The sequence below is a fragment of the Saccopteryx leptura genome, chromosome 2 (assembly GCF_036850995.1).
Source record: "Saccopteryx leptura isolate mSacLep1 chromosome 2, mSacLep1_pri_phased_curated, whole genome shotgun sequence".
NCBI lineage: Eukaryota > Metazoa > Chordata > Mammalia > Chiroptera > Emballonuridae > Saccopteryx > Saccopteryx leptura.
In genome coordinates this window covers 348,148,454-348,277,101 of record NC_089504.1, presented here as the reverse complement: position 1 = coordinate 348,277,101, position 128,648 = coordinate 348,148,454, and the positions used below count along the sequence as shown (strand labels likewise).

General features: G+C 40.1%; 1 protein-coding gene across 2 annotated transcripts; it reads right to left on the bottom strand.

Moving 5' to 3' along the window:
• Positions 1-20,801: 20,801 nt before the first annotated feature.
• On the bottom strand, positions 20,802-115,384 carry NPEPPS (aminopeptidase puromycin sensitive). 2 transcript variants are annotated; one of them, XM_066364392.1, is made up of 23 exons: positions 114,978-115,384; positions 101,543-101,627; positions 72,383-72,460; positions 64,143-64,264; positions 61,028-61,135; positions 59,312-59,512; positions 58,765-58,861; positions 58,619-58,652; positions 57,332-57,446; positions 54,257-54,421; positions 52,959-53,063; positions 52,494-52,554; positions 46,988-47,097; positions 45,214-45,277; positions 42,648-42,784; positions 39,378-39,512; positions 37,690-37,909; positions 34,596-34,738; positions 34,093-34,149; positions 28,307-28,414; positions 27,665-27,820; positions 27,340-27,387; positions 20,802-22,371 (listed from the first exon to the last, which is right to left on the bottom strand). In XM_066364392.1, the coding sequence occupies exons 1-23, from the start codon at positions 115,233-115,235 to the stop codon at positions 22,219-22,221; spliced, it is 2,760 nt and encodes a 919-aa protein (XP_066220489.1). In that variant the 5' UTR covers positions 115,236-115,384; the 3' UTR covers positions 20,802-22,218. The 2 variants fall into 2 exon arrangements, with proteins under 2 accessions (XP_066220489.1, XP_066220488.1); XM_066364391.1 differs by having other exon boundaries at positions 42,648-42,787; positions 114,978-115,383.
• Positions 115,385-128,648: the final 13,264 nt, after the last annotated feature.

Below are 128,648 nucleotides of genomic sequence, written 5' to 3'. Positions count from 1 at the left end.
CAGGGGCCTCTGTTTCGGCTCTCCTGGGTTTCTTTTGGTTAAACAGGAATTGAGTTAATTAAATTCAATTTTGGTAAATTAGTACATTAAGAAATTAATTGCTGAATTAAAATGTCAGTAAAAAAAATGGGTATAAGCAAAAGGCTGTGGACAAAAGTACACACATACTCACTTTTTTCTTTTTTATACTAAATGCCTGCAAAAAATTGTCTGAAGCTTTAAACTTGTGTTCTGCTAATTTGAGAACTTTGATTTACCCAAACTACTTATCATACTTTATACCTAACTTTCATCCCTTTATGGGGAAGTTGTGTAGATTTAAATCCAGCATTTGGGCCTGACCTGTGGTGGCGCAGTGGATCAAGCTTCAACCTGGAACGCTGAGGTCGCTGGTTCAAAACCCTGGGCTTGCCCGGTCAAGGCACATATGGGAGTTGATGCTTCCTGCTCCTCCAGCTTCTCTCTCTATCTCCTCTAAAATGAATAAATAAGTAAAAATTAAAAAAAAAATTAAATCCAGCATTTGTTGGATTGACGCTTAACACATTATACTGTGTGGTTTTTTTCCACTAGACTGTGATCAGTTAGTTCAAAGGCAGGTTTTTTCTTTCCTCTGTAAGGTTCTGGCACCTAACACTGACCTTGTTTTTTTTTATTTTTTAATCTAAGATTTATTCTGAGTCACCGCAGAAACCACAGCTTGAGAGGATGACCACATCTCATATTTGCAGAGCATTCAGTTACTCAACCAGCACTATCAGATCTGTCTGCCCTGCACTGAGATTGCTGTTTTTATTCTCTCTTCCACCCTCCCATTTTGTATAAAAGGACCTGAGTTCCTAAGAGTGCCTTGACAAAGGTCACACAGCTCAGTGTTGGAGCCTCTAGCAGCATCCAGGACTTTTTCCACCCAATAAGGTGTTGGGCATACAAGTGTGTTAGGTGTGCTCACTTGTACTTTGCCTGATTGGTGCATGAGCACAGGGCAGCACCATGTATGTATAGTCTGTAAGGCTGCAGGTGCTTGCCCTCAGGGGTGGCAGACTGTAGAGCAATGGTTCTCAAAGTGTGCGCCAGGGTGCACTGGGGTGCCCTAGAAGATTTCCAGGTGTGCCTTATGGTATTCCAGAGAAATATGTGCCCGTTGGGGACCAAAAAACCAACAGGGTTTTGGAGTTTAGATTTTGGGGGACAGAGGTGTGGGGAATTGGCTGTAAGCTGACAGTCTGCCCAACTCCCCACCTCACTTGCCTGAGTAGGTTGCAAAAGGCTGTTAAGGCTGGTTGGCTCAGCGGTAGAGCGTCGGCCTGGCGTGCAGGAGTCCGGGGATCGATTCCTGGCCAGGGCACACAGGAGAGGCGCCCATTTGCTTCTCCACCCCTCCCCCTCTCCTTCCTCTCTGTCTCTCTTTTCCCCTCTTGCAGCGAGGCTCCATTGGAGCAAAGATGGCCCGGGCGCTGGGGATGGCTCTGTGGCCTCTGCCTCAGGCGCTAGAATGGCTCTGGATGCAACAGAGCAACGCCCCAGAGGGGCAAAGCATCACCCCCTGGTGGGCATGCCGGGTGGATCCCGGTCGGGCGCATGCGGGAGTCTGTCTGACTGCCTCCCTGTTTCCAGCTTCGGAAAAATGAAAAAAAAAAAAAAAAAAAAAAAAGGCTGTTAAGCTGTGGTGCTGGATTGTTTACACTACCATCCATGTTCCCCAGAAAGACTGGAGGCAAGTTTCTTCTATCCTTTGTTTGGTGTAAAGTTAAGATGGTATGTATGGTGGGGTTTTCTGCACTCAACACAACTAATAGTAAAAAGATAGGAATTCTTCAAGGTATTGATGAGGAAATGAGAGTTTGCCTTTCAAATATATGCCCAAATATTGAAGAAATCACTAGGACACATCAGGCTTATGTTTCTCATAAACACAAGAATGAAAAAACTTAACACATTCACACTGGGACCTGCTGAATTTACTAAATCTTACTAAGAATGTATCTATATATATAAAAAGATAACTGTTTTGTCGTTTTTTTATTTTTAACCCCTTTTTTACGAATTCTAAAAAGCATAAAAAATGTAACAAATATTTTTTAATGTCAGAATAAATTTAATTTTGTCATATTTATTTTGTTTAATTACCATAAAAACACACTTGGACTTTGTAAAGCCAGTTGCCATTCACATGCAGGTTTGCATTGGATTCGGACAGTCGGCAAAGAAACAACGGGGCCAAAAACTGGTGGGCCATTGTCTTTAATCCTAGCCTGCACCCGGCGGGCAAGTAAAAACACACACTGGGCTCCAAAACCCACTCATTCAGCGCTCAAAAGCTACTGACTTATCCGAGTTTCCTAGAATATTAGCTCACCAGACTTATTCACCTCTGTTCCCCATCTCCTTCCTTCTCTCTGCACAAACTCTGCACAAACTGGCTTCTCACTCAGCACTCCACCATCTTGGCTGCTTCTCCTGGCCTCCTCCAGGTGGCCTTTCTCTGCTCTCCTCTCTAATGCTAATCTCAGGAACCAAGAGAGCAAACTTCTGATCTGCCCCCATTTTATAGTGTAGAAATCAAAACCTTTAATCCAATATACAAACAAGGAAGTCTCTGATACAAAGTCACTTATCTGAGGCATAATGAGATTCCTCATGAGAGCGCACCACCCTACATCAAAAAGGGTGGGAAAGGCTTAGTCCTAAAACCAAGCCCCAGGCTACAAGGATCCTGCCTGCCCACAGCCCACCCCCAACACACATTAATATCACCTGGGCGATGGGCTTCCTCATGGGCAGCGCCATCTTTAACAAAGTGAACATAATATATTTTATCTGCCCAACAGACTTTATATTTTTTCTTTAATATTTGACTTAATTATTATAACATATTTCTCAGAAATTTGTATATAGTGCGCCTACAATTATTTGTAGAATTTTAAATGCGCCCAGACTTCAAAAAGTTTGAGAACCACTTCTCTAGAGTGTGGATTGCCTGCTGCCATTGGGAGGGGTCATTTGTTGTTATTGTTTGCCAGAGAAGGGGTTCCCGCCCCCAGCCTGTTTTGTTTATGAGCCCTGAGAGAGAGAGGGAAGCAGTTTGCCCTGTCTGCTTGGTCGTCGCCATTGCATGACTCTAATAAACGGAATCGCTCACCGTCCTCTAGTTCCACAGTTCCTTTACCATCTGACCGAATTCAGTGCAAATCTGCATGGCCACAACCACCAACCTTACATCAGGCATTTTATATTTTTACTAGCTGTACCCAGCCACACGTTGCTGTGGCTCAGTCTGGTTAAATGGAGAAAGAAAGAAAGAAGAAAGAAAGAAAGAAAGAAAGAAAGAAAGAAAGAAAGAAAGAAAGAAAGAAAGAAAGAAAGAAAGAAAGAGGAAAGGAAAGGAAAGGAAAGGAAAGGAAGGAAGGAAGGAAGGAAGGAAGGAAGGAAGGAAGGAAGGAAGGAAGGAAGGAAGGAAGGAAAGAAAGAAAGAAAGAAAGAAAGAAAGAAAGAAAGAAAGAAAGAAAGAGAAAGAAAGAAAGAAAGAAAGAAAGAAAGAAAGAAAGAAAGAAAGAAAGAAAGAAAGAAAGAAAGAAAGAAAGAAAGAAAGAAAGAAAGAAAGAAAGAAAGAAAGAAAGTGTTGGGCAGATAAAATGTATTATGCTCACTTTGTTGAGGATGGCGGTGCCCACGTGAGGCCGTCGCCCAGGTGATATTAATGTGTGTTGAGAATCCTTGTAGCCTGTGGCTTGGTTTTGGGATTAAGCCTTTCCCACCCTTTTTGATGTGGGGTGGTACAATCCAATCATGCCTCGGAGAAGTGACTTTGTATTGGAGACTTCCCTATTTTGTATATTGGATTAGAGGTTGTGAAGCTACAATATAAAATGGGGGCGGAACGAGAGTTTGCTCTCTTAGTTCCTGGGATGATTGGCATGAGAGAGCAGAGGGAGCAGAGCAGAGAGCAGAAAGAGGCCATGTGGCCAGGAGAAGCAGCCAAGATGGCGGAGTGCTGAGTGAGATGCCAGTTTGTGCAGAGTTTGTATCTGGGATAAGGAAGGAGATGGGGAACTGAGGAGAATAAGGCTGATGAACTAGAAACCTTTGATTCTAGGAAACTCAGATAAGTCAGTGGCTTTGTGAGCACTGAATGTGAGTGGGTTTTGGAGCCCAGTGTATGTTTTTACTTGCCCGCCGGGTGCAAGCTGGAATTAAAGATGATAGCCCATCAGTTTTTGGCTCCATTGTTTCTTTACCGACTGTCCGAATCCAATGCGAACCTGCATGGGCCGGGCTGCTGTGGTGGCCCTGGCCCTGCCTTCTGGCTTTACAGAAAGAAAAGAGAAAGCACACGTTTCTAATATGTTTAATTTCACAATGCTGTGGGTATACAATATTTTTTGTTGTTCCATTGTCTGTGCAGATATAGAGATTGTCTGGTTTGCCGAGTCTAGAACATGCAACATATAATTGTCCATGTGAGAAGCAATCTGTGTGTAGATCTAAAGCGCACAATTCTAAAGATTGGCCCTAAGCTTTGTTGATGGTGATTGCAAACGCCAATCAAATTGGGAATAGCAATCTCTTAAATTGAAATGGCATATCTGTTGGAATCATAGGAATGCGAGGAATGAGGACATCTTCACCTTTGAAAGGTCCTATCAAGATTGTTGCTTCTACGACATTGCTCATTAATTTTTTACAGCGCACAGACCCAAACACTTCATGTTTTACCATGAAATCCATCAGCGATTTCAGCTTCTGTCTGAAAACACGTGCTGTAATGTTATGCCTATCCACCGGCGATTGTCCAGGAAGTAAGAGCTGTTGTGTATATCGTCCCAAGCCGGATTGCATGTGAATGTAATGAATAGGTCTGGACGCCCGAAGTGACGAACATACACAGTTGCATCTTGAGCATACTCATGCATATGACATGGACTGCCTTTATATGAAGATGGCAAAATTGTTAGTCTTCCAATGTTAGTTGTATTACCGTCATTTACAACTGCATATCGCAAATGAACGTATTCTTTAGAGCAAAGCTTGGTCTGATTCAAATGGATGAATATCAAACGTTCTCTTTCGATTTTTGCATACATATCTACAATGTATTGGTGAAACAATTGATGGCATTTCAAAATGTAATTGTCTTCATTCTCTCGAATCATTAATCAGTATGAATAATGTTGGAATCCATGGGAGTCCGAAAGACCAGAGTAACAGGCTTTATTGAAAGGAAGAAAGGAACCCTGCCGGGCACTCCTCCTGGGGGAGAAGAGCACCGGTTACAGACTAGGGGCGAGTTATGTAGTGTTTGGGAGAGCCTGAGGGGATACTGAGGCAAAAGTCCTGGTATGTCCGGAATGCTCCTCCTTGGGGGGCTTCGAGCATGTGGGTGTTGAATCAAAAGTCCTGGTGTGTCTGGAGCCCCTCCTTGGGGAAGCTTCTCAGCTTTTTGGAATTCCTCTGTCTCAGGGTCAATAGTTCAGTAAGGGTGAGGTCTGACAGATAAGCAGAACATCAAGAGGGCAATTTGGAATTCACGTATCTATCAAATAATAGTTCATTGCTCTGCATTTCATATTTGTTTCTTCACACTGACTGAATTTATCATCTTAACGTTGAAGTGATATCCATTGACACCATCCCAAAAAATGATTGGATATTACAGGGCATCGTAGCATCGGTGAGTTTCTGCAAGTTTTGTCAATTGATTGTTTCTCTGATGAAGAACAATATCTCTAGATTGGAATTGATCTCCGACTATAACAGTTGCCACTTTGCCTATAGTTGGAGCATTGAATCTTCGCACATGTTCTCCAGCAGCCATTTTGTCAGCATGAATAACAATCTTGTGTGTATCAGATGGCATCATGTCAATTGCTGTTTTGAACAAACGCACTAAATTGTTTTTTTCGTGCAGAAGCTCTTGCAGTTGGGAAACGATGGACCTTTTTATGCCGGTAGAAATTCCACAGCGTGCATTAAATTCATCATTGCCATCACCGATGAAATACATACGTAGGAATTTATGTTGACCATCTGGGAACGGAAGCAGGGAGCCGGCTTTATGATAAATTCGTCCTTTCACTTTGAAAGTTGGCATGAATTGAGCTTTTACAATTTCTGTGCTGAACGACATCATTTGGAAGCATGAGTTCTATTTCCTGATGTTAGATAGGAAATGCTTTGATTCAAAGGTATATCCGGCAAGCAAAGTTTTTAATGGCTCTGGCAGTTCTCCAAGTTGAGGCAGTTTATTTTTTTCGGCGGCGCGACACATTCCTTTCGTTTTTCCATTAAATTTCAGAGCCTTGCAATAAGGACACATTTCAGTCATAGTGCCGATGAGAACATGCCGGCTCAAACTATAATCATCAGCTGGGTTGTACCAGAATGCAAGGCGATTGTAATCACGTGATTGCTGATCACAGAGTCATGTTTGACGCTGATCTGCTGTTTCTCGTTGACATCTTTCAGCCACTCTCAGCCTGTTGCGTTCATTCTGTTGAGAATGAAGCATATCTGAAGCCGCAGAACACGATCACTATGCTTGCAACTGTGCATCCTCAAGTCTGGCTGCACGTAAATGGATCATAAATTGGAAACATTGAAATGGAATCGTAAAATATGTATTTAGTATAGTGTGTGTTGCTTTTACGTCCAACAGATGGCGCTGTTTTTTTATTTTTTATTTTTTATTTTTATTTATTTATTTATTTATTTATTTTTTAAGAATTTATTTTTATTTATTCATTCTAGAGAGGAGGGAGGGAGAGGAAGAGAGAGAGAGAGAGAGAGAGAAAGGGGGGAGGAGCAGGAAGCATCAACTCCCATATATGTCTTGACCAGACAAGTGCAGGGTTTTGAACCGGCAACCTCAATGTTCCCAGGTCGACGCTTTATCCACTGCGCCACCAGAGGTCAGGCTTTATTTTTTGTTTAATTTTATTTATTTATTTATTTTTTACAGAGACAGTGAGTGAGTCAGAGAGAGGGATAGACAGGGACAGACAGACAGGAATGGAGAGAGATGAGAAGCATCAATCATTAGTTTTTCATTGCGCGTTGCAACATCTTAGTTGTTCATTGATTGCTTTCTCATATGTGCCTTGACCGCGGGCTTTCAGCAGACTGAGTAACCCCTTGCTGGAGCCAGCAACCTTGGGTTGAAGCTGGTGGGCTTTTCCTCAAACCAGATGAGCCCTCACACAAGCTGGTGACCTCAGGGTCTTGAACCTGGGTCCTCTGCATCCCAGTCCGATGCTCTATCCACTGCGCCACTACCTGGTCAGGCGGCGCTGTTTTTTAAAAACATGTTTTTACCTGTCACAGGTAATACTATATAATACTATATAATAGGTAATACTATATAATAGTAGATATATAAAAAAGAGCATGTATTTGAATGCAACGTTTTGTAAAAATTTCAAAGCAATTGGTGAAGAACTTTTGGAGATTTAAGATTTTGAACAAACAAACATTTACATTTTTATTTATATAGATTGAGATTTTAAAAATTACCATTCTAACCATTTTTTTTTTGTATTTTTCTGAAGTTGGAAATGGGGAGGCAGTCAGACTCCCACATGCGTCCAACCGAGATCCACCCGGCACTCCCACCAGGGGGTGATGCTCTGCCCATCTGGGGCATCGCTCTATTGCAACCAGAGCCATTCTAGTGCCTGAGGCAGAGGCCACAGAGCCACCCCCAGTGCCCGGGCCAACTTTGCTCCAATGGAGCCTTGGCTGAGGGAGGGGAAGAGAGAGACAAAGAGGAAGGAGAGGGGGAGGAGTGGAGAAGCAGATGGGTGCTTCTCCTGTGTGCCCTGGCCGGGAATCGAACCCGGGACTCCTGCACGCCAGGCCGACACTCTACCACTGAGCCAACCGGCCAGGGCCATTTTAACTATTTTTAAGTGTATAGTTCTAGAGAACTATGTTAAGTATATTCACATTACTGTGCAAGAGATCTCCAGAACATTTTAATTTTCTATTTTTTAAATAATTTTTATTTTTTAATTCTAGTCGACATACAATATATTAAATTTCAGTTATACAACCCAGTGATTAGACACCCACATAACCTACAAAGTGATCACCCCAATAAATTCAGTACCCATCAGGCATCATACATAGTCATTACAATATTATTGACTATTCCAGAACTTTTTCATCTTGCAATCTGAAAACTCTTAAACAACAACTCCTTATTTCCCCTGATCCAGCCTCTGGCAACCACCATTCTACTTTCGGTCTATGAATTTGAGTAGTCTAGGTATTTTATATAAGCGAAATTGTACAGTATATCTCTTTGTGATTGGCTTATTTCACTTAGCATAATGCCTTCAAGGTTTGTTCATGTTGTAGCATGTGTCAAAATTGCCTTTTTTTTTTTCCAAGTGAGAGGAGGGGAGACAGTGAGACAGACTCCTGCATGCGCCCTGACCAGGACCCACCAGGCAATCCTTGTCTGGGGCCGATGCTTGAATCAACTGAGGTATTTTTAGTGCCAGAGGCTGACAGACCAACTGAGCTATCCTCAGCACCTGGGGCTGTGGGAGGGGAAGAGAGAAGAGGGAAAGGGAAAAGTGAAGCAGATGGTCACTTCTCTTATGTGCCCTGACTGGGGATTGAACCTGGGACGTCCACATGTGGGGCTGATGCTCTATCCACTGAGTCAATAGCCAGGGCCTTTCCTTAAAAAAAAAAAGTTTTGGGCCCTGGCTTGTGGCTCAGTGGATAGAGCATCAGCCCAGTGTATGGATGTACCGGGTTCAATCCCCGGTCAAGGCACACAGAAGCGAACATCTGCTTCTCCCCCCCCTCAACTTTCTCTCCCTCTTCCCCTCCCACAGCTAGTGACTCAATTGGTTCAAGCATGGCTCAGGATAGCTTGGTTGGTCCAAGTGCATCAGCCTCAGGCCCTAAAAATAGCTCAGTACTTGAGCATGGGCCCCAGCGGAGTTGTCAGGTGAATCATGGTCAGGGCGCATGTGGGAGTCTGCCTCATGATCTCCCCTCCTCTCACCTAAAAATAAAATGTATTGCATTTGTTGGGGTGACATTGGTTAATAAAAAACAGGTTTCAGCCTGACCGGGCGGTGGTGCAGTGGATAGAGCGTCGGACTGGGATGCAGAAGACCCAGGTTCAAGACCCTGAGGTTGCCAGCTTGAGCGAGGGCTCATCTGGTTTGAGCAAAAGCTCACCGGCTCGAGCAAGGGATTACTTGGTCTGCTGAAGGCCCGCAGTCAAGGCACGTATGAGAAGGCAATCAATGAACAATTCAGGTGTTGCAATGCACAACGAAAAACTAATGATTGATGCTTCTCATCTCTCCGTTCCTGTCTGTCTGTCCCTGTCTATCCCTCTCTTCGACTCTCTCTCTGTCTCTGTAGAAAAAATTAAATAAATAAATAAATAAATAAAACCCAGGTTTCAGGTGTATAATTCTACAAGACATCATCTGTAGTTTGCATTGTGTGTTCACCAAGTCAAGTCTCTCTCTCCTTCCTTTTTAAGGCTGAATGTATGTATGAAGCACATTTTGTTTATCTGTTCCTTTGTCAGTGGACACTGGGGTTGCTTCTACCTTTTGGCTATTGTGAATAATGCTACTGTGAGCAGGATCTTCAAAATACCTCTTTCAGCCTGACCAGGCGGTGGCGCAGTGAATAGAGCGTCGGACTGGGATGCGGAAGACCCAGGTTCAAGACCCCAAGCTTGAGCGAGGGCTCATCTGGTTTGAGCAAAAGCTCACCAGCTTGAGCCCAAGGTCGCTTGCTCGAGCAAGGGGTTACTCGGTCTGCTGAAGGCCCGTGGTCAAGGCACGTATGAGAAAGCAATCAATGAATAATTAAGGTGCTGCAACGCACAGCGATAAACTAATGATTGATGCTTCTCATCTGTCCCTGTCTATCCCTCTCTCTGACTCTCTCTGTCTGTAAAAAAAAAAAAAAAAATCCCACTTTCAGTTCTTTTGAAGTGGGATTTAAATTCTCCATCTAATTCTAAAAGTGATTTGAGGTCACTATCCCAGCAACCTCATAAATATTAAAAAAAAATGTTCTGGCTCTGGCCAGTAGGCTCAGTGGTAAAGCATTGGCCCAGCATGTAGAAGTCCCGGGTTTGATTCATGGTCAGGGCACACAGGAGAAGTGACCATCTGCTTCTTCACCCCTTCTCTCTCTCTTTTTCTCTTTCCCTTCCCTCAGCCATGGCTGGAATGGTTTGAACAAGTTGGCCCCAGGCACTGAGGATGGCTCTATGGCCTTGCCTCAGGTGCTAAAATAGCTTGGTTGCTGAGCAATTGGAGCAGTGGCTCCAGATGAGCAGAACATCAGTCCCCTACAGGGCTTGCTGGGTGGATCCTGGTCCGGGCACATGTAGAAGTCTGCTTCTCTGCCTTCCTGACTCTCACTTAATAAAAAAATAAAAATAATAATTAAAAAAAAAAGTTCTGACCCTGGCCAGTTGGCTCAGTGGTAGAGCGTCAGCCTGGCGTGCAGGAGTCCCGGGTTTGATTCCCGGCCAGGGCACACAGGAGAAGCGCCCATCTGCTTCTTCACCTTTCCCCCTCTCCCCCTCTCCCCCTCTCCCCCTCTCCTTCCTCTCTGTCTCTCTCTTCCCCTCCCACAGCGAGGCTCCACTGGAGCACAGTTGGCCTTGACGCTGAGTATGGCTCCATGGCCTCTGCCTCAGGCACTAGAATGGCTCTGGTGCAACAGAGCAACGCCCCAGATGTGCAGAGTATCGCCCCCTGGTGGGCATGCCTGGTAGATCCGATCGGGTGCATGAGGGAGTCTGTCTGACTGCCTCCCCGTTTCCAACTTCAGAAAAATACAAAAAAAAAAAAGTTCTGAATCATGAATGAATGAATGAATGAACAAAGGGGCCATAATGGAACAGAGGAGACAATGGAAAGGAGTGACCTAACAGAGAAGTCTTTGATGGAATAAATCTTTTCACCTTTACCCTTGGGAAGTAGCTGGCTGCAAATAAACTTAAGATCCATCAGAAATGGCTGGAGTGGCCAACTCTTGTTTTCTCATCTACACAAAGGTCTCTGAAATATTCCCAAAGTTACATTCAAACAGAGTTAAGTCCTATACATATGGAAAGATCACAAAGGAGGGACATAGTATTCATAGGACTTGGTCTACATGGAGGCAGGGGTATAAATTTAGATATTCTAGGCCTGTCACAAGAACTTCATAAAGGATCAATCTAGGGAGAGGGGGGCAAAAGGGGTGTAATGGGGGACACATGGGTGGGAATGAGGGTGTTATTCTTTTACAGAGACAGAATCAGAGAGAGGGATAGAAAAGGACAGACAGAAAGGGAGAGAGATGAGAAGCATCAATTCTTTGTTTAGGTTCCTTAGTTGTTCATTGATTGATTTCTCATATGTGCCTTGACAGGGGGGCTACAGCAGACCGAGTGACCCCTTGCTCGAGGCAGCAACCTTGGGCTCAAGCTGGTAAGCTTTGCTCAAACCAGATGGGCCCGCGCTCAAGCTGGCGACCTCAGGGTCTCGAACCTGAGTCATCCGCGTCCCAGTCCAACACTCTATCCACTGCACTACCTTCTGGTCAGGCGAAGGTGTTATATTGAGTGGGACACTTGAATCCATGTTAGCACAATAAATTAAAATAAAATTTTAAAAAAAGGATCAATCTAGGTCCTGGCTGGATACTTTGGTTGGTTAGAGATTCATCCCAATATGCAAAGGTTGCTGGTTCAAGCCCCAGTCAGGGCACATATATAAACAGATCAATGTTTCTGTCTGTCTTCCTCCCTCTCTAAAAATCAATAATTTTTTTAAAGGAGGCCCTGGCTGGTTGGCTCAGTGGGTAGAGCATCACCCTGCATGCGATATCCCGGGTTGGATCCCCAGTCAGAGCACACATGAGAAGCGACCATCTGCTTCTCTTCCACTCCCTCTCCTCCTCTCTCTTTTCCTCTCTCACAGCCAGTGGCTTGATTGGTTCCAATGTTGGCCCCAGATGCTGAGGATCGCTCGGTTGGTCTGAGCATTAGCCCCAGATGGGGGTTGCCAGGTGGATCTTGGTCAGGATGCATGTGGGAATCTGGCTATCTTCCCTCCTCTCACATAAAAAAAAAAAAAAAAAAAAAAAAAAAGGCTCAATCTAGGCAGAATGTTGACTGGCAAAATATGCTGGTCATATGCCAATATTCACCTCCATTTTTTAAGTTTTTATTTATTTATTTATTTTGAGAGAGGCAGGGAGAGAGAGACAGGAACATTAAGCTGCTCCTGTATGTGCCCTGACTGGGGAATTGAACCGGCATCCTTTGCGCTTTAAGACGATGCTCCAACCAACCAAGGTATATACAGCCAGGGCTCACCTCCAGACATTTTTATGCCAGATATGATTTTCCAAGAAAAGTTGGAAATCTGGATTTTTAATGTGAATATCTTGACTTTATTTATTTTTTAAAGATTTTATAATATTTCCGAGAGGAGAGGGGGATGGAGTGAGAAGTATCCACTCATAGTTGCTTCACTTTAGTTCTTCATTGTTTGCTTGTCACATGTGCTTGGCCAGGGTTTCAAACTGGCAACCTCATTCTAGGTCGACGCTCTTACCCATTGCGCCACCACAGGTCAGGCATATCTTGATTTTTATTTTATTTATTTATTTATTTATTTATTTATTTATTTATTTCCTGAAGCTGGAAACGGGGAGAGACAGTCAGACAGACTCCTGCATGCGCCCGACCGGGATCCACCCGGGACGCCCACCAGGGGCGACGCTCTGCCCACCAGGGGGCGATGCTCTGCCCCTCCGGGGCGTCGCTCTGCCGCGACCAGAGCCACTCTAGCGCCTGGGGCAGAGGCCAAAGAGCCATCCCCAGTGCCCGGGCCATCTTTGCTCCAATGGAGCCTCGGCTGCGGGAGGGGAAGAGAGAGACAGAGAGGAAGGAGGGGGGGGCGGAGAAGCAAATGGGAGCTTCTCCTATGTGCCCTGGCCAGGAATCGAACCTGGGTCCCCCGCACGCCAGACCGACGCTCTACCGCTGAGCCAATGGCCAGGGCCATATCTTGATTTTTAAAAGCTGGATTTAAATTTTCAAAAAGATTAAAAAAGCATCGTGTAGGTCAATTTTATTTTATTTTATTTTTTTATTCATTTTAGAGAGGAGAGAGAGAGAGAGGAGAGAGAGAAGGGGGGAGGAGCTGGAAGCATCAACTCCCATATGTGCCTTGACCAGGCAAGCCCAGGGTTTCGAACCGGCAACCTCAGCATTTCCAGGTCGACGTTTTATCCACTGTGCCACCACAGGTCAGGCTAGGTCAATTTTTTTAAATGTTTATTTTATTGATTTTGTAAAGAGGAAGGGAAAGAGCAAGAGAGAGACAGGAACATCGATCTGTTTCTGTATGTGCCCTGACCTCGGGATTGAACCGGTAACCTCAGTGCTTTGGGACGATGGTCTAACCAACCAAACTATCCAGTCAGGGCATAGGTCAAATTAAAAATGCACGTTTGCAACATCTGGTGTGCAGCAGTGTGGAGCATGTGTGGTAGTTAGTGACTTCCGGGAAGGAATTGTATCTGGTTTGTTTGACCAGAGCTGGGAGAGGGTAGTCGTGATGGGGTCGCAATCAAATGCCCACACCTGCCAAAGCTCAGCCTTGCTGTAATGTTTCATGTGTTGCAGGCAGAGAGGAAGTGGTCCAAAATGAACCATTAAGTTCCCCATGTGAGTGTATCAGTACTGGTCAGATTGAAGAAATAAACCCCAGGTTTCTCATCTATTCTGTGAGATTTGGCTGTGGCTACCTACTTCACAGAATCATTGTAAGATTAAACTGTCACAGACTGGTAAAGCTGTTGAATTTTTCCTAAAATGTTATGCATGTGCTAACCGGGATAAGTAAGTTGCAATGAGCAGTTCCGAGGAGTGTAATGTTTTTGGAACGATGGCAGCTTCTACAGAAGCTGATGTCAGAGAGATGCTGGGCTCAAGCTCTGGCTGGAAGAAATCAAGAGGAAAGAATGTCTTAGTTCTGCTCTGGGAGTTTTGAGGAGGTGGAATACTGATCTTTTCTGGAAGTGGTGTTGGGAGTTGGTGGATTGAGAAATACACATAACCATAAATGGTGTGATGCTGCTCCAAACAGCTGAGCTCACCCTTCGGCTTCATGAACCTTACACTGGAAGTTTCGACTGTAATAAACTTCTGACCTTTCCATCAGCTCTCTTAAGTAAGTCAGGATTTTGTTTTTAGTTCTGTTTTTTTTTAAGATTTGTTGATTTTACAGAGAGAGACAGGGATGAGAAGTAGTTGCTTCATTCACTCTAGCTGTTCATTGGTTGCTTGTCATATGTGCCTTAATGAGGCAAGCCCAGGGTTTCGAACCGACCACCTCAGCGTTCCACGTCAGCTAGTCAGGGTTTTATAGACTGTTCCATATTCCCACTTAGGAGGTTTGAACTATTACTTCTATTACTTAAGACAACATAGCTTACAGTTAGTGCTAATATTATAATAATAATATTAGTATTCCTATAATGCTTTATAACTTACAAAGACATTTATTTCACTTGTGTTCTCATTTTGTTTCCTGGTAATTCTATGAGATAGGTATTATTTTCACTTTACAGAGAAGGAAACTGATGGTTTCTCATGGTCCTTTAGCTAATATTTAGACTCTTTAACGTTGCCTAAGTCCCCTCCCCCCCAGTCTGGCCCTTGCCTACCTCTCCAGATTTCTTTTACCACTTTCCTAAGACCTATGTTCCAGCTAGTCTAGATTTTTGTTGTTGTTGTTCCTTAAGTTGGTCAGGTTCTTTCCAGGCACAGGCCCATTGCACATGCTATTTCTTCCGCCTAGACCACTCTTCCATCTTCTCTTTGATTAGCCAACTACTTATCTTTCAGGTCTCTAACATCATTTCTTCATGGGGGCCTTTCCTGAACATTCAGGCTACACTGGACTCCCTAGTAATATCCTGTAGTACCACTCTGCATGTCCCATTGCAAAAGACATCACACTGAAAATTGCTTATTCAATATTTCTTTTTTTTAATTTTTTTAAAAATTTATTCATTTTAGAGGAGAGAGAGAGAGAGAGAGAGAGAAGCAGGAAGCTTCAACTCCCATATGTACCTTGACCAGGCAAGCCCAGGGTTTTGAACTGGCAACCTCAGCATTCCAGGTCGACACTTTATCCACTGCACTACCACAGGTCAGGCTCTTTTTTTTTTTTAAAGGCAAGTTCAGTTATAGCATGCCAAGGGCACATTCTTTATTTATTTATTTATTTATTTATTTATTTTTTACAGAGACAGAGAGTGAATCAGAGAGAGGGATAGATAGGGACAGACAGACAGGAACGGAGAGAGATGAGAAGCATCAATCATTAGTTTTTCGTTGCGCGTTGCAACACCTTAGTTGTTCATTGATTGCTTTCTCATATGTGCCTTGACTGCGGGCCTTCAGCAGACCGAGTAGCCCCTTGTTGGAGTTAGCGACCTTGGGTTCAAGCTGGTGAGCTTTTGCTCAAACCAGATGAGCCCGTGCTCAAGCTGGTGACCTCGGGGTCTCGAACCTGGGTCCTCTGCATCCCAGTCCGACGGTCTTTCCACTGCGCCACTGCCTGGTCTGGCTATTCAATATTTCTTGTTCCTGCTAGATTGTAAACTTCACGAGGCAGAGACCAAATCTGCCCTATTTGATACGTGGCTTCAGTGCCTAGTACAATATCCCATTGCCCTGACAGCTTCTGTAACTACTGTCTGCTGTCTGGGTCCCACAGCCCTGTAACTAAGGTGTCAGAATCTTGCCCTTGAGCCCAGTGCTAAGGGGCTTTTCAGACAAGCTTATGATAATTCAATAACAAAGTCCTTTGGTTAGTGACCAAAACACACATCTCCCACATCAAACAGCAGATTGTGGGGTTGGAGCACAGTGCCACTGTATTTTACTTGATAATAACTAGAAAAGACTGGTGTTCTCACCGCATCTGTTGTCTCTGTGAGGCTCACATAGCAATCAAGGAGAACCTTTGCCCAGCATCCTAGTTGGGGTGCTCTGGGGTAGATCACAGAAGACAGGAACATTTAAAGCTATCCAGACTACTCCTATCTCAGGTCTTTCTTTGGTTTGGTGCACACTTGGGTCATTTACAGATGGCTGGCACATTGAGTATTTTTGGAAGCAGTGAGGTTCAGTCACCAAATCAATGGTGCGAGTTTAAGAGTGGAAGTAACAGTTGCTCAGGTTCGGGCTGCAGGCGTTCAGCTGCTAAGCAGAGCCCAGGGGAGGGGCTGATGGCCTCATTTCAACAAGCGCAGCAAGCTGAGGTCCCTGCAGGTTGCAATCTGTGGAAAGGGCACTCTTTTTTTTCAAGCCAGCTATACTTCTCCTCATCAAAGTCTTTGTGAAATCTATCACCAAATAACGTCCTAAATCCAGTTAATGGTGATAATAACCAATATTTGTAGCTAAACATCCAGACAGCACTGTATAGGACCGTAAATGTTCCCAATATAGCGCAGATCACATCTCCATGAGGAAAGAATATTGAGTGAATTCATTACATGAACCACTTCAACTGAGCCAGGAGCTTCAAGCCACATTTCTCAAAAGTGTGCACTCCACAAAATGGGTATTTAACATCAGGCATTAATGAGCAGTCAGGCTGGAAAACTCTCATGAACCAATGATTTTAAACAAGAAATGCTTCTCTTCTCAAGGTAGACATTTGCCAACTGTTACTTTGTTCTCCAATCATCTTTGGTGATTAGCTTCATGACAGAGCATGACATCAGGGTCGCAGGTCTGAGCGTGGCACCCGTAGTTCCATGAGGTAAAGACTGCAATGTGTAGTGCTGGTTACAAAGGGGAATTAGCAGAGGGCACAGCCTACCTTCATTACTAAGGATAACCAAATGCATAGAGTATAAAAACGTGACTGGAAGAATATACCCCAAACTTATCTGTTAATCAGGACTGTCTTTGGGAAGTGGCTTTATAAGAAGGGAGAGTCATTTTCTATGGTTGGTATTTTTTTTTTCCATTCAAAGTTTGGAAAATGAGAGTGTCTTACATTTGTGAACAGAAATAAAGTGTAAAGTGGATTGGGGTTAATGACATAGTGTTCTTAGATGAATAGCACATTACAATGAAGTTGGTAAAGAAAACATGTAAAAATTTTCTACTATACACAAGAAATATACTTGTATATACCAGACATAGAACAGGGTGGTCCAAGAGAACCAGTGGTGGATATATGTATCTCTGCTACCCAATATAGTAGCCACTAGCCATATGTGGCTACCAAGTATTTGAAATGTGGCTAGTGTAGCTAAGGCACTGAAGTTTTCAAATTTTATTTAAATTTCAATAGCTGCATTTGGCTATAATATACATACTGCTTTTGGACACACAGGTTTAAAACTTTTCATTTGCTGGAAATAAGAAATAAGGATCAGCAAGGGCAGGGAGAGACCAGATTTGGAAGCCAAGAGATTTATGTAAGTCATGTACTGTTTTGTTGTCTATCCAGTAGAGACAGACCATGTACCCTATTACTGGTTTAAGAATGACGCGAGAGGAGATACTTCTTTACACCTGTAAAGGTGATGGCATTAACTTCATCTTCAACAACCCCTTTACATCGAAAAATTTTTAAAGATTTATTGATTTTAGAGAAAGGAGAGAGAGAGAGAGAGAAAGGTGGGGGCAAGGAGCAGGAAGCATCAACTCATAGTTGCTTCTCCATATGTGCCCCAACCAGGCATGCCTGAGGTCTTGAACCAGCAGCCTCAGTGCTCCGGGTCAACGCCCTATCCACTGCATCAGGCTCATCTAAAAAATTTTAAATGTTTTGTGCTTCTTATAAACTGTTTCTGTCCCCTACATTATCTTGTATCCAGTATTCTTGAGACTTCTCCCATTAAATCACTGGCCATTCAGTATATAGTTTTCTTTCTCTTAACTTTTTTTAGAATATCTGTAAGATTAGTATATGTAAGTCCCCTAAAACACTAGACTGGGTTGAAATTGCAGTGCAATGTAATATACCTGCACAATTTGTCAAACTGATAATAAAGGTTAAGGTCGGTTGGGGGTGGGGAAGAAGGTAGATGTCTCATGAGGACCATACTGGTAGGGTCAGCGAAACCATAGCAAGATTTATTATTTTTTCTTCCCAGTTGTCATCTTAACTAGTGTATAGTATGTCTGCTATCAGCTGCTGGCAACTTTTCTGAGAAGGCAGATTATGATAGTAAACTGTATTCCTTCTATGTTGCTAATTTCACCCCAATGTTGGAACCAAAAGTTCAATAATTAAAGTTACAGCTGCCAGATACCAGCAATAGAATTGCAGGAGCAACCAGAGTTCTTTACACTGCCTTCCTCTAACACCGCCACCCATCACGGTTGCCACCAAATATACTGGCAGAACAACCAATCCTCTGATTTGGTTTCCCAGAGGAAGCAGTTGTTTGGCCCAGTCTTTTATTAATAACAGGTTTTCCTGTCTCTTATTCTTGCATTTGAACTCCAACACCTTGACCATTTTGCATGTGCCAGGGTTGGTACAAGAAGGTATAGTCCCCCTTGGTTGGGTATTTCTCACTATCACAAGATAGTTTTATAAACAAAACAAGAACAACTCTGAGATCCTAATACTAATATCTAAGTAAGAGGAGATTAAATTCTCATCAGTTATTTAGTCAAAAATGATGCTGCCTGGCCCTGGCCAGGTAGCTAGCTCAGTTGGTTAGAGTATCACCCCAACACGCCAAAGTTGAAGGTTGATCCCTGGTCAGGGCACATAGAAGAATCTTTCTCCCTTCCTCTCTCTCTGAAGTCAATAAATAAATTGTAAAAAAATTGTTTTTTTAAATGATGCTGTCTATAAGTACAGATTCAACACTATAAATATATTCCCAAAAGCTTGTTTTTCTGACTTGCTAAGAAAAAAAAAATCACTAACACTATAAATGTGACTCCAAGTCTTTCTGATAACATTGTAGGACCTTTTTGGGTAATAGAAAGTATTTATTTAGAGCTATAGAACTCCTCTTATAACCCCCAACATGTACATTACAGAAAGATACATTCCTTACAAATAATTTCAAGGGGTTATCTTTCTCCCTAAACCCATACTTAGAAATTGCAAGTTCAGAATCCACCCACCACTGACCACTGTTCCCAAAAGGCTTTACTGCTTCACATTAATAAAAAATAATATATAATAAAATTCTCTATAGGAAGTATCAATACATTCATCTTTCCAATATTTTGATTCCTACTAAAATTTTAAACCAAGAAATATCAGGGAAAAGGAAAATCATTAAATACCTTTAAAGCTATTGCCTGGGTAGAGTCTGACTATATGATCTTCTAATCATTAGCTGGAATACAGGTTTTGGACACTGTCAAGTTTGGGTTAACCACTGGTTCTGAATGTTGTTTGCAGTACAATTACTTTACCTAATTTTTTCCTGAGGCTGCTTTCTCATCTGTAAAATGAGTATATAACTTGTGATGGGGAGCTACTTGGAAGACAATAAATTTAAAACACCTGACACGAAAGAGATTAGATTAAGGCCTTTAAAGATAAGAACTCTGGTACCCAAAGCAGTCAAGATATTAGTAGAAAAGAGAGAACACACTGGGTAACTTGAAGAAGGTTTAATAAGGGACTATTTACAAAGACATGGGCAGAGTTCAGGGAAACCAACCAAGAATGATGGAGTAATCCAGAGCTAGTAAACGAGTCATCCTTTCTGTTCCTAGATTTTTTTTAAAAAAGATTTTATTTATTTTAGAGGATAGAGACGGAGCAAGGCAAGGGGAGGAGTAGGAAGCATCAACTCATAGTAGTTACTTCTTGTATGTGCCTTGACCAGGCAAGCCCAGGATTTCAAACAGATGACACCGTTCCAGGTGAGGCTTTATTCACTGTGCCACCACAGGTCAGGCTCTCCCTAGACTTGAAGGGGCAAAGAGAAGGAGCCAAAAGCTAGAGAGAGCTGCTTAATAGGAATCATGATCTTTGGTAGAGGGACATAGACAACCCATGTGACCTGGCAATGAGGAAGCCAGGAGAATAAATTCCCTGACCATCCTTTTCTCATGCCTTTTGATCTTCTGAGTGTTACTAATTGGATCAACACAACCTGAAGTGAGAGGGCAAAGGAGCTTGTTAATGTTGTCCACATGGGTCAATAACTCCTAAGGTGCAGAACAGGATGGAACAGTTCTGAAGGGAAATGGAAGACATTCAGCACAACTTCTCCCCCAACATAATTCAGACTACTAAACTGTTATACACAAAACTTGCATGTAAGCTGACACGAACATATTTTCTTTCCAGAATTTCTTTTATTAATCTTTATATTTTTTTCTAGGGGAGAGAGAAAGAGGAGAGAAAAAGAGATAGAGGGGAGAGAGAAGAAGAGGAGTGGGGAGAGAGAGAAACTTTCCAGAATTTCTGATTGTAAACTTCTGGGACTTCTTTAATGAAGGAGAATTCTTCTCGGTCTCTGCCCTGAGCATGGCACCTATATAGGAAGCCTTAATAAACGGGCACTGGTCTCAACTCCTGAATTGAAGAGCTGACTCTGAGGAGCTCTAAGATTTTTGAGAAACCTGAACTAATTTAGAAGGAAATCTTAGGATTTTTCTGTATAGGTACCATATTATTCATTAGGAATTCAGGAACTGGGTTTTCTTACTCAAAAAATCCTATGGTAGTAAAACTTACAATCCTATTGAATGATAGGAAAAGTTTTTAGTTTCTTATCAAAGAGATAAAGAAATCAGGACATAAATTTCACATTGACATTTTATTAACGCCAACTGTTTTTTAATTATTATTTTTTAAAACAATAGCACAAAAATGTTTCAAGGAAGCAGTCTCACAATCTGATGACCTTCTGAAATACAGTTAAGCCACACCAAATATGAATTCCTGTTAATAACACAAAAAATATCTTTAAAAGGAGAATAAAAGAAAAAAAAGAAAGAAAAACTGTAAGGACAGAAAGAAATGAGATTTAGAGTTAAAACTCACTGGATTAGATAGGTGAGGCTTGTTAGTAGGATATACTGGTGAAGTAAAGAGTGGCACACCACAGGCTCATAGTCTTTGTTGCTGTTTATCACCAGTTACCAATAATATGCAGCCCTGCGGCAGTTACCACTGACTTCTTACATGCCCAGAATGAACTAGGAGAAGCCAGTGTTGATACTGTCATAGAGGTTTGATAGTCAGCCTATCAGACAACTAAGACCATTTCCAGCAGAATAACTCCTTCACTTAAAAGGCCTGCCTGAAAACCTTTTCATTTCTATTGTCTCACCTATATGCCTTTCAGGGTTCTTAAAACTCATAGTAAAAAAGAAAGAAAAAAGAATGTATATCAGTTTCTCTTATTTAATGTGGCTATAAAAGATGTTTCCTTATTATTTCTTTATCTTTAAGAAGGACACCAGGGGTGGGTGCTGGGGGTGGAACTAAGGGGAGGAAAAAACCCAGACCAGGATAGGTTGTGGTTTTTTTAAACTTTTTTTTTTTTTTTTGGCCAAGGGGTCACACAGACGGGAAGGCAAGGAGGAAAACTACAATCCTCGGTGTGGATTGAGTTGTGCAGGAAAATATGTCTTCCTGATCAGTCCCTATGCCAAAAAAAAAAAAAAAAAAAAAAAAAAAAAAGAAAACAACCCAACTTGGAATTATGCACAGATTCTATGTTATACCAGCTATCAGTCTGTTGTGTTTAACCATTCCTGCAACGGACACTGCCCCTGGCTTGCAGTCTGCTTGCAGAACCACTTCACAAAAATCCTCTTCACCCAGAAGCCTCTAGTTACCTTTTGGTAAGTTATAAAAACAGAACATCTGTCATTAACAGGAGAGTGTTAAATACTTTTAACCACTGACAAGGCTTCAGGAAGTTTCACAGTTTCATTATGCTCTATTTTATTACTATCATATTTACATTTTTATTTATTATTCTTTTTTTTTCTTTTTTTCTTTTTTTTTGCTGAATTGCTGATTTTCCTTTTTCATTAGAATTTAACTCTGGAGTGTGAGCAGGAACCAGTTAACTACATTCATCGTCCAACCCCCACTGGTTTGAAAGAAGACTCCAAATTCTTCGTGTATGAATCAGCTGTTGGGCAGCTCCACCCTCTCCCTGCAGCGTAGCAGCAGGACCGCAGTGTCGGTGTGCACGCAGGGTTCACACTGTGGGTGGCGAGGCCTTTCGCTGAAGGAGATACTGGTGGATGCTCTCAGCATCTCGCTTTAGCCAAGCAGCATTCAGCAGGATATTTTCACAACACTGCTGGATGGTACGCTCAGCTGAAGGAGCTGGGTGACTCTCGAAGAAAGCCTGGTATAAAACAACCCAGAATGTAGGATCATTACTAGCAATAGTAAGAGGTTAGTACTATAGGTCATGAAAACATACCCATTGATCTGAAGGATTCATAAGCTTTAGTCATGACAATTTACCACTGCTCCCTGCAGGCTAAAAGAAAATAAGCAGCTCCCTGGACCGGCCTACAGGAATTCTCCCCTAAGTATTACATGCTTAAAACCTAGTCAAAAGTTAACAGCAGGCCCTGGTTGGCTTAGTGGTAGAGCGTCGGCCTGGCGTGCAGAAGTCCCGGGTTCGATTCCCTGACAGGGCACACAGGAGAAGCGCCCATCTGCTTCTCCACCCCTCCCCCTCTCCTTCCTCTCTGTCTTTCTCTTCCCCTCCCACAGCGAGGCTCCATTGGAGCAAAGATGGCCCGGGCGCTGGGGATGGCGCCTTGGCCTCTGCCCCAGGTGCTAGAGTGGCTCTGGTCGCAACAGAGCGACGCCCCGGAGGGGCAGAGCATCACCCCCTGGTGGGCAGAGCGTCGCCCCCTGGTGGGCGTGCCGGGTGGATCCCGGTCGGGCACATGCGGGAGTCTGTCTGTCTCTCCCTGTTTCCAGCTTCAGAAAAATACCAAAAAAAAAAAAAAAAAAAAAGTTAACAGTGAAGAGACAGAGTCTACAATCTTTCTTTTAGGCTCAATGTCCAGTGGTTAACCGAGGCTTTGGAATCAGGCTTGAGACTTGAATCCAGGCTTGATCCAGTGGTGGGATTCCGCCAGTTTGCACTGGTTCAGCAGAACCGAAACCTAATTTTTTGTTGAGTTGGTGACCTCGTTGTTAAAATGGCACTTGTAATCAGGGTCACACACAATGACTGTTAGTCTAATCGGCCTACCTACAGAAATGGGATCCTACTTCTACAGTGAAAAGATGATTGAGGATAAATCACTCAGCTGATGATGCTCGGATAAAAGTGAAGAAAATTGCAAGTGAGGACGCCAATCAAGAAGGATTATGGAAATAGTTTAGATAACAGTTTTATTTTTTGTCAAGTATTATTTAATATTTTTCATTAATATTTTAAAATTTATTCTTATAACAATCTAGTTTTGTGTACCTCTTTTATTGTTCTTAATTTAAGTATAAAATGCATGAAATAATAAACTACTTTTCGGTATATCTTTTTTTATACTTAAAACGGTCATGCCTGACCAGGTGGTGGCGCAGTAAATAGAGCGTCAGACTGGGATGTGGAGGACCTACGTTCGAGACCCCAAGGTTGCCAGCTTGAGCGCGGGCTCATCTGGTTTGAGCAAAGCTCACCAGCTTGGACCCAAGGTCGCTGGCTCGAGCAAGGGGTTACACGGCCTGCTGAAGGCCCATGGTCAAGGCACATATGAGAAAGCAATCAATGAACTAAGGTGTCACAACGAAAAACTGATGATTGATGCTTCTCATCTCTCTCCGTTCCTGTCTGTCTGTCCCTATCTATCCCTCTCTCTGACTTTCTCTCTGTCTCTGTAAAAATAAAAAACAAACAAACAAAAAAGAAACGGTCATTAGGTCAGAGAACTGGTTGGTTGTTAAATTATTTGAATCCCACCACTGGTTTGATCATGTACTAGCCTATGGACTCTAAGTAAATTAACTGCTCTAAGTCTGTTTTCTCATCTATAAGAAAATACTATTTACTCCAGAAGATTAAAGAGACAACCCATATAAACAGCATAATACCTGGCACAGAGTACTTCAGAACTCAACACATTTTGGCTGCTTCAAATACAGATTCATAACATGATAAAACCAAGAAGCTTATATTGCTGCTATATCCTAATACTTGAATATTCTATTGATTGACATTTTTCATAAAACTATTTGATTTTATTATAATTTATTACAATGCTTATTGATTCAAGTTAGAATTCATTTTCTTTTCTTTTTTTTTATTTTTTATTTATTCATTTTAGAGAGGAGAGAGAGAGAGAGAGAGAGAGAGAGAGGAGAGACAGAGAGAGAGAAGGGGGGGAGGAGCTGGAAGCATCAACTCCCATATGTGCCTTGACCAGGCAAGCTCAGGGTTTTGAACCAGCGACCTCAGCATTTCCAGGTCGACGTTTTATCCACTGCACCACCACAGGTCAGGCAGAATTCATTTTCTAATGAAGTCTACCTGGTTTCATAAAAACAAAGTGCAACTCTTAAATATCAACCAGCAAGAAGTTATCAACCAGCAACTAGTGCTTTCCTTTGAACTAGCAGTCACTAAATGAGAAAATGACTAATTCATCAGATTAAGTCTAGCCCTTTTAGAAATCAATAACCTTATTTACACAGATGACAATGGCTCCTGCTCAAGGCTCCTTATCATGGTTGGATTCTTAGAGCCTGAGTAAGATGCAAGACTTGCTTTTGTTAAGCACCATCATTTACACAAGAGATACCTGGGAATTATCCTTGACTTTCTCCCCCCTCCAGATATGTTCACAACACAGAGAAGCCAATCAGTAAATATTTGTTGAATTAAAGATTAACAAAATCAGGCCCCTGAATCTCTTTCATTACTCCACCTCCTCCAAGCTACTAACTATATCATTCTTGCTTGGAGAGTTAGCTTCCCAACATCATCTCTTCCCCCTTTCAAACTATTCTCCACACTGCAGCCAGACTGGAATTTTTATAGCACAAATCAGAGCAAGTCACTTCTTTGTGAGGTGGGGGAAAGGAGGGAGAAAGAGGAAGAGAGAAGCATGAACTTTTTGTTTTACTCAGTTGTTCCATCTAGTTGTGTACTCATTGCTTTTTTTTTTTTTTTTTTGTATTTTTCTGAAGCTGGAAACGGGGAGGCAGTCAGACAGACTCCCGCATGCGCCTGACCGGGATCCACCCGGCACGCCCACCAGGGGGCGATGCTCTGCCCATCCGGGGCGTCGCTCTGTCGTGACCAGAGCCACTCTAGTGCCTGGGGCAGAGACCAAGGAGCCATCCCCAGCGCCTGGGCCATCCTTTGCTCCAATGGAGCCTTGGCTGTGGGAGGGGAAGAGAGAGGCAGAGAGGAAGGAGAGGGGGAGGGGTGGAGAAGCAGATGGGCGCCTCTCCTGTGTGCCCTGGCAGGGAATCGAACCTGGGACTTCCGCACGCCAGGCCGACGCTCTACCACCGAGCCAACCGGCCAGGGCCTCATTGCTTCTTGTATGTGCCCTGACCAGGGGTTAAACCCACGATCTCTGGCATGCTGAGTCAACACTTTATCCTCTGAACCACCTGGCCAGGGCTGGGCTTTCCATTCTTAGGAAAATTTTAACATGGCCTATAAGGTCCTCCAAAGTCTGGTCTCTACCTATCTTACCAGTCTTAGTTTCGCCACTGTCCTCCCCTTCAAACACATTATATGTATTTTTCCTTTGGAAAACTTAGCTTTATAATAAATTATTTACATAAACATAATCTACAATACTAAATTAAGGCAGACATCAAATCTTTCACTGTTCTTAAGGTCTGAAATCTTAAAATCTTAGTCCTAACAATGGCTCAAAAAGTGAACCAAACAACATTGTAACTCACAGAACTTCCAAATCTACATCTGATAACCCTCTTGCCTACAAAAAGATGGGAGGTGAAAGTGACACTTTAAAAATACTTCACAATTGCCTGACCTGTGGTGGCGCAGTGGATAAACGTTGACCTAGAACACTGAGGTTGCTGGTTCAAAACCCTGAGCTTGCCAGGTCAAGGCACATACAGGAAGCAACTATGAGTTGAGGCTTCCTGCTTCTCCCCCTACCTCCCCGCCTGACCTCTCTCTAAAACTCAATTTTAAAAAGCCTCACAATTAGCCCTGGCCGGTTGGCTCAGCGGTAGAGCGTCGGCCTAGCGTGCGGAGGACCCGGGTTCGATTCCCAGCCAGGGCACATAGGAGAAGCGCCCATTTGCTTCTCCACCCCTCCGCCGCGCTTTCCTCTCTGTCTCTCTCTTCCCCTCCCGCAGCCAAGGCTCCATTGGAGCAAAGATGGCCCGGGCGCTGGGCATGGCTCTGTGGCCTCTGCCTCAGGCGCTAGAGTGGCTCTGGTCGCAATATGGCGACGCCCAGGATGGGCAGAGCATCGCCCCCTGGGGGGCAGAGCACCGCCCCTGGTGGGCGTGCCGGGTGGATCCCGGTTGGGCGCATGCGGGAGTCTGTCTGACTGTCTCTCCCTGTTTCCAGCTTCAGAAAAATGAAAAAAAAAAAAAAAAAAAGCCTCACAATTAAATGTAATGGAAGGCTTAAAGTTAAGATTTTCCTTATCAGTGTACATGTCTCCTCAAATGCTGATCTTTACCACTATACGGATTATCAACATTTTAAAGGCTAAGAGGAGAGTTCCTACATAGTCACCTACACAGGTTATTAAAAAGGGAAAAAGAATATCAAGGACCTACTATGTTCCAGCCTCACTTTGTCTCTTATTCTAAATAACAATCTTATCAACACACTATTTTACTGATGAGAGATAGACTCACAGGGGTTAAAACACTTGCTTTTTTTTTTTAGATTTTATTTATTGATTTTGTAGAGAGAGAAGAGAGAGAGAGAGAGAAAGTAGGGGGAGAAGCAGGAAGCATCAACTAAGGTTGCTTCCAGTATGTGCCTTGACCAGACAAGCCCAGGGTTTTGATCCAGCAACCTCAGCATTTCAGGTCGACATTCTATCCATTGTGCCACTGCAGGTCAGGCTTAAAATACTTGCTTGAAGTTGAACAGCTAACACAGAGAAGAGCATAGCTCTACATCCAGGTCAACTGACCCCAAATTCCACATTCTTTCAACCATATTTCAACTCCCTCAAAGATGATGCCAATTCTAAATTCTTGACACATTAAAGAGTCAACCTAAGCTGTCTTTCTTCAAACAAAAAAAGGAGACACTTAAGTACATTACCCCAAATGCTATATTCATAGTTTGGTTATTGTTTTTACTTACTAGATTGAAAACTGAAAAGTTAACAGTACTTTTACTTACCTTAACCTCTCCAGCCATTTTATCAACTGCAAATCCCTCAACTGATAGCTTAAAAAAAAAAAATGGTTTAAATATTGTTAGTAAGTGCAACTAAAAGAGGCTTGGTACAAACTTCATTCACCCTAAGAACAAATCATTCTAGTCTCTCCCAATTTCAACTTATTCTAAAGAGGGCAGGATGGGTGATGGAGAAGCCCTTTAATAGAACTACTAACTAAGGAAGCCCTTAAAGAGCAACTACCATAATCTATGAGTCTAGTGATATGGATATCTCTCAATAACATCCATGATAAGCAAGCTCCTTGAAATAAAAATCATCCCATACCTTTATTAATCTGGATATTAAAAATCCTCCCTGGTATCGATTATAAAGTTCTTCCCAGTTGTCCTTTATAAATTTCCAAGCAGCCTTCCTTCCATGCTTGCTGCCTCCAGCCACTCCACCAATTACTGATACAGTGTCCTGTGGACGTACCTCTTCCTAAAAATAGAAAGAGAATTAAGTCTACTGTATTCAAACATTTTCTGGTGCCAGAAAAGATAAATGTTGTTGAGGTACCCAAGTAATCACATTTAAGATACTCATTCCCTGTTTTAGAAATAACTGGCTTTCAACAAAGAGGACATTTAACCTAAAGAACAGCCAAATTGAGAATAAGCCATTGAGACAGGTACAAACAGGCCACTCAACAAATACTTGTTTGGGCTTCTACAGGGTAAAAAAGGGAAGAGACAGAAAGTAGGCACAGGGATAAGTCAGCTTTCCAGTTTATTTCCTTTCCCAACTATTTTGATTCTCACCAATAGCTATCTATTGTCAACAACAATAGCTCATTCCAGTTTTCCAAGACTAACAGGAAACCCTACTCTATGGTTAAGGCAGATCAAGAAGATACTGAATCAAAGATACTTGCAACAGATCAGTGGGTAACAATTCCCTCCAAAAGCAGTTTTCACTGTAACTTACTGAAAGTGCAAATGTGAGGACTTTTTGAATCAATTCAGGTGAAAGAGTAGCCCCAAGGACTCTTTCAATTCGGTTTTTCTCTTCCTGCATATCTGCTTGCTTGTGAAGCTATAGTGAATAAATAAAGACAGAGATAGTTAACTCTCCCCTGGAAGTTATGCATATGCTTTTATGAGCTTCTTCCCTAATATAATGAAAGTTTTGTTCTACATTCTCATTGCCTAAGATTGCAGAGCATGAAATTAATAATAGTTTTCAAGATATTTGGACATCAAATTTCTCATGTGACATTTTAGTAAGTAACTATATATAAGTGCTCACTATATAAATGGCTTGTCCTCAGTTCTGAGCAGTGTACATGAAGATCTAAGGGGTAAACCCTTCATGGTCAAATTCTTTATAGCACTGATGTGTAATGTTCTACGTTACATGAATAAACTTATCACTACTAATACCACTGATGATCATCAATTTAATTTAGAATAGTGAAAAAAATATATAAGATGTATTATTGAAAATAACATTTTAAGAATGATGACATAAGCATGTTCTTGATATATAAACTAAAAACAACTAAGACAAAGCAAAATTATTAGAAATTAAAAATAATGTGAAGGGGGAAAAATCCTGAAAATACATCAAAATGTTAACATTAATGAATAATGGTTTCTGATCTATGGAATTATGCATCATTAAATTAAAAAAAATTTTTAATTTTCAAAAGAGGAAGCAGAGAGAAACATTGATTTTTTTTGTTTGTTTTTTTAAGTGAGTGGAGGGGAGATAATGAGACAAACTCCCACAAGCATCCCAATCAGGATCCACCTGGCAATTCCCGTCTTGGGCCAATGCTCAAATCAACCAAGCTATTTTTAGCACCTGAGACTGACTTGCTCGGACCAACCAAGCTATCCTCAGTGCCCAGTCCAATGCTCGAACCATTCACGCCACTGGCTTCAGGAGGGGGAGAGGGAGAGAAAGGGAAGAAAAGGGGGAAGCAGATGGTCGCTTTTCTTGTGTGCCCTGACCAGGAATTGAACCCAGGATGATAATCTATCCACTGAGCCATCTGGCCAATGCCGAAATATTGATTTGTGGTTCTGCTTATTCATGCACTCACTGGTTGATTTTTTTATGTGCCTTGACTGGAGACTAAACCCACAAGCTTGGAGTACTGGGACAATACTCTAACCAACTGAGTTATTCAGCCAGAACCACATCATTACATTCTTAAACTGCAAGAAGCAGCACATGCTGAATGCAGAATAGTAAGAAAATAAAGAAGCATAAAGAAAAAAAAATTAAATTATTACTATATATATATTACCAAATCAGGAATAAAATCATATAGGTACTATTTTTGTGATATTTTAAAATTATGTGTAAGTTTTATTTTCTTTTTACACTTTATCCACTGCGCCACCACAGGTCAGGCTCTTTTTATTTTTCTAGTTTCTAAATCTTTCATAGGCCCTAGCCAGATGGCTCAGTTGGTTAGAGCATCATCCTGAAGCACAGAGGTTGCCAGTTTGATCCCTGCCCAGGGCACATACAGGAATAGATTGATGTTTCTCTTTCTTTCTCTCTCTCTTCTACCCCTTCCTTTTTCTCTAAAAAAATGCAAAACACAAATAAATAAATAAATTATTCATAGTTAACATACAAAATATTTTCTTCATAATCAGAAAAAAATATTATTACATATTTTAAAAAATTTAACTATGGGCCCTGGCTGATTGGCTCAGTGGTAGAGCGTCGGCCCAGCGTGTGGATATCCCAGGTTTGATTCGCAGTCAGGGCACACAGGAGAAGTGCCCATCTGTTTCTCCACCCTTCCCCCTCTCCTTTCTCTCTATTTCTCTCTTCCCCTCCCACAGCCAAGACTCCATTGCAGCAAAGTTGGTCCAGGCGCTGAGGATGGCCCCATAGCCTCCGCCTCAGACGCTAGAATGGCTCTGGTTGCAATGAAGCAATGCCCTAGATGGGCAGAGCATTGCCCCTGGTGGGTATGCCAGGTGGATCCCGGTTGGGCGCATGCAGCAGTCTGTCTCTCAGACTCCCTGCTTCTCACTTCAGAAAAATACAAACAAAAAAATATATAACTATGAGCCCTGGAGAGCGTCATCTGGGTACACCAAGGTTGTGGGTTTGATCCCTAGTCAAGGCACATATAAGAAGCAACCAATGAATGCACAACTGAGTGAAACAACAAATCAATCTCTCTCAAATCAATCAATAAATTTTAAAAAATAATTAAAAATTAAAAAATAAAATTTAGAACTACTGCCTGGCCTGTGGAGGCACAATGGAGAGTGCCGACCTGGAATGCTGAGGTTGCTGGTTTGAAACTCTGGGCTTGCCTGGTCAAGGCACATACGACAAGCAACCAATGAATATCTTAGAGTGAAGCAACAACTTCTTGTTTCTCCCACCTCTTCTCAGTAAAATCCATAAATCTTAAAAAAAAAATTAGAACTACAAATGTATGTGAGATACCTCTCCAAAACAACTCTCTTCACCTTTTTCCCCCTGAAGATTTAACACTGACCCATCACAGCTCCTAGTTTCTCTTCCTTTCCTTTGGCATCTTTTAAGCAGCAGTGTGGTAAAACAGAAAGGAAATCAGCAGACCTGGATCTAGTCCCAGTTTGACTCTTAACTAGCTGTGTGATCTTGACTAAGTCCTTAACCTCTCCAGGTCTCAGTTTCCTGACCTGTAAAATGAGCAGGGTATACAGATGATTCCTAATGTCCCTTACTGCTCAAGTACTACTCAAGGTCTAAACTCGGGCTTTCAGGAAGCATCCCCTGCCCCAGGAAGCCACTAGATGGCACCATAACACACCATTTCAAATATACTTGGAATCAAAGTTGGTTTTTCTTTTTGAGAGACAGAGAGACAGGAAGGGAGAAGGATAAGAATCATCAACTTGTAGTTGCAGTACTTTAATTGTTCATTGATTGCTTCTCTCATGCGCTTTCACTGGGGCTCCAGCCAAGCCAGTGACCCCTTGCTCAAGCTAGTGACCTTGGTTGGGATCAAGTCATTGACCATGGGATCATGTCAATGATCTCATGCTCAAGCCAGTGACGTGTATTCAGGCTGGTGAGCCTGCACTCAAGCCAGAGACCTCCTGATTTCAAACCTGGGACCTCAGCATACCAGGTCAACTATCTACTGCACCACCACCGGTCAGGCAGGAATTAAAGTTATTTTTTATCCTGCCTCATATCCTAAATTACCAACAATAAACAATCGCTCACCTGACCAGGCGATGGCGCAGTGAATAGAGCATCAGACTGGGATGTGTAAGACCCAGGTTGGAGACCCTGAGGTCACCAGCTTGAGCGTAGGCTCATCTGGTTTGAGCAAGGCTCACCAGCTTGAGCCTTAGGTCACTGGCTCAAGCAAGGACTTACTCAGTCTGCTGTAGCCCCCCGGTCAAGGCACATATAAGAAAACAATCAATGAACAACTAAGGTGCTGCAACGAAGAATTGAAGCTTCTCATCTCTCCCTTCCTGTCTGTCTGTCCCTATCTGTCCCTCTGTCTGAAAAAAATAAAATAAACAATGCTCCTCATCCCTCATCATTTTTTTTTAAAGAATCTGATTCTGTCTTCATAAGAGGTCTTTCCATAGCAAAGCTAAATTATTATGAGCTCCCTTGTGCTAAACACATGCAAATTCTTATTAAATATACATACCATGGGGGAAATAGGGGTGGAAAGAGACTTTGCATGGGGCATGCAGTGGCATGATGTGGTGTGCAGAGGGTTTTATATTGAGTGGGACACTTGAAACCATGTCAACACAATAAATTAAAATTAAAAATTAAGAAAAATGCAAGGTTGCTAAACAGGGCTTCACGTTTCAAGAGAGAGAGAGAAGAGAGAAAGTTCCTTTGTGGAAAAAACATATATTTATACATAATAGTATAAATTCTTAAAAGTATGCCATCACATGAAAATGTCAAGGTATTTATCATGAAACTTTCAAAACCCTTATTTTGTCTCATAGCCTTTACGAAATGGACAAAAACCACAAAATACCTCATTTTGTATGCAAAGAAATATATGATTGATAGTGCACAGATTCACAGAATATTAAGAATGAGAAGGGACCTTAATGTCATTTACTTGAAAGGTAAACCCAAAGTGTAATTTTATACTATTAAGAAGGAAATCCGCCTTACCAGGCGGTGGCGCAGTGGATAGAGCGTCAGACTGGGATGCGGAAGACCCGGGTTTGAGACCCCAAAGTCGCTGGCTTCAGCGAGGGCTCATCTGGTTTGACCAGGGCTCACCAGCTTGGACCCAAGGTCGCTGGCTTGAGCGGGGGTTTACTCAGTCTGCTGAAGGCCCACGGTCAAGGCACATATGAGAAAGCAATCAATGAACAACTAAGGTGTCGCAATAAAAAAACTGATGATTGATGCTTCTCATTTCTCCTTTCCTGTCTGTCTATCCCTCTCTCTGTCTGTGTTTAAAAAAAAAAAAAAGAAGAAAATCCTTCTCAAGATGGGTAGTTAAAGGTATATTTTGAGATGCAGTTTTTTTTTGTTTTGTTTTGTTTGTTTTTTTAAGCCAAGGACAGAGACAAAAAGACAGGAAGGGAGAGAGATGAGAAGCATCAACCCGTAGTTGCAGCACTTTAGTTGTTTGTCGATTGCTTTCTCATATGTGCCTTGACCAGAGGGCTCCAGCTGAGCCACTGACGCCTTGCTCAAGCCAGTGACCAGGGGGGTCATGTCTATGATCCCACGTTCAAGCCAGCAACCTTGGGGTTTCGAACCTGGGTTCTTAGCGTCCCAGGTCAATGCTCCATCCACTGAGCCACCGCCTGGTCAGGCAAAAGATGCAGTTTCTAAACAAATAAAGTTTATATTTTTCAGAACATTCTAATGATTTAAATAAGATTTGCTTAAGACTAAAATACTAGAACTTAGATTTGCAATTCTGATCCACTTGGGATCAGAAAGTATTCTTAATATATTATAGGTAGTCATATAAAGCACAGTATATCCCACTCCTATCCTGTTCATCCCTTAAGTACGGATCTTTCAAGAAATGGGCTTTACAGGTCTGATAGAATATTTGAGTGTTTAGGAACATTTTGAACATTTTATCTGATGGTAAGAAGTAGACTCAGCTCCCAATATAGTCAAGTTATTTCTTAGACTGATAAGAGCATGGATAGGAGCTATATCTATCACCTGTTCCACAGTATTAGGACTTTCAAACAGGTCACTGTAATTATTAGGACATGGAAAATTTTGCCTATACTTTTTCTAGGCCAAAGTTTATATGTCAGCCACCCTGGGAAAACTACAGAGGCTATGCAGATAGGTGAATTTCCTGTCCATTCATAAGAGGCACTGGCATAGTTCAAACCCTTGAGATACCTGATCATCTATCCCTTTTTTAAGCACAGAAACAAATTTTTTGTATAAAATGGTCAGAACCCCAAGTAAGTTTACATTGAAAGGAAAAATTTTAAGAACTTGTTAATCAAAATAAATGAACATTTCAGTGTTAAGATTGAAGAGACATAAACTTGTGAGTAAAAATAAGAGTGAAAAAATTGGATTACTTTTTATATTATATTGGTAGTATACATAAACCGACATTATATATTTCTCCCATAGTTTCTTACTATTTGGTGTCTGCAATACGCATTCTTGCATATATTTCTTTTTCCAGGACTTTTAACCACATCAAGCTCATACTATCTTTGTCAATCTGAGTTCAAAAGCAGGAAATGGGAGCCCTTTCCAAATTTACTTACCTTTATCATAATATCTAAGGTAGTGCCATCACCATGCTTCAAAACAGTCAGATAGACCTACAAGAGAATATAGAAACAATAAAGAAGGCATCTGTCTAAATGTATCTGGTTCTAAATATTCTAATGTTAAGACAATACAGAAAGCAAATAAAAAAATTGTAAACAGCTACATGTGAATGCTACATACAAATTGTGGCAAGGAGCTAAGAGCCACATGAAGCAAAAAGGTAGATGGCATGTAATAAGTAACAGAGAGCACACCAGCTTTCTCAGGGGAATGTGTGCTGATAATCACCTTTCAGCACCATAGTGTGGCTTGAACAACTTTAAATAAATGAGAAGCTGGCTATAAACCACCTACATGGAATACATTAAAATAGGGTCAGGCATGATTTGTGAGTCCGTACTTAGGTAAGTTTTAGTTTACTATCAAATACATTCCATACTACACAGAATGATGCAGTCACCTAGAAATCAAGGTAATTTAAGGTATGAAAACTTACAGGACTCCTCAGATCAGCAGAGAGAATCTGTTTCCCTTCCACATGGTCCTTAAACCGACGACGGGCTTCTTCTAATGTTGCCTTATGTCCTGCTTTTCCTAGTTTGCCCAGGACTAAGCCTCTCAGGAGTGCATCTAGATGACCTGATTGGGAGGTAAAAGAGACAAAGAACTACTTAAGTCTATTTTTACAAATATGCCACCTAGATATCTTATAATTGTGTTATATCATTTCTAGTTTTTTATTTTTTTAAATTTTTTAAAGGGTTTTGTTTTTGTTTTTGTTTTTATAGAGAGAGAGTTAGAGAGAGGGATAGACAGGGACAGACAGACAGGAACAGAGAGATGAGAAGCATCAATCATTAGTTTTTCGTTGCACGTTGTAACACCTTAATTGTTCATTGATTGCTTTCTCATATGTGCCTTGACTGCGGGCCTTCAGCAGACCAAGTAATCCCTTGCTCAAGCCAGCGACCTTGGGCTCAAGCTGGTGACCTTGGGGTCTCGAACCTGGGTCTTCTGCATCCCAGTCTGATGCTCTATCCACTGCGCCACTGCCTGGTCAGGCTCTACAATCTTTTTTAAAAAAGACTCATAGTCTTTTTTATTGCCTGATTGATTTTAGAGAGAGAAGAAGGGGGGGGAGAGAGAGAGAGAGAGAGAAATATTGATTTGTTGCTGTATGTGCCCTGACTGGGGACTGAACTGGCACCCTTTACACATTGGGACAATGCTCTAACCCAGTGTTTTTCAACCATCAGTCCACACACCAGCAGTTGAAAAACACTGCAACCAACTAATGAGCAATCCGGCCAGGGCCATGTCTACAATTTTGAACAGAATCAATTACTTTAGTACTTGAAAGAACACTTGATTTAAATTTATCAAATCATAAGAGTGAAATAAAGTCCTAAACAGACTAGACAAGCAAATAAGTTGCTGACTTTGTCTATACTCATAAATGCCAACTATCCTGAACTTACTAAATGTTCACTCTCATCTAGGTAATTACACAATAATTATGTGTTTTGAAAGAATAGGCTTAGGTCGTGTAATTTTAACCCAAGGTTCAGAGAGGGCCACATACAGAAGCAGTATACTATATACAAGAAATTGAAATCTTAAGATTTTTAAAATAAAAATCTGATGGATCTATTACTCCAAAGATATAAAAATGGCTAATAAGCACATAAAAAGTGTTCAACATCATTAGTCACTATGAAAATGCAAATCAAAACCACAATAAGGCACCACTGCACACCCAACAGGATGGCTAGAATAAAAAAGACAGTAACAAGTGTTGACAAGGATCTGGAGAAATTAGAACCCTCACACATTGCTGGTAGGAATGTAAAATGGTGTGGCCACCATAAAAAATAGTTCGGCAATCCTCAAAAAGTTAAACATATAGTTACCATATGACCCAGAGATTCCACTCGTAAGTATATACTCAAGAGCAATGAAAGTATATGTCCACACAAAAACTTGTATAAAAATGTTCAGAGCAGCACTCATAATAGTAAAAAAGTAGAAGTAATCCAAACATCAATGGAAGAATAAACAGACAAAATGTGGTACTGTATGTCCATACAATAGAATGTTATTACTGCTATAAAAAGAGATGAAGTGACACATGATGCATGGATGAACCTTGAAAACATGTTAAGTGAAAGAAGCCAAACATAAAAAGCCACAAAGAGTATGATCCATTTATGTGGAATGTCTAGAATAGGCAATTCCATGAGATAGAAAGCACATTAGTGGTTTCCTGGGACTGGAGTTGCCAGAGAATGGGGAGTGACTGCCAACTGGTATGAAGTTTCTTACGAGGGTAAAGAAATTGTTATGGAATGAGATGGTGAAGATGGTTGTGCAACTTTATGAACATACCAGAAACACCGAACTGTATACTTTTAAAGGGTGCATTTTATGGTATATTGGTTATAGCTCAAAAAAACATTTTTTTTAACAGTAAAACACAAATCTGATGGATTTGCAATAGTCAAGTGTCCAAATAAGTTGTGATATATTCACACAATGAAATACCACTCATTAACTAAACAAAACAAACAACTGGGTCATACTTAGTGACAAAAACCAGGTATAAGAACAGAATACATATAATGATTCCATTTATATAATATATAAGGTCCTAGAAGAGATAATACTAACCTTGGATACAAAAAGTCAGAATAGTGTTTGCCTCCCAGAACTAAACTGGTCAAGAGGAAATACTACCTTTAGTTATTGGCAGATGGTACAAAATAATTACATTTAGAGTCCTGAAGTCACCATTCTCAACATTCTCTCACAGAGAAAAGAATACATGTAGAGCCTGACCAGGCAGTGGCTCAGTGGATAGAGCATCGGACTGGGATGCAAAAGACCCAGGTTTGAGACCCTGAGGTCGCCAGCTTGAGTGCAGGCTCATCTGGTTTGAGCAAAAGCTCATCAGCTTGGACCCAAGGTTGCTGGCTTGAGCAAGGAATTACTCGGTCTGCTGAAGGCCCATGGTCAAGGCATATATGAGAAGCAATCAATGAACAACTAAGGTGTCACAATGAAAAACTAGTGATGGATGCTTCTCATCTCTCTCTCCGTTCCTGTCTGTCCCTATCCCTCTCTCTATCTCTCTCTGTCTCTGAAAAATAAATAAATAATTTTAAAAAAGAATACATGTAGAAGGCCAAATAACTTCCTTAATTCAGAAAACAGGCCTCTGTGTCTCTAAATACCTTTACAAGTTGAATATAAGGTTCCTGGTATTTATGGTAATAATAAATAAAATACTCCAAAATTTCCTATATCTTTTCTTGACTATAAATGGGACTTTGGAATTCATAAAAGACTTATTTCCACTATTTGTTTATGCACTAATCATATTTAGCAATGAATACACATAACCACCACTGTTTTTATGTTGGTGACCCATGTAACTTCACAGTAGGCTTAAAAGACCTAAGCCTTCATTTCTGGCCAGCTGAAAACACAGTACATCTAGCAGATGCAAAGATGATGCTATTCCATCATTAACCACACATGAGTCAAAAAAGACCAATTTCTCATCAATTCTTTTCCATTCAGTACATCCTTACCTTCTCCAGGTTTGGGATCCCAGCCCAGTCTCTCCCCTATAGGTGAAAAGACATCTTTCACAAACTCCTGGATTTCCTCATAGAAGTCTGTGTGGGACAAGAGAGTTGAGAGAATCCCCAGGTTACAGCTCAGGTCGCTCCATACAGTATAATTGGGCTCATTCACAAAAGCCTCCATGACTTTTAGAACCTCTACAGTGCTAATGATTCCAGCTCGAGCCTGGGATAGGAAAAAACATAAATTAATCTAGTCTTCAAACAAAAACAGAACAAAAAACACAAGCATGCATTTTTGGCTGATCTACTGCTAGTCAATCAACTCTTCAGTTTAAAGGAAATGAGACTAAATAAGCTCAGAACACTGGACTTTTATAGAATGAAAATTCTATATAACATTTCTCATTTACTTTCTTTTGCTATTTATAAAAGAGCCACTTAAAAATATGCTAAAATTCCATCAATTTGGAAAGAATTAAAAAAAAGAAAGAAAACAGTTAACTTCTTATTTCTATTAGTTTCGGGGGCTTTAACTTTGTTTTCTTTTGACAATTTTCATATTTTAGAAAAGTTGCAAAAATACTTGGGGCTTTGGTTATTGACAGAGGCTCTTTCAGAACTGGACCTGCAAACTGTGTCAACTTTAGCCTGTCCTTTACTCATTTCTAAGAGAACACACACTGGATGGCACTACAAATTCAGAGTCCTTTCAGAATTAGCTAAGAGAGTTAGGAAAAAGAACTTCTGTTACAGCAGCCAACTGCACAAACACACCACTCTCCTGGGACAGGTCTTTCTCAGCAATGAGATCAGCAGATGTGAGGTTTTGTGCATCAATGCTAATCTGTGTTTATACAGAGGAGGAATCCAAACCAGTTACTGCAGAGGGGAGGGAAAACTTTAAGTCCAATTTAAGGGAATACTAAAAGGAATCTGATAATTTTACCACAGTCAAAGACATCTCGAAATTATTTAACCTATGCTGGAGTCATAAAGATAATACTACTAATTTCTTTTTTTATTATTATTCATGTTAGAGTGAAGAGGAGAGAAAGAGATAGAGAAAGGGGGAGGGGAGGAGCAGGAAGCATCAACTCCCATATGTGCCTTGACCAGGCAAGCCCAGGGTTTTGAACCAACAACCTCAGCTTTCCAGGTTGACACTATCCACTGCGCCACCACAGGTCAGGCAACATGTTACTAATTTCTACTTTAAATCTTTTCTGGAACAAAGCCAAATATAAATATAATTCTATAGCTAATGGGCTTTTATATTATAATTGAGTACTAATGAAATGTTAAAAAATTCTAGACTTTCCCAGCAAAGTACAACCACTATTTTAGAAAAATACAAATCACTCTGAATCAATTAAGTATTTCTAAAAATCACATCAGTAGGGAAATTTCTTCAAGGCTCATTCTTATTTCTATTGAAAAGAATGTGTGTTACAAAGGATAGTTTAAGTACAATTGTAAAAAGCTGGCTTAGGAGTAGTGAAATGGGATTTGTTTCTGGAAAATTATATAGGTTCAATCTTGTCATGTTAATAATTAATCATTTGTTCTAATCCCAAAGGCATTCAACCTTCAGGAAGAACTATATTCTTTGAATTATGTTTCAGTTAGAAACTCCAGGAAAAACAAAATCCTTTCATCAACAAAATCTATCATACTACTTGAGAGAGGCTCACCAAGGAGAAGAGGTCATTCTGTAATCCAAGTCGATCCACAGGGGGCAGAGAAAGGTCACGAATGCCTGGTAATAAACTTTCCAGCATGGTTGAGCTATATTGGGTCCGATAAAACCCAACTGTTCCCAGGTTTAACTGAAAAGATATCCAGTAGGTATTATTAAACAGTGCATTTATTTTTTAAGTCAATCTTTTGTAGGTATGAGAAGACCTCTGGGTTTAGTATATCTGGATGAAAAACAACAAAGATTATATATGCCAAATAAAACAACACACAAAGATAGAAATTAGTCGTCAAAGATGAATACAGAGGCGAAAGAAAACAGGAACTTGACATGGTAGGGGCCAAAGTCAGGAGCAGTAGAAAGGCATGGCAGGACGGTAAGAAATAATATGGATAAGTTTCTATTTCTAATCTCAGTAGATTTTAAGTTTACAGAAAATATTTACAATATGTAAAAACACTTGGACAGTGGAATCTATGAGGAAGAACATGCCTTTACAAACACTGATCTGTTGAGCTCAGAGCCTCAACAGAATAACAACTGTCAGGTCCTAGGTTTTAAAGAATTACACGGACATAAAAGACAGTTCATAGGGCCTGACCTGTAGTGATGCAGTGGATAGTGCTGACCTGGAATGCTGAGGTCGCTGGTTTGAAATCCTGGGCTTGCCGGGTCAAGGCATATACGAGAAGCAATCAATCAGTAGCCCTGGCTGGTTGGCTCAGTGGTAGAGCACTGGCCCAGCGTGTGAATGTCCCCAGTTTGATTCCCAGTCAGGGCACACAAGAGAAGCCACACACCCCCCTCTTCTCTTTCTCTCTCTTCTCCTCCCATAGCTACGGCTCAATTTTTTTCGAGTGCATTGGCCCCGGGCGCTGAGGATGGCTCTGTGGAGCCTCAACCTCAGGTGCTAAAAATAGTTCAGTTGCCAGCATGTTCCCAGGAGGGCAGAACACCGGCCCCAGAGAGGGGCTGCTGGGTAGATTCCGGTTGGGGCGCATGCAGGAGTATGTCTATCTTCCCTACTCTCACTTGGGAAAAAAAAAAAAAAAAGAAGCAATCAGTGAATGACTAAAATGAAGCAACTACAATCTTGCTCCCTCCCTCTCACTCTCCCTAAAATCAATAAAATTAAAAAAAAAAAAAAAGAACAGTTCATATGGTTTCTGAAGTGAGGGTATCATTGACTATTATTCTCTATAGCTATATGCCAACAATCAAAAATATTTGTGATGCCCTGGCTGAAAGCTCCACTGGTTAGAGCATGTCCCGAAGTACAGAGGTTGCCAGTTCAATCCCCGGTCAGGGCACATACAGGAACGGGTCAGTGTTCCTGTCTCTCTCACTCTCTCCCTTGCTCTCTTTCTAAAATAAAAAAAAAAAACAAAATCAGTATGAATTTCTTTGTAAAAAAACATTTGTGATAGTATTTACACACAATATATTTTAACAGTAAAATAATAGTATAAAATATAAGTATATATTTTAGTATTTATATGTAAGTAGTAAAAAAATCACCTCTCAATTCTAATATACTATTACTTTATTGATTACCTTTATCTTTTACTATAGGAATAACATCTTTATGTACCTAGTTACAATCGTAGTGTACATAACTTTTTTATCATTTATAAGAAAATGTTCATATTGCTATTTAATTTTCCAGATTATAATATCAAATGGAAATATAGTGTTCCACTGAGTATATTTACAAAATTAAAACAGGGAGAAAAAGCTCTTTCATCAGAAAAGCACAAAAGCCCAGTCAATGTGTAATTCCTATTAGGAAGCTATAATTGGGAGGAAAGTTTGTAGTAGATACTTTCATTATGAAAGTATAGACTATGAAATAATGAAAAATAATATTTACCAACTGTTATTTTTGTAAAATGGTTTTAAAACACCAGCTAAAAGAATTTCACATTTCAGTGACACAAACTGATTATACATCTGATCTCACTTGATTATAGTTGTGAACATATGACGACGACATATCACTGAAGTTACCATGTCATTACAATAACAGGACAGTTTGAAATTGCAAGACTACAAATGTTTCTTGGTTAATGTGACTTTATTATTATTTTTCCTCTTTAATCCTATCCCTTTGTATTTGCTTATCTACCACTCTCTTACCTGACAAAAAGGCAAATATCTAGACAACCCTATTTGATATCACTTCTCGGCCTTTTGGCTAAGATCATGTGTAGACAATGCTTTTTTTTTTTTTTTTTTTTTTTTTTTTATTTTTCTGAAGTTGGAAACAGGGAGGCAGTCAGACAGACTCCCGCATGTGCTCAACCGGGATCCACCCAGCATGCCCACCAGGGGGCGATGCTCTGCCCATCTGGGGCGTTGCTCTGTTGCAACCAGGGCCATTCTAGCGCCTGAGGCAGAGGTCACAGAAGCCATCCTCAGTGCCCGGGCCAACCTTGCTCCAATGGAGCCTTGGCTGCAGGAGGGGAAGAGAGAGACAGAGAGGAAGGAGGGGGGGTAGAGAAGCAGATGGGCGCTTCTCCTGTGTGCCCTGGCCGGGAATCGAACCCGGGACTTCCACACGCCAGGCCGACACTCTACCACTGAGCCAACCGGCCAGGGCTGACAATGCTATTTTTTAAAAAAATTAATTTTCAGAGAAAGAGGAAGAGGGGAAGGGGGGAGGAGGAGAGGGGGATAGGGAGAGAGAGTGGGATAGAGATAGCAAGAAACATCAATCTATTTTCTTTTTTTTTGAGAGAGAGAGACAGAAAAAGGGAGAGAGAAAAAGCAACTAGTAATTGCAGCACTTTAGTTGTTCATAGATTGTTTCTCATACATGCCTTGACTGGAGGGCTCTAGCTGAGCCAGTGACCCCTTGCTCAAGTCAGTGACCATGGGATCATATCTATGATCTCACACTCAAGCTGGATGAGCCTGCACTCAAACCAGGCACCTCAGGGTTTCGAACCTCGGTTCTCAGCATCTCAGGTCGACACTCTTTCCACTGTGCCACCACTGGTCAGCCCATCGATTTATTTCTGTATGTGCCTCTGCGTATCAATACAATGCTCTAACCAACTGAGCTTTCTAGTCAGGGCTAGACAATACTATTTGAAAGCTGGCCCTAAATTTCACACAGGAAAATTTAAAAATGTTTTTTTCTTTGCAAGACCTAGTCTAAATTGAATCAGTAGAATTTAGAACCAGCCATAAAATGCATAAAAGAAGTGAGCAGAATAAGTTAATTTAGTTAAGATAAAAATGGCCATGCCATTTCTGGACTCACCTTTACCCATTGGTCTGGTTTGACATTCTTCAAAACCACATTCATCTCTGGCTTGTCCATTAGAATTTTCAGTTTGGCATGGTTGGGATCTTCGCTAGTAGAAATTGTTATAGGAACCATCCACTGGGGACAGTCTTCTCCTTAAGCAAGAGAAGAACAATTAGAAAACTTGAAAATTAATTTCTCACCGTAAAAAATAGAAGGTAAGGTAGAGAGAGAGGACTGGTATCCTATGCACAGGCTTTAATCTAATTACTAAGCTAATGGCTCATTTTTAATGGTACAAAAACTCTTTCAGGTGACCTTTCAAATATATATGAACAGTTGACTGACTTATAGGCTCACAAATATAGTGAACTTGTTTTCCCTTTACAGAGCAAAAGAGACAACGACTTTATGGGGTTTTTTGTTTGTTTGTTTGTTTTTTGTATTTTTCTGAAGTTGGAAACAGGAAGGCAGTCAGACAGACTCCCGCATGTGCCCGACCGGGATCCATCCGGCATGCCCACCAGGGGGCGATGCTCTGCCCATCAGGGGCTTCGCTCTGTTGCAACCAGGGCCATTCTAGCACCTGAGGCAGAGGCCACAGGGCCATCCTCAGCACCCGGGCCAATTTTGCTCCAATGGACCCTTGACTGTGGGAGGGGAAGAGACAGACAGAGGCAGGAGAGGGGGAGGAGTGAAGAAACAGATGAGCGCTTCTCCTGTGTGCCCTGGCTGGGAATCGAACCCGGGACTCCTACACGCCAGGCCGATGCTCTACCACTGAGCTAACCGGCCAAGGCCGATTTTATGGTTTTAAAGAAATTTCAGTGGGTGAAAGCCCTCACATAGCATTTAAAAACAAATTCTAAGGTACCTGCAGTCTTTCACATGTATACAAACTACTGAAACACTAGGAGTGATTTTTATTTTTCTGAGAGGCATGGTATACCTTGGGAGCTGCTGCAGTCCAGCATGGATGACTCAACTCTAAAAGCTAAAGCTTTTGTAAGGCAGATACACACACTCTTGTATTTTGCATTTTACTGTATCATACAGCAAAACTGACTTTGCATTAAGATGTCAAAACAAAAGAGAGTCACTGCCCAATAGTACATTAAAGGAAATATTTTAACAAGTTATACAGTTTTATGCTATCAGGCTAAACCACAAATTAAAATTTCCTCTTGATACTGGGATATTTCAGGTTTTAGCACTGCCTACTTGGTCACAGAGTATTAAGAGTATTAGAAAACTAGCAAAACCTGTCAGTCTTACAATGCAGACTTCAGGTATGAAGCAGAAAGTGACAACTGTGACCCTCAGGGATTTATTTGGATAACATACCTGTCATCTGATTTGTCAAGACTTAATTATTAAAAGAGTAATTCTAAATGCTAACGAAGGTTAAGGGTGGAAAGCTATACCTATTAACCTTAGTAGGGTGTATTATCATATTTTGGTGGGTGTACATGAAAAGGCATTGTTGATTCTGATATACACCTACCCCTGTTGAGACATGCTATTTTATTTTATTTTTTTAGCGAGAGAGAGGGAGGGAGATGATTAGAAGGGAAAGAGATGAGAAGCATAAACTCACAGTTGTGGCACTTTAGTTGTTCATTGATTGCTTCTCATACATGCCTTGTCAATGGGCTAAAGCTGAGCCAGTGACTCCTTGCTTAAGTCACCAACCTTGGGCTGAAGCCACTGATCTTAGGTTTCAAACCAGAGATCTTTGGGCTCCAGCCAGCAACCATGGGATCATGTCGATGATTCCACACTCAAGCTAGCGACCTCAGGGTTTTGAACCTGGGACTTCAGCATCCCAGGTCGACACTCTATCCACTGTGCCACCACTGGTCAGGTGAGACCAATGATGCTATTTTAAAGGAAGTTAAAAAGGTGTGAAAAGACACTTTATTTTTTTATTTTTCAATGTACCTTAATTTCCTAGGTAAAACAGTCTAATGACTTGTAGAAATACTGAAAAAAGTGGAGATGAGTGATAGATGGTTAAGGGTATAAACTTATGGAATCCAACTATTTTGTTTGAATTCCTAATCTTTAACTCAGAGAATTAACTCAAGGTGATCTTAAGCAATTTAACTAACCTACCAATGTCTCAGCTCCCTCTGTAAGATGGAAATAATTTACCTAGGGTTGCTGAAAGTATAAAATAAGGGTCAGTGACAGTGCTTAACATTATAATATATCTAAATAATCATTGGGATTTACTTATTATGCCCAAGAACATAAAATAATTAGCCACCCACATAAAACTATATCAAATCTTCTTTTAGGGATTAAAGTTAGAGACATCACTTCTTGGATATTCCTATCCTTTTTCATACACAGAGACGTGGAATTTCAAAAATCTAATAATATGACAATATTACAAATACTTTATAAGTCTCCTTCCTTGATTTTCTGGATTTCATTTTTATTCTATTACCAATTCCTTGTTTTTATTTAATTCTATTAAAAATATTTAAAAATGGATACTTATTTTCTATTAGTTGGAACACTATTAGTATCATATCCAAACTCAGTGATCAGCTGCTACTTATAGCCATTTGCTTACCAACATATGGTCCACTTGCACAGAACTTCCTTTGGGACAACTTCAGTAATTTGTCATCTTCTACCTAAATAAGCAAAACAGGCTATAGTAATATAAAATTTTTTTTTGGAGTGGGCAACATTTCTGTGACAAAGTAAGGGTAAAACAAGTATAATCAAATGTCTCATAGTAAATGAAATGCAATGGTGATGAAGACGATGATGCTACAGAATAGTGAAAAGTCACTTTATTATTTAGGTTTCAAAATCACAATAGTCTAAATAAAAGAGCAGGTTCTCAGAAAAAAAAGAAAGAGCAGGTTCTATGTAATATGGGCCCCCAGAAGAGAATATGTACCCAGACAACTTTAAAGGATTAAAGTTTTCAAAGGGACACATAACAAATAATATAGCAAATTATTTTAGATTAGCATGTGGACTCAGTATTCAGAATTTAAAATTTTAGAATGACTGATAAACATGAAAGAAGCACACACTGTGTTTTCAAAGGATGAGCTTTACAATCAAACAAAAAAGTGAGGGGAAAAACTGCAAAACTCTAAAAAGCCAGAAGCAACAAAGGTAAGTACATATTTTTAAAAATGCTTCAACAAAATGCAGTCATTTGTTCCATTTATCATTTGTTACTATACCTCAGAATATTTTAAGTAACACAAGGTATAACAAACTTAGACCACATATAAAAAATACAATTAGGCCAATAACCTTTATGGATAAACTGACTGCTAGAGAGAGAATTGAAAAACTAAAAAATTTGAATGCGGAAGCAATGGCCATTTGGATGTCAGAGAAACAACTAATGAACTGAAACACTACAACATGGATTAGTTATGTATCACAAATATTTCCTGGAAAAAGTTGAAAGGTGACTTTTAAATTGATTCAGAAGCAAAAATATTTAAATTTAGGAATTTTAAAGTTAGAAATAGATCACAATCAAGATATTTTGTGCTACAGAGCTCTCCTATTTTTAAAAGAATTAAGTCATAGATAGGCTTTTCCATGTGATGAAAATGGAGGATGAGTTTGTGCTTATGACAAAAACAAAAACAACCCAAAGTAAATAAAGCCTGGAAAGTAATCTGATGGAAAAGTTAACTGAATCTCAATAATATTGGTAGAAAGTGGGATATTGGTGTCCTCTGTGGGATATTGATGGGATCAAAGTGTGCTTCACTTGAAGAAAAATTATAACCTAAGAGCTTTTTGTGTAATCATTAAATATTTTAATAGTTTTGAAGTGTTAATAGTTTTTGAGGGAATAAAATTTCCAGAGGTGAAAGAAATAATCATCTTGTGTATGTTATTATTCTTAAAACAATCAGATAAAATGAAAACTACTTGTCATTCTACATAGTCAATGTCAAGTTTGATCAGACATCTCTTATAGAAGACTAGTCCAAAATGGAGAAAGAATACTAGAAAGAAACAAAATGGTCACAGTAGTAGGTTTACTAAACTTACATTCTTTTCCACCAAATATGATTGACTGCATTCCCTAAACTGCCTTTTCAAATGCTTGCAGCGAATCTAACTGAGAGATCCTCCAATGTACATACTTCATTATAAAACATAATCATGTTTAAGGTTAAGATGTGGCTTTGGAAAGTTAACTTACATTGTAACGTACCATGTAAATTTGGGTGCATTTTGAGAGTACAAGCTAGTTTAAATGTCACCTGGAATTCTTAAAAGTACAGAAAAGCAAATTTGAAACCACTGACTGAATTTCATTTAATACATCAGACAAACTAAGGGACTTTTTATAAGTTTACCTGTTCTGACTCCACATAAATGAGGGGGAATCCCATTTGTTTGGTCCAGGTATTCATCACCGCTGCTATAGGTTTACCACTAGCGCTTTCTAAACTTTCCCAGAGATCCTCTAGGAGATAAACACAAGAAATAAAAATGTAAAATGAAAATGTAAATGCTTACATTTTTATTTTCCTAAAAAACCCCAGAAATTTTATGTAACTTTTGACACTGCATTGCTGGCCAACTCTTTGGTTCTTTCACATTCAGGAAACAGTGAACCAAATGAATGTCCTCCTTGCCTCCCCATTAAGTTAATCCTATTATAAAAACTAATCTTATATATTCTAAGATGTTCTTTTTTTTTTAGTTTTTAAAATTTATTTTAGCAAAAGAGGCAAGGTGAGAAAGAGAGAGGGACAGGAACACCGATCTATTCCTGCATGTTTCCTGACCAGGGATTGAACCAGCAACCTCTGCACTTCAGGATGATGTTCTAACCAACCGAGCCACCTTGCCAGGGCCTAAGATGTTCTTAATTATTCCAATTTATTAAAATTATAAGTTATAATAAACAAAAGACAAATAGGTGAGTTTGAACAAGAATGAATAGAAACAAACAAATGGAAACATATTCATAATCACTACTAAATAATCATTCACAAACACAAAACCATTACACCATTCAATTAACAGAGTTAAAAAAAAGTCAACCTAATGAGGTGGTGGCAGAGTGAGCGAAACAGTAATGCCATGTGATACATACTGTAATGGGGGCACAAACAGAGGAAACACTTAAAGAAAAATCCAAAGAAAATAAAGGTTTCATAAGAGCTGAATTTCAGTCTGCATCCTGAAGAGGAGTTGTTCATTAGACAGGAATGAACCACTAGCTCACTCCACATAGGCAGAATAAGTGGTCTATGGACAAGTATGAAAGTATAAGAAAAGATAAATATAAAAAAAGAGCAATATGTTCAATAAGCTGAAGATATAGAGTGTACATGTGTGGGAGTAATGAGCAATGAGGTCATAAAAGTAGGCAGGGCCAAACTGCTGAAGACTCTACTCTGTATGGCAGGGGTCCCCAAACTTTTTACACAAGGGGCCAGTTCACTGTCCCTCAGACCGTTGGAGGGCCGGACTATAAAAAAAACTATGAACAAATCCCTATGCACATTGCACATATCTTATTTTAAAGTAAAAAAACAAAAACAAAATGGGAACAAATACAATATTTTAAATAAAGAACAAGTAAATTTAAATCAACCAACTGACCAGTATTTCAATGGGAACTATGCTCCTCTCACTGACCACCAATGAAAGAGGTGCCCCTTCCGGAAGTGCGGTAGGGGCTGGATAAATGGCCTCAGGGGGCCGCATGCAGCCTGCGGGCAGTAGTTTGGGGACCCCTGCTGTATGGCTTAAAAAGATGTACTGACTTGGCCTGACCTGTGGTGGCGCAGTGGACAGAATGTTGACCTGGAATGCTGAGGTCGCTGGTTGGAAACCCTGGGTTTGTCTGGTCAAGGCATATGTAGGAACTGATGCTTCTTGCTCCTCCCTTCCTTCTCTCTCTCTCTCTAAAATGAATAAATAAAGTCTTAAAAAAAAAGTACTGACTTTATCATGAAGGGAATGTTGTATCCCAAGTATTTTTATTTTTTAAAAAATATTTTATTAATTTGAGAGAGAGAGAAAATGGGTAGGGAAGCAGGAAGCATCAACTCCCATATGTGCCTTGACAAGGCAAGCCCAGGGTTCCGAACCAACAACCTCGCTATTCCAAGTCGATGCTTTATCAACTGCACCACACAGGTCAGGCAGTATCCCAAGTATTTTTAATCAGTTGGGTGATGCAATCAGATATTCATTTCAGAAAGACAACCCTAGCTAGCCTCACAGTGAGAGATGAAACTGAAGAGAGTAGGACAACATAAGTAGTGAATTAATAGGCAACTGCAAAAAGCTATGCAGAGATCACAAAGGCACAAATTAAGGGAAGTGCAGTGAGGATAGAATAAGGGCACTGGAACTGCTGCAAAAGGGTAAAAACCATGTGTGGTAACTGAAATGTATTTGAACTGACAACTGTCTTCATAAACCACAAAGCAAACTAAAAAAAGGTACAGGGTAGGTCTAGTTATTCAAATGTGGCCCATCAACTAGTAGCATTGGCTTCACCTGGAGGCCTGTTAGAAATGCAGACTCTCGGGCCTCACCACAGACCTACTGAATCAGAAACATTTAATAGACCCCATTACAGTTTTAAAAGCAGAAGGTTTTTTCTTCATATATTATATACAAACATACCCTGGAGATACTGCAGGTTCTGTTCTGGACTACCAAAATAGAACAGATATCTCAATAAAGTGACTCACATAAATTTTTTGATTTTCCAGTGCATAAAAAAGTTATGTTTATACTATATTATAACCTATTAAGTATGAAATAGCATTATGTCTAAAAATGTACATACCTTAGCCCTGGCCGGTTGGCTCAGTGGTAGAGCATCAGCCTGGCACGTGGAAGTCCCGGGTTTGATTCCCAGCCAGGGCATACAGGAGAAGCGTCCATCTGCTTCTCCACCCTTCCCCCTCTCCTTTCTCTCTATCTCTCTCTTCTCCTCCCACAGCCAAGGCTCCATTGGAGCAAAGTTGGCCCAGGGAACTGAGGATGGCTCCATGGCCTCTGCCTCAGGTGCTAGAATGGCTCTGGGTGCAACAGAGCAACAGTTCAGATGGGCAGAGCATCGCCCCCTAGTGGACATGCCAGGTGGATCGGTCAGGCACATGTGGGAGTCTATCTCTGCTCTCTGCTTCTCACTTCAGAAAAAAAAAAAAAAGAAAATGTACATACCTTAGTTAAAAAATACTTTTTTACTTTATTTTATTTATTTATTTTTGGTATTTTTTGAAGTGAGAAGCAGGAAGGCTGAGACTCCCTCATGCGCCTGACAGGGATCTACCTGGCATGCCCACTAGGGGGCGATGTTCTGCCCATCTGGGGCGTTGCTCTGTTGCAACCAGAGCCATTCTAGCGCCTGAGGCAGAGGCCATGGAGCCATCCTCAGTGCCCAGGCCAACTTTGCTCCAATGGAGCCTTGGCTGCAGGAGGGGACGAGAGAGATAGAGAGAAAGGAGAGGGGGAAGGGTGGAGTAGCAGGATGGGCACTTCTCCTGTGTGCCCTGGCCAGGAATCAAGTTAAAAAATATTTCATTGCTAAAAAATACTAACCATCATCTAAGCCTGTTTGAAAAATGGCACTGATCGACTTGTTCAATGCAGGGTTGCCATAAACCTTCAATTTGTAAGAAACACAGTATCTGCAAAGTGCAGAAAACAAGATATGCCTGTATATGCATGCCAAAGACTCATAAAACTTACAAGAGTACATTATTCTATAGCCTTTTCAAAGGAACAGAATGACTATTTTATAAATTAAGATGGACATTTATGGGGGTAGGAGGTGTCAAGGCCAAGGCTGCATCATATCCTGAACAGAGATACTGTATTTTTAAGTCACAAACCTCAGGAACAGCCTATGGCCAGACTCTCTGAACATTTATCATTGTACTGGATACTAATGACATTACATAAATCTTGTGTTGTTTTTTGTTTGTTTTAAAACACTATTTCTGTTCACTAAAGAATCCAAAACTGCCTGACCAGGCAGTGGCACAGTGGATAGAGCATCAGATTGGGATGCGGAGGACCCAGGTTCGAGACTCTGAGGTCGCCAGCTTGAGCTCGGGCTCACCTGGTTTGAGCAAAAGCTCACCAACTTGGACCCAAGGTCGCTGGCTTGAGCAAGGGGTCACTCGGTCTGCTGTAGCCCCACCGTCAGGGCACATACGAGAAAGCAATCAATGAACAACTAAGGTGTCGCAACAAAAAACTGATGATTGATGCTTTTCATCTCTCCATTCCTGTCTGTCCCTATCTATTGCTCTGACTCTCTCTGTCTCTGTAAAAAAAAAAAAAGAACCCAAAACTATGACTGACATTTTTTCATATCCAATCAACTCTTAAGCCTTTATACATCTTTTTGACTCTGACAGCTAATAAACCATAGATCAGTGTTTTTCAACTGTCAGTCCACATATGGGTACTGGTCTGCAAAAGACCCAATGATTATAGACTATAATCTTAACAACATCAACTCTTTCACAGACCAGCATGAAGTTTTTGATGGACTGTCACCGGTCTGCGGACCTGAAGTTGAAAAACACTGCTATAGACCATCCTATGCTAAAAATCTTAAGATTTTACTACACTGAAACTGTAGTTTCACAAGTTCATTTCTAAAAATGGTTAATTTGCAGCTTTGTTAATGGCCAATGATTAATTTAGGGCAATAAAACCAACAAGTCATCAAAAAGAACAAGGTCTGATAAGGTAAACAGAACTCTTCAGATCTTTTTTTTTTTTTAAAGATTTATTGCCTGACCAGGCGGTGGTGCAGTGGATAGTGTCGAACTGGGATGCGGAGGACCCAGGTTCGAGACCCTGAGGTCTCCAGCTTGAGCACGGGCTCATCTGGTTTGAGCATGGGCTTACCTGGTTTGAGCAAAAGCTCACCAGCTTGGACCCAAGGTCGCTGGCTTGAGCAAGGGGTTACTTGGTCTGCTGAAGGCCCACAGTCAAGGCACATATGAGAAAGCAATCAATGAACAACTAAGGTGTCGCAACAAAAAACTGATGATTTATGCTTCTCATCTCTCTCCATTCCTGTCTATCCCTATCTACCCCTCTCTTTGACTCTGTCTCTGTAAAAAAAAATTATAATAAAAAAAGATTTTATTTATTGACTTTAGAGAGAAGAAAGACAGCAGGAGAGAAAGGGGAAGAGGAGCAGGAAGCATCAACACATAGTAGTTGCTTCTCATATGTGCCTTGACAAGGCAAGCCCAGGGTTTTGACCCAGCAACCTCAGCATTCCAGATCAACGCTTTACCCACTGTGCCACCACAGGTCAGGCTTTAGACTCTTCTAAGTGACAAAACACTGAGGTATGGCCTGGCCAGTGGCTCAGTGGATAGAGTGTCTGCCTGGCATATGGACATCTCAGGTTTGATTCCCAGTGAGGGAACACAGGAGAAGCGAACATGTGCTTCTCTCCCCCTTTCCCTCCCACAGTCAGTGGCTCGATTGGTTCAAGTGTGGCCCTGGGAGCTGAGGATAGCTCGGTTGGTATAAGTGCATCAGTCTCAGGCGCTAAGAATAGCTCAGTATTCGAGCACTGGCCCTAGATCCTGGTCAGGGTGCATGCAGGAGTCTACCTTACTATCTCCCCTTCTCTCACCTAAAAACAAACAAACAAACATAAAACACTGAGCTATGGAAAGCTGACTACTGAAAGACAACCAAAGGATAAGTGTCCCTGACTTAACAAATGGCATCAAGTAAGTCAACTTTATTTCCTATCCATCACAAGGAAAGTTAAGCAGTTAAAAAAAATTAAACATCCCACTCTCAATAGATTGCCAACATATTCCACTTCTATCTCAAGCTATTAAAGATTACCTGTGGCAGCATTCTTTTGCTGGAACTTGGTTAAATACATGTTCATTCCTTTCTTAAAGTCCTGAGAAAACACAGTTTTTAATCCAAGAGAGTCAGACCTCAGAATTTACAGTATATTTACATGTTAATAGTCAAAACCTCCTTTGCTGAAATTCTTAAGTGTCACATTTACTCCAATACATATATATGTCGTCCACTACCTTTTATTTAAGAATGCATACTCTACTTTTACTTTTAAGTTTTATACCAGCCTTCTACCCACTCCCAAACATATCTGTACCTTATTCACCCAAGAGATCACAAAAGTCAATATAAAACATAAAGATAAACCAGAGCAGCGTAATGTCCTTCTAAATTCTAGAAAAAAATTATTTAGGAAATCTGAATAAAATCTGACATTTTTCCATGCAAAATTCTATGATTTCACCATAAAAGAATAGAAGACTTTTAAAATTGCTTTTTTACCTTATCCCCAATGTAGTCATGTAGCATTCGGATGACAGATGCACCTTTGCTATATGATATAGCGTCAAATATCTCATCAACTTCAGAAGGATGGCCCACACTGACCTGGCAGACAGTGTGTTCAAAGGTTATGACAGGAAGCAGGGAGCTTGTAATACTAAATTACATAAAAAGCTTTCTAGGAAAATTCTTCTAAAATACTTTTCTACCTTTAGCTCACTCATAACGTATAATTGATCCTTAAAAATAGTAACACTAATAAAGTAGAATATATAACATGATCTCCATCATCTCTTAGAGTCCAGTCTTGGCTCTGCTTCGCTGGGAGGCAAGTCACTATGAAGCTGCTTATTGGTGGTGCTGGTGGTGAGTTGGAGTGGGGATGGGAGAGATGAAAAACATTTGTTTCCTGCCCTGGCCGGTTAGCTCAGAGGTAGAGTGTCGGCCTGGCATGCAGAAGTCCCGGGATCGATTCCTGGCCAGGACACACAGGAGAAGCGCCCATCTGCTTCTCCACCCCTCCCCCTCTCCTTCCTCTCTGTCTCTCTCTTCTCCTCCCTCAGCCAAGGCTTCATTGGAGCAAAGTTGGCCCGGGCGCTGAGGATGGCTCTGTGGCCTCTGCCTCAGGCGCTAGAATGTCTCTGGTTGCATCAGAGCGACGCCCTAGATGGGCAGAGCATCGCCCCCTGGTGGGCATGCCGGGTGGATCCCGGTCGGGCACATGCAGGAGTCTGTCTGACTGCCTCCCCGTTTCCAGCTTCAGAAAAATATATATATAAAAAAAATACAAAAAGCCCCCCCAAAATTAAAAAACATTTGCTTCCTTGCACTAGCTGTAATGGCTTCCAGTTATATAGACTATAAGTCTAGTTCTTTGGAGGCAAAGTTTATACATGTAAATTAGCTGAATAACGATAAACTAATTCAAGAGAATTAAATAGAAATAAATTAAATAATGACAATAATAAAAGAATATGTTCTGAATTTTCTTTGAAACAAACAATGGAATGATAATGTTCCCCTATGCGTATTACCCAACAGATATGGTTTTCCCATACTGTTCAATAAAATGTATTTAGTGAATACTAGTACTTGCCTCTACAAAGGTCAGTTTTTTTATACTGCCTACCTTAAAAAGAAACATAATTTAAAAAAAACCAGTCTTGTTAGATTTTCAAGATTGGAAATATAAATTATAAAAACAAGTAAAATCACTCATGCAATTTTCAGAGTTTCAGTAACTCTGTAACAAATTACTTCATTATGAATGAGAGCAAATTGCTGAAATTATGGCTCACTTCAATAGGATGGCTGTTATCTAATGCATCAAGCTCCTGGGCACGAGTATAATCAGCAGAAACAAACTGAGTCCAGATATCATACTCTGGGAAGCAGTGATCTACACACAGATACTCAATCCAGGATGCAAAGCCTTCATTTAACCAAAGATGTGTCCACCATTCCTAAAAACAAAAGAGAAATATGTCAAGAAAACAAAATGCTTGTTGTTCCACTAATTTGAAAAACTCACATGCCCCTTTCACTACACTTTAAAACTTACAACTTAATGAACTAAAATTCAATTAAAATAATTAGTAAATAATTCACATTTCTGAACAAAAGAGGTGCTTAAAAGAGATTCCATGAAAGGCCAACTGGTGCCCTGGCCAGTGGTTCAATAGATATAGAGCACTGGTCCTGTGTCTGGTTGTCCCAGGTTCAACTCCCAGTCAGGGCACACAAGAGAAGTAACTATTTGCATCTCTCCCCCTCCTTCTCTCCCTCTTCCCCTTTCACAGTCAGTAGCTCAATTGGTTTGAGTGTGGCCCTGGGCACTGAGGATGGCTCAGTTGGTCCAAGTGTAGTTAGCCTCAGGTGCTAAAAATAGCTTGGTACTTGAGCATAGGCCCCAGATGGGGTTGCCAGGTGGATCCTGGTTGGGGAGCATATGGGAGTCTGTCTTATGGAAAGAAGGAAGGGAGGGAGGGAGGGAGGAAGGGAAGGAAAGGAAAGGAGGGAGGGAGGGAGAGAGGGAGGGAGGGAAGGAGGAAGGGAGAGAAGGAGAGAAGGAAGGAGAGAAGGGAGGGAGGGAGGGAGGCTAATTGGTGATATTAGCATGATAAACATTTCAAAACATAAGTAACATTTTATTACCAAAAGTAGAAAGGAAGGAGGAGAAGGGAATGGTGTGGAAGCCCTTATATGAAAAAGAGGAAGAGTGAATAAATGTATGCTTCCCGTCTATATTATCTCCTCTGTTGTCATATAAAATTTAGTTTAGCCTGACCAGGTGGTGTTACAATGGATGGAGCATTGATCTGGGACACTAAGGACCCAGGTTTGAAACTCCAAGGTTGCCAGCTTGAGCACAGGCTCATCTGGCTTGAGCGCAAGGTCACAGGCTTGAGCATGAGGATCACAGACATGACCCCATGGTCGCTGGCTTGAGTACAAAGGTCACTGGCTTGAAGCTCAATGTCACTGGCTTGAGCCCCAAGGTCTCTGGCTCAGCTGGAGCCCACCAGTTAAGGCACATATGAGGACAATCAATGAACAACTGAAGTGATACAACTATAAATTGATGCTTCTCATTCTCTCCCTTTCTGCCTATCACTAAAAATGATAAATGGCTATTTGTCTAAGTGCTCTGTGCCCTTATTTAACTAGTAGCCTCCATTAAGGTAGATGGTACAAAGCTAGTTTTTCTCCATATATCTCTATGCCCTTGAATTTCAGTTAATGAAACTGGCATCTAATAACTAGTTACTCAAATCCAGTATAAAGTTGCTTGAAAGCAATATAATAGTGTACACATTTCCCCTACTAAAAGTTATTACTGATAGTTTCAAAATAAAAATCATAAAAGTAAGGTCTGCTGAAAGCTGAGCAAAAAAAAATTTTTTTAATTTTAATTTTTAAATTTAAGTGAGAGGAAGGTAGATAGAGAGATGGACTCCTGCATTCACCCTGACTGGGATACACCTAGCGATCCCTGTTTGGGGCTGATGCTCTGTCCATCTGAGGCCAATGCTCACAACTGAGCTATTTGTAGTGCCTGAGGCAGAGGCTCCATGGAGCCATCCTCATCTGGGGCCAACATGCTCAAATCAAACAAATCATGGCTGGAAGAGGAGAAGAGAGAGAGAGAGAGAGCGAGCAGGAGGAGAGGAGGAGAAGCAGACAGTTGTTTCTCGTTTCTCCTGTGTGCCCTGACCAGGAGTCAAATCCAGGACTTCCACATGCCAGGTCAATGCTCTACCACTGAGCCAACCAACCAGGGCAAAAAAAAAATTCTTAAGTAGCAACAAACTTGCTGCATTAAGTAGAAAAGAATATTTCTGTACATATTTGAATACAGGTACTAATTCCACATAAAATTATATTTCAAAAAACTTTTTCACCTCTAAGTAAGGTTGTAAACATCTAAAGCAAAAGGAAAGGGTTTACTTTCAAGAGTTGACTTCCTTTAGAAACTTTCTCAGACATGTCATAGTTGCTACATGCCTTACTTTCTGGCTTATTTCTGTGACATATGGTCTCAACTAACATCCAAGTCAGGTTCTGATCTTTGGCAGCCTAAAATACCATCAGGGAATCAGGCTGACTCCAGAATCTCCAGTTCCTCCCCTCCCTCCCTCCCTCCCTCCCTCCCTCCCCTCCCTCCCTCCCTCCCTCCCTCCCTTCCTTCCTTCCTTCCTTCCTTCCTTCCTTCCTAGTTCACTTATTAAATCCTGTGCTCCCAAGCTGTAACATAATTAGCTACTGGAGACAGTATTTATTTAGAGTAAGAAGGAAAGGTCAAGACTAAAAGGACAATGATCATTCACTGCAAACATTACAGTAAGGATTTCAATGGGATAGTAGAAATTTTAATAAACTTTACAGTAATTCTTTGCTATCATTCCTATCAAATTTCAACATAACATTTTAGGCAATGAAAATAACTGACCCCTGAAAACATTTTCACTTAATTGAAGATAGTGTATTATCAGGCTACTTTTCAGCTAGTGAACTTCATAATACATATGATTCAGAAAACTACAGTTAACCTGAATCTCAATGCGTGGAATCTTTCCACCTAAGATGAATCTTGTTCTCTTACCTAAATTAGTATCATGATTTGCCCTATTAGCAGACAAATTATAGAACAATTTAGGAAGTATTTTCTGTTGAAAAAAGATCGTTCACATGCTCTTCATCAACATAGAGATTATGGTAAATACTCTTCAATGTGGACCTTTTGAAATAAAGTTTTTCTATCATTCAACTTTTTTTGGCATAATGTTCCAGGAAACACTGAAATACTATTTAGCCAAAATAATGTGCAGCAGGATGAAGATAAATATATTTGAGCACTTAAAAATATTAAATACCATAGTAACAAGATTTCCAAACCATTGATGGGCGAGTTCATGTCCCACAACCAGAGCAACCCACTGGCGTGATGAAGAACAGGAGTTTTTTGGATCAATAAGCAATGCAGTCTCCCTGTGTTAAAAAAAAATTAAACAATAAAAGTATTGCAATAAAAGCATGCACAAATGGGGGAGGGAGATTCAAACAATAAATAAGATGGTCAAGTTAGGCTTTAGAGACGTCAAGAAAACATTTCCTGCCTGACCAGGAGGTAGCGCAGTGGATAGAGCATCGGACTGGGATGCCAAGGACCCAGGTTCGAGACCCCTAGGTCGCCAGCTTGAGCGCAGTCTCATCTGGTTTGAGTAAAAGCTCACCAGCTTGGACCCAAGGTCGCTGCCTCGAGCAAGGGGTTACTCGGTCTGCTGAAGGCCCGTGGTCAAGGCACATATGAGAAAGCAATTAATGAACGACTAAGGTGTCGCAATGCGCAACGAAAAACTAATGATTGATGCTTCCCATCTCTCCGTTCCTGTCTGTCTGTCCCTGTCTGTCCCTCTCTCTGACTCACTCTCTGTCTCTGTAAAAAAAATTTTTTAAATGTTAGCTTAAAAAAAAAAAAAAAGAAAATATTTCCTTAGAGTATACAGGATAGAAAAAGTTCTAGGAAGATTAAAGACTATGTCAGTAGAATTTATACAAGAGATAAAGCTGTGACACAAGTTTAATTTTGTTTGTTGACAGGACAGCTGCCTAAAATTTTAGAAAAACTTTGTTTAAGGGATTTAGGGATTATTGTACTAGATAGAAAAGACAGTTCTTCCATCAAGAACGGGAGTGTCAAGTAGGGGAAAGAAGCATTCCACAGTCCCAAAAAGAACACCGTGCAGGCTGTCTAAAACTTAGCTCATTGAAGGCAATTGAAAGAAGAAGGCAAAAACTTGTTTACAGACTCTGCTTCAAAAATTATATAACCCACATGTTTATATTGTGGTGACAGACATGTAAAAATTTGTCTAGAAAATACTAAATCAGGGAAGGTTCTTCAGCTGGATAAATAACTATGAAACTACTGGAAGAGAAGGCACCAAAATGAGAAATTGAGCCAAAAACATATCTAAAAATGTTACTAACGCCAGATGCTCACTTTAAAATCTTATACTCTCAGATAGTAGCACCAGAGGGTGTTCATCTGCATTCCTGAAATGTGCAAGGAAGTGAGAAGATATTCAACTATGATTAGGAGTGAAACTCTTAAGAAATCAGTGATTGAAAAGATAAGGCAGGGTAATACATCAACATACCTATAGGTAACAAGGCCCCAGTTCTCCATGGCACCTTCATAAAATAAATATAAACATGTATTGATATACATACATACTTCTTTCTCAAAAATCACAAAATTCAAAAAAGTTATTACATTTCAGCAATAAAATGAAATTTACTTTACCAGCTGCAAAGTCTGCAATAGCAATGAGATCAATTTTAGGTAGAGGATAAGGAACATTGAAGTAGTCCTTATAAAAAGGCAGAGTTTTAGCAGCAACCTATAAAAGTATAAACAAAAGAACCATCTGATAAATATTTTATTGTGATTCATATAGCAATCCACAAAGGAATCCTGTTGTAAGCCAAAGTATCTCAAGTTACTAGACACCAATCCTGGGGAGCCCTACCTCCAAAGACTGCCTTAGCCCCAAGTTTTGTATATGTTAGCTATACTTTAATCTAGTTATAATTTGGCATTAAAAAATTACATATTTTCCCACCCACTCTCTGGATAAATTCCACGCTAATATTCTTCTAATCATTTTCTCATAAATTGTTAGTGCAACACTAAAGTTGGTAGTTTCAAAATTCTATTACAAATAAAACCAAAGTAGCACAACAAATTTCAGATTAAATTATAAATAACTGTACTAATAATTGATCAGAAATGTAAATTCCCCAACCTGGAGTTATGGACTGTTGGAACAATCCTCTTCAAGTACATTTACCTCTAACGCAAATTTTCCTTGCTCTGCTTTGCCAACAGGGGTGTAAACACGGACACACACACCATCTTTTGACCTTGTTTCTACAAAGTCATATTCACCCACAACAAATGCCACCAGATATGTAGACATGACAGGTGTGCGGGCAAACTTCACTTCCACTACATTTTCATCATCAGGGTATGGTTTCCGATCAATAACATTCTTTAAAAAAAAAAAGAAAAAATTTAAACAGATTTACATTCAATACAGAGCAAACACTAGCTCAAAACTATAGGCCAGGGGTCCCCAAACTTTTTACACAGGGGGCCACTTCACTGTCCCTCAGACCGTTGGAGGGCCGGACTATAAAAAAACTATGAACAAATCCCTATGCACACTGCACATATCTTATTTTAAAGTAAAAAAACAAAATGGGAACAAATACAATATTTAAAATAAAGAACAAGTAAATTTAAATCAACAAACTGACCAGTATTTCAATGGGAACTATTGGCCTGCTTTTGGCTAATGAGATGGTCAATGTCCGGTTCCATATTTGTCACTGTTAGCCATAACAAGAGATATGACATGCTTCCGGAGCCGTGATGCGTGCGTCCCACATCATCGGAAGCAGTACAGTATGTGAGCGACGCGCGCTTTGCAGCGCCACCACATACAGTACTCCAGGAGCACAGGATGCAAATGACCACCAATGAAAGAGGTGCCCCCTTCCGGAAGTGCGGCAGGGGCTGGATAAATGGCCTCAGGGGGCCGCGTGCATAGTTTGGGGACCCCTGCTATAGGCTTTGTTGCCTCTCCTTCCCCATTTCCAGAACTTGTCTATCCTAATTCATCAGTTGTTTATGCTGTCAAGATCTTTCCTATTAAAAAAGAAAGTAATCTGATCACACATTCACACTAAGAAGTTTGGGGCTAAAGTGTTAAAACCACTAAATATTTATGAGTAAAAATAAATAACTTTTCTTGAATATCTATTATATGCCAGACATTGGGATGTTTTAAGACAGACCTCAATACCTTTTAAGAATTATTCAAAAACAGATCTGATAAATTCAAACTAAACTGTAAATGAATGTTTTAATTTAATATATTAGCTTCCTCTCTAAGAATATTTGAAAAGAGAATGGCATTTTACCTATGGAATTCTTCCCTCCAATAAAAGAGACAAAGGCCAGTTATTTTCAGGCGCAGAAGGCTTTCCAAGTTCCCCAGATTCATTTTATAAGCTATAGGCTATTCTATGTCTTAAAGCACACCTAGACAATACACTTCAAGTGGCAAATGCTTACTCTATATATGAATGAGATCAATGACATCGGCAAAGAGAGCATATTCCAAAAATACAATCAAGTAGAAACCTAAATACAACTCATTACATGGTTATATCTTTTGGTATTTAATGTCAGATTTCTTTTTTCTTTCAGGTAATGTTTATTAAACTCAACACTTATTTAGATTTCTAAATTAAAAGAGGTAAGTAATCTTGTTAATATAATACAGTTTATAGGGAATTTCTCCCATGAGGTGGGAAACTCTCCAAATAAGGCAATTAAGAAAAAGAGAGCTTACTGGAAATAAAAAAAACTAATAACATCTGTGTTCCTATTATGCATCAAGCACTATGTTAGGTGGTTTCATGCTATCTTATCCAACCAGTAAATTAAATATGCTAAAACCTTATTCAAAATGTATATATACTTACAAACACATACATACCATGTTTGATAAAGCTACTCTGTCTTTAGGAACAACCAATGAGATATCAAAAGTGGCTTTGATGGCAGGCTCATCCCAGCAAGGAAAAGCCCTCCGAGCATCAGTAGCCTCAAAAAGAGAATATGAAATATAAATATCACTGAATCAACAGACTATTTCACAAACTGCCATTTCTCTCTCTCTCTCTGTCTTTATTTCTATCATTCATTCACTTGTTCAAATATTTACTTTCTACTTAGTGCCAAGCAACAAGCTACACTGACCTCTTTCCCCTTAGACCAGCGGTTCTCAACCTGTGGGTCGCCCACAGGTTGAGAACCGCTGCCTTAGACTGTCAAATAAAAAAATGACAACAGCCAACACAACAAACGCTGCCTGGTGTCGCCTGACCAGGTGGTGGCGCAGTGGATAAAGCATCGGACTGGGATGCAGAGGGCCCAGGTTCGAGACCCTGAGGTCACCAGCTTGAGTGCGGGCTCATCTGGCTTGAGCAAAAGCTCACCAGCTTGGACCCAAGGTCGCTGGCTCGAGCAAGGGGTTACTCGGTCTGCTGAAGGCCCGCGGTCAAAGCACATATGAGAAAGCAATCAATGAACAACTAAGTAAGGTGTTGCAATGCACAACGAAAAACTAATGATTGATGCTTCTCATCTCTCCGTTCCCGTCTGTCCCTGTCTATCCCTCTCTCTGACTCTCTGTCTCTGGGGGAAAAAAAAAAAAGCTTCCTGGTGTAAATGAATCAAAATTATACCTATTTCGTTTTGTCAGATGAGCAAAAAAAAAAAATTTTGGTGTGCCGTAGAATTTTAGTAGTTTATGTGTGCCATGAGATAAAAATGGTTGAATATTACTGAATAATTTATATCTTTTAATAAAACATTTCAAATATTTAATGCAAATGGTTTCATCAATAATGTTAACACAACAAGAGCACAGGAAGGTCAATAGGACACTGGTAAGGATTCAAAACTGGGTAAATATGATAGGTTGGCTCAGTAGTAGAGTGTGAGGCTGGCGTGTGGAAGTCCCAGGTTCAATTCCTGGTCAGGGCACACAGGAGAAGCAACCATCTGCCTCTTCCCCCTCCCCTTTATCTTTCTCTCTCTCTCTCCCTCCTCCAGCCATGGCTTATTTGAGCAAGTTAGTCCTGGGTGCTGAGGATGGCACCATGGCCTCGCCTGAGGTGCTAAAATAGTTCGGTTGTTGAGCAACAGAGCATCAGGTCCAGATGAGCAGATCAGTGCCCCCTAGTGGGCTTGTAGGATGGACCTCGGTATGGGTGTATGCGGGAGTCTTTCTGCCTCCTCACCTCTCACCAAAAAAAAAAAAAAAAAAAAGACAGATGCTCTATCAATTCTAAGCAGTCATTTGTTTAATAGCATTTCCAATACTACACATAAAACTGTCACCACTTGACCTACTTAAGGAGACTTGATTCTTTCTTTAAAAAATTAATAAATATAGGCCCTGGCCGGTTGGCTCAGTGGTAGAGCGTCGGCCTGGTGTGCAGAAGTCCCGGGTTCGATTCCCAGCCAGGGAACACAGGAGAAGCGCCCATCTGCTTCTCCACCCCTCCCCTTCCCCCTCTCCTTCCTCTCTGTCTCTCTCTTCCCCTCCCGCAGCCGAGGCTCCACTGGAGCAAAGATGGACCAGGCACTGGGGATGGCTCCTCGGCCTCTGCCCCAGGCGCTAGAGTGGCTCTGGTCGCAACAGAGCGACGCCCCAGAGGGGCAGAGCGTCGCCCCCTGGTGGGCGTCCCGGGTGGATCCCGGTCGGGCGCATGTGGGAGTCTGTCTGACTGTCTCTCCCCGTTTCCGGCTTCAGAAAAATACAGAAAAAAAAAAAAATTAATAAATATAAAAAAAAAACAAAGCACACTTGTTGAAGCAAAATAAAATCTAGTGGTTCAGTAGAGTATCAGTTACAAAAGGAAGGAATTAAATAAAACAGAAAAAAGAACAATTTATAATATTCTGTATCATGAAAAGAATAAAATATGCAGAGGTAGAGAAAGTACATAATTCTGACAAGAGTTTCTCAGAGGAAAAATGTTAGATGGCTGATTGCACACTCAAAAAAATAAGATTATTAAAATTATAAATTATATCAAAGAATAAATAAGACGTTTGAAAAGTGAATAGAATATAAAAAAAAGAAATGGTGGCACAGAAAAACTTAAATTAGGAGCAGAAGCAACACAGAAATGAATTGACACCATAGGAAATTTAAAAAATGACAAGATTTAAAGGCTCTAAAATTTCAAAGGACAAAGTGATGAAAGCAATCAAAGGCACATTTGAGGTCTAGACACTAGAGCTACACCTATTGTTAACTGATGTTCCTAAGAGCAACTCAGAATACACACATACACACAAACAAATACATGTAGGTAATAAATTTTCAATATCTGAGTTGCTTTTATACTATGTATCCTTCTTTTTTTTTTTTTTGTACTTTTCTGAAGCTGGAAACGGGGAGAGACAGTCAGACAGACTCCCGCATGCGCCCGACCGGGATCCACCCGGCACACCCACCAGGGGCGACGCTCTGCCCCTCCGGGGCGTCGCTCTGTGGCGACCAGAGCCACTCTAGCGCCTGGGGCAGAGGCCAAGGGGCCATCCCCAGCGCCCAGGCCATCTTTGCTCCAATGGAGCCTCGGCTGCGGGAGGGGAAGAGAGAGACAGAGAGGAAGGTGAGGGGGAGGGGTGGAGAAGCAGATGGGCGCTTCTGTGTGCCCTGGCTGGGAATCGAACCCGGGACTTCTGCACGCCAGGCCGACACTCTACCACTGAGCCAACCGGCCAGGGCCTATGTATCATTCTTAATTAAAATTACCCTCTTAGTATCTGACACCTGTGGCTTTTCCTACTAAATTAATAATACTACTTTATATATATATGTTATGTGTGTGTGTGTGTATATATAAAATCATTCCCTAACCCACAATCTTAATTCCTTCCCTCCATAATGAAGATAATTGGCTAAATATAAAATAAAAATCTAAAATTATGAATATAATTATGGCCAAAGGCATCTAGCCTCCAACAGTCACAAAGAGAATAGAACAGATGGCAGACTATTTAAAATCATAATACTTCAGAAAAGAAAACCATACCTCAAACTGGGTGACTGCAGCATATCGTACCTCTCCAGAAGGGGTAGTATATTTACTTCTATAGAAACCTTTCATTTTGTCATTCAGCTCTCCAACAAAGTCTATCTTTAAGGTTCCTGTACCTGTGATTGAAGATAAATGAAAACCACTTTTAGGGAAATGTTAAGTACAAGTTATCAAATATATGTCTTTAAGACACTAATTCATCTGGCTATTTACAATGTTTAAATCAAGTCTTCCTGTCTCAAATATTCTTCCTGGCAACAGAGAGAATACAATATGTACAAAGTACATGGCAGACTAATCCTAAAGTAAACTTTAAAGTTGTGTTTTGGGTGGGTAACTGCTTAGAAAGTTCTTTATTAACTTTATTATTTAGTCTCAGATTACCAATACATGAAGATAAAAACAGGAAAGGAAAGGAACATTTATTATTAAATGTTTAACATGCTATCATGCTTTAAAAGTATTTATAAACTTGGAAGAAGGTATTGTCTCCATTTTTTCAGATGAGGAAACTGAGGCTGAAACGTTAAATAACTTGTCCAAGGTCACACAATTAGTTAAGTAGCGAGAATGAGATAAAAACTTAGGCCTGTTTAATCCAAAATTCATGCTCTCTGCTAATTTTACCTTGTAAACTAGTCTTTTTATATGATTTCATACCAATACCTTTATCATTAAAGCAAGATACTATCTGTTCAATTCAAATGAGCACTGCTTTCATACTTTTATAAGTAACTATTGGGAACAGCAATGATTTGATCATCAAAAGGGCTTAAAAATCTCTTACAGTCACCTTAAACATATAGAATCTGATATTAAAGAGATACATTTAATTAATATTATTAAATATGAATAAAAATGAATATTTATTCAACCTGAATATTCTATTGTTCTACAAGAGCAAAATCAATTCAGACAAAATGGAATTTTTTGTGAGTATATATACTTTTTTTCATAATAGAAAAAAAATTATCTAGTAGTCACTGACTAAATTCAGATGCACAATAAAACAATAATCTTGTCCTACAGTTTACAAATCAAGCCAAACAAAATCCAGAAAAATGTTGACTTTGTAAAAATGATCCCTTTAAAGTGCCCATATATAACAGGATCTATAGGAATACAATGGAAGTATATAGTAGGACTGTAAAGTAATTAGCTAATCATACCCAAACTTTTATATCATAAAGTTTTACATTAAGATTTTATTTATTGATTTTAGGAAGGCGGTGAGGGAGGGAGGGTGGGAGGGGGGTAGGGAGGGAGAGAGAGGGAGGGAGAGAGGGAGAGAGAGAGAGAGAGAAAGAGAGAGAGAAAGGGGTAGGGGAGGAGTGAGAAGCTTCTCATACGTGCCTTGACCCAGCAAGCTGGGGGATTTCGAATCAGCGAACTAAGCGTTCCAGGTGGATGCTTTATCCACTGCACCACTACAGGTCAGGCCCTACTCTAAACTTTTAAAACTATCATTTTGAAATGCTGTTGAACAATGATACTGACAATGTTCAAAACATTCTCTCTCTCTCTCTCTCTCTCTCACTTTCTGACGTATGCTCTTGGATGCACACAAAGAAAATCTTCACCTTCCAAAACTCAATTTGCTTTTCAAAAAGGTCTAAAAGTCTTACAAGAATCCAAGTCTACGGACTAAGTTAATGACAAACTGCAAACCATTCCTAAACAAGACACTAAGTGCGCCTATGAAGTACTTAAATTGATTATTTCCTTAGGTGCCACAAACTGGTTCTGAATATAATTTCAAGTGAAAATTTCAGACCTTTGCACCAAAGTCATCACTAAAAAAAGTGCCACATTCTTAAAGTAATCATGCTGGGAAAACAAAACAACTCAACTGAACTGACATTTGTGATTTCTTTTTTTAAATCAGACATTCTGTTTGAAGGGGACAGGAATACTTTTTTCTTTTTTCTCTTAAAGAGAATGATAGATTACTGGGACAATAAATATGAATACAGTAAGAGAATCTGAAAGAATTCTAAATAACTGATATTAAAATTTTAAACTATAAAGAATATAAAATTTCTCTCTTTGCCTAAGAAATTAACTGATTTTTTTTATAAAAGAAGATATGTTCATATTAATAAAGTTTACAAGGGATATCTAATAGATTATAAAAACCCACCTCTTTTTATGTTACAATTCCATAAACAGAATTGGTAAGTTTGTTTTCACTATGTCAACTGTTAAGGTGTCTGTTACATAACTCATATGCCACGGTAAATCTACTTTCAACTTTTCCTATTTGGAACAAAACTCGTAACTAAATAAGAAAGGCTGCTTACACTTTTACTCGGTTTTAAATCTCCAAGGCCATCAAATCATAACAAGATATTGATAGTGACCACTTCCAAAAGTGGCATACTAAAGAAAATACAAAGTATTGGGAAGGGTTATTACCTGAAATTCAAACAAAACACAAGTTAAAAAATATTTTTAAATCATTAATAAATTTAATTAGTGTCACATTGTACAATACTAATTACAAAGTATTTACCATTAATATAGTAGAATTTTAGGGCAAGAACAGGAGAAAAACAGGATTTCTTAATTTCACTTATCAAATTTATACCATATTGAAGAACTGATTGCCAGGTTGTCTAATTTTATACCTATTTGCATATATAATTTAAATGCTTCCTCAAATTATATACAATATCTTGATATCTAATATTGATCTGCTTGGGTAGTAACCCTTTTAAAACATATAATGAGCTCATTTATAAATTAAACAATTGAAAAATTGGGACTTCCACCAAAAAATCTAATTGTTTAACATTCAGGAGAGTGTGTTATAAAAACTAAAGTAGATCTTAAAGTACTTTAATAAAAATTTAATGAGCCTAATAAATGCTATAAAATCAAAGACAGATTATATGAAAAGATTAAAGGTCTTTGCCTTTGTGTCACCATTTATGACCCTGTTTTTCATTCTTCAAAATGTTAGTTTCTTCAAGTAAATGCCACTCTACAGGATTCTTAACTACTGATTCTGAGGCTGTTAGGTGGTAACTTAATCACTATTCTAGAATAGTGCCAATTTCAGACAAGATGTTTTATTTAGTTATAGAAAAGCTGACATGACTATTAGGTTTGATGAGGCTAAACACAAACGTTACTAATATACATTCAATATTTACTCCATTACGAGAAGACAGACTACTTGTACAACTTATAAAATTCTGAAAAAATAAGGACTTCATTCCTAAGCAAAGAATAACTGGATAACTTTGAGAGAATCTTGGGAAAATGTGAACGCCAATGATTTTCAAAAAAATTTATAGATATTCAACAATTCAATATAGTCACATCTAAAAATAAGAGACTTTAAAAATCCTAATATATATCAGTTACTTACTGTATTATTAGCTGAAAATCTCCAAAAATCTGTCAAATTATAGCATACTAAGGGTCATAACCTTCCCTGACTTGTTCCTGCTTTTATTAGAAATGCACAATTTACAATGTCTGCTATAAAAAGTCTTACATAAGATGCAGAATATTATATGTAGCATGCTAATTTCTATGTTTCTAAGTAGTATTTACACAAATGCTTAAACAGCATGGTATAGTTTAGAAAGGATATATAGGAAACTGGTTGCTTCTGAGGAGTGGAGCTGAAAGATGAAGACGGATATAATGGCAAACAAATTTTCACTACATGTCATTTGAATTTCAAACCAGGTCCATGTATTATATACTGCCTGAGTTCAAATCCAGGCTCTCCCACTTACTAGCTGCTGACCTTGGGCAAGTTACTTAAATTATTTAAATCAGTGATTTTACACTACTGATTAAACCATCTTTGTGCCTTCATTTCTTCATCTATAAAGTGGAGATAATAGATTATATCTCAAAAAGGACTTAAATAGGCCCTGGCCGGTTGGCTCAGTGGTAGAGCGTCGGCCTGGCATGCAGAAGTCCCAGGTTCGATTCCCGGCCAGGGCACACAGGAGAAGCGCCCATCTGCTTCTCCACCCCTCCCCCTCTCCTTCCTCTCTGTCTCTCTCTCTTCCCCTCCTGCAGCCGAGGCTCTATTGGAGCAAAGATGGCCCGGGCGCTGGGGATGGCTCCTTGGCCTCTGCCCCAGGTGCTAGAGTGGCTCTGGTCGCGACAGAGCGATGCCCCGGAGGGGCAGAGCATCGCCCCCGGCGTGCCGGGTGGATCCCGGTCAGGCGCATGCGGGAGTCTGTCTGACTGTCTCTCCCGGTTTCCAGCTTCAGAGAAATACAAAAAAGAACTTAAATAAATCAGTATTTGTGATGCACATATGACAGTGGCACAAATTAAGCATGCAATAGATACATGTGTATATTATACACATACACACACAAACATCAAACTCACACATACACACACAAACATCAAACTCACGTGCATCATCTAGGAGGGGAGAGAAAGAGAAAGAGAAAGAGAAGAGAAAGGGAAGGAGGGAGGGAGGGAAGGAGGGAAGGAAGGAGGGGGAAGGGGGAGAGTGGGAGAGTGGGAGAGAAGGAGAAGGGTGGGGGAGGAACAACTTCGATATGTGCCCTGACCAGGCAAGCCCGGGGTTTTGAACTGGTGACCTCAGTGTTCCATATCAACGCTTTATCCACTGTGCCTCCACAGATCAGGCAACTTTGCTTACCTCATTTTTAGTCTTTCTTCTTAACTAAATATCCTGAGTAATGTCTTACCTCCATCCTACATATTCTGATACACAATAATTTTATTATTCAGCTTTAAAAATTTTCTAATTTCCGCCTGACCAGGCGGTGGCGCAGTGGATAGAGCGTCAGACTGGGATGCAGAAGGACCCAGGTTCGAGACCCCGGGGTTGCCAGCTTGAGCACGGGCTCATCTGGCTTGAGCAAAAAGCTCACTAGCATGGACCCAAGGTCACTGGCTCGAGTGGGGGGGGGGGGGTCCTCAGTCTGCTGAAGGCCCGCGGTCATGGCACATATGAGAAAGCAACCAGTGAACAACTACGGTGTCGCAACGAAAAACTGATGATTGATGCTTCTCATCTCTCTTCGTTCCTGTCTGTCTATCCCTATCTATCCCTCTATCTGACTCTCTCTCTCTCTCTCTCTCTGTCCCTGTAAAAAATAAAAATAAAAAAATAAAATAAAAATTTTCTAATTTCATAACAATTCTTTGACTCATTAATTTTCAGATTTAATTTTTCCAAATACATGAGAAATGATTTTCTCTTTTGCTTTTAGTCATTGTGAAAAGATTAATCTTTTCATAGTGAAAACAGAATGTAGTCTATAATGTTACATATTTTTAAATTTTTAAGAGATTTTACTTTATTTCTATCAAAGTAATGGTTCATAACTTAAAACTCATATAGTACCTATAGGCTTACATACATAACCTGCAGGCTCCTGCCCCCAGTAGCAACTCTGATTTCTAAATGCCTTGCTTATAGCTATTTCTTTTCTTTTTTTTCTTGAATTTTTAATTTCTATTATAATTTCCAAAAGTTTCCATGCTCTTATTCTTTGTTTGATAACACTGTGCACTGCCCTTGTTTAATGAATGCAGTACTAACAACATCTCTAAGGAAACTGATTCTTAGAGATATTGTTAGTACTGATTTTCATTTATTTTTACTTCTTCCAAGTTCCTATACTTCTATTATACTTACTGTTTTGCTTTTTTGCTCTATCTTTCATATTAGAAGTTTTATCAAATATCTGATCATTGTTGCCCCAGTGACTTTGGGCTTGGGCTATTATTTGATTTGGTAAATAAAATGTGAATGGACATCGTGTACACCATCCATGCAGAAGGGTTTTTTTTTACAGTGACAGAGAGAGTCAGAGAGAGGGATAGACAGGAGTGGAGAGAGATGATAAGCATCAATCATCAGTTTTTTGTTGTAACACTTTAGTTGTTCATTGATTGCTTTCTCATATGTGCCTTGACCGTGGGGTTGCAGCAGACCGAGTAACCCCTTGCTCAAACCAGCAACCTTGGGTCCAAGCTGGTGAACTCTGCTCAAACCAGATGAGCCTGCGCTCAAGCTGGCGACCTCGGGGTCTCGAACCTGGATCCTTCCGCATCCCAGTCCAACGCTCTATCCACTGCGCCACCGCCCGGTCCATGCAGAAGTTTTAAATGTCTTTGAAGTTTGGCTCTGTCCTCATCCCTGAACTTCTCTACCCTCTACTGTGTGAGAGAACAGCATGCAGTAGATCAGGGGTCTCAAACTCGCGGCCCGCCAAACAATTCTGTGCAGCCCGCAGACTAATCCACAAAGTTCAAAATATTTTGGATAAAATTAAGTAAGCCTAGGGGCCTACTTGTATTTTTCATTTCTCTAGCATCCTAGCTAGATATTAGCTTAGTTAACAGCAGTTGTGATGCGAACTACAGTTTCTGGTCGTTTTGTGACACTGAGTAAACTGCATGTACGATTGTGCTTGTTGTACTGATTTTTTTTTGTTTTCAACTGCAGTGAGAAAAGTGTTGCGTAACAGTTGCCTTTTGTAGACCTAGTGCGGCCCGCCAAAGGGCTGTGATCTTGCTCTGCGGCCCACATGCTGAGTTGAGTTTGAGACCCCTGCAGTAGATAGTAGCTGCTCGCTACAGATCCTAGAATGAGAAGACTTGTGAGCTGAGTGGAGCCCAGTAAAAATGGCAATATGGCTGCAGATGATCACCAGTCCTCACAGGGCCATGTATAAGCAAAAAATATTTGTTGTAAACCACTGAGATTTGTGATCTTATTTTTGGGTTAAAATGTACACATATACTTATATATACACAGAATATTTCTGAAAGGATTTACAAGATAATGGAAGAAGGGGTCAGAGGGAGGGAATCTCAATTTTCATGTTATATTCTTAGGTATCTATTAATATATGTTCATGGCAAAACATTTATTTTTATAATAATTTTATATAAAAAATCCTAGTTAGAAAAAGACAAAATGAAAGATTGTTAAGAGCCCTGAATAAAAGACAACTTGTTCAATTAAAAATTTTTCTAAAAATACTTTTATATTAAGGCAATATAGTCTGTTTAAAAATTATGAAAACCACAAAAAGGTATAAATAAGAATAAAAATCATCAATTACGTCAACAACCAGACATATAATTTTCTTTGTACCATTTCAGAGATATGATTCATCACCCTGTATATGTAATTTTGTAATTTACTTTTTAATTTTACATTATAATAAGCACTTTACAGTGTTAAGAATTCACAAACCTCACTTTTAATTGCTATGTATGTATTCCACCATACAAATATGTCATAGCTTAATTATTTTCTCTCTAATGTGTGGACAAACATATTGATTCCAATTTTTTTTAACTACCTTAAATAATGTCTCAATAGATATTCCTGGGTATAAAGCCTTTCTTGTGTTTATGATTTTTCTTTAGAATATATTCCTATTACCAGAATTGCAGGGTCAAAAGACATAAGCATGTTTAGTTTCTTGATACATACTGCCAGACTGCTTCTAAATAAATTACATGAATTTACACCCCTACCAATAATATCAAGGCAGTCACATCATAGAGAATCTTTTGTTTTTTTATTTCAGCTGACAGGACAGGCAAAAACTTTTGATATTTCTCATTACTAGGAAGCTAAGTATCTTATCTTTTCACATGTTTACTGACATTTGCATTTTCTTTCATATGAATTATCTCTTGCTTTACATTTGCTCATTAATCAAAATCTTAGTGCTTTACCAATAAATTTGTATATAATTTTTTTTCCACTATATTTAGCTTGGGAAGTCTTCTATTTTCTTGTGGTTCTATACCTAATAGTAGCATATCAAAAAATATTTCTTTCCATGCCCTCACTAACATAATATCTATCTAGTCTCTAGCTGTACCTCAAAATCATCTGTGGGATGTTCATCTCAGAGATTTGGATTCAATTAATAAAAGATAGAGCGAGATAAATGTATTTTTAAATTGAATTTATTGGGGTAACATTGGTTAATAAATTTGGTTAATATATTTTTAAAAAGCTGAGACTGAAAAGCTAAAAAACAATGCACTCTCTTCTCGGGTAGAATGAGCTTTAGTTTTGGGTCTTTCTCTCTCTCTCTCGCTTTCTTTTTCCCCTGGTGGTTCAAAAGTTGCAATGAACCTGACTTTAAGCTGCTTAAAATATGAGGGGGAAAAACGGCCTACAGTTAATTTCTTTGCAAAAAATAAGATGTCACTATTGATCACGGGACTTTACAAAAGCCACATACATCTCTTACCTGGTTGGAGAGTACTAGGAAAAGACAAGGTGACTTTTTCATCTTCGTTCTGATAGTTAAATCCTGTAGCATGTATTTCTGGAATGGAAAAAAAAACCATTACAATAAATCTAACTGAACTAATAAGGTCAAATGCAGACTGCAGCAATTAACATTTTCAAGAGCAAAATCTCCACTGAAACCAAATATTCTTAATAAATTGAGTTCCTACTAACAAGAGTGTCATTTCAAACAAACCTATATAAAGTTATATGACCTACATTAAATACGCTCCTTAAAACCAGTCCTTACACATCCTATATTAATTCACAAAACTTTATGATATAAAGGAAATAGGGTTACTATAAATGTGGAAAGGTTTTCTACCAGATTCTCAGACCTATTTCATTCTTATCTTTGTGAGGAAATAATGCTTTCTATGATTCAGTCTTATTCATGAACATGTGAAGACTGAGAAAATTGCTGAGCTTTCATGTTAGAGATTTATTAATGAAAAGTTCTACCCTCCAGCCAAAGATAAGTAACAATTCCAATTAAGACATAAATCTTACTAACTTTAGTAAATTTTTTGGGGGGGGACAGTCAGAGAAAGGGACAGACAGGAAGTGAGAGAGATGGGAAGCATCAATTCTTCGTTTTGGCACCTTAGTTGTTCACTGATTGCTTTCTCATATGTGCCTTGACAGGGGTGGGGGGGCTACAGCAGACCAAGTGACCTCTTGGTCAAGCCAGTGACCATTGGACTCAAGCTAGTGACTATGTGGTCATGTTTATGATCCCATGCTCAAGCCAGTGGCCCCGCATTCAAGCCAGCAATCTGGGGGTTTTGAAACCTGGGTCCTCTGCATCCCAGACAAATACTCTATCCACTGTGCCACTACCTGGTCAGGCTAAAATTCTTTGTTGTTACATTTTACAGAAATAAAGAAGGTGAAAACAGGTGTGTGGGTTAAATTAAGACTGATTTGGCCCTGGCCGGTTGGCTTAGTGGTAGAGCGTCAGCCTGGCGTGCAGAAGTCCCGGGTTCGATTCCCAGCCAGGGCACACAGGAGAAGCACCCATCTGCTTCTCCACCCCTCCCCCTCTCCTTCCTCTCTGATTCTCTCTTCCCCTCCCTCAGCCAAGGCTCTATTGGAGCAAAGTTGGCCCGGGCGCTGGGGATGGCTCTGTGGCCTCTGCCTCAGGCGCTAGAGTGGCTCTGGTCGCAACAGAGCGACGCCCCGGATGGGCAGAGCATTGCCCCCTGGTGGGCGTGCCGGGTGGATCCCGGTAGGGCGCATGCGGGAGTCTGTCTGACTGCCTCCCCAATTCCAGCTTCAGAAAAATACAAAAAAAAAAAAAAAAAAAGACTGATTTACTCTCTACCAGGAGTGAGAAGAAACTGCTTATCTGACTGCAACTTCAGAAAAGTTAATTGACAGTTTAAAGAAAGAGCTAAGCAAGTTAACTTCCAACCATATTACATTCCATTCTTAATGAAGTCAGCCAAAGAGGTAGCTTTAATAAGCACATGCAGAGATGCTCAACATCATTAACCACTAAGGAAATGCAAGTCAAAATGAGAGTGAGATACCACTTCACAACCAGTATGTTTATAATTAAAAATAGTAACAATAGCCTGACCAGGTGGTGGTGCAGTGAATAGAGCTTCGGACTGGGATGCCGAGGACCCAGGTTTGAGACCCCCAAGGTCACCAGTTTGAGCACGGGCTCATCTGGTTTGAGCAAAAGCTCACAAGCTTGGACCCAAGGTCGCTGGCTCGAGCAAGGGGTTGCTCGGTCTGCTGAAGGCCCGCGGTCATGGCACGTATGAGAAGGCAATCAAGGAACAATTAAGGTGTTGCAATGTGCAATGAAAAACTAATGACTGATGCTTCTCATCTCTCCTTTCCTGTCTGTCTGTCCTTGTCTATCCCTCTCTCTGACTCTCTGTCTCTGTAAAAAAAAAAAAAAGTAACAATAAGTATAATGGAGGATGTAGAGAAATTGGAATACTCATACACTGCTTGATGGCAGGAATGTAAAATGGGACAGCTGCTTTGGAACAGCCTGGCATTTCCTCAAAAGATTAAATATAGATCTATCAGTCTCACCCAGCAATCCCATACCTATGTCCACACAAAAAATTACACACAAATGTTCATAGTAGCATTATTAATAAAAGCCAAGTGGAGGCCTGACCTGTGGTGGCGCAGTGGTAAAGCATCAACCTGGAAACGCTGAGGTTGCCAGTTCAAAACCCTGGGCTTGCCTGGTCAAGGCACATATGGGAGTTGATGCTTCTTGCTCCTCCCCCTTCTCTCTCTCTCTCCCCTCTCTATAATGAATAAATAAAATCTTAAAAAAAAAAAAAAAAAGCCAATTGGAAAAACAATCCAAATGTCCATCAACTGATGAACAGACCCAATGTGGTATACAATAAAATATTTAACAACAGAAATGAAGTACTGATATATGCTACAATATGGATACCCCTTAAAAACGTTACGCTAAGTGAAAAAAAAGAAACAAAAGGCCACATATTTATAAGAAATGTCCAGAATAGGCAAATCTATAGAGACAAAAAGTAGATTAGTGGTTGCCATGGGCTGGTAGATTAGTGGAATCACCAAATATTGAATTTCCAATGTTTTTAATAACATTATGGTTCCAATGTTTTTATAAAGCCAAAATCTTTACAAAACCAATAAGAAACTAAAACTTCAAATTTTAAAAGAACTTGAATCAATTACTCCTCATTTTATAGATGAAGACAATGAGGTATATTTATAAAATAATGATTTGCCTAAGGTCACACAGCTGGACTAGAACTCAGTTCCCTTCCTACTTTTTTTTTAATTCTTTTTTTTTTTTTTTAGAGAGAGAGAGAGAGGGAGGGAGGGAGGGAGGGAGGAGGGAGGAGCAGGAAGCATCAACTCCCATATATACCTTGAACAGACAAGTGCAGGGTTTTGAACCGGGGACCTCAGTGTTCCCAGGTCGACGCTTTATCCACTGCGTCACCAGAGGTCAGGCTCCCTTCCTACTCTTATTGCCAAAATACTTTCTACTATCATAAGCCAGCTCCTAAATTTGAACAGAAACTCAAGACTTGGCATATAAACTAATACTGATGAACTCTCTAAAACAATGACCTTTGCTGGCAAAAACTAAATCTTTGCTCTGATTCCCTATAATTATACTTAGCCTATAGTAAAGCCAAGAATCACCTTAACACTTAAAATGTACTTTTCTTCAGTGTAATAATGCCTGGAGAAGCTGCGGGGAGAGTTATTTTTTTCTTGAGAAGGGCAGGGTACCCTAGAAAGGGTTTGCCCCAAGAGAGGGGCCGATTTTTTAAAAAATGAATGAAAGAACAAATGAATGAATGTAAATAAAAAGAATGTACCCTTCTGACTAATACATAAAACAGCATTGCCTGACCTGTGGTGGCGCAGTGGATAAATCGTCGACCTGGAAATGCTGAGGTCGCCAGTTCAAAACCCTGGGCTTGCCTGGGTTTCGACACATATGGGAGTTGATGCTTCCAGCTCCTCCCTCCTTCTCTCTCTCTGTCTCTCTCTCCTCTCTCTCCCTCTCTGTCTCTCTCTCTCTCTTCTCTAAAAATGAATTAAAATAAAAAAAATAGAAACAGGCCCTGGCCGGTTGGCTCAGTGGTAGAGCGTCGGCCTGGCATGCGGGGGACCCGGGTTCGATTCCCGGCCAGGGCACAGAGGAGAAGCGCCCATTTGCTTCTCCACACCCCCCCTCCTTCCTCTCTGTCTCTCTCTTCCCCTCCTGCAGCCAAGGCTCCATTGGAGCAAAGATGGCCTGGGCGCTGGGGATGGCTCCTTGGCCTCTGCCCCAGAGCGACGCCCCGGAGGGGCAGAGCATCGCCCCCTGGTGGGCAGAGCGTCGCCCCTGGTGGGCGTGCCGGGTGGATCCCGGTCGGGCACATGCGGGAGTCTGTCTGACTGTCTCTCCCCATTTCCAGCTTCAGAAAAAAAGAAAAAGAAAAAAAAAATAGAAACATAAAACAGCATTATCATAACCTTGAATTACTAGGATCAAAGATCATTTCCATAAAGCTAACTTGTTTTTATAAATGCAAAAAAAGCTCAAACTGGTAATAAATAAAAATAGAAAAACAAAAGAATAGCAGTTTCAAAATTGAAACAATTGCCCTGGTCTAACAGCTCTGTTGGTTAGAGCATTGTCCCGAAGCGCAGAGGTTGCTGGTTCGATCCCTGGTCAGGGAACATACAAGAACAGATCAACATTCCTATCTTTCTTTCTAAGATCAATTAATAATTTTTTGTTTTTTTGTTTTCTTTTTTTACAGAGACAAAGAGAGAGTCAGAGAGAGGGATAGACGGGCAGACAGACAGGAACAGAGAGATGAGAAGCATTAATCATTAGTTTTTCTTTGCGTATTGCAACACCTTAGTTGTTCACTGATTGCTCTCTCACATGTGCCTTGACCGCTGGCCTTCAGCACACTGAGTAACCCCTTGCTCGAGCCAGTGACCTTGGGTCCAAGCTGGTGAGCTTTGCTCAAACCAGATGAGCCTGTGCTCAAGCTGGCGATCTCAGGGTCTCAAACCTGGGTCCTCCTCATCCCAGTCCAACGCTCTAACCACTGCACGACCGCCTGGTCAGACAATTAATAAAAATTTTTTAATTGAAATAATCAAATTTTATATTGCTAGATCCTATTTTACATCATATGCTTCCAAATATACACATCAACTATATTATGTGTACAAAGAAGATCAAAATTTCCTCAAAAATTTTCTCTTAGCAAAGGAGTAGCTATATATGTGAATTCTTAAAAAGTTGCTTGTATTATGGGATACTCTTCCAATAACTTTATATTGGACAACACGCCACTTTGCAAACGACACTGGAGTTTCTAATAACCTTGGTCAATCACAGTTTTGGCTATTCTGTAAATGGTACCACCATTTATCCAGTGACAAACCAAAAATATGGAATCATCCGAAATGCCTCTCTCCATGTCTGTCTGTCTCTCTCAAACCACACATCCAACAAGCCGATTCAATAGCCTATATCTTTAATCCTAGACTTTCTCCAGATCTACACATTTTATGTGTTTTGGGTCTCTGCTCAAAGCAGTTCTTTAAAAAAAAATTTTTTAAAGATTTTTATTTATTCATTTTGGGGGAGAAAGAGAGAGAGAGAGAGAGAATGGGGGCAGAGCAGGAAGCATCAACTCCCATATGTGCCTTGACCAGGCAAGCCCAGGGTTTCGAGCGTTCCAGGTCGACGCTTTATCCACTGCGCCACCACAGGTCAGGAATCAGAGCACTTCTTTAGAGATCTGCCCCATCACCTTAAAGAATAATCCTTATTCCATATCCTGTTATTGTGATTTCTGAGCATTTACCACTACTTTACATTACATATTTGTTACTGTCTATCTTTCCAAAACAAATATATGTAAATGCTGATTCTTGGTTTTGTCAATCACTCTACCTCTCATGTTAGAACAGTTTCTGGTATGTTCAGTGAACATTAGCAGAACAAATGTCATGAAAATCATCAATACTACTCATACAAGATATGTTAATGAGAACCACCTTTACTAATGTTATTTGAATGGGGAGTTATGGCTAAAATTTCCAGCTACAACATAATACTATATTGATTCAGAAAGGGATTTATTTCAAATACCTTAGAAGATAATATTTGCCCTGAAACTATTAGATTGTTCAAAAATTGAAAAGCCATTAATACTAAAGAAACATGAGAAATCTAAATAAATGTGCTTCATTAACACTGAAATAGAGAAGGCAAAATTTCTAAATTAGTGTTTATATTACTTTAATAGTAATACAGTATATCAATATAATAGCTTATATTAACATATTTATAATTTAATTTATAATTTAAAATTAAAATTTTAATTTAAAATATATATATAAATGTGTGTGTGTATATATACACAAATACTGTTAGGTAGAATGTGTATAAGTGATAAACTTAACCAAACTTAACTTTGATCAAAAACTTTTTAAAAATCCTATAAATGGGAGAATAGGAATTTTATAATCTTATATGGTATTAAACTCTGAGCCTCTGTTTCATACCTATAAAATTAAAATCATTACCTACTTCTCAGTTAAAGATTTATAATATATTCTATATAAAGTACTTATCATGGTACCTGGTTCTAATCATTAAAAATTACTTTTTTCTAGATCATAACATATTTAATACAGTGCTTTATTAACTTTATTAACTCAACTAAACTGATATATTATACATGTACAAATAAGAACTATTGCTGAAATTCCTTATCAAGTGCTACATTTCAGAAAATAATTAAAAATAATTGGCATTTTCAAATCTATGGATATAAACATACATATTTGGGTATAAGCCTCCCTGTGTGAGTGATATGTTATTAGTCTACTAAATAGAAGCAAAATTTGAATATAACCATACATTTATAAAACCATGACAAGAAAAGTCTCATATTCAAAACAACTGCAATAGACTCACTTTGACTCTTAACAGTTTCCTCATGACAATATAGGCCTTCCATAACAAGACAAAACTACAAATTGGATTTTAAAAGCCTTGTTTTAAAAGTAATTAAGATAATTTGACTAAAAAAATCAGAACTATGTATATAGTACACATATGTAAGCACACACACACAGTATAGACATATATGTCTATTTCTGTATCTATAGACAAAGAAACTCACACACACGAATATACACTGCTCACAAAAATTAGAGGATCAGGGAATGTGCAGATTCTCCAGTACTTTCAGCCTTTTGCATAGTGCATGTTCATCAATGAAATAAAAGTTGGGTTTGCATCTCATTTGCATAATCAAACTTTCTTTGACTTGATTTTCTGATGTTGTTTAATAAAAAAAATCAAATGCTTTTTTAAATCGCTTCATATTCATTTTGAAATATCCCCTAATTTTTGTGAGCAATATATGTGTCTGTAAATTCACGTAACATCTGTGGGGGGATATGTACAAAACTCTCCATGAAAGACAGCTGGAAGGGTGAGGAGGGGCAAAGCAGGCTTACTTTGTACTATATATGCCATTTATACCTTTTAAACTTGGCATCATGTGTATACAGTGTGTCCATAATGTCATGGTGCATTTTTGACCAGTCACAGGAAAGCAACAAAAGACGACAGAAATGTGAAATCTGCACCAAATAAAAGGAAAACTCTCCCAGTTTCATACCTATTCAGTGCAGTTCAGTGCACGCACAGATTTTTTAGGGCTCCTTAGGTAGCTATCCCGTATAGCCTCTACAGACTCGTCACTGACTGATGGCCTACCAGAACGGGGTTTCTCTACCAAACTGCCGGTTTCCTTCAACTGCTTATCCCACCAAGTAATGTTATTCCTATGTGGTGGCGCTTCGTTATAAACTCGCCAATATTCACATTGCACTTTGGTCACAGATTCGAATTTTTTAAATTAATTTTAATGGAGTGACATTGATAAATCAGGGTACATATGTTCAGAGAAAACATCTCTAGGTTATTTTGATATTTGATTATGCTGCATTCTCATCACCCAAAGTCCAATTGTCTTCGGTCACCTTCTAACTGGTTTTCTTTGTAACCTTCCCCTCCCCTCCCCCTTCCTCTCCTCTCCCCTACCTCGTAACCCCCACAATCTTGTCCATGTCTCTGAGACTCATTTTTATGTCCCACCTATGTATGGAATCATATAGTTCTTAGTTTTCTCTGATTTACTTATTTCGCTCAGTATAATGTTATCAAGGTCCATCCATGTGGTTGTAAATGATCTGATGTCATCATTTCTTATGGCTGAGTAGTATTCCATAGTATATATATACCAAAGCTTTTTAATCCAATCGTCCACTGATGAAAACTTAGGCTGTTTCCAGATATTTGCTATTGTGAACAATGCTTCCATAAACATGGGGGTGCATTTCTTCTTTTCAAACAGTGCTATAGTGTTCTTGGGGTATATTCCTAAAAGTGGGATAGCTGGGTCAAAAGGCAGTTCGATTTTTAATTTTTTGAGGAATCTCCATACTGTTTTCCACAGTGGCTGCACCAGTCTGCATTCCCACCAGCAGTGCAGGAGGGTTCCCTTTTCTCCACATCCTCGCCAGCACTTATTCTGTGTTGTTTTGTTGATGAGCACCATTCTGACTGGTGTGAGATGATACCTCATTGTAGTTTTAATTTGCATTTCTCTAATGATTAGTGATGTTGAGCATTTTTTCATATGCCTATTGGCCATCTATCTGTATGCCCTCTTTGGAGAAGTGTCTATTCATTTCTTTTGCCCATTTTTTGATTGGATTGTTTGTCTTCCTGGTATTGAGTTTTACAAGTTCTTTATAAATTTTGGTTATTAACCCTTTATCAGACTTATTGTCAAATATATTCTCCCATTGCATAGTTTGTCTTTTTATTCTGTTCTTATTGTCTTTGGCTATGTAAAAGCTTTTTAGTTTAATATAGTCCCATTTGTTTATCCTGTCTTTTATTTCACTTGCCCGTGGAGATAAATCGGCAAATATATTGCTGCGAGAGATGTCAGAGAGCTTACTGCCTATGTTTTCTTCTAAGATGCTTATGGTTTTACGGCTTAAGTCTTTTATCCATTTTGAGTTTATTTTTGTGAATGGTGTAAGTTGGTGGTCTAGTTTCATTTTTTTGCAGGTAGTTGTCCCAATTTTTCCAGCACCATTTGTTGAAGAGGCTGTCTTTACTCCAGTGTATATTCTTACCTCCTTTGTCAAATATCAGTTGTCCATAAAAGTGTGGGTTTATTTCTGGGTTCTCAGTTATGTTCCATTGATCTGTACGCCTGTTCTTATGCCAGTACCAGGCTGTTTTGAGTACAATGGCCTTGTAGTATAGCTTGATATCCGGAAGTGTGAAATCTCCCACTTTATTCTTCCTTTTCAAGATTGCTGAGGCTATTTGTGTTCTCTTTTGATTCCATATAAATTTTTGGAATATGCGTTCTATATCTTTGAAGTAAGTCATTGGTATTTTAATCGGTATTGCATTGAATTTATAAATTGCTTTGGGTAATATAGATATTTTAATGATGTTTATTCTCCTAACCATGAGCATGGTATATGCTTCCACTTGTTTGTATCTTCCCTGATTTCTTTTATCAATGTTTTATAATTTTCCGAGTGCAAGTCTTTAATCTCCCTGGTTAAATTTATTCCTAGGTACTTAGTTTTTTTGGTTGCAATGATGAAGGGGATTGCTTCCTTAATTTCTCTTTCTGACAGTTCATTGTTAGTGTATAAATATGCCTCTGATTTCTGAGTATTAATTTTATATCCTGCTACCTTGCTGAATTCATTTATCAGGTCCAGTACATTTTTGACTGAGACTTTAGGGTTTTCTATATACAATATCATATCATCTGCAAATGATAGTTTTACTTCTTCTTTTCCAATTTGGACGCCTTTTATTTCTTTTTCTTGTCTGATTGCTGTGGCTAGGACTTCCAGAACTATGTTGAATAAGAGTGGTGAATGGGGGCACCCCTGCCTTGTTCTTGATCTTAAGGGGATTGCTTTTAATTTTTGCCCATTGAGTATGATGTTAGCTGTGGGTTTGTCATAGATGGCTTTTATCATGTTGAGGTATGTTCCCTGTATTCCAACTTTGCTGAGAGTTTTGATGATGAATGGGTGCTAGATTTTATCAAACGCTTTTTTCTGCATCTATTGAAATTATCATGTGGTTTTTATCCTTCCTTTTGTTTATGTGATGAATCACATTGATTGATTGATTTGCAAATATTGTACCAGCATTGCCTCCCAAGAATAAATCCCACTTGATCATGGTGTATGATTTTTTTCATTTACTGCTGGATCCAGTTTACTAATATTTTGTTGAGGATTTTAGCATCTAAATTCATCAGGGATGTTGGCCTATAATTTTCTTTCTTTGTGTTATCTTTGCCTGGTTTTGGAATCAGAATTATACTCGCCTCATAAAAGGAGCTTGGAAGTCCTCCTTCCTCTTGAATTTTTTGAAATAGCTTGAGAAGGATAGGAGTTAGTTCTTCTTTGAATATTTGGTAGAATTCACTTGTGAAGCCATCAGGCCCAGGACTTTTCTTTTGGGGGAGTTTTTTGATAACTGTTTCAATCTCATTTGTTGTAATTGGTCTTGTTAGGTTTTCTGATTCTTCCAGATTAATTTTTGAAAGATTATATGTTTAAGGAATTTGTCCATTTCATCTAGGTTGTCTAGTTTTTTGGTGTACAGTTCTCTATAGTATTTTCTTACAATATTTTGAATTTCTGTTGTGTCAGTTGTTATTTCTCCACTCTCATTTCTAATTTTATTTATTTGAGTCCTCTTTTTTTCTTGGTGAGTCTGGATAAAGGTTCATCAATCTTGTTTACCTTTTCAAAGAAGCAGCTCCTGGTTTCGTTGATCCTCTGTATTGTTTCTTTAGCCTCTATGTCATTTATTTCTGCTCTGATCTTTACTATTTCCTTCCTTCTACTACCTCTGGGCTTTACTTGCTGTTCTTTTTCTAGTTCTTTTAGATGCATGGTCAAGTTGTTTATTTGAGCTTTTTCTATTTTTTTTTTTTTTTTGTATTTTTCCGAAGCTGGAAATGGGGAGAGACAGTCAGACAGACTCCCGCATGCGCCCGACCGGGATCCACCCGGCACGCCCACCAGGGGGCGATGCTCTGCCCCTCCGGGGCGTCACTCTGTTGCGACCAGAGCCACTCTAGCGCCTGGGGCAGAGGCCAAGGAGCCATCCCCAGCGCCCGGGCCATCTTTGCTCCAATGGAGCCTCGCTACTGGAGGGGAAGAGAGAGACAGAGAGGAAGGAGAGGGGGAGGGGTGGAGAAGCAGATGGGCGCTTCTCCTGTGTGTCCTGGCCAGGAATCAAACCCGGGACCCCTTGCACGCCATGCCGACGCTCTACCACTGAGCCAACCGGCCAGGGCCTTTTTCTAGCTTCTTAAGGTATGCCTGTAATGCTATGAACTTCCCTCTCAGGACTGCTTTTGCTGTGTCCCATAAATTTTGAGTTGATGTATGCTCGTTATCATTCGTTTCTAGGAATTTTTTTATTTCTTCTTTGATCTCATTGTTAACCCATTCATTATTTAATAACATGCTATTTAGTTTCCAAGTGTTTGAGTATTTTTCAGTTTTTCTGTTGTGGTTGATTTCTAGTTTTATGCCACTGTGATCAGCGAAAGTGCTCAATATGATTTCAATCTTCTTAAATTTATTGAGACCGCTTTTGTGCCCTAACATGTGGTCTATCCTAGAGAATGTACTATGAGCACTTGAAAAGAATGTATATTCTGCTGCTTTAGGATGAAAGGTTCTAAAGATATCTATTAAATCGAGTTGATCTAGTATGTCCTTTATGTCTGCTGTTTCTTTGTTAATTTTCTTTCTTGAGGATCTATCTAGTGATGTTAGTGGGGTATTGAAATCCCTACTATTATAGTATTGCTGTTGATCTCGCCCTTTAAATCCATCAAAGTCTGCTTTATATATTTAGGTGCTCCTGTATTAGGTGCGTAGATATTTATAACGGTTATATCTTTCTGTTGGATTACTCCCTTTATCATTATGTAAGTGACCTTCTTTATCTCTTACTATAGCCTTTGTTTTAAAGTCCATTTTGTCTGATATAAGTATTGCTAACCCAGCTTTTTTTTCATTTCCATTTGCCAAGTGAAATATTTTTTTTTCCATCCTTTTATCTTCAATCTATGTGCATCTTTTGTTTTAAGGTGTGTCTCTTGTAGACAGCATATGTATGAGTCCTGTTTTCTTATCCACACAGCTACCCTATGTCCTTTGATCAGATCATTTAATCCATTTACATTTTAGGTTATTATTGATATGTAGTTTATTGTCCTTTTATTCTTTAAAACTGTATTCCTCTTTTGCTATATTCTTTTTCTCCTTTGGTCTGTTTACAACAGGCCCCTTCGCATTTCTTGCAGCCTTGGTTTGGTTGTAGTGAATTCCTTGAGTTTTTTTTGTGTGTGTGTCTGGAAAGCTTTTTATTCCTCCTTCAATTTTAAATGATAGCCTTGCTGGATAAAGTAGTCTTGGTTGTAGGCTCTTGTTCTGCATTACTTTGAATATTTCTTGCCATTCCCTTCTGACCTCAAGTGTTTCTGTTGAGAAGTCGGAAGTCATCCTTATGGGGGTTCCTTTGTAGGTGTTAGTCTTTTTTTCTCTAGCAGCTTTTAATATTTTCTCTTTATCACTTAGCTTTGGTATTTTAATTATGATGTGTCTTGGTGTAGATTTCTTTGGGTTTCTCTTTAATGGAGTTCTCTGTGCTTCTTGAACTTGTGAGATGTTTTCCTGCCTTAATTGAGGGAAGTTTTCAGCTATGATATGTTTGAACAAAGTCTCTATCCCTTGTTCTTTCTCTTCTTCTTCAGGAACCCCTATGATGTGGATGTTATTATTTCTCTTCATGTTGTCACAGCGCTCTCTTAGTTTCCTCAGACTTTTTGAGTCTGTTTTCTTTTTTCTGCTCTGCTTCCTTGCCTTTATTTATCTTGTCCTCTAACTCGCTGATTCGATTCTCAGCTTCACCCATCCTGCTTTTAATTCCTTCCATTGTGTTCTTCATTTCTGATCTTGTATTTGTCTTTTCTGACTGATTCTTTTTTATTATTTCAATGTCCTTTTTTATATTTGCTATCTCTTTATTTAGATGTTCGTAATGACCATCTATTGTTGTTCTAATATCTTTGAGCATCCTAACAATCGTTATTTTAAACTCTGCATCTGGGTAATTCGGTTATATCTGACTCATTCAGGTCCTTTTCTGGGAATTTCTCGATTCATTTGTGTTGCATTTCTCTGCCTTCTCATTTTGTCTGTGTAAAAGAAGGTTTTGGCCACTAGAGTCCACTGGGTGTGGCCTCTGTGTTCCCTAGGTGTGGTCTGTCTGCAGGCCCGCCACCCCTCTGCTGTTGTTGCCTAGGGCATTCGGGTATGGGCATTGCCGGTGCCTGCCCACTGGGGCTGTTGCTGTGGTTTTCTGCCTCTCCTTCACGGGAGTGGCTGTGATTACGTGCTCGGGTGTACAAGCCTCGGAGGCCTTGGCCTTCACCCCACCCCCATGTGTGGCGTTATGCTCGGCCCTGAGGGCAGGGGTGAGCACCTTTGCTCAGCTGCGGGTCTCCGCCTGATTCCGGGCTTTTACCCCGTTCTTGCAGGAGGAGCCTGCTCGTGGGACAGCTGCAAGCCTTGGCTCCACAGGCCGGGCAGGACTGTGTGCCCATGCTCAGTAGCGGGACTCTGCCTGTCCTGGGCTTTTGGTTCCACCTCCACGGGAGGAGCTGGCTCCCAAATCAGGCCACAAGCCTCAGTTTCACAGGTGGAATTTGTCCATTTCATCTAGGTTGTCTAGTTTTTTGATGTACAGTTCTTTATAGTATTTTCTTACAATATTTTGCAACAGAGCGACGCCCCGGATGGGCAGAGCATCGCCCCCTGGTGGGCGTGCCGGGTGGATCCCAGTCGGGCGCATGCGGGAGTCTGTCTGACTGCCTCCCCGTTTTCAGCTTCAGAAAAAAAATACAAAAAAAAAAAAGAACAAAATACCTACAAATAAATCTTTCTTTAATTTTTAAAAAAATTTATTCATTGATTTTTATTGATCTGTTCTTGTATGCAACCTTGGTGTACTGGGACAATTCTCGAAACAACCAAGCTATGTGGCCAGGGTCCTAGGAATAAATATAACCAAAGATGTAAGAGACCTATACTTGAAAAATTATAAAACACTGAAGAAAGTGAGGAAGATACAAATAAGTGGAAGCAAATACCATAGTCATGAACAGGAAGACTTCACATCCTTAAAATGTCCATATTACCCAAAGCAATCTATAGGTTCAACACAATTCCTATCAAGATATCAATGGCCTATTTCACAGAACTAGAATAAATATTCCAAAATTTTATATGTAACCATAGAAAAACCTCAAAAAGCAGCAGCAATCTTGAGAAAGAAGAACCAAGTTGGAGAAATCATACTACCTGATATCAAACTATACCACAAGGCCACAGTAATCAAAACAGTATAGTAATGGCATAAAAATAGACACAGAGATCAATGGAACAGAATAGAGAGCCCAGAAATAAACCCACGCCTTTATGGTCAATTCATATTTGACAAAGATGGCAAGACCATACAATGGGATAAAGAAAGTCTATCCAATAAACGGTGTTGGGAAGATTAGACGGATATGTGCAAAAAAAATTAAACCAGACCACCTTTTTACACCATACACAAGAATAAACTCAAAATGGATTAAAGAGTTAAATATCAGACTTGAAACCATAAAAATTCTAAAAGAAAACATAGGCAGTAAAATCTCAGACATGTCTCAAAGCAATATTTTTTCTAATATATCACTTGGGGAAGGAAACTAAAGAAAAAACAAACAATGGGACTACATCAAACTAAAAAGCTTTTGCAGAGCAAAGGACACAATTGACAAAATGAAAAGACAACCCACTGAATGAGAGAATGTATCCGCTGATACATCTAATAATGGCTTAACATCCAAAATTTACAAGGAGCTTAAAAACTTAACACCAAAAGCGGTGGCGCAGTGGATAGAGCGTCGGACTGGGATGCGGAGAACCCAGGTTCAAGATCCCGAGGTCGCCAGCTTGAGCGTGGGCTCATCTGGTTTGAGCAAAGCTCACCAGCTTGGACCCACGGTCGCTGGCTTGAGCAAGGGGTTACTCAGTCAGCTGTAGCCCCACGGTCAAGGCACATATGAGAAAGCAATCAATGAACAACAACTAAGGTGTTGCAACAAAAAATTGATGATTGATGCTTCTCATCTCTCTCCGTTCCTGTCTGTCCCTATTTATCCCTCTCTCTGACTCTCTCTCTGTCTCTGAAAAAAAAAAAAACACCACCACCAAAAAACAAACAAAAAACAATCCAATTAAAAAATGGGCAAAGGTCTTGAATTGACATTTCTCCAAAGAAGACATATAGATGGCCAATAGACATATGAAAAGATGCTCAATGTCACTAATCATAGAGAAATACAACTTAAAACCACAACGAGGCATCAACTCATATTTGTAAGAATGGCTATCACCAATAAATCAACAAACAACAAGCATAGAGAAAAGGGAACCTTCATACAGTTGGTAGGAATACAGATTGGTGCAGCCACCGTAGAAAGCACTATGGAGGTATCTCAAAAAATTAAAAATGTAACTACCTTATGACCCAGCAATTATGCTTCTGAAAATATAGCCAAACAAACCCAAAGCACTAATTCAAAAGAATATATGTACCCCTATGTTCATTGCAGTGCTATTTTTACAATATCAAGATTTGGAAGCAGTCCAAGTGCCCATTAGTAGATAAATGGATAAAAAAGCTGTGATACATTTACACAATGGAATACTAATCAGTCATAAAAAAAGAAGGAAATCTTGCCTTTTGGGAAATCATGGATGGACCTGGAGATTATGCTAAATGAAATAAGCCTGTCAGAAAAAGACAAGTACCATATGATTTCACTTAAATGTAGAATCTAATGAACAAAATAAACTTAACAAAACAAAAACAGACTCATAGATAAAGAGAACAAACAGCTGTCAGAGGGAATGGGGGTTCAGGGGCTGGGTGAAAAAGGTGAAGGGATTAAGCAAAGAAAAAAATTTATCAGACACAGACAACAGAGTGGGGGGTTGCAGGCAGGAAAGGGATGGGGGAGGCGGTGGAGGGTAGAGGAAGGATAGATGGAGATGGAGGGAGACTTGATTTGTGGCGGTGAACACAAACACACAGTGCAGTGTATAGATGTATTACAGAGCTGTACACCTGAAACCTATGATTTCATTAACCAATGTCATCCCAGTAAATTCAATAAAAAATTAAGAGAAAAAAATAAAAAAATTTATTTTTCTTATTCTTTTTTTTTTTTTTTTTTGTATTTTTCTGAAGCTGGAAATGGGGAGAGACAGTCAGACAGACTCTCGCATGCGCCCGACCGGGATCCACCCGGCATGCCCACCAGGGGCGACGCTCTGCCCACCAGGGGGCGATGCTCTGCCCCTATTTTTCTTATTCTTAATGGATGTGGCCCTGGCCGGTTGGCTCAGTGGTAGAGCGTCGGCCTGGCGTGCAGAGGTCCCGGGTTCGATTCCCAGCCAGGGCACACAGGAGAAGCGCCCATCTGCTTCTCCACCCCTCCCCCCCTCCTTCCTCTCTGTCTCCCCTCCTGCAGCTGAGGCTCCATTGGAGCAAAGATGGCCCGGGCACTGGGGATGGCTCCTTGACCTCTGCCCCAGGCGCTAGAGTGGCTCTGGTCGCAACAGAGCGACGCCCCAGAGGGGCAGAGCATTGCCTCCTGGTGGGCAGAGCATCGCCCCCTGGTGGGCGTGCCGGGTGGATCCCGGTCGGGCGCATGCGGGAGTCTGTCTGACTGTCTCTCCCCGTTTCCAGCTTCAGAAAAAAAAAAAAAAAAACCTAACTAAATAAATAAACAAATAAACAACTAAGATGCCGCAAAGAATGGATGCTTCTCATCTCTCTCCATTTCTGCCTGTTTGTCCCTATTTGTCCCTCTCTCTGTGTCACAAAAAATAAAATAAAATTTATTCTTAATGGATGTAACAGATAACAGTTTATTCAAAATACGATATTTTTAACCAGGCGGTGGCGCAGTGAATAGAGCATCAGACTGGGATGTGGAAGACCCAGGTTCAAAACCCCGAGGTTGCCAGCTTGAGCACAGGCTCATCTGGTTTGAGCAAAGCTCACCAGCTTGAGCCCAAGGTCACTAGCTTGAGCAAGGGGTCAATCGCTCTGCTGTAGCCCCACCCCCACCCCCAATCAAGGCACATATGAGAAAGCAATCAATGATCAACTAAGGTGCCGCAATGAAGAATTGATGCTTCTCATCTCTCTCCCTTCTTGTCTGTCCCTATCTGTCCCTCTTTGTCTCTGTCACACACAAATATATGTATTTTTATATATGTATAAATATATATATATTTATATATATTTAGCAACAATGTATTTGATTATGTTGGCTTGTATATGTGTGTATGCTTATATGTAAATGAAATGAATTATAGCACTGATACAGGGATGAGAGAAGAATTGGGAATATTTTGTTATTATAAGATATTCACACTGTCTGACCTGTGGTGGTACAGTGAATAAAGCACTAGCCTGGAATGCTGACTGAGGTCACCAATTTGAAATGTTGGGCTTGCCCAGTCAAGGCACATACGAGAAGCAACTACAAAGCAACTTGGAGTTGATGCTTACTGCTCTCCCCACTTCTCTCTCTCTCTCCTCTCTCTAAAATCAGTAAATAGAATCTTAAGAGAAAAAAAAGATACTCTCACTACTTAAAGAAGTATAGTATTATTTGAAAGTGGACTTGTATTAGTTGTAAATATATATTTCAAACTGCAAGGCAACCAGTAAAATAACTTAAAAATAAAAAGCATAATTGACATGCTAAGAAAGAAGAGAAAAGGGCATCATATAAAACACTCAATTAAAACCTAAAAGGCAGAAGTGTGGTAGACAAAAACAGGAACAAAGAACAAGAGCAACACATAGAAAATAGAAAACACTAATAAATATGGTAGATAGTAATCCAGTGATACCAATAATCACCTTAAATATCAAAGGTCTAAATTTAGCAATGAAAAGAGATTGTCAGAGTAGTTTTAACAACAAAACCCAACATGTTATCTATAAGAAAACCACTTTAAATATCAAGACACATATTAAAAGAAATGGAGAAAGATAGATTATGCTAACAATCAAAAAGAAGTGGGACTAACTATATTAATTTTTTAAGTCTGCTTCAAAAACACAAAGTTAAGAGGGGCATTACATAGTAATAAAGGAGTCAACACACCAAGAAAACATAATCCTTAATCAGCATGTGTCTAACAACAATGTTTTGACACAAGGCAAAAAATGATAAAATGGCAGAGAAATAGGTGATCTACTATTAAAATTATAGACTTTAACACCCTTCTAACAGAATAGACAGATTCAGCAGCAGAAAATCAGAAGGATATAGCTGAACTTAAAAGCACCATCAATCAACTAAATATATTGACATGTATAGACTATTTCATCAAACAACAGTTGATTACACATTCTACTCAAGCTCATGTGACACATCCACCAAGACAGATCACATCTGGGTCATAAAACATACCTTAATATCCTGACCAGGCGCAGTGGATAGAGCCTAGTACTGGGATGCGGAGGACCCAGGTTCGAGACCCTGAGCTCGCCAGCTTGAGCGTAGGTTCATCTGGTTTGAGCAAGGCTCACCACCTTGAGCCCAAGGTCGCTGGCTAGAGCAAGGGGTTACTCAGTCCGCTCTAGCCCCACGGTTCAAGGCACATGAGAAAGCAATCAATGAACAACTAAGGTGTCGCAACAAAAAACTGATGATTGATGCTTCTCATCTCTCTTCGTTCCTGTCTGTCTGTCCCTATCTATCCCTCTCTCTGACTCTCTCTCTGTCTCTGTAAAAAAATAAATTTAAAAAAGGACAACAAAAAACATACCTTAATAAATTTAAAAGACTAAATATCCTAAAATGTCTGCTCTCAGACCACAATGGAATTAAACTAGAAATCAATAACAGAAAAATAGCTGGATAAATTCCAAAATACTTGGAGATTAAACAATATGCTTCTAAAAAACACATAGGTCAAAGAAAAAAATCTCAAGAAAAAATTTAAAATATTTTCAACTAAATGAAAATAAAAAATACAACTTACCAAAATCTGTAGGATGCAGTAAAAGCAATAGAGAGAAATTTATAGTATGGAAATCATATCTTAGAAAGGAAGAAAGATCTAAAATCAATCATCTAAGCTTGCATCTTAGGAAACTAAAGAAAGAACAAATTAAAGCCAAAGTAAGCAGAAGAAATAATAAAAAAATTAGAGCATAAATTAATGCAATTGAAAACAGAAAATCAATAGAGAAAAACAAAACCAAAAAGCTGATTCTTGAAAAGATCAACAAAATTGTAAGCCACTAGCCCAGCTAATAGAAAAAAGAGATAAATTACTAAAATCAGAATTGAAAAAAAGGGACAGCATTACAAATCCACGGACATTAAAATGATAATAAAGGAATACTATGAAAAATTCTGTGCATATAAATTTAATGTTTCAAGGTATTGAAACATACAATCTGTCAAAAGTCACACAAGCCTGACCAGGCGGTGGCGCAGTGGATAGAGCATCCGACTGGGACGTGGAGAACCCAGGTTCGAGACCCTGAGGTCTCCAGCTTGAGCACGAGCTCATTTGATTTGAGCAAGGCTCACCAGCTTGAGCCCTAGGTCGCTGGCTGGAGCAAGGGGTCACTTGGTCTGCTGTAGCCCCCTGGTCAAGGCACATATGAGAAATCAATCAATGAACAACTAAGGAACCACAACGAAGAATTAACGTTTCTCATCTCCCTCCCTTTCTGTCTGTCTGTCCCTATCTGTCCCTCTCTCTCTCTCTGTCTCTGCCACACAAAAAAGAAGTCACACAAGAAGAAATAGACATTCTGAATAGGTCAATAACTAACAAATAAATTGAATCAATAATCAATAAGCTTCCAAAACAGCACCAGGCCCAGATGGGTTCACTCGTGAATTCTACCAAACATTTAAGGAAATAATTATACTCATCCTCTATAATCTCTTCCAGAGGATAGAAGCAGAAGGAATACTTCTTCACTTACTTTATGAGACCAGCATTACCATAATATCAAAGTTAGACAAAGACATTATGAGAAAACTACAAATCATTATCTCTTATAAACATACATGCAAAAATCCTTAAAAAAAAAAAAAGAAAATCAGCAAATTGAATCTAACAATGTCTAAAAAGAACTACATACCATGACCAAGTGGGATTTATCCCAGTATGCATGGCTAAAATTAATTAATGTATTCCATCACATCAACAGACTAAAGAAGAAAAATCAAATAATCATATCAACAGATGCAGAAAAAGCATCTGACAAAACCTAACACCCATTAATGACAAAAACTCTCAGCAAACTAGAAATAAAGATGAACTTCAACTTGATAAAGAATATCTATAAAATTTCTACAGTTGCTTGACCAGGCAGTGGCGCAGTGCATAGAGTGTTGGACTAGGATGTGCAGGACCCAGGTTCAAGATCCCGAGGTCGCCAGCTTGAGCGTGGGCTCATCTGGTTTGCGCAAGTCTCACCAGCTTAAGCCCAAGGTCGCTGGCTTGAGCAAGGGGTCACTCGGTCTGCTGTTGCCCCCCCCCCCCAATCAAGGCACATATGAGAAATCAATCAATGAACAACTAAGGTGCCGCAACAAAGAATTGATGTTTCTCATCTCTCTCCCTTCCTATCTGTCCTTCTCTCTCTGTCTCTGCTACAAAAAAAAAAAAATCTAGTTAACATACTTAACGGTGAGAAACTGAGCTTTCCAGCTAAGATGAAGAATAAGGCAAGGATTTCCCCTCTCATCACTGCTTTTCAACATCATACTGCACTTCTAGCTGACACAACAAGACAAGAAAAGGAAATAAAAGGTAGAAATAAAACTCTTTGCTTACAAATGACAAGGTCATGTAGAAAATAACAAAGATTTGACAAAAAGCTCCTAGAACGAACAAGCGATGATGGTAAGGTTGCAGGATACAAGGTTAATATATATATAAGTCAATCACTTCCCAATATACTAGCAATGAATACGTAGTATTTGAAATTAAAAACACATTATCACCCACCAAAATAAAATACTTAGATATAAATCTGACAAAATATGTATTAAGAGCCATATGAATAAAACTACAAAACTCTGATGAAACATACCAAGAAAGAACTAAATAAATGAATAAGATGACTCAATATTGTCAAGATGTCAGTACTTCTCAACTTGATCTACAGATTTGATGCCAATTCCAGTCAAAATTCCAGAAAGTTATTTTGTGGATATTAAAAAGCTGCCTCTGGCCCTGCCTGGCTGGCTTAGTGGTAGAGCGTCAGCCGTGTGTGTGGATATCCGTGTTTGATTCCCGGTCAGGGCACACAGTAGAAGCGACCATCTGCTTCTCCACCTCTCCCCCTCATCCTTCTCTCTCTCTCCCCCCCCCCCCAGCCATGGCTTGGTTGAAGCAAGTTGGCCCTGGGGGCTGAGGATGGCTCCATAGCCTTGCCTCAGGTGTTGAAAATAACTCAGTTGCCCAGCAACAAAGCAATGGCCCCAGATGAGCAGAGCATGGCCCTATAGGGGGGCAGGCCAAGTGGATCCTGATCGAGGCGCAAGTGGGAGTCTGTCTCTCTGTGTCCCTGTTTCTCACTTAAGAAAAAAAGAAAATCTGATCCTGGCCCTGGCTGGTTGGCTTAGTGGTAAAGCATTGGCTTGGTATGTGAATGTCCTGGGTTCAATTCTTGGTCAGGGAACATAGGAGAAGTGACCATGTGCCTCTCTACCCTTTCCCTTCCCCCTTCTCTCTCTCTCTCTTTTTCTCCTGCAGCCATGGCTCGATTGGTTCGAGCACGTCGGCCCCAGGCACTGAAGATGACTCAGAGCCTCGTCTCAGGCACTAAAAGTAGCTCAGTTCCAAGTATAGCCCCAGATGGGTAGAGCATTGGCTCCAGATGGGGGTTGCTGGGTGGATCCTGGTCAGGGCGCATGCTAGAGTCTATCTCTCTATCTCCCCTCCTCTCACTTGGAAAAAGAAGAAAAAATGAATAAAAACTGATTCTAAACGTTATATGGAGAGGCAAACAACTCACAACACACAACTCCATACTGAAGAACAAAGTCAAAGGACTGACAGTACCCAACTTCAAGGCTTACTATAAATCTACAGTAATCAAGATGGTGTGGTACGAGAAATATGAGATATAAACAAACAGAATATAACAGAGAGCCTAGAAATAGATCCATATAAATACAGTCAGTTGATTTTTGGCATAAAAGAGAGTAATACAATAGAACTAGCTTTTCAACACATGGTGCTGGAAGAACTGGACATACACACATGCAAAGAAAATTAATCAGAACACAGACCTTTTATAAAAATTAACTCAAAATTAATTACAGACCTTAATGTAAAATGCAAATCTATAGAACTCCTAAAAGATAACACAGGAAAAAACATAGTTGACCCTGGGTATGGATGACTTTTTATTTTTATTTATTTTTAAAGATTTTATTGTTTTTTTTATTTTATTTTTCTTTTACAGAGAGAGAATCAGAGAGAGGGATAGAGACAGACAGACAGGAACGGAGAGAGATGAGAAGCATCAATCATCAGTTTTTCGTTGCGACACTTTAGTTGTTCATTGATTGCTTTCTCATATGTGCCTTGACCGTGGGCCTTCAGCAGACCAAGTAACCCCTTGCTCAAGTCAGCGACCTTGGGTCCAAGCTGGTGAGCCTTGCTCAAACCAGATGAGCCCGCACTCAAGCTGGCAACTCGAACCTGGGTCCTCCACATCCCAGTCAGAAGCTCTATTCACTGCACCACCGCCTGGTCAGGCTTATTGTTTTTTTAGAGAAAGGTGACGCAGTGGGGGGTAAGAAGCAACAGCTTCTAGTTGTAGCTGCTTTTCATATGTTCTTTGACTGGGCAAGCCCAGGGTTTCAAACTGGTGACCTCAGCATTCCAGGTCGCCAGGTCAATGCTTTATCCACTGCACCACCACAGGTCAGGCTGGTGATGACTTTTCAGATACAACATCAAAGGGATGATCCATGAAAGAAATAAATATTAACCTGGACTTCATTATAATGAAAATTTTCTGTTCTGAGAAAGACAATGTCAAGAGAATGAGAAGACAAGTCACTGACTGAAAATATTTGCAAAAGACACATCTGATAAAGGACTATTACCCAAAATGTATAAAGAATTCTTAAAACTCAGCTATATGAAAAAGAACAATCCAACTAATACTGCATAAAAGACCTAAACAGGATATATACGGATGGCAAGTAAGTATATGAAAAGATGTTCAACAGCATGTCATTAGGAATCTGCAAATTATAACAATAATGACATACCACTACACACCTCTTCAAATGGCCAAAATCCAAATGCTGGGGGGCATGTAAGGCAACAGAAACTCTCATTCATTGATGAGGGCATGCAAAATGGTAGTTTAGAAGACAGTTGGCAGTTTCTTACAAAATTAAAAACAGTCTTATCATAGGATCCAGCAATCGCGCTCCTTGGTACTTATCAAAAGGAGTTGAAAACTTACATGCTTACAACAACCTGCACATAAATATTTGTATCACCTTTATTCATAATGGCAAAACTTGGAAGTAACCAAGAAGTCTTTCAGTAGGTGAATGGATAAACAAACTGGTACATACAGATAATGGGATATTGACAGTTACAAATTATTCACCTATTGGCCCTGGCCAGTTGGCTCAGTGGTAGAGAGTCGGCCTGGCGTGCAGGAGTCCCGGGTTCAATTCCCAGCCAGGGCACACAGGAGAAGCGCCCATCTGCTTCTCCACCTCTTCCCCTCTCCTTCCTCTCTGTCTCTCTCTTCCCCTCCCACAGCCAAGGCTCCATTGGAGCAAAGTTGGCCTGGGCGCTGAGGATGGCTCTGGTTGCAACAGAGCGACGCCTCGGATAGGCAGAGCATTGCCCCCTGGTGGGCATGCCAGGTGAATCCCAGTTGGGCACATGCGGGATTCTGACTGCCTCATTTCCAACTTCAGAAAAATACAAAAAAAAAAAAAAAAGACCTATCAATCACAGAAAAGACCCAAAAACCCACAATAAAACTTAATGCATATTACTAAATTTAAAAAGTCAATCTGAAAAGGCAACATACTGCATGACTCTAACTAAAACTCAGTAACATTCTGGAAAAGATAAAACTATGGTGACAGTAAAAAGATTAGTAGTCCCAGGGATTACAGGGAAGGGCTGAATAAACAGAAGCACAGAGGATTTTTATGGCAGTGAAACAATTCTGTATTATACTATAATGGTGGATACATGTCACTAAACATTTGTCAAAACCTACAGAATGTATAACACCAAGAGTGAGCCCTAATGTAAACTATGGATTTTGAATGATAATGAGGTGTCAATAGTAGGTTCATCAACTGTAACAAATGTGCCACTCTGGTTTGGGATGCTAACCATAGGGGAGGCAATGCAAGTGTGGAGAAAGGGAATATATGGGAAATCTCTATTTTCCACTGAATTATGCTGTGAATTTAAAACTGCTCTAAAAATAATAAAGTTCATAATTTAAAAATAAAATAAAATCACCACTGAATTCAGAAAACAGGATGCCTTGAAGGTCCCCCAAAAACTGGGAAAATATTTGGATCTTCAATGTAGCCTGAAATAGTGATTAGCTTATGCATTAATATACCCATTCTTCAGAAGAGTAATAGCACATAACAGACTTCATGTTCAAAATTCCCAAAACTCAATACACTCAGGAACAGTAAATAAACCAGAGACAAAATAAGAACATTATCTCAGACATAAGGCCATTTTAATGCTTGAAAACCTCTAAAAGCTACCTCAAAGAGATATTATGCTAGATTCTAAGTCTTTTAAAAGTCTATACCACTGGAATATACAACAAACTAAAACAATTTGCCAAATATATTTAATAGTAACATGGCATATTATACATATATCAGTTTCAACTAAGAACCTAGGAGAATCTCATAGGGTTTTTCCTCTTTTTAATGAGACTGCTATGTTCAAGTCTTATCTTCATGTTCAAGTGATAAAGAACATGTGTAACACACCAGTTCCCTGCACTTCCTCTTCAGAGGTTGCAAATTCAACAGAATTCAGTATGGCCCACAAATATGTTTTTTGGCCAGAAAAGAACTTAAAAGTTGATTATAGTTGTGTGAAACATGTACTCTCTTGTTTAGCCTCTGTCTCAACATTCTTTTTTTGTGTGTGTGACAGAGACAGTGACAGGGACAGACAGACAGGAAGGGAGAGAGATGAGAAGCATCAATTCTTTGTTGCAGCTCCTTAGTTGTTCATTGATTGCTTTCTCATATGTGCCTTAACCGGGGGGTACAGCAGAGCAAGTGAACCCTTGCTCAAACCAGCGACCTTGGGCTCAAGCCAGTGACAATGGGGTCATGTCTATGATCCCACACTCAAGCCAGTGAGCCAGTGCTCAAGCTGGATTAGCCCACACTCAAGCTGGTGATCTCAGGGTTTCAAACCTGGGATCTCTGCGTCCCAATCCAATGCTCTACCCACTGCGCCACTGCCTGGTCAGGCTGTCCCAACATTCTTATTTTCCTATATCCAGCCTAATTCACTCATGTTTATTATTTGCTTACCCTCAAGGGTAACTTTAGTTTGAGGCCCCAACCATACATCATTATTTTCATAATTAAAGTTATACTTGGGTTCCTTTCATTTAAAATGTCCTTATGAAATTCTATATCTTTTTTCAATATACTGTATTTGTATTAAAAAAGAGATATTTCCCTTCTCTTTCTGTCTTCTTGGTTTGGAGGCTAGCACTGAGGTGTGTTATGTATTTTCAGAATGACAACATAGAAACTCTCATGCAAAAGAGATGGTCGTTTATTAATGGTATTATTATTAATCCACACATAATTGTATGACAGAATATATATTACTAATAGTTGGATAAAGGCTTATGATCAAGTGTCAAGAAACATTCCTCTTTTTTTCAGGTTAACAGCTCTAAATTATTAATGTTTGGCAATATTTCTTCTAAGCTGTTTTATCCTTTTATTAAATATACATATGTACAATATATATGCACACATTGAAAAATATATTCCTACTTCAAGAATAAACATGTTAAAGTTTACGTGCCTTATTATGGATAAACCAAAGTGATGCTGGTGGATCTGAAACTATAGTATATAGAATTTTGTATGAAATATTATCTCATTGATGAAAAAAAATATTTTTCTTACACAGCTAATTCTGCAAACATATACTTGGTAGAGTATTCTAAGGGAAAAGTTGGTACAAACTGTCAAGTGAACATTCTCTATGTGGCCCAAGCCATCTATTAATGATAAATTAAAAGACTCTTTACCTGTCAGGACCTGAGTTCAGGCACTCAAAAGTTTCGTATTTCTCTTGCAGAAGCTGAGGACAATACTAATCCTTGCACTGTGTAGGGAGGTGCATTCCTTGCACTGGATTAAGTGCTAGTGATTTCACCAACCCTTGAAGTGCAGAACAGTAAAAAAACAGTTTTTAGCCGTTTTTCTTACTGATTTCTCATTTTTAAAATATTATACAGATTTCAAACAGGTTTTAAAATAAGTTACTTCTGTTTAAAAGGCAGTGCCTTGGTTTAAAGAGACACAAGCCAATAGGTCTTTCTGGGTTACTGGACATATCACAAGATGGCCTTTTTCATCAATTAAAAACTCACACAAAGCAGCAATAATTTTATGCCTTCAAAATAATTATTTTACCATAAAGCACAAAATTTTGGTGGCTACAGATATGCTGATCAGTCTTTCAGAAGGCACTCAACAGTATTAATAGGTACTACAGGAGATTAGCTGGGTAAATGGTATCTCTCCTATTGAATCATTTGTTCCTCTGCCATCAGCATACAGCCCTGGAAGGATTTGGCAGTCAAATTCTCAACTACTAGTTTATAAAGAAACAATACGTTATACTCTTTCATAAGATAAAAATTTAAAAATGCTATTATGTCCAAGGGCAAAATTAAACTATATATATATATATATATATATATATATATATATATATATCGCTACATATATATCTAGAAGGCCAAATCTATCTTTGTTTCTGATTGAAAACTTAAAATAACAAATTCATACAAGTTCTCATTCTCTTACACTTTAAAATAAAATGGGCTTACACAGGACTCCAGTATTTTCCTGTTGCTGCAGGAGAAATGGGCTGAGAAATGTACCCTAGCTAGTTGTAAAGAAAATATTTTATGTATCTAAAAATGTTTGTTTTATCTGAATTCTTTCCAAATCTTCATTTCCTCTAAGTTTTCATTTCTCTTCAGACCCTCTGAGTGAGAACATTAACACTGTTTCCTTGAGATTCAGATCACTATGAGTTCAGATCATTTAAGTTCTTAGAATTCTTACTTGACATTTTAGTAGAGGAAGATAAAAAACAAACCTGAGCTGAAACCATGCCAGCTGGACAGCACACATTTCTTTTACTATCTCTACCAAACACCATTTAAAAACCCAACGCTGAATTTAAATGTTCTCTACCTACAACAAAGAAAGCTTGCCTTAATATGCTTGGCTAAGGTGCTTTCATTCTTCTTCAGATAAAGAAATTAAATAAGGCTCAGGCCAAGTAGCTCAGTTGGTTAGTGCACTGTCCTGATACATCAAGGTTGTGGGTTTCATTGCAGGTTAGGGCACATACAAGAATCAACCAATGGATGCATAAATAAAGTGGAACAACCAATCGATGTTTTTGTATCCCTTCCCCTCTCTCTCTAAAATCAAGTAATTAAAAAAAAAGGAAATTAAATACTCTCTCCTTCATTTACCAAACAATTTTTAAAAAGTTGGTATGTATTCAAAATGCACTTGAAAGATCTGTTCCTCTAACTTAAAATCGCAGTAGTTTGATCTCAGTTTAATAGAAATACTTCCTGGCAATATGGTCAACTGCTACTTGTTTTGTCTTTCTATGGACAAGCTAATTAATAAAAATTCATGGAATAACTATTGCTAGGCCTTAAAATGTTACTTGTATGCTTTTCAGTAGTATAATGTAAAGGAGAGGGGAACCAACAGCAACAAATGTAAATTAAAACGTCAAATTTCTAACTTATTTTATGTCAAACAAGAAGACTTTCTAAGAGGGAGTCCTGGAGTAGTCGAGACTAACCAATAAGCCATTTTGACAAGAAATGTCAAGGTGTAGTAAAAAGTAAAAAGCAATTTAGCTCCAATATTAATATACCTATGAGTTCATGGCAAACTTGTTAACTATTTTTTCCCTTTTTTTTGACAGAGACAGATAGGGACAGACAGGAAGGGAGAGAGAGATGAGAAGCATCAATTCTTCGTTGCGGTACCTTAATTGTTCATTGATTGCTTGCTCGTATGTGCCTTGATAAGGGGGGGTTAGAGCAGAGTGAGTGACCCCTTGCTCAAGCCAGCAGCAACCTTGGGCTCAAGCTAACAACTATGAGGTCATGTCTATGATCCCACACTCAAGCTGGTGAGCCCGTTCTCAAGCCGGATGAGCCTGCGCTCAAGCCAGCAACCTCGGGGGTTCAAATCTGGGTCCTCTGTGTCCCAGTCTGACAATCTACCCACTGTATACCTCCTGGTCAGGCAAACTTGGTAACTTTAAAAAATGCAGTTTATGTAGAAATGAGTCCATGCCAAAATGATTACTAAATTTAATCCTTATTGTAATTACAAGGTCTAAAATAGTTCTCACTATAGTGAGATATCCACTGAGTTCCCACACATTCTATATACCATGTTTCTTTTTAATCTATTCCTCCCCTATAACTAACTCCATCACCTAACTTTTAACCTTCATATTTGATCTCATTAAGCAAGTATTTTTCTCTCAATTATGAGTAAACCAACTAAATTTTAATCTATAATTCAAGAGGAAAAAAAATCTTTAAGAAAACCACATATGAACTGAGCCCCCCTGATGAACTTTCCATGTTCAAATTGCTTAATTTTTAAAATAACGATTCACCTTTATTTGCATGGTATTATAGTCATTTTATATTTAAAAATGTGATCTGTCTAGAGGCATAAAATAAGTTATTGTTTGAAATAGAATTAAAAGTGTGACCTTTTCTTTATCTTATAATACAGTCAGATTACAATATTCAAATATTTCCCATGAATATCTAAAGAATTTTCCTATTTCTAAAGTCACAGACCTTGATTATCTTCTTAAACTAAAAATGTACATTTACACACACAGCAGCACACAAAAATATAGGGCAGGGCAAAAGTAGGTTTATAGCTGTTCATATGAAAAATAATATATTAATAATACAAGAATAAATTCTATGTTTCATGTGCTCACAACTGTAAACACCTCTTTTTGCTCCATCCTTCACATATCATACACATACAAATAGGGACAACAAATTTAAATGAAAAACAGCTCTTACCTTCATCTCCCTCTGGTACATATGATGCTGTTATAATGTCAATATCAGCACAATTCATCACAATCTGATTGGTTGCCTGCCTCACCTAAGGGGAAAGAAAATCCAGCAGTGTCAGAAATAGCTTGACTAATAATATTTACATCTTCATCTTGGCCTAATGTATGTCACAGGCAATTTTTAAAAACTCAGACATCACTAAAACCTAAACTATTTGTGCATCAATGATAGAGATAAACAAGCAGTTTTAAGTAATCAAAAGCAATTCACATATTAAAAGTAGTAATAAATGCATAAGTATTCACAGAATTTAAATATCTGACTAGCGAGCTACAGTAAAAGCAATTTTTTTCTACTAAAACCCTAATTTATAACTACTTTTCAAATTTTTATTTGAGAGACATCAATTTGTTGTTCTACTTATCTATGTATCCATTGGCTGATTCTTGTATGTGTCCTGACCAGAGATCAAACCCGCAACCTTGGCGTATCAGAATGATGCTCTAACCGACTGCTACCCAGTCAGGACCTAAAACTACTTAATTATTTTTAATTTCAAAAAAAAATTTAATAAGAAAATATTTCTTATATGTTGCAGTTAATTATGTATTATAACCAATAATCCATCATGAAACCTTTTTATTATAAGGATGGGAGAAGAAAGCTAGTATCACAGACTACATCAAAACTTCATAAAACACTCTTTAAATTTTTTTTTCCCCAAAGAAACATTTTGATGTAACAGATACTAATGACTCATCACTACGACTAAATCAAGTTTTAGGGCTTTGTCTTGCTTTATATCCAAAAAATAAATAAAATATAGAAATAATCAAAATCCTTTCCTCTCTGCCTCATTCCCTGGAGATAAACACACACTATCCTAAGGCTAACGTAACTTTCTCGTTTATGTTTAGTAATTTTGCTACATGTATAAAAATCAGCAAACACCCCTGGCCAGTTAGCTCAGTGGCAGAGCGTCGGCCTGGCGTGCAGGAGTCCCGGGTTTGACTCCTGGCCAGGGCACACAGGAGAAGCGCCCATCTGCTTCTTCACCCCTCCCCCTCTCCTTCCTCTCTGTCTCTCTCTTCCCCTCCTGCAGCCAAGGCTCCATTGGAGCAAAAGTTTGCCCGCGCTGAGGGTGGCTCTGTGGCCTCTGCCTCAGGCGCTAGAATGGCTCTGATTGCGGCAGAGCGACGCCCCCCGTGGGCGTGCTGGGTGGATCCCGGTCAGGCACATGGGGGAGTCTGTCTGACTGCCTCCCTGTTTCCAACTTCAGAAAAATGCAAAAAAAAAACAACCCCAAAAAACAACAACAAAAACAAAACAAAAGAAAATCAGCAAACAATGTCGTCTATTTTGTATAAATAGTATATATAACCTTCTGCAACCTGCTTTTTTCATTTAACATTGCTTCTGAGATGGGTAAATGCTGTAAATGTATATCTAATTCATCCATTTTAACTCCTGTATAGTAGTATTTTATTCTATAAATAAACCAGTTATTTATCCATTTCCTTCCTGAAGAAAAATTACTTCTACTCTTTTTGTTACTACAGGCCCTGGCCAATTAGCTCAGTCGGTTAGAGCGTCATCCTGAAGCTCCAAGATAGTGGGTTTGATCCCTGCCTGGTCAGGGCACATATGGGTAGCAACCAATGAATGCACAACCAAGTGGAACAACAAATTAATACTTCTCTATCTCTCTCTCTCTTCCGATCTCCCCCTCCCTCTCTCCCTTTCTTCCTGTCTCTCTAAAATCAATTCTAAAAAGTACTATAATAAACATCTTGATCCATGGTTTCTTTTTTTTTTTTTTTTTTTTTTTTTTTTATTATTATTCATTTTTAGAGAGGAGAGAGAGAGGAGAGAGAGACAGAGAGAGAGAAGAGGGGAGGAGCTGGATGCATCAACTCCCATATATGCCTTGACCGGGCAAGCCCAGGGCCTCGAACCGGCGACCTCAGCATTTCCAGGTCGATGCTTTATCCACTGCGCCACCACAGGTCAGGCCATGGTTTCTTGTATATGTTTTCTTACCAAGAATTGCCAAATTATCCTCCAGAGTAGGCTCAACTGACACTGCCATGAGCAAAGAATAAAGAAATTTCACTTTCAGCATCCTCCAAAAAACTAAAATTTTTGACAATCAGATAGGTATTAAATGGCATTCCATTGTTGTTTTAATTAGAATTTCCCCAATTACTAGTAACATCGGTCACTAAGCATTTCTATTTTTGCCAATAAGTTTTTCCTCTGCAAATTGCTTGTCTGTAACCCTTGCCCATTTTTCAATTTGGTTGTAATCTTTTTTCTTTCTTTCTTTTTTTTTGTATTTTTCTGAAGCTGGAAACGGGGAGGCAGTCAGACTCCCGCATGCGCCCAACCAGGATCCACCCGGCACGCCCACCAGGGGGCGATGCTCTGCCCATCCGGGGCGTCACTCTGTTGCAACCAGAGCCATTCTAGTGCCTGAGGCAGAGGCCATGGAGCCATCCCCAGTACCCGGGCCATCTTTGCTCCAAAAGAGTCTTGGCTGCTGGAGGGGAAGAGAGAGAGAGAGAGGAAGGAGAGGGGGAGGGGTGAAGAAGCAGATGGGCGCCCCTTCTGTGTGCCCTGGCTGGGAATCAAACCCAGGACTCCTGCACACCAGGCTGACACTGTACCACTGAGCCAACCGGCCAGGGCTAGTTGTAATCTTTTTATATATATGTTGCATTAAATAAAATCTCAAATTCATTTTCAGACATTTGAATGGTCTATATCTAAAATAACAAAATATAGATACCCTAAATCACAACAAATGCCTCCCGAGGCCAGCCAAGCAGAAAAGTGCAGTAGGACAGGTGAAAGGCATGCAAAAAGGAGGAGGAAGTAGACAATTCTTGGAGCCAATCAATTATAACTGAAAAGGAGATTTAGTGTTGATAGATCTTCCAATTTTTTTTCTTCTTCTTCTTTTTTTTTTTGTATTTTTCCAAAGTTAGAAGCAGGGAGGCAGTCAAACAGACTTCCGCATGCACGGGACCAGGATCCACCCATCATGCCCAGCAGGGGATGTTGCTCCATTGTGGCGGGAGCCATTCTAAAGCCTGAGGCGGAGGCCATGGAGCCATCCTCAGTGCCCGGGCCAACTTTGCTCCAATGGAGCCTTGGCAGCGGGAGGGGAAGAATCAGAGACAGAGAGAAGAAGGAGAGGGGGAAGAAGCAGATGGACGCTTCTGTGTGCCCTGGCCGGGAATCGAACCCATGACTTCCACAAGCTGGGCCGACGCTCTACTGCTGAGCCAACCAGCCAAGGCCAAGACCTTCCAATTTTAAAAAAGGTACAAATTCAGATTCATGTGTAACCTCCTAATTTTTAGTTGATGACAACTAATTCAGAATGTTCAAAAACATTGTAGACCAAACAAAACCCATATATAGGTCAATAGTGCCTTAAGATCACTGAACAGACCATAAAACTAGGTAAACATCCAGGAGTAATGTAATACTTGTATGAAAAAAGCTATACCTAAGTGTAATTTTATTAACAACCCATACATAAACATGATTAACTTTAAAATATCAGACCTAGGCCCTGGCCAGTTGGCTCAGTGGTGGAGCATCGGCCTGGCGTGCGGAGGTCCTGGGTTCGATTCCCAGCCAGGACACACAGGAGAGGCGCCCATCTGCTTCTCCACCCCTCCCCCTCTCCTCCCTCTCTGTCTCTCGATTCCCCTCCCGCAGCGAGGCTCCATTGGAGCAAAGATGGCCCAGACACTGGGGATGGCTCCTTGGCCTCTGCCCCAGGCACTGGAGTGGCTCTGGTCACAACGGAGCGACACCCCAGAGGGGCGGAGCATCACCCCCTGGTGGGCGTGCCGGGATCCCGGTCGGCGCATGCGGGAGTCTGACTGTCTCTCCCCGTTTCCAGCTTCAGAAAAAAAAAAAAAAAAAAAAAAAAAAAAAAAAATATTATATATATATATATATATATATATATCACAGACCTATATTACAGATAATGTTTTTAAGTCTGTAATAGACTGTCAAAATCTCTTAACACATAAAGTGTTGGCTTATTTAAAAAAAAAATCCTTCTCAGCCTGACCAGGCGGTGGCGCAGTGGATAGAGCGCCAGACTGGGATGAGGAAGGACTCAGGTTCGAGACCCCGGGGTTGCCAGCTCATCTGGTTTGAGCAAGGCTCACCAGCTTGGACCCAAGGTCGCTCACTTGAGCAAGGGGTTACTTGGTCTGCTGAAGGCCCGCGGTCATGGCACATATGAGAAAGCAACCATGAGAAAGCAATCAATGAACAACTAAGGTGTCGCAATGAAAAACTGATGATTGATGCTTCTCATTTCTCTCCGTTCCTGTCTGTCTGTCCCTATCTATCCCTCTATCTGCCTCTCTCTCTGTCCCTGTAAAAAAATAAAAATAAATTTTAAAAAATCCTTCTCATAAATCAAATCTTCCTATTCCTAATCAAAAATGTAATTTCATAAACATTTTTTAAAATTTAGTAAGTGATAATATTCCTTCACAATATTTATTTCACCAGAACATACCTCAACACTAAAACTTTTATTTCCCAACTGACCACTCATTTAGCACTTGAACAAAGAGTAAAAAATCTTTGCCTATTCATAAAATAACTTTTTTAAAATTCAGAAACAAAACAACAAAATATACTCAGAAACAGAGAAATGAAGCACTTACTAGTGCTTCATTTACCAAAGGGTAAAATGAATCAAAGCCTTCCAGAGTCGGAAGTTTATGCCAACAGAATAGTAACAGTAGTTTAATTATGCATCTTCATCTCTATCTAGTCGACCATATTTTAATCCATCAACATCTACAGTGAATTTAATGGCAGCCAAGCAGTTTATCTACCAATGTCAAGATATCTGTACAACACTAACTATGCCAAATAATACTATTTATCTCACTATTATACCATTCTGTGGGAAGGTGTGTATTTTGGAAGGGCACAGTGCACAACATCCAGTTATAGCAGTGATTTTCAACCTTTTTTGAGCCGTGGCACATTTTTTACATTTACAAAATCCTGGGGCACACCACCTACAAAATGACACAAAATGACACTCTAACACAGTACATATTATACATATATAGTTAATAATATATTTCTAAATGTATTTATACTCACACCTGACCATGTCTCACGACACACTGGTTGAAAAACACTGAGTTATAGGTATATGCCAATTCCTCCTGTGATTAGGGAAAACTCACTTGTTTATACTAATCAAGCTATTTGTTGAAGAGCTACTATTTTTGTTTTGGGGGAAAAAATGTCATTTCTGGAAGAGTGGGAGGAAAGAAACAAAGGAATAAACAAAATAATAGAACTCCACTAATAGAACTCAAATTTTAAAAATCAGACAGTATATTGTCTCATATTAAGATGCATTTTTAGCCTGACCAGGCGGTGGCACAGTGGATAGAGTGTCGGACTGGGATGTAGAGGACCCAGGTTCGAGACCCCGAGGTCACCAGCTTAAGCATGGGCTCATCTGGTTTGAGCAAGTCTCACCAGCTAGAGCCCAAGGTCGCTGGCTCAAGCAAGGGGTCACTCAGTCTGCTGTAGCCCCCAGGTCAAGGCACATATGAGAAATCAATCAATGAACTAAGGAACTGCAACAAAGAATTGATGTTTCTCATCTCTTTCGCTGCCTGTCTGTCTGTCCCTATCTGTCCCTCTCTCTGACTCTCCCTGTCTCTGCCACACACACACACACACACAAAAGATGCATTTTTAAACAACAGGGTAATCCATAGAAAGTGCTTGTAGTCGCATTTAGTGCCTGATACACAGTAATCACTGAATAGATATTACTGAGGTACACATACAAAGAACAAGATCAAATGTGCTCTAATCATATAGATGTTACTCTGAATATCATCTAACAGCATTCACCTAACAGTTTATAAAGTGGATGACCACAATGATATAAAATTTAAGAACTATGTGCTGTAAAACATAGCACTTTGGATATCAGCATATATGTACTGCCCAAGGAAGGTAATCTATCTATATAAATAAAAATGTAAATGTTCATTTGTTCAAAATCTTAAATCTCTGAAAGTTCTTCACTGATTGCTTTGAAATCTTGACACAACATTGCATTCGAATACGCATGTGTTTTTATATACCTACGAATACTCACGTTTTTAAATACCTACTATTATATAGATGTCACAGCTGTGACAGGTAAAAACATGCTTTTTTTAAAAAAAAACAGCGCCATCTGTTGGATGTAAAAGCAACACACACTATACTAAATATTTTACAATTATATGTTGTGTGTTCTAGAGTCAGTAAACCAATCTCTATATCTGCACAGACAATGGAACAACAAAAAATACTGTATACCCACAAGCACTGTGAAATTAAACATATTAGAAACATGCGCTTTCTCTTTTCTTTCTTTTCCATTTAACCAGACTGAGTCATAGCAACGCATGGCCGGGTACAGCTAGTTTAAAATATCCATACAGACTTAAGCGTATGCATCTATACCAGGGGTCCCCAAACTTTTTACACAGGGGGCCAGTTCACTGTCCCTCAGACCATTGGAGGGCCGGACTATAAAAAAAAACTATGAACAAATCCCTATGCACACTGCACATATCTTATTTTAAAGTAAAAAAACAAAACGGGAACAAATACAATATTTAAAATAAAAAACAAGTAAATTTAAATCAAGAAACTGACCAGTATTTCAATGGGAACTATGGGCCTGCTTTTGGCTAATGAGATGGTCAATGTGCTCCTTTCATTGACCACCAATGAAAGAGGTGTGCCCCTTCCGGAAGTACAGCGGGGGCTGGATAAATGGCCTCAGGGGGCCGCATGTGGCCCGCGGGCCGTAGTTTGGGGACCCCTGATCTATACTATAATACTGCTCTTTTTGATGCTTTCCCAAAAATAGCACTAATTCTGTATACGATTTCTCACATATTAACACCATCATGTTAGTGCATATTACCTGTGTGTTCTACTTATCAAAACTACATAGGTAAATGAAAAGGATTTTCAGCATTAAGGTTTTCAGGCTCCAAGCTTACAAGAGAACAAATGTTAAAGTTGGAATATAAAACTGTGTTAATAACAAGCTCATTTTCAACTTTACCATTTGATGTTATTAAAGAATGGAATGCTAGTATATTCTTCTTTGTTTCAAACCCAGGGTTAATTAAGTCTTCTTGGTGTCTCATACAAACTGCACTTCAACAGAACCAAAGCTAAGTATAACGGCTCTACTGAAGAGGCAGCCTGACCATGTGTAAGAATTTTACAGTGGAAGTTTCCTATGAGCTATGAAGGCAGCAATCTGAGACAATTATTTTTCCTGAATGAGTCTTTACTACAATCACTCAAGAGTACACCTTACATGTACTATATAGTAAGACTGAAGAGGTTTCTTTTCTGATTGCCAAAGACCTAAGATTTTAGGTGTTTATTTTAGAGAGAGGATAGAGAAATGTGAGGGAAGAAGCGGAAAACATTAACTTGTAATAGTTGCTTTTTGTATGTGCCTTGACCAGGCAAGCTCAGGGTTTCGAACTGTTGGGACTCAGCATTCTAGGTCAACGGCTCTATCCACTGCGCCACACCAGTCAGGCCTAAGACTTTGGTAAAGGAATTCTCCAGTGTGACAATTCAAATACCAGTCAGTCTGAAGCCTGAGTCACTTTGCCTAACAAGCAATTTCATCCTTCAAATTTTGTAATAATTGTTACTTTGTGGAACAGGGCTATAATTTCTAAAGACAATAAGAAGCCAATAATTAGTAAACAAAAGTTGAGCCACATTTTCTAACAAGAGACACTGAAAAGAGCAAGTTGCAGAAAATCAAAGTAAGTACCATTAATGTAAAAATGTTAAACACAGAGAACATTAGCCCTGGCCAGATAGCTCCATTTTTAGAGCATCAGCCAGAAGTGCAGAGGTTGCCGGTTCGATCTCTAGTCAGGCAGGGCACATACACGAGCGGATCAATGTTCCTGTCTCTCCCCCCACTTCCTCTCTCTCTAAAATCAATAAATAAAAAATTTTAAAAATATATAGAACATTGCTATTTATTGTCTGTGGCTACTTACATGCACAATAAAACTTTTAAACTATACATAGGGATAATACTTACCTACCTAAAGAGAGAACTTACTTCTAGGGGTATGTGTGGGAAGAGACAGAAATGAGATTTTAGTGGTTTCTGTGACATTTTACCATCACCCCCCAAAATCATGCACAGTGTGAATAAAATTAGGCAAAATACTAATATCTGCTAAATTTAAGTGATGGGTTATTTTCTGTATTTCTAAAATACATCCTAATTTAAAATAAAATTTTAAAGTAATTACAAATGGCCAAATAAACTGAGAACTACATGCCTGTATGGTGTTCAACATGAAATCTTCAAGATCTGGAGAACTAATCTGTTACAACAAAACAGCTTTTAGAAGACTCAGTCCCTTACCACTGGCTCACATACAGATTAGAATATGATTTACTTTCAAGTAAAAACAGACTCATTTATGTAGCAGAGTTCAGAGAGTTTCATAGATAAGTTACTACTTAAGACCACATTTTTCCAGGTTGTATTGGGTACTATCAATTATCCAGAACCAGGAAGTTAAAAAAAAAAAAAAAAAAAAAAAAGCCTGTATGAAAAGCCTGAATAGATGATACAAAGTCCATACAATAAAGCTCATACCCTTCACTTAGAAGAGAATCCATCAAACCCTCACTTGGAAATTTCTTCTCAAATTCAAACAAGATTATCTGGTTACTTAGACCTCTTCAGATCAAGTTTAGTAAAATAGAAGAAGAGGGAAGAAATTTCACAACAGGCAGCAACAAGGCACAATAGCAGTAAAAAAAATAATAAACTAAGAATAAGAAAAACAAATTTTAAAAATTTAAAGAACAGATACTGGCCCTGCCGGTTGGCTCAGTGGTAGAGCGTCGGCCTGGCGTGCATAAGTCCCGAGTTCGATTCCACGCCAGGGCACACAGGAGAAGCGCCCATCTGCTTCTCCACCCCTCCCCCTCTCCTTCCTCTCTGTCTCTCTCTTCCCCTCCCGCAGCCAAGGCTCCAATGGAGCAAAAGATGGCCTGGGCGCTGAGGATGGCTCCTTGGCCTCTGCCCCAGGTGCTGGAGTGGCTCTGGTCGCAACGGGGCAACGCCCCCTGGTGGGCAGAGCATCGCCCCCTGGTGGGCATGCCAGGTGGATCCTGGTCGGGCGCATGCGAGAGTCTGCCTATCTCTCCCCGTTTCCAGCTTCAGAAAAATACAAAAAAAAAAAAAAAAAAGATACTAAATTAATAAGCCATACACATAGTTTTGGATAATCTATGGCTATAAATATCAATGACCAATGTTCAGAATGATGTCCAAATTTTTAAAAAAGGAAAGAAACAAACCTAGATTATGAGAAATTACATAATTTTTTTTTTTTTAATTTTAAAGGACGTATTTAATGTTTAAAGAATGTAGTATTTTTTGTGTGTGTGTATTTTTTTCTGAAGCTGGAAACGGGAGAGACGGTCAGACAGACTCCCGCATGCGCCCTACCGGGATCCACCCGGCACGCCCACCAGGGGGCGTCGCTCTGTTGCGACCAGAGCCACTCTAGCGCCTGGGGCAGAGGCCAAGGAGCCATCCCCAGCAGCGGGGCCATCTTTGCTCCAATGGAGCCTGGCTGCGGGAGGGAAAAAGAGAAACAGAGAGGAAGGAGAGGGGGAGGGGTGGAGAAGCAGATGGGCGCTTCTCCTGTGTGCCCTGGCCGGGAATCGAACCCGGGACTTCTGCACGCCAGGCCGACGCTCTACCACTGAGCCAACCAGCCAGGGCCACAGAATTTTTTTAATTAATACATTTTAGGAATAATTTCATCCAAATCAGTGAATTCTTTCTAAATTGTAAATGCCTCAAAGGGTAAGCTTCATTTATCTATAACATTCACTGCAGAATTCATTACCAGATGATATTAGGTAAAGCTTAACATAAAAAAGTTTCCTAGGTGTTTCCTCATAGATACAGTTCAAGGAACAGAATAGAAAATCTGAAAAATATACAATTCCTTATCATCAATCTTTCAAATTTAATTTAAGGGCATTTAGTGATCTAGCACAATGCTGGACAAATTATTAATTTTGTCATTCTTTAAATAAAAAACTACCAAAATGACTGCATAGAAGATATGCAAAATTTGAGCAGAAAATTCCACAACACAGGGTTGACAACATCCATTTAGATGCCAAGTTTTAGTCTGCCAAACAAAATACTATATTTGTAACTCCTATAAGTGCCAATTTAGTCATCACGAACATTAATATTTTGTTGGCGGAGGCCAAGGATTGTCTATTATATCCTGAATTCTGGCCTTGAAGGATGAAGTTAATTTCCCTGGCACAGGTGAAATATTTCCATAAGAAAAAACCCAAGTACTGTATAAATCACTACACAATCATAACAAATAATTGTAGCCACTTGTATAAATTTATAATCTATTTCTTTAATTATCCAAAAAGCAAGGAAGTCAGAATTTGAAATTGCTACAAAAATCCATTGCTCTCAACCTAATGTAAAGGAAGGAAAAAGATTATGTTCCATTTCTCTATGCCCGAGATTTTCAACCCTTTTCACCTCATGACACACATAAACTAATTACTAAAATTCTGCAGCACACCAGAAAATATATTTTTTGCTAATCTGACAAAAAGGTAGGTATAATTTGGTTCATTCACACAGGATAGCTATTGTTGTGTTGGCTGTTGGCATTTTTTTTATTTGACCATCTTTGGGAATAGAGGTCAGTATCCCTGACTAGTCAGATATTCCAAATTTTAAAAATTCTTATGGCACATCAATTGAAAATAACTGCTCTAGGTCTAAGATAACACCTTTTTAAAACCTGCTGCAGGCATCTATGGCCATACCACCCTGAACACACCTGATCTCGTCTGATCTCGAAAGCTAAAACCTGCTGAATTAGACCACACTTACTTGTGTAAAAGACAACTACTTTTTAAATTAGCACACATTGACTAATTTCTTCACCTTCCCCCAGGAGTCCACACCCCACACCAGGTTAAAAATCCACTAATTTTCTAATATGTAACCTGTACAAATACTCTGGGCTTATCATAAAATTCTGCAACTAAAGCAACCAAGCAACTTGCATACTTTGTGTAATGTGATTCCAACTATTAGGAAACTGATCCAATACCAGTTATAAATCTGGGTTTCTAGAGATGTAATTTTATCCACATTTTTACGTTTCCATAAGACACCACCTCATGCTATAATTATTGCTCTAATAATTTCAAAAACATTAACATATGCTTTTTACTACTGTTAACTTTTTACTCATGCTAATTCCTCTTTACACTTCCAATGGTAGCAATTCATATAATTAAAGAGTCCAACTGTCCTTTAATAACACCTGTTAGCATTCACTATAATGTCATCTTTCATCTGTGTTGCCACCTACCCTGAAAAGGAATTCTGAAAAGAAATGTTTTGAAAAGTTCATGTTACTAAAAAAGATTCATTTATTTCCTTGTATCAAATTGACAAGTCCCGCTAATATCTAGCATATTACCATGTATTCTCTCAATGGCCCAAACCAGTCTTAAATATTTCTCACTCCTTTGGAAAAGCAAGTAGAAAAGGGATAAGGAGAAAGAAGTACATCACTGCTTGTTGCTATATGCTAACACTTAACTAAAACTGTCACTTCCTAATAAAGTAATCATTTAAAAATCTTTATTGACAACTTTTTTCTGAAAAATTTCCCTAAATATATATGGACCTATTACACCAACTAACGTGGTAAAGAAACAAGTGATTTTTTTTTAATGTTAGTCTTTTCACATAATGCGAACTCATTCATCACTAAGTACTTCTTCCTTTGCCAAGTCACAAGACACTACTGTTTACAATCCCTCCCATCTGCCCCCTGCCAATATATATCAAACACTCTAGTCACTTGGCTTAAACAAACGCTGTCTCCCAAATAACCCTCTCAAATCCCAATTTAAACCCCAATTGCATTAATTCTGATTCATACTCTTAATGGAAAAATTCTAAATCACCTGACTTTCACAGGGTTAAATTTTGCCTTTTGATGCAGCCAGACCCTAGAGCCCTCATGCTTTCACACACATGCCCCACTGACCGTCCTCTTTTTAATTCTACACTTTTAGACATATTTTTAATCTAAGCACTCGGCTTTCAAAGACAACTGCCAACTTTCAATTCATTCGAACACTAGTCGACATTTTTTTTTCATTTCACTGCTACATACACACCCTATTCTTTAAGGTTGAGGCCTACTGATTTTTCCTCCTGAATGCAGTGGGAAGAAAAATGAAACAAAATATTTTTACTATCATGCTTTTTAAAGATAACTGCTAAACAGTTCCCTATTTTCATTACAGACTTCGCATAATACATCATATAATATGGTATCTACCACAAATGTCTACTGTTCAGGACCTTTGTAAGACATCAATATTAACGGTCTCCAAAAATCAAACAATACTTCAGATAATACTGCGAGAGGGTGAGGGGAGGTGGGGACAGCATGATTCACCAAAAACTGCAATAAACAGTAATGGAATATTTCCACTAGTGGTATGTTAAAACTAATAGCTTCTTTAAAAGGAGGTACTACTAAGCAACCATCGCTGTAGCAATAAATCCACCTGTTTCAAAGGCTGCAAAGCTAGGAAGATGGGAGGAAAAACGGAGATGGGGTCCTCCTTCAGCTTCTCTAGGGGTTAGGAGCGAATAAAGTCACTGCTGCACTGTCACTAGAGGAAAAGGGGAGGGGGGAGGGGCGAGTCATCTTCGAAACCCAGCCCCGCGGCCGGAGCAGGCGGGGAGAACTCAGCAAGGCTGCCTGGGATTAACATTCTCCTTCTCCCCTTCTCCCCCTTCTAGAATCTCCCCTCCTCGCTAACGCGCGGCGGCCGGAGGAGTCCCAGATGACCGTCCTCTATGGGGCGGAGGTAGAACCATAAAAAAGAACTGAGTCAGGAGGCTGAGAGAGCGCGCACTCCGATGACCCCTTCCAGCTTCACCCAATACCCTCCGGCCTCTCCCAGGACACTACCGAGCCCGGAAGGGCCGGGGGTCCGTGGGGATGCCCCACACAGGTGCGCACGGGCCGGGCCGGCCGGCTCCCGCAGCGTGGCCCAGGCCCCAGCGCAGCAGGGCAGAGCACACCCCGCCGGCGCCCCGCGGCCGCCCCGGGGGGGCGCGCCGGTCCCGAAGCCAGCCTCCCCAGCCCCAGGCCCGCACCGCCCAGGCCCGGCCGCCAGCCCGCCCTCCCGGCCGGCCGGGCCCCCAGCCCAGCCCGCGGGCGCGGCCTAAAAGCTTGCCCGGCAGCTCGCCCCCGGCGCCCGAGGGTCGCCGTACCTGGGCGGCGGCCTCCAGCTTGCCCTCGAAGGTGAAGTCCAGCAAGTCGGGCTTGAGGCAAAGGCTGTAGTTGATGGGGGAGACGTCGGCAGGCAGCCTCTCGAAGGGCCTCTTCTCCGGCATCGCGGCGAGGCCCAGGCTGTGGAGGCGGCGGCGGCGGCGAGAGGAGCGGCTGAGGAGGAGGAGGAGGGGAGGAGGCGGAGGGCCGAGGAAGAACAGGCGGCGAGCGAGGGAGGGGGCGGCGGCTGCCAGCCACATCCACCGTGCGCGGGCGACCGCCTGAGGAGAGCGACCCGCGGAGTCTGTGGGGCTGGGGAGAGACCCAGCCCGAACGCCAGGGTCCGGGAGGGAGTAAATGCGGGCGGGCAGACTGCCTACGGGGAAGGGGGCGGAGGGGAGGGCAGGGGAGGAGGTCCTGGAGGGAGGGAGGGAGCGAGGCAGGGAGGCGGCGGCAGCGGCGGCAGCTGCGTGCGCGGCCCCGCGGGCCGGGCGCGGCCCCGCCGGGGTGCGCGCGCGCCGGGGCAGGGGGCGGAGCGGCGAGACCGCGGCCCGCCGGGTGGGAGGGTGCGGGGTCGCGGGCGCGAGCTGCGGGCGGGAGGCGTCCCACAGCGCTGCACCTGTCGGCATCGCTGGGCAGAGCGGATAGTCTTCCTGAAGGAAGAAGCCGGGAAGGATTTGAGAAGCGGAAGGAAAGGTGTGAGCACCCCCCCTCCAGGCTGTCTTTGGAAATTGAAGCCTAGGTAGTTGGTCAGTGCAATCGAGGTTAAATATATATATAAAATATGTATATATTAAGTATATATAAAATAAAATACCAATTCAGAGCAAAACCCTAAATTGGATTTTTACCTCCAGATCAGTGGAAAGCTGTGACTAGAGGCTCTTTAGCCATACTCATTCTTGTTATTTTAAGTAGCATCTTCAAGGGATGATAAGAAAAAATTTGTCAGAAAACCTTTAATAATCTGTTACTTAAAACGATGCGATTTGGACCTTTGCTAGAGTGACTTAAAAAGTTAGGAAGATTTTTGTTTCCGTGGTTTAATATTCAAAATTAGATATGTTTTACCTTTTTTCATTTTCATTTTTGCTTCTGATTTTTTAAAAAATTAAAAAACCCTTTACCAATGTGGCCTATTGAAAGGTACTATAGCTGTGGCTCCCTCAGTCCTGTAGCTGTCTCCTAAATTGAGATATATATATTAATTATATGTAAATATGTAAATACATATGTAAATATGTGTATATTTTAAAATATTTTAAAGTGTTAAGGACAATAAGATTTATCCATGATCTTCATATGCCTTTATAGAACCTTCTCATGTAGAATCCCTTAATTTCCAAAACTCAATAACGAATGTTGTAGTGGACCAGTACTATACAACAGATACATAACATGAACCAACTAGCTTTAAATTTTCTAGTAGCCACATCAAAAAAAATTTTTTTAAGGAAGAAGAAAACAGGTGAAAAATTGATTCATCTTATTTTACCTAACATATCCGAAATATTATTCTAACATGTAATCACTATTAAAAAATTTTTTTTTCTGTACTAGGGCTTTGAAATCCAGTGTGTATTTTACATTTACAACACATCTCAATTCTGACTAGCCATATTTTGGATGCTCAGTAGCCCCATGTGACTTAGCGGCTATTGTATTAGACAGCATAGTCTTGGACACTGGGCTTGCCCTCTTATTCTCTGACTCCTACATACCTTTTAGGACAGACTGAAAATCTGCAATTCTTTTAAACTAACATGTGAAATGGGACCTTTTTGACATGGATGCCTTTCTATGACCATTTCTTGGTCATAGAAATAATAATGGAATAATCTATTTAACTCATAATTGAGTAATAAGATATTGAGTGCTTACTAAATATTTTTCATGTATTATTTCATTTAATCCTTTCAACAACTGTTAGGTGAATGCTATTATCCCCATTTTACAGAAGCGAAAACAGGCACACAGAGATTCTAGTGATTTGCCCAAGGTCATAGCTAATGAGTGGCAGAGCTGGCATTAGTACCCAGCCTTTTCTCTATCTCCTGGAAAATTTTCTACCAGTTTTCCTATTTTTCCGAAGTCTCTACCTTTGTTTTATTCTAATATATCTGTATTTCAGCTTCTTGAAAAGTTATTTTCATTATGCAAGGACTTATAAAGCTCTCTTTTTGTCTGTTAAAGAAAATTCAATTTATAACCATTTAAGGTTCTCCATGAACTGTCCTTACCATTTTCTCAGATTTGTTTCTTCTTATCCTTTAATATAGATCCTTCTGTCTTAACAAGCTAATCTGATTACTAGTTAGCCCTTACAGCTTGCTCGTTCTCTCTTCTCTACCATTGCTCATGTATTATTGCTGAAAAGACTTCATCCTTTTCAGCAAACCCATGCCCCTCCCTTCACAGAAAGTCCTCACTAACTCCACCCAACACTAACCCATTTCCCATCAGTTCCCAAGCACTGGCTTTTGCTGAGTTATTTGTACTTGTTCTGTAGTTGGATATCAAGATGTACTATTAGTAAGAGCTTGACTTCCAATTCTTTTATAACTGTTAGTACCGAGCCCAGAACAAAGTGCAACTCCATTGTTATTGACCCAACTAACCAACTGACCAAGAAAGAATACTTTACCCTGTCTGAAGCCTTTCCTTTAAATATTATATAAGGTGTGTGCCTCACAGAGAAGCCCACAGTGCCCCACTATATGAACCTAAAACTAGAGGCAACCTTTTTTTTTTTAATAAAATCACAGAAAATTATTTAAAAACAAAAACCAAAATAAAAGAAAAAAATACTAGGGCTTTGTGGCAGCAGTAATTGTGATTCTGCTGAGGGATGGTGGGGGGGTTAATTGGCCCCATCCCTAGTCCCTGACCCAGGAGGTTCCAAAGCAGCAAGTCAAGAGTAAACCCAAACCTACTACCTACGACTTGATATAGGGAAATAGAAAGTTGCATTTAATTCCTGTAAATAAAAGACTAGCTAACAATATGCTCAAGGCAGGCTCTTACGGAATAACTGAAATGAAGAACACAAGTATTCTTGGAAATTCATTTCCCTCAGAGGGGAAGTGGGTTGGGGGATTGGGTGAAAAAAGTGAAAGAATTAAGACGTACAAAGTGTTAGGTACAAAATAGTCATGGGGCCTGACCTGTGGTGGTGCAGTGGATAAAGCGTCAACCTGAAAACGCTGAGGTTGCCGGTTCAAAACCCTGGGCTTGCCTGGTCAAGGCACATATCGGAGTTGATGCTTCCTGCTCTTCCCCCCTTCCCTCTCTCTCTTTCTCTCTCTCCCCTCTCTATAATGAATAAAATCTTAAAAAAAAAAAATAGTCATGGGGATGTAAAGTACAGCATAGGGAATGTAGTCAATAATATTGTAATAACTATATGGTGTCAGATGAGCACTGGAAATACCAGGGGTAACATTTGGTAAAGTATATCATTGTCTAACCACTATGTTGTACACCTGAAACTAATACAAAATAATATTTAATGTAAACTGTAATTGAATCCCCCCAAAAAAAGAACGAGAGTTGAATGTGTTCTATACTTCGATTGTGGTGGTTGTTGTGCAGCTCTGTGAATATGCCTAAAACCCTCACGTGGATGAATTTTATGGTATGTAAATATATCTCAATAAAGATGTTTTGAAAATAAAATTATGGTGGATACCCAATACTATGGTATTAGAGCCAAAAAACAGACATTGATTAAAAAAAAAAAAAAAAAAAAAGCTCAGACCATTGGCTAGCTGGCTCAGTGGTGGAGCATTGGCCCAGTGTGTGAATGTCCTGGGTTTGATACCTGGTCAGGGCACACAGGAGAAGCGACTATCTGCTTCTCCACCCCTCCTCCCCCTTCTTTCACTCTCTCTCCCCCTCTTCTCCTCCTGCAGCTGTGACTTGATTAGTTGGAGCACATGAGCCCCATTCGCTGAGATGGCTCCTGGAGCCTCCACCTCAAGTGCTAAAAATAGCTCAGTTGTGAGCATGGCTCCAGATGGCCAGAGCATCGGCCCCAGGTGGGGGGTGCCGGGTAGATCCTGGTCGAGCCACATGTGAGAGTCTGTCTCTCTATCTCCCGTCCTCTCATTTGGAAAAGAAGAAAAAATAAATAATTTTAAAATTGTTTTAGTTTATTTCCTTCCATGGTATTTCAGAAGGAGTGAGGAAGTCAGTGCTGTGTCCAAGTCATTAGCCCTACCTCTAAGAAATTTCTAGGCTTCTCTATGTAGAAGCCCTTGGAAATCTGCAAATGAAAAACCTATGCAAGTTGTATAGTTCAATAAAAAGTTAAGAAAGCCCTAGCTGAGTAGCTTGGTTGTTGAGAGCGTTGTCCCCATACACCAAGGTTGTGTGAGCTTGATCCCGTCAGGGCACATGCAAGAATCAACCAATAAATGTATAAATAAGTGGAACAACAAATTGATCTCTCTCTTTCTCTCTCTCTCTTCCCCCTCCTCTCTCTCTCTCTAAAATCAATTTTTTAATGTTTTTAAGTTAAAGTAAAAAATGAATCAAAGTTATGCTAATCTTACACACTTTCATCTTTAGTTTTCAAGCACTATTCTGAGAGCCTGATCATAGTCCCAATGTTATCACTGACTTGTCTATGACCTAAGCAAGTCTTAGTTATTTCTCTGTTTCCATTTCTCCATTTGTAAAGCAGCTAATGTGTATAATGCATGTTTTTCTCAAAGAAAAAAAAGGATTATTTACCTGTGGTTTAAGGCTATCTCAAAAAAAAAGGCAACTATGTTCTTAATATCAGAAAGCTCTTCACAGCAAGAGTGGTAGATAAGAGTTGGTGTACAGGATATGTAAAGCAAATGGAAATGATTGAAAGAGATGCTTCAAAGCGAAGAGGATATAAGGGAGTTGGGTTAGGGAGTCAAATTACTCAGGCTGGAGAGGAAAACATACTGACTGAAACATTGAAAGGGGAAGAGAAAGATGTTATAAAACCCACCACCTTAGATCAAAACAAAGTATTACTGTTACTATTTAGCTTCCTGACTTAGAAATTGTGATCTTCAATGTCAATTTCAAGAGTGGAAATAATAACGCTAATTTCACTAATATGGGCCTTACATTCGAAAGATGTTAAAGAGGTTCCAAAAACCAGGAACACAGAAAGTTGGAAAGCAATCCATAGGAAGCTGATGCCACAAGATCCCGGCCTCAATTCTTTTCTGTAACTTAAAATGGCTGTTGGGATAACCATTGGAAATGTGGGGAGTAGATGGAATGTTGCCTACCCATACTATGTTCTTCAAGAAAGGAAAGTAGATTAGTTCCATATGCTTTAAAATATATCCTATACTGATGGATAATAACTATATATGGTAGAGCAGGTGATATATATATATGTATGTATATATGTGTGTGTGTGTGTATCTGCATATATAGATACATAAATATATAAATTGGAAGTTGGCAATGTGACACTGTATACAGCCAAATATGAACAAAGGAAGGTCCTCAGAGTTGGAAGAGTTTGAGTTCTCTTGGTATCTTTCCATCAGGAAGTTGAAAAAGTCATATGTTTCCACCTGTCTTACTTCCTTTCTAGCCCCCCTTCACCCCTCCCTTTTTATTTCAGTACTTCTGCTTCCTTTTTCACAACCACTACCCCAAGATTATTTACCAATCCTGAGTGACTGGCAACTACATGACTAAACCCCGGCCCTTTGCTGATGTCTTCAAATTGAGATGAACCTGTTTGGCTATGCCTTTTTATGAAAGGTTAGCCACCAGAGTCTTGCACAGAACATGAGTTAGAGAGTAAAGCCAACACCCTCTGCTGCAGGCAAGAATGCATATGTCTGTGTCTGATGTATAGGTTTCTGGAATGCTGATACATTTCTTGTGGAATCCCAAGTCTTTAAAAATTACAGTATTCAGAAGCTAGCATGCTGGAATTGACTTAGCAATGATGTTGCCTTGACTCCAAATTCAAAAACATAAGTGAGAGCTCAGGTTGAACCAGACCAGTGGAGTAGCCAAGAGGCTTAGAAATCTCAGAAGTTTGGCAACAGTCAGATGGCCTCAGTTTCTCCACCCTTGGCTCTATTTCTGTTTGCTTTTTAAATCCCTGACTAGAAGAATTTACATCAGAATTGGTTCTCACTCAAGCAATACCTGATCCCAAGCCTAGCGTAGAGAATAATTTTCAGCCTCTGTCTAACCCCAGGTTAAGGGTGGGGTAAAGAAAAGAGATTTAAGACATTAAGGCCTGCCAACTTTGTCAAATCACATCTTATAGGGTGTGATTTTTTTTTTTTTTTTTCTGAAGCTGGAAACGGGGAGAGACAGTCAGACAGACTCCCGCATGTGCCCTACAGGGATCCACCCAGCATGCCCACCAGGAGCCACGCTCTGCCCACCAGGGGGCGATGCTCTGCCCCTCCGGGGCGTCGCTCTGCCGCTACCAGAGCCACTCTAGCGCCTGGGGCAGAGGCCAAGGAGCCATCCCCAGTGCCCGGGCCATCTTTGCTCCAATGGAGCCTTGGCTGCGGGAGGGGAAGAGAGAGACAGAGAGGAAGGGGGGGGTGGAGAAGCAAATGGGCGCTTCTCCTATGTGCCCTGGCCGGGAATCGAACCCGGGTTCCCCGCACGCCAGGCTCTACCGCTGAGCCAACCGGCCAGGGCCTATAGGGTGTGATTTTATTAAAGCACTCTTCATTGGAATTTTAGTCACATATCTTAAATAACAGAAGATGAAAATCTGCTGCTGCCAGCCTCCTTAATTTGCATAGGAGTCAAGATTAATAAACATTTAAAAAGTGTAAGGGAAGCTAGAAATTGGCTTGTAGCCTGCATATGCACAGGACTGAACTGAAAGTCATCTTGTCCTCAATAAACTAATAATGTTGGAGCGCGTAAAGACTGAATGTAAAATCCTTTCATTTTCAGATATTCTGTATTTTCCAGGGAATAGTCTCAGTATGAATGCTAGCTTTGGGGATCTGGTGCCTTTTTCTTTTTTCTTTTTTTTTAATGCAACCTAAATGGTAACATCTCTATATTGTGAATAGACTCAAGAAAAAGCCAAAGAGACAAAAAGCAAGTCAAACTGCTCATATTATTTAGTCCTGGGAAGCCATACCCTCAGATTTCTAGATGTGGTCTATTTTAGTTCAAAGTGTGATCACACTGTATCAAATATACATTCACTGAGAATGAGGCGTGGCACAGATACCCTAGGGACCTGACATTTGGAATTAGGGCAGGCCAAAAAAAAAAAAAAAAAAAGACAAAACTCTTTAGGCAAACAGGCACAATTCAAACATTCAAGAGAGATTTATATTTTTCTTGCTCCAAACCTACATTAACTATGAAATGGAAGCCACAATTTTAGAAATTCTGTATCAGGGAACCCTGAACTCTTACTGGGCCCTATTCTGATGTATCTCAGTGCCAAGAGATGCCAAAATACGACATCTTTCTTTAGCCCTATGTACTTTTGCTCATTACTGTCTCATCTCAATGTAAAATGATATCAGTATGTGGAAGGGAGAGTGACAAGATCAAAAGAATGAGAGATGAAGGGGAGAAAAAAAGAGTCACTGTTTTACAGAAAGTGTTATTCTTACTGTCTGATGGGGAAAATTGATGATTCTTTACTTCATAAACCCCTTTTAGTTTTTTCAAGAACTAGAGCAGGCCCTGGCTGGTTGGCTCAATGGTTAGAGCATCAGCCTGGCATATGGACGTCCTGGGTTCGATTCCAGGTCAGGGCACACAAGATAAGTGACCATCTGTTTCTCTTCCCCTCTATCTCCCCCTTCTCTCCCTCTTCCCTTCCTGCAGCCAGTAGCTCAGTTGGTTTGAGCGGTGGCCTCAGGAGCTGAGAATAGCTTGGTTGGTTCAATGGAGTCGGCCTCAGTTTCTAAAAACAGCTCAATTGATTGGAGCATCCACCCCAGACAGGGGTTGCCTGGTAGATCCTGGTTGGGGCTCATGCAGAAGACTGTCTCTCTATCTCCCCTCCTCTCACTTAAAAAATAAATAAAAACAAACAAACACACAAAAAAACTAGAGCATCATAGTTCTATCCAGGTTGGGTTCAGACTTGAATTTTACAAGTTGCAGTCTTCAAAGCAGACACATTTCATCCTCCTAATTAAGGAATTAAAATAGTAATTTCTTCTAAGACCTTTTTTTTTTTATATAACTTCCTGGTAAAGGGACAGAGAAGCCCAAAATGCCATGTTACAAACACTAGGACTCAAATTTAAATTTTAAGGATAAGCACATTAAGTTTAAATTAGTTTCTTTTGCTTTGTTCTTCTTTATTATTGTTACATGGGGCTTCAAATAAAAGATGATCAGAAACTGACACAGGGAAGAGGCAGAAGTAGTAATTTGCTCAAAATTAACTGCAAAGCAATAACTAAAGCCATGATGAGAAGAAATTCTGACTCCCAGTCCTGTCTCTTTTCTGACTATCCTTGCAGTTGTAAGTAACTCTCAGAGGACAATTGTTGAACTATTAGGGGCACTACTTGCCCTAGCATTTTTTTTTAAAGAAGATTTTACTTATATTACATACAGAGGAGAGAGAGGGGCGGGGGAGCAAGAAGTGTCAACGCGGCCCTGGCCGGTTGGCTCAGTGGTAGAGCGTCAGCCTGGCGTGCAGGAGTCCCGGGTTCGATTCCCAGCCAGGGCACACAAGAGAAGCGCCCATCTGCTTCTCCACCCCTCCCCCTCTCCTTCCTCTCTGTCTCTCTTCCCCTCCCTCAGCCAAGGCTCCACTGGAGCAAAGTTGGCCCGAGGGCTAAGGATGGCTCTATGGCCTCTGCCTCAAGCGCTAGAATGGCTCTGATTGCAACAGAGCAACGCCCCAGATGAGCAGAGCATCGCCCCCTAGTGGGCATGCCAGGTGGATCCCGGTTGGGTGCATGCGGGAGTCTGTCTGACTGCCTCCCCATTTCCAACTTCAGAAAACAAAACAAAACAAACAAACAAACAAAAAAAGAAGTGTCAATGCATAGCTGCTTCACTTTAGTTGGTCATTGATTGCTGGTTGTATATGCCCTGACCAGGCAAGCCCAGGGCCTTGAACCAGCACCCTCAGCATTCCAGGTCTACTGCTTATCCACTGCACCACCATAGGCCAAGCTAATTGCCTTAGATTTTGCCAGACAGTCCTGGTTTCACATAATTCCCCACTGTTTTCATAGCCATGTACCTGTCCTAGAAATTCCAATATTTCAGCATTTGAGTTTAAAGAAAATGAAAGAAGAATTATGTGTCTGAGAGTCAAAGCAAAGAGGGCACATGATAGCTGGTGTCAAGGCCCAGTAACAGGAAGGAGACAGAAAGATCTGATTGCTAGAGTAACCAGGCAGCTCAAATGAGGGTAATAGAATCCCATCCTGCAGAAAATCAGCTGATGCTGAAAAGAATGCTCTCTCCATGAGTGCTTAAAACAGACTCAAAGCAATATTGCTGTTTTCAACCCACCTCTGGAACACTAGTACTCCAGCCCTCCGTTAGAAGCAGGCTTCCACCTTGGACACCTGACATAGTATGACAAGTCTTATAAAATAGAACCATGGGGATAATTCTTTAGTGAAAGGGGTGGGGAAGAATTTCATTGGAAAAAAAATACATTTTTATGTAGCAGGGTTTTTTTGTGTGTTTTTTTACAGGGACAGAGAGAGAGAGTCAGAGAGAGGGATAGATAGGGACAGACAGACAGGAACGGAGAGAGATGAGAAGCATTAATCATCAGTTTTTTGTTGTGACACCTTAGTTGTTCATTGACTGCTCTCTCATATGTGCCTTGACCGTGGGCCTTCAGCAGACCAAGGAACCCCTTGCTCGAGCCAGCAACCTTGGGTCCAAGCTGATGAGTTTTTTGTTTTTGTTTCTCCCTCAAGCCAGATGAGCCGGCACTCAAGCTGGCGACCTCGGGGTCTTGAACCTAGGGCCTCTGCATCCCAGTCCGATGCTCTATCCACTGCACCACTGCCTGGTCAGGCTCATGTAGCAGTTTTGAAGCTCTCAAACTGCTTTACGATATCAGGTCTGTTCATTCCTTACTAGGAATAGCAAACCTAGCAAGAGAAACAGGTTATTTAGGTTCCTCAACCCATATGGTTAATCCTGTACTCTTAGCCCCTACACAGACAAACCCAAGAGATTCAACTGAAGTATCTTCTTTGTTTAGTATAACTAGTTATGATGACTCTAAATAAATGGAAATACATTTAAATGCTTTTCGAAGTATTTTTCAGCATGAAAGAGAGAGTAGAAATTCATGGAGCAGAAGAAAGGTTCCATTCTTCACCTTTTACCAGGACTATTGCTAACCTTGTAACTCTGTGTAGTAACCTTAAAGATACATTCTCATCAGCCAGATGGGGCCTCTTGTTCTATGGAACAGACAAGTAATTTTCCCCTCTGGTTGCCAGATAAAGTATAGGATGTCTGGCCAAATTTGATTTTCAGGTAAACATTAAGGAGTTTTTTTATTATAAATATTTCTCAAATATTTCATGGGACATGTTCATACTAAAAATATTCAATATTTGGGGGGTATACTCATACTAAAAACTATTCATTGTTTATCTGAAATTCAAATTTTATCGAACATCTGTATTTTTATTAGCTAAATCTGGCAACCCTACCAGTATTTGGCTTTCAGATTTTGAAGATGGCAGCCAATAGCTCTTGAACTGATTATATAAAAGGGAACTTTAAAATAGATTTGTGTGTTTGTAAAAGTCTTTTTGAGACTCAATTGGCATTCTGTCATGTTCTGTTTTTTAGGCTATGAAACCCCTTAAAGGACTCTATCTCTTCTAATTTTCGTATACCCCAAGGTATTAACCTTAGTGGAAAACACCATAGTTTAACATCAACTGGCTCCATAAAAAAACCCAATTTGTCACTTCAGATATTTCAAATGCTTTAAATACTTTTTCTGAGATTAAATACCCATGTTCAAAATAAGGTGGTGATAGTGCCATATTTTATAAGAGAAACTGCTTTGAGGGTGATGTTGGCAAGATTATATGGAGTTGCAGCCAAATGCTGATCTGAGAAACCAATGATAGTTTTCTATTTTTTTCTTTAACCACTGTTACTATGTTCATATACTTTTAACATTTCCACTCACCTGCAAATGATGCAATCAGACACTATAGACCCAATTCTGCCACTCCTGTAGATATCAAAGCTTAACCATTTAAATGGGGAAGGAAAAAAACTACTGTGAAGAATAAAAATTTACAGGCTTTTCATCAAGGAGTTTCTCGAGAATCTCACATTTTAACATAACTCAGAAGGAAATATTTTCCATAATTATAATTTAATCCTTTAAAATCATCTCTTTTTACTTGTTTCTTAAACGTTTATTGAGTGCCTTGTGTGTGCCACTCATTGTGTGTGTGTGTCTTCTTTTGTACAACATAATGTTTTTGATCTACACATGTTGTGTGTATCAGTAGTTCATTCTTTTATATTGCTGAGTAGTATATGAGGGCTATACTTCAATAAAAAAAATTTTATTGATTGATTATAGAGGAAGAGAAAGGGAGAGAGAGAGAAAGAAACATCAATTTGCCGTTTCACTGATTTATGCATTCATTGGTAGACTCTTGTATGTGCTCTGACTGGGGATTGAACCTGCAACCTTGACATATTGGAATGACCCTCTAACCAACTGAGTTATCTGGCCAAAGTATACTGTAATTTTTAAAAAACAATGAACATCTTTATTACATGAACTCAGATAGGAGGGAGGAGGATTTATTTACCTTTCTGGGCCTGATTTTTCCCAGGGAAAACTCTAGCTTCTTGCCCTCCAACTCCTAGCCATCTTCTTGGCCACACCAGCGTGGTCTTGGAGCAATGCATGCAAGAGGCACGTGTTGCTGGAAGTCCTCCTCTAGACAACTAACTGCTGATTTCAGCATTCCTTTTCCTTCCATCATATTTCTTCTGAATTTTTTTAATTTTTAGTTTATTGTGTTGACATGGTTTCAAGTGTCGTACTTAATATAAACACCCTCTACATACTGCAGGGAAGGGGGGCAGGGGGGATTAGATCAAAGAAGGTGAGGATATTAGCCAAAAAACATATATACATAACACAAATATACAGACAACAGGGTATTTCTTCTGAAATTTTTTGATTGTTTTTTGTTTAAAAATTCTGTCTCCTGCCTGACCAGGTGGTGGCGCAGTGGATGGAGCGTCGGACTGGAATGCAGAAGGACTCAGGTTCGAGACCCCAAGGTCGCCAGCTTGAGTGCGGGCTCATCTGGTTTGAGCAAAAAGCTCACCAGCTTGGACCCAAGGTCGCTGGCTCCAGCAAGGAGTTACTCAGTCTGCTGAAGGCCCGCGATCAAGGCACATATGAGAAAGCAATAAATGAACAACTAAGTTGTCGCAACGAAAAACTAATGATTGATGCTTCTCATCTCTCTCCGTTCCTGTCTGTCTGTCCCTGTCTCTCCCTCTCTCTGACTCTGTAAAAAATAAATAAATAAATAAATAATTCTGTCTCCTCAGGAGTCAGCTTGGTCCCCTTCTTGCAGCCCAAGAGTGCCTAGTGGGAATCGTACCACTGCCGGTCGGTATGGTATACTGGCAATGAGCATGATGCAGTTCTTTACTAGGGTCCTGGTGAGGACCAGTTTGTTGTTGGATGCATATAGACATCAATGATCCTTGTTTTGCATGTACAACACTCAGAGCCCCAGGAAAAGTGGCCCACATTCAGCCTCAAGGCGCAGTACTTCTTGCCGCCTAGCACATGCAGACTATGTGTATGCAGCGGGAACCAATCTCAGTGTTGGCAGCAGGGCCAACATTAAGCTTATATTTTCACTTCTTACAGTGGAGACTTTTCTTGTCCCCATTTTACAGTACTTGTGCCGGTTGTCCCAAGAGATGCCGTTGGCTTGGTGCCAGCTGGAAAGAGGACTATATTGCAATTTATCTAACTGTTTTTGGGGTTTTTTTTGTATTTTTCTGAAGTTGTAAACGGGCAGGCAGTCAGACAGACTCCTGCATGTGCCCGACCGGGATCCACCTGGCATGCCCACCAGGGGGCGATGCTCTGCCCATCTAGGGCGTTGCTCTGCTGCAATCAGAGCCATTCTAGCGCCTGAGGCAGAGGCCACAGAGCCATCCTCAGCGCCCAGGCCAACTTTGCTCCAATGGAGCCTTGGCTGAGGGAGGGGAAGAGAGACAGGGAGGAAGGAGAGGGGGAGGGGTGGAAAAGGAGATGGGCACCTCTCCTGTGTGCCCTGGCCGGGAATTGAACCCGGGACTCCTGCACGCCAGGCTGACGCTCTACCACCGAGCCAACCAGCCAGGGCCTTAACCATTTTCTTATTGATAACATTTGTGTTATTTCCAGTTTAGGGCCATTATAACTAAGGCTACCTATGAGCATTCTTGTACAATTTTATGTATATATGTCTTCATTTTTCTTTGGACATACATAAGAATGGAATTGCTGGTCATAGACTGAATGTATATTTAACCTTATCAAAAACTGTCCAACAATTCTCCAGCATGGTTCTACCATTTGACACTTCCATCAGCAATGTATGAGAGTTCCAGTCTTTTCTTTTTTTTTTTTTTTTTTTTTTTTTGTTTTTTTTTTTTTTTTTCCATTTTTCTGAAGCTGGAAACAG

Excerpts from the sequence above, each read along its gene's own strand:
- NPEPPS (XM_066364391.1), bottom strand. The coding sequence starts at position 115,235 with ATGTGGCTGGCAGCCGCCGCCCCCTCCCTCGCTCGCCGCCTGTTCTTC. Across the intron at positions 72,461-101,542 it reads TGTACCAGAGGGAGATGAAG|AAATACATGCTACAGGATTT; the intron begins GTAAGAGCTGTT and ends TTTCCATTCCAG. Across the intron at positions 34,150-34,595 it reads CTGCTGATCTGAGGAGTCCT|GTCTATCTGACTGTTTTGAA; the intron begins GTAAGTTTTCAT and ends ATTCTCTTGTAG.